Source organism: Nicotiana sylvestris, chromosome 9 (genome assembly GCF_000393655.2).
Source record: "Nicotiana sylvestris chromosome 9, ASM39365v2, whole genome shotgun sequence".
Lineage (NCBI taxonomy): Eukaryota > Viridiplantae > Streptophyta > Magnoliopsida > Solanales > Solanaceae > Nicotiana > Nicotiana sylvestris.
In genome coordinates, this window is record NC_091065.1 from 88,887,802 (window position 1) to 89,031,980 (window position 144,179).

At 39.7% G+C, this 144,179-nt stretch overlaps 1 protein-coding gene across 1 annotated transcript; it reads left to right on the top strand.

The window, feature by feature from the left end:
• The first annotated feature begins 38,954 nt into the window (after positions 1 to 38,954).
• On the top strand, positions 38,955 to 40,438 carry LOC104246395 (protein ELC-like). Its single transcript, XM_009802206.2, has one exon. The coding sequence runs from the start codon at positions 39,231 to 39,233 to the stop codon at positions 40,272 to 40,274; it is 1,044 nt and encodes a 347-aa protein (XP_009800508.1). The 5' UTR covers positions 38,955 to 39,230; the 3' UTR covers positions 40,275 to 40,438.
• The last annotated feature ends 103,741 nt before the right edge of the window (positions 40,439 to 144,179 follow it).

Below are 144,179 nucleotides of genomic sequence, written 5' to 3' on the forward strand. Positions count from 1 at the left end.
CCCTTATAGATGGAAAGAGAATGAATGCAGTTTTCCATGGCCAACTCTACCAGAACAGAATGTCCAGAGCCTTCAACAAGAGAGTCAAGCCAGGACAGTTCACACCGGGGCAGCGGTGTTAAAGAAAAAATTTTCGCATCAAGATGAAACCAAAGAGAAGTTCTCTCCTAACTGGCAAGGTCCATATATGGTTCACCGGGTTTTGACAGGGTGAGCCCTCATGCTTGCAGAAATGGATGGAGAAGTCTGGCCAAAGCCGATCAATTCAGATGCAGTCAAGCATTAGTATGTGTAATCTTTATGCTTTCCTTATATGATGTAAATTGAACTATTCCTGACCTGATTCCCGTTTAAGAGGGGATACGTAGGCAGCCCTATGGGTTCAGTCATAATTCAATAAAATTTCATTTCCGCCCGCAATTGGAAACTAGGGCAGAATTTTGAGGAGGACCCTCAAAATTCCGAAGTAATTTTAGCCGATCGCCACACGAGCAATAGTCAGAAATGTCAACCCATCAAATTGGGGTAGAATTTTGAGGAGGACCCTCAAAATTTTGTATCAAGAGAGGTTGCAATGTCCTGAACTACATCACAGTCATCGGTTCATCTAAAAGTTATTTTTAATTATACATTTATGTCATACTTTTACAAAATCATGCATGTTTATTATTGAAACTGCTTTGTTTAGCAACGCTACCCCAATAATAAAGACAGTATCACTAGATCAAAGCCGAACGAATCAAGCAAAAGCTAGCGGGGATATGTGCTAACCTTCCCTCTTACAAAACTCATGATTTTGCTTTGGATGCAGGCACCAGGATTAGACATACTGTACGCCCACGGGATAAACATTATCCAAAATATGATTTTCAGAATCGTTGCACTTTCCGACATTTGCTATCAGTACACACCAGTGATGTCCTGTATGTCACAATGCTCCCAGTAATCATAACGCTGCAATCTGCTGCCAGCTAAGAAAACTCTATTGTCAGTTGTTATCTTATTTCTTGCATAAGGCTACCATTCTGCCTTTCGAGGTTAAGCTCTACCTCTATCTGCATCTGCATTCTTGCATAAGGATACCATTCTACCTTCCAAGACTACACGATGTCTCCATCTGCATCCGCATTGCATAAGGCTACTATTTGTCCTTCCAATCTGCATAAGGCTACCATTCTGCCTTCCGAGACTAAACACTATCTTCATCTGCATCCGCATTGCATAAGGCTACTATTCTGCCTTCCAAATTTTGCATAAGGCTACCATACTGCCTTTCAAGGTTAAGCTCTACCTCAATCCGCATCTGCATTGCATAAGGTTACTATTCTATCTTACAATATGCATAAGACTACCATTCTGCCTTCCGAAACTAAACATTGTTTTCATCTGCATCCGCATTGCATAAGGCTACTATTCTGCCTTCCAACTTGCATAAGGCTACCATTCTGCCTTCCGAGATTAAACGTTGTCTCCATTTGCATCTGCATTTCATAAGACTACTATTCTGCCTTCCGAGGCTAAGCTTTGCCTCTAATTTTCTTTGAAACTAAGCGCTGTCCCAAATACTATTTATCTCGCTTTACTTACGGGCTAAGCTCTGCCTTTCAACTCGCAAGACAAAGCTTTGTCCTGCCCGCATCATACTACTGCATCCTTTATGGGCTTAAATATCGCCAACTCATCCAAATGCGTCATCGTTCGGAGGCACCATCTTCATAGCCCGAGAACACCATGTCATGGCCTAAGGATCTCTATCGATCTCTTGCATATCATTATTTAAAGGCGTCATGGTTCGGAGGCACCATCCTCATAGCCCGAGAACATCATTGCATGGCCTGTGAATCCTTCATCATACGCTTCATGTCCCAGGACATAATGGTCTAAGGACGTCAACCTCATCATCCGAAGACAACACTCATGGTCCAACGGGAATTTGCATCATGTTTAAATTTATGCACAGTATATGCTTGTATTGCTTCTCTTTGCAGGTAAGACGATAAGCACTAACTACCCCAGCAGGAGCGATCCCTCTCCATTTCCCTTAGCCATATCAAACCTAACCATTCCCGAAAACCGTCCACTCACCCAACCTCAGATGTTGCATCCGTTCTTGAAATCGCTTCATCGGTATACTCCGTCGGTGGATCCTGAACTACATACGGCCTAATTCCTGTAAAACCAGGGATATGCAGGCAACTCAGAAGCCAGGGTACGACCTAAACCTTTTCAAACCATTTCGCTCGGTCAAAATTGGCCATCATATCTTTACCCGACAACTCTTTCATCCTTCCCGAGTAAAGAGGGTCAGCTGTTGATACCCAATTTTTCCCTATATATTTTCAATACACAAAATACCTTCAAAATAGTATATATATGTATATATAAGCATGTCCAAGGTTTTTATTATTTTTTCCATAATTTTAAGTTTTTAAATTAATTTATTTTCTCTCCTTTTATCCATAAAATTCCCAATAATTATTTCCAAAATTATTATTTTTGATAATTCATCTATTGGATTTCTATATTTATGCCAAAATATGGCTAAGGTAATTTTTATATATTTTATAAATACATTTAGTGTTTTTAAAGCTAAATTGCACATAATTGCAATATTATATATTCTTAAATTGGTAATTATGTATTATAAATCATTTTACCATTTTTAAATTATTTTTTAAAAATTATCTACTATTTTTTATAAATTAATTACGAAAAATGGGCTATTTAAATTTTGGCCATATTGGCTTTCAAATCTAGCATAAATTCAACGGACCCCCAACCCAATTAAAAAACCCACCGGACCCAAGCCCAAACCCAAACCCAAACCAAACTCGGAACTCACCTACCTATTTAATCTCGACTAGTGATCTCCCAGATCAATGGTCCCCATTATTGCCTTCCATAATTAATCCCAAACGACCCCCCAAACCCTCTCATTTTCACCAAACAGCCGCCCTGAAATCCCTTTCCTCTCCAATTCTCTCTGAGACCTAAACCTAACCCTAGACTCCGCCACCTAAAACCAGCCCTAATCACTTCGATCCTCACTCGACCCATGGATTCCCATAGCTATTTGAGACGTATACTTGTCTCCTACGTCTCCTGGTTGCACGTTTTTGTGATTTCATGGAAGGATCTCGAAGAGATATAGACCAAATCTTGTTCAAAACTCTCTGAGAGCCTATCCATGGTCTTTCAAGCCATTTTCCGGCCATCCATGGCTGTTCGAGTAAGATCTATGACTTTTTCGGCTAAAACCGGTAACGTTCTAAGGTTTTCTCATCTTTTCTAGGTTCTCTAAAACACTAACTCTTGAGATTTTTCACTTTTCTTTAGATATGTCTTAGATCTAGGTATATCCATGAGTTTTTAACCAATTTTTCCTCATCTTTACTATCTTTCGAAACCTAGTTTATTACTGCTTGATTCTTCTCAGATCTTTATAGATCTGAGATGATTCAAGTATTATTAAGTATTTTCCTCTAAAAATCTCCTGTTTTAACTAACTATTTCGATTTTAGTCATTCTTTTCTAAAACTAGGGTTTCTCGGAGTTCTTTTACGCATGTTTTAACTGATTTCATTATGATTAAACCCTTTCCCTTGTTTGTTTTGACCGATTTTGTGCTCTTACTAATTTTAACTTGACTCTGTTAAAAGCCCTTTTTTAAGATTTTCTTTACTTTGCTTCTATAATTTTCCTTACTTTGCTTCTCTGACTGTTAGCTTGCTTTCTTTACTTCGTGTCTGTGTGTTAGCCTGCTTATGTGAGTCCTGTGATTAATCTACTTCGAATATGTTTTTCTAAATCCCTAGCCTACTTATGTCGGCTTTTGTATGGCTATGCTCACTTTGTTTGTTCATCTTTTGCTTCTTTTTGTGACTATGCTTCAAATATGTTTTTCTTGCTACATCTGTGGAGCTCCTCTATTTATTTGATGAAAGAATAGAGTCATGACTCCCTTTGATCAAGTTTTCTTTCAAAAACCCTAAAAGCTTTGCCTTGTCTGTTGGGCTGACTGATTTCCTTACCCTATTTTGCTATGATACTTATTTTTTCTACTAAGTTGTATCGTTAATCAGGGCTTCATGAATTTGGTCCTACTCTATGCTACTGAATCTCAACCCATACCTTTCCACTTAATTTGATTAGTGGTTTACCTTAATTAATTCTCCTTGCCTTGTCTACATTACTACTGATTATCTCCTTAGTTTGAAAACTTTCTGAACCTAGCCTTAATTACCTGTTCTATACTGGTACTATTTTTGAAATCTTTCCTTATTTGTTATCTCCAGCCGTGTATGATTTATTTCCTTATTTGTCACCTGTCCTTTACCATTCACACTGGCTCCCTTAATCAAAGAGAGATTTGAACCAATTTTCTATGTTGAGTTCTATAATTACTGAAGAATTGATTCTTGCATTATTTTAACCAGTTTTCAAACTACTATATAAATGACTCTCTTCTACAGTCTTTACACACGAACACAGTTCAGAACACACACACACACACACACACTCAAACTCTCTCTCCTTTCTCTACTACTTGTGCTACTGCTTATCTAGCTAGCTGAAAGCCAAGGCTAGACTGTGGAACTCTACTTGTTTTACTTTTTCTGCACTTTGCTTCCTTAACTGGTATGTTCCTAGTTCAATTCTGAAACTCAACTCTATGTGCTCCATTGTTTGTCAATCCCTATCTCTTTCTGCACTAACTTAATGGCTCATGTTGTTTAATTGCCCTTCTTGTTTACTGCTTTATTCAGCATGCTTAAGTTCTGCCATATCTTGTTCAAATGTAATCAGCATATCTACTTGAGTTCCTGTTTATGTCCCTCAACTAGTATGTCTCCTAATGTACTTGGTTAATACCAAGCCATGACTAATTATGTGTAATAGACCCATGCATGACTACTCCCATACCATGTCCCTATGTATTATTACTATTCTAATTTCAAGCATGATTCCCTCGTTAACTCTTTGAAGTAGTAGTTGCTACTTGTTCTTTGTGCTTGCTGGTCTATATGCTTCTCTTCTCATCCATGTTTATGTGTTTCTGATTTGGGCCCTCTATGTCCATAAACCCTTACTTCCCTGCTTGTGAATGTTGAAATGATACTACACTTTGAGTTTGTTATGTGTGTGCTGGCTTGTTCCAAGTTATTATTGCTTTTATTCCCTTTTTTTTTCAAAATTGTTCTGTTGTTTTTGCAAATTTATTTCAAACATGCTATTTCAAAACTGTTTTCCAATTCAACCCTTTTTGTTTTCTAACCATGAAAAGAACTCCCACATATACTAGTAGACCACTAGGTTCTGCCCCTTTTGTGTGAGCCTTGCCTTGGGACCCTTGAGCTTCCTCTGAACTTGGACACATAAAAGTTGGTCTTTTCCACACTGTACTTACTCTGCCTTGGCTATGAAATCTGGGTGTGAGCACTTCCCGGGATCCCTTAAGGTCCTTAGGGAACTCTGACACACCCAGATGTAGGAAAGACTATGGAACAATCTTGGCACCTGAGGTGGTTTATTACATAACTCAGGGAGGAAGTCCAAATCAGGTGTTGAAAAGTCTGGGCCTGTTACAGACTCTCTATAGTATAATTTTTACTTTTCTCATGTAATTCATTCACATGGTCTGTAATAATTTGTAAACGAACATTGGGGTTTGGATAGTGAAATGGGGGAAGGGGTAGTTATGCATGTTATAGATATCAAAAGGGATAAAAGCCATGCTTTAGGTCTGTATTTCCTGTATGTGTAGTAGAAACCATGCTCTTAGGTCTCATGTATACTATTTCAACATCTCATTTTTTACATTCTTATGACTCAGAAATCCTGCTTTAGGATAAAAGGTCCTTAAAACCTAGATTGCTACTCTTGCACACTTGAAAGCATGATCTATAATATCGTAACCTTTTTATGCATTTAGAAATCTTGCTTTAGGAAAATTCTGCAATTCTGCCGTGCATTTAGAAACCCTGCTTTAGGAATTCTGCATATAAACCATCATGAGCTTTATACATGCATCTTAGATACTATGTTTTAGGATCTCATTCGTACTTGTATTCACACTTAGTGTAAATTGCTGATTATAAAAGAGGTAAAAATAGCTTCACATTTGATTATCCTGTTTAAAATAGACTGGTAACAATCCCTGCATTTTATAACACCTAGAATAGCATGCTCTTTGGAAAAAATGACTTCTGAACTTCTAATGGTTCTGGTAAATGCTTAGGCAATCCTTAGGTATCCGATATCTTATAAAATTAGAAACTGCTCTTTGTGTGTACTACTTAATGATTAACATGCTTAAAATAAGTAGGCAAGCCTGATTCGGACTTCTTTTCTGAGTCATGTAATAGATCTGGTTATGCTATTATCATTTAGATACCATGCTTAAGATATGAATTAAGACCTTAATTGTGTACGAGTCATGATGTGTGTGTGCATTACTTGTGGAGGTGTATCTAAGCCTTCTATCTGTTTCTGTGTTTTTTCCCCTAAATGCAGTCTTATGTGTTCTTATTTGACGCCTAGTATTTTGCCTTTAAACGTAAGGGTCCACCTAGAACCTTCCCCTTTTTAGGATAGGAGTCCTAAATTCCTCCAGGACTGATAGGAAGGGACGAGTAGCAGCATGCAATAGGAGTCGAGACCAACCCTCGCTTTAATTACCTTCACGGGGCGGGAAAGGGTAGATATGGATATGATGACCGATGCGCTAATACCACGTATAGCCCCTCTTTGAAGAGTGTCATACTGGATATTGCATTGATGTGATCCATATTACAAACAAACCTAGGACACCCCCTTTACATTCATAAGCATGCTTAGATTGTAACTCTTTTCAAAATCTCATTTTTTCACTAGTTGTTTTTCAAACACTTGTGTATTTAAACTTAAATATCCTACTATTTGAGCCATACTTGTTTATTTTCTAATTGTACAATTCACAAAAATTGCCTGGCCGGGAACCACACTAGTGGATCCAGAGGGGTTCCTAACACCTTCCCCTTAGGATAATTTCAAGCCCTTATCCTGTCTCTGGTTACCAAACGTAGTTATGAATGAACCCTATAGGTATCCTAACGCACCTTAAATCATTAGGTGGCGATTCTTCAAAAATGCAACCCCCTTTCCCAAAAGGAAAGAGTTGTCCCAACCAAATGTCATGAACCCGATTCCCCGAAGGAAAAAGGGGCACGACAGAAGCGGAGGCCCAGTCCCAGTGGTTCGTCACGGAAGTAGAAGTTTGGTTGCTTCTGCGACGCTGCAAATGCGGTTAAGCTTCCAAAAAACTGAAAAGGCTGGACAGAAAATTTAAATTCAAGGGTTCGTGATTTTGCTTCATTTGAAACATTTCAAGCTCGGGATTGGGCGATTTGTGAGAGTATTTTTGAGGGTTTCCTTGAGGTAATTCACTTGTGCTCATTTTTTTATTCAATAATCTTGTTTTCCCATTGATTTACCCACCTAGATTGTGTGGTTTTGAGGTATAAATTGGAAGTTTGAGGCCAAGGATTTGGAGAGTTTGATTTGGGGATTTGGGTGGCGATTTGGTATCGGATTTTTGTAAATTCTGTATGGTTGGACTCGTAGTTTAATGGGCTTTCTGGTTTTGTAACCTTTATCGGGTTTCAAGGCGTGGGACCGGGGACCGGCTCTTGAGTCGAATTTTGGCTTTTGATTAATAACTTAGTATTTTCATATAGAATTGATTCCTTTAGCCCGTGTTGATTGTATCGAATCGTTTGTGGCCATATTCGAGGTATTTGGAGGCAGATTCACAAGGCAAAAGCGTGTTAAAGTAGGGATTTGCACGGTTTGAGGTAAGTGACAGTTTTAAATTTTGTTCTGAGGGTATGAAACCCCGTACTACGTGTCTTGTGATTGGTGTTGAGGTGACGCACATGCTAGGTGACGAGCGTGTGGGCGTGCACCGTAGAAATTGTGACTTGGTCCATTCCATGAAACTGTATACATGAATAATATGTTGTTACCCGTAAATTTTCCATGTGATATAGAATTTGAGTTGTAAATCCTATTAGAAATCTTGTTTAGGCCATGTATACGTATTGTAGGAACCCTCAAAGGTCGTGTACATGTTAAATTATCTTCTAAATTACTGTTTTGTATTCAGTCTCAGTTTTACTTGCATATCATATCTCAGTCTCTATTGTTCTTTGTTGCTACATTATATCATTTCTGCTTGGGCTGATTATCATGATTACTAAGAGCTCGAGAGACTGGAAAGGTTGATGATTGAGTGAGGCCGAGGGCCTGATTGTGAGGATATTTATGGACTCGGGTTGCACGCCGCAGAATATTTTATTGATTTATGCCATGATTGGCTTGTTATAGCGCTTGGGTTGAAGCATCCCCTCCAGAGTCTGTACACACCCCCAGTGAGCGCAGGTACCTACTAAGTGCGAGTGTCGAGCGACTGAGAGGAATGAGTGATTGTGAGGTTTGAGTGTATGGGAGGACTGAGTAGTTGTTGCTCTGAGATTATGCATTTGGTTCCATTACTGTTGTACTTCTGCTTGCATATATTACTGTCATAAAATTTCTGAAAGATATTATATTCTGTTTCAATTGAACTTGACATGAATTAATTGTTTTAGCCTTACTTGATGAACTTGAAAGCATGAGTATCTTTTTATTTTTAAATTTCTGTAATTGAACTACATCTGTGAAGCTTGTCACTACTTTTAGTCCATTATTTGGCCTTATTACTTACTGAGTTGGTTGTACTCACTCTACACCCTGCACTTCATGTACAGATCCAAGTGTTTCTAGATACGGTGGGTGTTAATTCTCTGCGCAACTTGATCATTTGGAGATTCCAAAGCAGCTGGCCGGCATTCGCAGACCTTGTCTCTCCGTTCCTATCTTCCAGGTTTATGTATTTAGTTTTAGTTTTTCATATACAGTAGTTCCAGACTTGTGTTGTATAGACGCTCAAGTACTCTGTGACACCCTAATTTTAGGAACTTCCGCGTGGACTTTTGGGGGTTTCTATCCTGTTTATGAGAAGTTTTATTATTTAAATTGCTTTAATAACTGATTTTCAATTAAAAGTGTTTGAAATATTTTGAAATGTTGGTTTGCCTAGTACCACGTTAGGCGCCATCACGGCAGGCTAGGGTTAGGCCGTGACAGGATTGATATTTGGTTATTGCCTTTCATCTTTGCTTATAATTTCCTTGAATGATTTCCTGATTTACTTGCATATCTTCTTTATATGTTGGATTGTTGACTGAGCAGAACACTTTAAATCCAAGAATTGTGAGCATCAAAATGGTTTTACCTGAGGAAATGTTCTATACTTGTTGGAATTTTTAACTGCACAAGTGTAAGTGAGTATCATATATAGTTCTTTATTCTTTTATCTCGACGAGGTTAGTTAGGATACTTATTGAGTATATAGGGTCGGCTGCACTCATACTACACTTCTGCACCTTGCGTGCAGATCCTTGTATTGAAGATGTAAACGGTGTTCCAGTTATGGCTATCACTTGTCCTTGGTAGCATTAGATTCGGATTATGTTCATTTACATTTCAAATAGATAATGTAATTATTTCAATTCAGTTTTGTAAAAATCTAAGTCTTAGTGGCTCATGACTTGTACTACCAGTAATTGGAAAATTTTTTGTACAAAAGTTCAGTTATATTATCATTATTTCTCTCAGTAAATCTCATTTGAATTGGATTATTATTAAATTCTATTACCTAGCGGGTTGGGTGAGGTGCCATCATGACTAGTTGGATTTTGGGTCATAACAAAATAGCACCCAGATGATTAATTTAATAAATAGCAGCCGAAGTATACAATTGTAGTATATTGTATAATACTATAGTATATTGTTATAGTATATTGTATATTGTTATAATATACCATTGCAGTATATTATATACTATTAATATATACTGTTGAAGTATAGTTTTTTTTTTGTAACTAAATATTTTATTTATTACCAAGAGCAGCTTTACAAAACAATAGCTAACTAACATAGTTAGCTAAAACTTCCTGATCATCCTCTATAGCTACTAGAGTCTAAACTTATGGACTATTTCTCTAGCTTTTGTTGTTGCTCTCATGCTACAAATACAAGCAATTTCTCTAGCTATTGATTCACTATTTCGGTACATTTTCTCAAATATTCTCATATTTCTCTCTATCCATATACTATGAACAAATTCTGTATGTATCATCTTAAATATATGTGCATTTTGATTCTTCTCTTTAGCTCTTTTAATAATCTCTTGTTGATGCTGATGCCAATCTCTTGCACACTTTAGTTAGACTTGTGCCCACTGATTCACTGTGTGCTATACCTCTTTAGCAAGGATGCATTCCCAAAATAGGTGCTCATGAGTTTCCTCTGCATTTCTGCACATGACACATTGTGTATCCATTGTCAGTCCCCATTTTACTAACCTATCATTGGTCAGTAGCCTGCCTTATAGTTGTAACCATAGTGTAAACTTTGCTTTTGGTCGAGCTGCATTGTTAAACATCATGCATTTCTAAGGTACTCTTGTATCCTCCCCTATCAGCTAGATATATATCTGTCTTTTAATGCTCTTTCCTTTCTTGAATCTCCATTGCAATCCTTCAAAAGTTGTTCTAGCTTCCATGATCTTTCTTGTCATCCAGCATGCTTGTTGTGGAATTATCATTGTTTCTATCGCTTGGCCTTTTATGTAGTAAGCATGGATCCATTCTATCCATAGCTTGTCTTGCTTCTAAGCAAAATCCCAAAAGCACTTTGATATAGCAGCTTTATTCCACTTTTTTAAGTTAGCCAAGCTCAAGCCTCCAACACTATTTAGAGCACATACTCTTTCCCATGATATTAAGGTCTTCTTACTGATGGTGTTGCTCCCAGACCATACATAGCTGTGACAGTAAGCATCAATAGTTTTCAGAACTTTAGCACGCAGTACAAAGAGCTGAGCCTAGTATGCTTGGACTCCAAATAAAACAGTTTGCACCAATTGTACTCTTCATCCATAAGATAGCTTATTTGCTGTCCATGTTGATATCCTTGCCACTATTTTTTCAATAAGTGATTTCCATTGCACCAGAGATAGCTTCTTAGTTAATAGTGGAACCCCTAAATATTTGAAAGGGAGTTCATCTTCAAGCAATCCCAGTTCCTGCACAATTTTATCTCTCTCTTCTCTGGTTACACCTCCAAAATAAATTGAACTTTTGCCCATGTTTGCTTTGAGGCCTGAAGTTGCTGAGAACTGATTGAAAACCTACTGTATAGTGACCATAGATGATAGGTTTCCTCTATCAAATAGTAGTAGATCATCAACAAAGCATAAATGAGTGATTGCTAGCTTTGAAGATCTGGGATGATAATGAAATTATGTCTTCTTTGATTCTTCCTTTAGACTCTTACTTAGGTACTTCATTGCTATAGAAAATAGAAATGGAGACATAGGATCTCCTTGTCTAAGACTTTTAGCAGCATTGAAAGGAACTGCAGGCTCCCCATTTATTAGAATAGTGTAACTAACTATTTTCATGCATTTTAGGATCCAATTGATGAACTGATTAGGGAATCCCAACTCCACCAAGACTTGTTCCAGATAGGCTTTTTGTAGGTCTATTTTGATCATGCATCTTGGTGATACATGTTTTCTTGTATAAGCTTTCATTAGTTCATGTGCTAGAATAATGTTGTCTCCAATCTTCCTCCCTGGAATGAATCCTGCTTGTGACTTACTAATTATATAGGCTATGACTTTTTGCATCCTTGTTTCTGTAAACTTTGAGATCAATTTATATATAACAGTGCAACAAGCTATTGGCCTATACTCTTTCACTGTTATGGGCTTATCATTTTTTGGGAGTAATGTGATAGCTGTACAATTGATGGCATTGTACATCTTTCCAGTGCTAAAAAACTCTTTTACTGCTTCTTACACCTCTTCTTTAATGGTACCCCATGCTTTCCTATAGAAAGTTGCATTATAACCATCTATACCAGGAGCTTTATCTTCACCTATGGACTCAAGGCCTTGTTGGATTTCCTCTTTAGTAACTGGAGCTATTAGGGCTAGCTTGCGCTGTTGAGTCAGTGTTGGTCCTCCCTTCATAGTCATCTTATTAATGGCTGGTAGTTCTTTTACATAGGATCCCATCAACTATTTATAGAACTTCACAATCTCCTCTTGGACTTCCTATGGGTCTGTAAGATTCCTTCCTTCTAGTGATGTGATCTCCTTAATGGTCTTTTCTGGCTTCTTTCTTTAACCACAGCTGAGAAATATTTTGTATTTGAATCCCCTAATTGGATCCATTTGGCTCTTGATTTCTGCTTCATGATGTTCTCCTCTATCATGGACCACTTTTCTAGGTTCTGCATTGTAGTCCTTTCCTGTTCTACTAGATCATCTGACCATACTGATATCAGTTGTTTCTAGATCATCACTAACTCATTTCTTGCTTTGTCTACTCTCTGTGTAATGTTTCTGAATTCTTCATTATTCAATTTCTTGAATAATGGTTTTAGTGCCTTCAATTTCATCCATACATTTTTCATCTTCCAGTTTGAGAGCTTTTTTTGCCATACTTGTTTCACTATATCCTGAAATTTCTCATGGTCTGCCCAAGTGTTGAAGAACCTTAATGGAACTTTGATGTCCCTCTGAGTTTCCTGAAGAGCCAGTACCATTGGATTATGATATGAGATTAGAGGCACATAGTATTCCATCACAATATGCCCTCATTCCATCATCCATTCATGATTACCAAATGCCCTATCCAGCCTGCTACAAATTCTCTCATTACTTTGTTGTTTATTAGTCCAGATGTAGTAATCCCCTATCCATCTTACTTCAATGAGCAGTAGATCATGAATACAGTTATTGAAATTCTTGATCTCCCCATATTGGACTGGATTCCCATATATTCTGTCTTGTGGATATAACATTGCACTAAAATCTCCAACTATTAACCATGGTATATTGATCCCTTGAGCCAGTGTTTTAAGTGCATCCCTCATACTTTTCCTTTCCTCACATGTGTCATATCCATAGATTACAGTTATAACACATGTCTTATTTGATTCTACTATATTAACTTGACAATGTAGCAATTAAGCTTCTTCTTTCAGCATATCTACTGTGTATAGTCTACTATCCCATAATAGCCAGATTCTTCCATTGATTGCACTCATATAGTTGTTCAGTATTCCCCAGTTAGGTGCCACATTAGCTGCCACAGTTGGTGCTTTGTGTTCTTTGACTTTGGTTTCTATTATTCCTGCCAAGGTAATATGTTTTGTCTTCATATATTTCCTCAATTCCTTCCGTTTATACTTCTTATTTGCACCCCTTACATTCCAAAAGATCCAATTCATATATTAATAACTAGTTCCACCTCCTTTGTCAGGAGGTGCTGACTTGGATCCCCCATGGCATCTACTTAACACTGCAAATACATTCTTTGTTGGCACTGAGCATAGTATTGGAAACTCTTGTAGATTGAGTTATGGTACCCTATCTATTGCTTTCCCCTTGTCAGGGGTGTTGGTATCATTTCCCTCTCTTTGTTGTTGATCTTGCACTATATCAGTTGTTTGCCTCTCAACAACTTGTATATGTTCACCATCTGCTTCTATGTTTCTAGTCTCTGTTCCTTTATCTTGACTTTCTCCTTTGTTGGTGCTGTCATGCTACTCTTTTGGTTGTTCTTTTGTCACCCATTTCTGTACTATTTTCTTGTGCCCTCCTTGTTTAGTTGGTCGTTCTTCATTCATTCTCTGAATCTTTGGGCATTCATGTCCTATAACCTGGGATTACTCACAAAACATTGGCTTCCAGTCGTATGAAACAACGTGCTGGAACACTCTACCACTAGGATCCTTCACTTCCACATGATCTGGTAATGGTTTGGTCACATGAACTTCCACTAGAATTCTAGCATATGACACACGCATTTGCTTGGCAGTGCATTCATCTGCATACATTTGTATTCCAATAGCACTTGCTATCCTGCTGAGTGAGTTAATTCCCCAACAGTTCATTGGTAATATTGGGAGTTTGATCCATATTGATATCTCAGTAGGGAACTCCTTATCAAAATCAAAGTCAGTTGTCCAGGGTTTCAAAATGATGGGTCGATTGTTAATAATATATGGTCCAGTGCATAGAATTTCCGGCATATCATCAATGGATTTGAATTTGATGATGAAATACCCTTCCTCATGTATAAACAGATCTGGATCTGCTATTTTTTTCCATTTGACATCTATATACCTACGTATTGCATTATATCCTGGGCAATCTCCAATTACATAAGCAATTAAGGCTCCTTTCCATTTTTCTGTTTCCCTATCCACATCCTCATTTTCTAGTTGAATAACAACATTGCCATGCACAAATTGAGGCACAATATAAGATAGGGTCATACCATTTTCTACTGATCTGTTCTACACAAATAGACTCGCCTATTTTTGTGTTGGCTGTTGTATTGTAGCTTGCATTACTGTTCCATTGGTTTCCTGAGGTTTCTCTTCTTCAACTGGCTTTGGATCAACTCAGACAGTTCCTTCCACTTCTTTCAGCTTCAATTGAGTTAGATCTGGGCTCAATTGAAGCGTCTTAGCAGCTGTTGTTCCTTTAGATGACGATCCTGGCTCCAGATATTTCTGATTCAGCTCACCCATTTGCACTGGTGTTACTTGACTTTGTTCACCCTCTGTAGCATCCGGTTGCATGCGTCCTCCAACTGAGCTTCCAAATGTGATTACTGGTAGTTTCCTAGGTATATCGCGTCCTCTTCCCCGGCCACGAACTCTCCCTCCTGCCATGGCTAGTCGCGCCGGCGTAGGTTTACTAACTTGCGCCGAGAGCACGAGAAGAGAGAGAAATTTATTTTTGAAGTATAGTTGTACACTCTTTAAGGATAGTCCAATCAAATTGTAGCCTCTTTGGCATTGGTCAAGCTTAGAATATTTAGAGAAATATATATTTTTAGCCGGTCCTAAAAATAATAGCCGATAAAATATAAATTTATATATATATATATATATATATATATATATATATATATATATATATATATATAAATATACATAGTTTATGTATATTTTGGCTAACGAATGCATTATTTCGATCGAACGACCAATTTACCTGAACGTTTACGCTTTTGTAATTGTAGCCCACAAAGAACGTTGTCACTTTCACGTGGATGTACATGCATTTTCTAAGGGGTATTTGCATCTATACCCACGTTTTGTGTCACGTTTTAACTTGTACCCACTTTGCAAAAAGAATTGCAAATGTACCCGCTTTTTCGCATAACTTCAGCATACGTGGCTGAAGTAACAAAGGCAATTACGCAAAACTTCAGCATTTTAGTAGCCGGGCCTGAAGTTCAGCTCTAGAGCTGAAGTTTTTGTTTGTAACTGGCAAACTTCAGCTCTAGAGCTGAAGTTTTTGTTTGTAAGCTTCAGCTCTCGAGCTGAAGTTCTTATTTTGTAATTGTCGAACTTCAGCTCTAGAGCTGAAGTTTTTGTTTGTAACTGGCGAACTTCATCTCTAGAGCTGAAGTTTTTTTTTGTAAGCTTCAGCTCTAGAGCTGAAATTTTTGTTTTGTAACTGTCGAACTTCAGTTCTAGAGATGAAGTTTTTGTTTGTAACTGGCGAACTTCAGCCTAGAGTTGAAGTTTTTGTTTGTAACTGGTGAACTTCAGCTCTATAGCTGAAGTTTTTAAAAACCTTGAGTATGTACTGCTGAAGTTTCTATTTTGGGGGGAGGAACTCATACCTTCTGCAGGGATATATACATGACCAATACTGCAGAAAAATCATTGATTAACTATCTTTCATCCACATGATCTTTCTGCATGCGAGAGTTTGAGATCGGATGACTTTAAATAGCATTAAGTAGTACTATTTTAGCTGTTGGGGATATTATAGCTCCATAAATGTCAAGAAGACTAGATTCTTTTGAGCTGCAACACTTTAAATTGGGATTCCGGTAACACAATTGACTCTTCTTTTGACAAACATTGAAGAAGCATATTGAAAATAAAGTTTTTAATTATGTATAGTAAGATGGCTTCTAAGGAATTGAGTGAAGCCACAGAAGGAGAGATATTGTTACATCAATGTTAAGTTCCGGAGAGATATGGAGATCACTGGGAGAAGGAGGAGGAGAAAGGGGGCTGAAACTTTTTAAAAAGTGGATACAAATTAAAAAAAATTTAAAAATGGGTATAGGTTAAATGGGGGCGACCAAATAGGACGCCCCGTGCAATTTTTAAGTTTTCTATCGGCATCTAAATGGGCCGTGTTTAAATGGAAAAGGCCCAAGACAAAGTCTATCCGTTTGAAATTGTAAGTGAATCAGCATAGATTAAGATAAAAGATAATATTACTGGATATTTGGGAGAGAATAACAGTTTAATTTAAGCTTCTAAAATGTAATTGATGAAAGTCACCTCTTGATTTTCTGGTGTGACCAATTAGAATTGAGAATACAGTTATATGAAATTTTTACCTTCTATAGCAAAGTTTTACACCTTATTTATTTAAATAAAAATTCTTTTAAAATATTATTTTCTATAACTACCTTTTAGTTTTTGCAGCAAAATATGTATTTATGCTCACTTCCTACCGTTAAGCCATTAAATATACTGTCTAATATTTTTTTCTCTCCTTCTTTCAGTTTATTATCTCCCAAAATCATCGCATAGTATCAAAGTTCTCTCGTGGTCTTCCCAATTAGAAAAGCAGCGTGAAATAGCCATCTGATGATTGATTGAAAACGCAAATCTTCACCGCTCGGGCATCAATTCCATTTCTGGAGAGGTTTCTCCGGAAGAAGATTGCTCTGACTTTCTCTCTCAGGTATTTTATTTCATTCCTCTTTATCTCTTTCTCTCTTTCGATTTGTAGCAGAATTTATTAAAATTTGCAGAATACCCACTAAATCACTCAATTTCGAAGGGGCATCTTTCGATTTTCAAATCATTCAAGAGGAATTTGTATTTGCAGGTTTATCAGTAACCATTGAAGCAGAAAGGAGAACAAAAATACGCATTGGCGCTAATTGTATATGTATTTATATGTATTCGAGTCCGCATACATTGATTTTTAGTTTCTACAGTGGTTATCTCTTCTTGTATTTAGATGTATTTATATGTATTCATAAGGCATACACTAATTTTTATTTTGTACAGTGGCTTTTGACTGTTGTATTTTGATGTATTTATTTGTATTTGAGTTCTTACAACAACATTTTTAAATATATTGTTAGTTCTATCATTTTAATGTTATTCATCCATTAGTTATGCATTCAATCTAACTCTATTCATCTGTATTTTCAATCTAGCTGTATCAAATATTGTGAATACAAAAATAAACTTGAATACATTGAACACAACTATTAGATATAATAGAATACAAGCACTAGGTTTATTATGAAATATGCATGCAGTAGGTTACTATTACAGGTTGTATCCAGCATAAATAAATGATGTATTCATATACAAAAAATCGAATTTCAAAATATTTGTGTAGATACTTGTATCAATTTCAAGCAGAACCTCGAACAATGTCAGAAAAAAATTCAAACTGTATCAGAAAAAAAAAGACTGAAACTCTAAAGAATGCTCTGTTTTTTGGTGTTTAGCGTCTGATAAATCTTCTCATTAATTGGATTGATAATGTGTTGTGTGTTAAAATTGATTTTGGTGAGTTATATTAGGAGTGTATCCCATTAAATTAGCAGCTTTCCGTTATTAAACAACTTGAGAGACCTATTATTACGTTGTATTCATGAATACATGGTATGAATACAACGGCTGACAGCTGAACTGCCCTATTTTTTAGCCGATTTTTGCTACTGTATTCATGAATAAAGTAGCTCGGATACATCGAATACATTACCATAACAACTGAAAGGTACCTAAGAAAAGTAATTATGTATATGATAGTTATATAAAGTTAATAGCCACTAAACAATAGGTTATTTCTGAAAATTCCTCTGTAGAATCATTGAAGTACCGAAGGTTTAGTCTAATTGAACCAAATCATTTCCAATACATAGCCGGCAGTTCTAATGTATTTGAAAAGTGGATCCTTAAAAAGGTTGATGTAATGGTGAGTAATATCAATTAATCATATGAAAATAAATTATTAACCTATATTTTTAGGTTTAGAAATGCTTCTAGAAGCACCAGCATCCTGCTCCATTTGATTTTCTTTTTGCACTATAAAAATCCATCTTTGTGCAAAATAATTAGAGAAACAAAAGATTACTCAGACAAAAAGAGCTGATTTAAATATGAAAAAAAATACCAGATGTAGAATGTCTACTCCCAGTTATACTCGTTTTCATAACTATTTAGATTATTAGCGTGTATAAGAACATATTGTACATATCACTGTAGAAACCAAAAGAGCCTAAGACGTGTGATATATTTTTGTTATCTCTTCAGGTATTAGCTTTTGCTTTTATACAATCAGAAAATATTCTACACGGAAGAACAAAAAAATAGTTCACCGCAATATCTTTTTTTGTCGTTTTTTTTCCCCGCTGATTTCTGAGAAATAACTTTTATTTATAATAAATATGTTTGTTTACCCTCAAATTAGATAACTATTGAATTTGTATGTGATTTTAAGGATTCGCGAATTAATTTGACACAAAGCAATAAATTGGATTAGATTAAACAAGTAAAGACGAAAATAAATTCAAATAACACGCATGGAATAGTTTCGGCCTCAGTGAAATATTTTTCCTCGATCCGGGCTTACGGTGACCAGCGCTGATGAACAAGATAAGAGCTAATGACAGAGAGAAATAATAAAATATTGCATTGGAATGCGTTACAGCGTGTGTTGTGAATTATCAGACTCCCTTTATATAATATGAGAGTCTCACCCTAGGTACAATTCTATAAAAGGTAAAAATCTTCTGATTAACTGATTGCCGGTTCTCCATCGATACGTGCCAAGATTATCCCCGCCGTGATATCCGGTCGGTCACGAATATCATGGCTTTATGTTGGCTGTGTTCGATTACTTGAAAATGTTCTTCGAAGTCATTCAAGGCCAGGACCGATCCCAACCATGACCCTGTTATTCTCGAGGGTGGGTGTCATGGTCCCGAACTCCGGATCGATGAGACCTTTACCTCGATTTCAGCCCCTTGTTATCATATCTCGTGCTTGGCTTATCACGTCGGAGAGGGGTATATCACGAGACCGGTTTTACCTGTATACAGATAGTCCCCTCATTCTCAAAGAGTAAACGATGAGAAACAACATGAGCTCCCGATTCCTACTTCGATACGTCGTGACGGAAACGACAAAATATCCGAAACTTCTCATCGGTCACGTCATAATGGCATTAAATGCATGTCAGTCGCCGGTCGGCTATCCCTGGATGTGAAGCATTGCCGATTTCTTTTAAATACCACCTCCTTTGTTCATTTTCACTTTACATCAAACCTTCTACCCTCGTATCCTTAGGATTTCAATACTCTTTATCACTTTTACCCCTGTTACACAAGGTCCTTTGCAAGAATTTCCACCCATCTTCTTCTCAAGCCGACAAGTCCAATCCTTCAACTTCTGTCCCTTCTTCATCTTTTCCAGATTTTACTCCATTTTTACTTTTTAAAGGAATGGCAATAGTTTCCAAAACCGTTCCTCAAAAAGAAGCTCCTTATACTTCGTGGCCGGCCACTGAGTTCGAGGAGACCGCTCAGGGTGTGGTTGTTAATGAACCAGTACCCGAACCCCGCTTGAAAATGTTCATCACCGGGGGATGCTCAGTCAATGATGATTTCAAGGTTGAAAATCCTTCCTCCATGAAGGGTCGGTGTGGGGAGGTCTCAAGGTACATCTGCTCGATTACAGAAGAGGTCCTCCCTACGGTCCAAAAGTACTGCATCTGGGCCGATAAAAACATAGTAGTTCCCGACCCCAAAAAGGCCATTACCACCCATGTCGAGTGATATCTGAGTGTTTATACTTATCCCTTTACATTATGACCAGTGGACCCGGTCATCATAGACTTCTGTAAGCGATACGAGGTATGCCTCGATCAGATTCATCCTTCAATGTGGAGGATTGTGATCTTTCTTCAATTTTTTGTGAGCAAAATTGACTCCTGTTGGTTCACTATGGATCACCTGCTTCATTTGTACAGTCTTTGAATATTCCGAGGAGGCTGATAAATCTCGTGCACCGGGCCAGTAAAGCCCTGTTCTCAAGTATCGATGAAGACCGTAATCGAGCCTGGCAAGGCCGTTTTGTCCGAGTGAGAACTTCAGACTTGATTCCGGCTGAATGCGGGCTATTCCCCGAGAAATGGAATACGTCACGTAATATTTTTCCTTCAAATGTTTAATTGTATGCTTACTTCTCTTTTCCTCACTGGTATTCGTGGTGGTACAACCATCACTCAGGTCCAAAATGTTGTCCCTCACCTCAAAGAGTGGGTCGAGGGTATCATTTCACAAATTCCCTATTCAGAGCGCTCGTGGCACAAACTCTCGAAGGGCCAGTAGGAGGCCCGTTCCCATGGTAAATTTCCTTCCCGAGTAGGTTGCGTTAGGTTTCTCCCTTGAGAATCAAATCCTTATTTCCTTTACTTCCTTTTGCAGGTTTGCTTAAGGATATCGAGCATAGGCCTCTAGTTGGTAGTGAGAACTTGCCTGTTGAGTCTCCTGCTCCGAGGCTAACCGGAGAGAAGAAAAGAAAGAGGACTCTGAGTTCCCCGATCTCGGAGAAAAAGAAAAAGTAAAGAAAGATGGTGTGTAAGCCAAAGGAGATCACCATCTCCCGAGTGCTTGACTAGGATTCACTCCTCCGGTACAAGGATGAGCCCGAGGAGGACGATCCCTTTCTGGTCCATGGACCGCCTATGCCCAAGGAATAGGTAATAACCGAGGGGTGAGGGGGGGGGGGACAAAGGAGGCCAATCCCCCTCAAGTTCATGAGGTCGATGCAGCAGTGAGGGTCGAGAACCCTCAAGATGCCAGTTTTGCCCCGCCCAATGTCATTGACATAACAGGATCGCCTTCGTTCCGGAATCTGTTATGCTCCGCAATATTACATCAATATTACGTCCCGCAGTATTATATTACGACGATGTTATGCTTTGCAGTAATATGATACAATGGTGTTACGTCTTGCAGTAAAATATTACGATGATGTTATGTCTTGCAGTATTTCATTATGGTGATGTCACGCTCTGTAGTATTAAGTTACGACAGTGTTATACCCTGTATTATTATATTACGCTGATGTTATGCTTTGCAGTAATAAGTTACGACGATGTTGGACCCTGCAATATTTTACATTGAATTTGTCGTAAGGTAATTGACATCAGTCCAAGGAAAAGATTATTTGGGGATTATAAGGATTATGCTATTTCACAAGTGATTAGTAATTTCAAGAAGGTGAAAGGGGGAGCAAGTCTAAGAAAATGAATTTTGTCAAAGTTTAGCATTTTGGGATAAAATACAACCCAAGCTAAAATACCCGGTATTTATGGACTAGTGCCATACAAGGTACTACATGGCCATGATAGTAAGGTGTACAAGGTATGTTAAAAGTGAGTAATATTTTATGTAAGTGGGAATAATTCTCAATTTTACGGGTAATTGATTAATTTCCGGGTAACGGGACATTACCTAATAAATTGGGGATATATTTGGATAAGATTAAATCACCCCCCCCCCCATAACATTGCAGCCACGCAAGGATTAATTAAGTGACTCATAATGTCACATTCCAAGGTGGCATACTATGAAGAAGCTTGAGGCTTAGTCATTAATTAAAGGTAGTAACATATCAATGTCATTCCATAAGCAATATGGATTGCATCAGAAAGTCAATCCAAGAATTTGAAGCATTGCTTCAACAAATTCATCAAATCTTGAATAGCAGTACGTGATTTCTTAGAGCAAAAATCTGTACGATACCATAAATGCTCAATTCATTCAAGATAAAACCACAAGATACATTCTGTCGTAGGACCAAAACATGAGGAAGCAGAAACAATTCAATTTTTGGGTCTAAGTTCAATCCACGAAGGTTTTCAACGGGATAAATATAGGAGTTGTTCCTACTCTAGGTATGTTAAGGCTATCCCTTCTTTCTTTTGGCATGATCCATACGATACGAATGAAACATGTAAATGCACAAATTTCATGAATGACTCTATTCATAGAAGTATTAGAGATATCTATGTTCTTGAATTTTAATGTGTCATAATATTTTATCATATGTTCATGAGTCTCATAAAAATACGAAAGTTGAAAAGAGTTTACTTTATGATATTACTCAAAGGCAAAATACTCTTATGAAGCTCCAAAAAATTTTATTAACGTACTTTTCATGCATTGCATTCATGTGCATTGACCCACGACCAGATGGCGTTATATACGCGTATATATGATTGTATATATATGTATATGGGATATGGGAAAAGGTTACGACATTATATACGCACCACCACCTTATCAGCTGATATATATTTATGATGTTGCCCACAGTGGCTGAAATATGATTCAAACGGCGTTATATACGCGTATATATGTATGTATATATATGTATATGGGATATGCGAAAGATTATGGTATTATATACGCACCACCACCTGATCAGTTGGTATACGATGATGATTTTGCCCACAGTGGCTGATATGATATGATTGGATGCCCTCAGAGGCTGACGATGTTATGAAAAATGTACCTATGCACAACATGATATTCATACGCATATGTATGACGCAAAAAGTAATTCATGATTTACAAAGTTATTCAGACTTACAGTTTGAGTCACATACTCTATATTTCTTCCATGTCTCTTATGTATTTATTATGTACCTTACATACTCGGTACATTTTTCGTACTGACGTCCCTTTTTGTCTGGGGACACTGCGTTTCATGCCCGGAAGCCCAGATAGATAGGTTGAGAGCCATCCAAGTAGGCTATCAGCTCAGCGGAAGATGTTGGTGCGCTCTATTTGCTTTGGAGTTACGTGTTTGGTTAGTATGATTTAGACGTGTATTGTTTGGTGCGGGGGACTCTGTCCCGGCCTTTATGACATTTATGTACTCTTAGAGGCTTGTAGATATATGTCGTGTACGTGAAAGATTGTACGGCCTTGTCGGCCTATGTTTTGAATTTATAAATGATCATGTTGGCCTATTAGGCCCGTATGTCACGTGTATATGATGATGTAATAAGAAAGATATATTACGTTGGTACTTGGTTGAGTAAGGTACCGGGTGCCCATCGCGGCCTATTGATTTGGATCGTGACAAAAGTGGTATCAGAGTAGTTCTGTCCTAGGGAGTCTACAAGCCGTGTCTAGTAGAGTCTTGTTTATGGGTGTGTCGTGCACCACACTTATAAGCAGGAGGCTACAGGGCATTTAAGACTATCACTCTTTCTTCTTACTCTAGCTCATGTGATAGAGCTCACTTATAAGAATTCAAGTCCCGAGCTTCTATTTTTATTCGTAATAAGACGATGCCTACGCTCAGAAAGATGATCGATAAGAGATATAGTTGTGGAAGTGCTGAATTAGAGGAACTCGACTTTGTATCGTGCTTATGATAAGTAAATATGAGGTTTTCAGCAGATCATGTGCGTACTGAAAAGTGTAAGCCTCTTGATAAGGAGCCTTAAGGCAAGAATGCTTATCCACCTTTATAGTGAAAGACAATGAGAGACTAAAAATATAAATACAAGTTTCAACAAGCAAAAGAAGAAAGATGAAAAAGGGTACGAGGCGCCCAGTTAATGAAGGTTAACAACGTTTATAATTGAGGCAGAGGAACATAAGATTTTTAAGTTATATTCAACAGCAAAAAGAGGTATATACAATTGGTCACACCCATTTCAGTTATACCCTGTGGGGGCTAACAGGTATAGTTAAGAGAAGGATGAGATATCAAGATCCGGCTGGGGTTAGAGTAACCCGAATTGGTAAATGGATTACTTTCATTTGTTGGCATTTCCAAAGGGTATTACAAATATGCCAATGATCTTCTTGTGAGACACCTAGATGGGGCACCCTAGAATATTACGATTAAATGTGAATACTAGCATTCAGAAGATAGGCAGTGAAAGCCTGGATGGGATAAATATTACCTTAAGTGTGGCTCTTATCCCTAGTAGAGCGAGGATGTTGAGCAACCCAAAGAGCCATTGGATGGAGCAAAGGGAAGATAAAAGTGAAAGAATGTCGTATTGAAGTTTTCACAAGAAAAGGGATATGCAGAAGTATTAGCAGAGTAATGAGAAGAGAGATAAGGAAGCATTATGAATAAGGTGTGATACATAGATGAAAACGGTAGAGTGTTACAGAACCTATAGTCAAATGAAGGAAGAGACGAAAGGTGATGGACATTAAGACAACGAAAGAATATAGCCCATAAGGTTATATCCTCATTTCGAGAAATAAGTTTGTAACTCCATTGCGACTACCAAAGGGGAGAGTTAATCCCAAAAGTAACAGAAATCAGTATGGACTGGTAAACAAGATAAACTAAATATGAATTAGGGACTGAATGATTGGAAAATACTCGGCATCATGGGAATTTCAGATTTCGTTCCGGCGGTAATAAAATGGACCACAAAAGAAGATTCATGATGAATTCAGAGAATAGTCATTCGGGGAGATGCTTCTAGTTAAAGGTACCAAATGAGTGTTACGGGGATAAAAGAAAGTGTCACTAGAAATGTAGTCAAAATATCAGTTTAGAAGCAACCATACAAGCACAAGGGCATGGAAGTAAGCAAATACAGATGATTATAGGCAAGTAAGGACATAAAAAAAAGGTCCGTAATAAGCTCACAGCTTTATGATAGTCAAGGGTTCTTCCTAAGTACTACAACGAAAGACTAGCTGAGGAGATAAGAAAGAAGGCTTCAACCTAAGCACAATGACCTAAAGAGGAAATGGTTGTGTAACAACAATCTCGCAACAACATTGTAAGCATTCCAAAGTAAAGTGGCACCTACCGTGGCTAATGAACGGGAAGTAAAAGTTAAAGGTAATATTCGAGATCATATGAGTTGTATAAAAACTCTGGCAAGTGTGGGCACTAAGATAAGTTAAGTATGGACGCAACGAGGAGGCAAAAAGACTAGGAAAAGTAATAGCTTACGTTGAAATAAAGCTAATATGGAACAAACGAATTATTTCATCAATGATCCAGAGTTAGTACGTTATGGATACACTCAAGATTTTGGAGCATTATCCAGGCAGCATATTTGTTGGCAATCATATAACTATAGAAGACTCTGGTATAAGTTAAAAGAAAGAACTAAGCCCAGTGTATAGACAAAGGATTGAATTGTTAGAAGATTGTATCATGGATATTCCATAACGCCCATAAAAGGCTAAGGTAATAACTGATACCATGAGCCACAGATCAGAAGATAGCTTAAGCCTACGTAAAGGCTGATTAGAAGGAAGAGAAAACTAAAGAATTACATCAGCTAAGTAAATCAGGAGTCTGATTATTGGACCTAGAAAAATTATATAAGTTATGCTAGAGAACATGACAGAATCACTCTTAATATCAGATGTTTAAGAGAAATAACACAACAACCATAATCTATAGTGGCTCTACAAGGAAGCCAGTCAGAAAAAGTACCATCCTCATAAGAAGTCAGTACGAAGCTCCCATCGAATTGTGTATGTAGCAGAGGTGCGAGTATTATAATAGAGCTTCAAGTTATGGACGTGAATCACACCTAGGTGGAAGGGAGGTCAGGAAAGAGATTGAAGATACGATGCAAAATTTTAAGGTAAGTAAGGTAAAGGTGAACAACGTACGAGATACTCAAAGGCAGAAGATCGTGATTAATCCATACTTCAAATAGAAGGCTATAAGCACGGGGATCCATTAACCAGGAGTGATATAGGTATCGTCGACGACATGTCTTCCAGCCTATGGTTTCTAAATACTAAGAGATCTAGTTAAGAAAGTAGAGAAAAGTTGGAGACGATGTATTGTCTTGCTTGATGTTCCAGAATAACATAAGGAAATCTATGGTGCAAGCAAGTTGAAGGAAAGTTTATATATGAATATGTATAGGTCGCAAGCTAAGGTGTGGTAGAGCGACAAAGTTTTAAGGAAACATGAGTAAGGATGAGGAAAGGCAAGTGAAAAGGTGACGAGAATGGATAAGTCCTCAAGATTAAGTCCATGAAAATAAGAGAGATAATGGTTTCTCTAAGTTATTGAAAGTTCAGTATGGCCTGAATGAACTCAAAGGAGTCTAAGACTAGTAGCATTTAGAAAAGATGGAATGCTGCCCTGATAGTACAATGATGGTGTAATTGTGATGGATAAAGGATGACATTTAGGCCTTCGAGTGAGTAATGATTTGAAGAGGATTTCATGGATTGTAAGAAATTAAGATACTCCCATAAGGTGAATCACACTATGAAATACAATTATGGGAATCACTCCGAATATTCCTTGAAGTAACGTAAGCTCTAGGGGCAAAGTATTACGTAAGAAATTTCAAGTTATTAGTAGTATATTGTAGATCAATATTGAGGTGAATCAACAATGGATGGACAAAAGTCACAAAGTATGAGATGAGATTAGGCCGTCATTCTAAAGATGAGCTGTAATGAGGAAGCATTAAAGGACTTAAATTTATACATATGGAATAAGCAACGAGAGTAAGCTGGGATTTGGTAGCAGACCTCAGCAACAATAATAAGAGTTATGGTAGTAAATTCATACGGATGGCTAAACGGACCTATGCTATGAGATATAGCAATATTCGTAAATTCAACAAAGTTCCGAGCAAAGAACTTCAGTATACTCATATATGCCGAAACAGACATCTGATCAAGCTCTACATATGAAACCTAGAGATTGGGCACACTTACAAGGTCAAAATCGTACAGGCTGCATGATGAAAGGTAGCAACAGTTACGAGATTGGAAGGATTCCGACTACAAGTTGTGGGGTGAGAAGGAGGCCTCATGGGGGAATGCCCTGGACTTTGGACTTATTCACAAAATAGTCGCCTAGATGGCAAGGGAAGTTCTAAAGTATTTGGAAGATATAAATTATGAAAATGATAAAAGCATTAGCACACATTCGAGGACGAATGTTCCAAAGGGGGGAATGATGTTACGCCCCGAAATATTACGTCAATATTACATCTCGCAGTATTATATTACGACGATGTTATGCTCTACAGTAATATGTTACGATGGTGTTACATCCTGCAGTGAAATATTACGATGATGTTATGCCTTGCAGTATTATATTACAGTGATGTCACACTCTGCAGTATTAAGTTACGACAATGTTGTATCCTGTAGTATTACATTACGGTGATGTTATGCTTTGCAGTAATAAGTTACAACAATGTTGCACCCTGCAGTATTTTACGTTGAATTTGTCGTAAGGTAATTGACATCAGTCCAAGGAAAAGATTATTTGGGGATTATAAGGATTATGCTATTTCACAAGTGATTAGTAAATTCATGAAGGTGAAAGAGGGAGCAGGTCTAAGAGAACGAATTTCGTCAAAGTTTGGCATTTTGGGATAAAATACGACCCGAGCTAAAATACCCAGTATTTATGGACTAGTGCCATACAAGGTACTACATGGCCATGATAGTAAGGTGTACAAGGTATGTTTAAAGTGAGTAATATTTTAAGTAAGTGGGAATAATTTTCAATTTAACGGGTAATTGATTAATTACCAGGTAACAAAACATTACCTAATTAATTGTGGATATATTTGGATAAGATTAAATCCCCCCCCCCATAACGTGGCAGCCACACAAGGATTAATTAAGTGACTCATAATGTCACATTCCAAGGTGGCATACTAAGAACAAGCTTGAGGCTTAGTCATTAGTTAAGGGTAGTAACATATCAATGTCATTCCATAAGCAATATGGATTGCATCAGAAAGTCAATCCAAGAATTTGAAGCATTGCTTCAACTAATTCATCAAATCTTGAATAGAAGTACATGATTTCTTAGAGAAAAAATCCATATAATACCATATACGCTCAATTCATTCAAGATAAAACCACAAGATACATTCTGTTGTAGGACCAAAACGTGAGGAAGCAGAAACAATTCAATTTTTGGGTCTAAGTTCAATCCACGAAGGTTTCCAATGTGATAAATATACGGAGTTGTTCCTACTCTAGTTATGTTAAGGCTATCCCTTCTTTCTTTTGGCGTGATCCATACAATACGAACGAAACATGCAAGTGCACAAATTCCATGAATGACTCTATTCATAGAAGTATTAGAGATATCTATGTTCTTGAATTTTCATGTGTCATAATATTTTATCATCTGTTCATGGGTCTCAGAAAAATATGAAAGTTAAAAAGAGTTTACTTTATGATATTACTCAAAGGCAAAATGGTCTTATGAAGCTCCGAAAGATTTTATTAATGTACTTTTCATACATTGCATTCATGTGCATTGACCCATGACCAGATAGAATTATATACACGTATACATGTATGTATATACATGTATATGGAATATGGGAAAAGGTTACGGCGTTATATACGCACCACCACCTGATCAGCTGGTATATGTTTATGATGTTGCCCACAGTGGCTGAAATATAATTCAAACGGTGTTATATATGTGTATATATGTATGTATATATATATGTATATAGGATATAGGAAAGATTATGGCGTTATATACGCACCACCACCTGATCAGCTGGTATACGATGATGATTTTGCCCACACTGGCCGATATGATATGATGGGATACCATCAGAGGCTGATGATATCATGAAACATGTACCTATGCACGACATGGTATTCATATGCATATGCATGACGCTAAAAGTAATTCATGATTTACAAAGTTATTCAGACTTACAAGTTGAGTTATGTACTCTGTATTTTTTTTATGTCTCTTATGTATTTATTATGCGCCTTACATACTCGGTACATTTTTCATACTGACATCCCTTTTGTCTGGTGATGCTATGTTTCATGCCCGCAGGTCTAGATAGACAGGTCGAGAGCCCTCCAAGTAGGCTATCAGCTCAGCGGAAGATGTTGGTGCGCTCCATTTGCTTCGAAGTTGCGTGTTTGCTTAGTATGATTTAGACGTATATTATTTGGTATGGCGGGACTGTCTCGACCTTTATGACATTTATGTACTCTTAGAGGCTTGTAGATATATATCGTGTATGTGAAAGATTGTACGGCCTTGTCGGCCTATGTTTTGAATTTATAAATGATCATGTTGGCCTATTAGGCTCGTATATGACGTATATATGATGATGTAATAAGAAAGATACATTACGTTGGTACTCAATTGAGTAAGGTACCGGGTGCCCATCGCGGCCCATCGGTTTGGGTCGTGACAGAATCGATGATTGGTGAGGCTCAAACGACGAAGGAGCGATCGAATGAGAGGGTCCATGGAGCGAATGATCCCTTCCAAAGCTTTTTTGATGGCATGGACTCCACTGCCACGGAGGACATCACCAGATTAGGTGACTTACAAGTACAGAGGAAACGTTCGTCCTTTAGGGCAGGTAGGTCTAATTTGAGCCCGAGACTGGTCAACCGATTCCCTGCCTCGAGTGTGGATCTTGGTCAGATGCGTTCAATTATCATCACCGTTCCGGAGGATGCCCAGGTTCTTTGCGTACCCATTAGGATAGCTAGTTACCTCTGGTGCCTGGTGCCTGGTGACTGAAGAAGACTAGGCAAATATGAATGAGGTGGATTCTCCGTGCCTGTTCAACAAAGCACAACAGGTGCTGAATTGGGTAAGGTGCTGCCAAACCTTTTCATTTTTGAGTTTTGGCTATTGGTAATCCTGATTTTTCTTCTCATATTTGCAGGCCTTGGTGCTTAACCACAAGACCTTCCTTCAGTACCGAGATGAGCTGAGCCAATTCGATGCTGAAGCCAAAGAGATCTCTGAGAAGAGAGACATGTACAAACTTCTCGGCAAGCAACGTGAAAAAGAGGCTAAGAGTCTTCAAAAGTTGGATGCGGCTCAAAAAGAACACACTGACCTGGTGGAACAGGTAAAAATATTTGAAGTTAGTGATGATGAGCTAGATATGGTGAGTAATAGTTAGAACCTGCAAGTCCAACAGAAGATTGATCGGATCGACCAGCTCCGGGCCGAGATTGACGTAATTAAGGTCAAGGCTGAAGAGTGGAAAGTTAAAATGGACTACTTGGCCTCGGAAAGGGAAACTGCATAAGCACAATTGGCCTCAGTGGAGGCTCAACTTCGAGTGATGAGGGAGAAGGCTGAGGCACGTTCCTAGAAAATCGAGGAGATCCAGTCTCAACTGAGCTTGGTTGTTGCCGATCGGGAGACCCTTGCCAGGGATCTTAAAACGGCCAAGACAGTGGCTAAAATAACCAAGGTTGATGCTGAAGAGATGGTGGACCAATATAGAGCCAATGCCGAGGCATTCCAGGACCGCTTGAACAATATTATTGAGTATGAGAAACAGCAATTTCGAGGGAGGCTCATGAGGAAGTTCATGCTTGGGGTTTTGATTTATCGGCCGAGATTGAAAGGGATAAGGGGTTCGAGGCCAAGAAGTTGGCATACACCAAGGACAAAGAAGACTCCGAGGGTTGAGGCAGATCCGGGGACGGAAAAGACCCCGATGGTCCCAATGATGAGGCGGGCTTCGGCGTGAACCAAGCTGCTAAATGCCTTTGGAGATGTTTTTGCTTTATATATTTTTTTGTCAAGGCCATTTGGCCTTTGTAAAAATCTTTGTCGAGGCTGTTTGGCCTTTTTAAAAATCTTTTAACATATATATATATATATATATATATATATATATATATATATTTTCCTTCAAAAATTTTCAAGCATTTTTGCTTTTTCTTTATGAATACAATGATATCAAATGCCTTAGTACGTAATAATTAGGCCTTGTTCGGAGGTTCGAACATGCCTCGTTCCTGATATTATTCTGCTCAAGACTAGTGGGGGGATCGGTATGACCGGGAACTTTCCCTAAAGTATTTAGAATATTTTAAATTATAATTTGTCGAGGGTAGCCTTCTGAATGTTTAGAAATTTTGAAGGCCTTAAGTTTTGGTTATGGATCTCGGACATCTCCGAGCCGTTCTAGAACGACCGTAGCCTTTTTAGTTCAGATGTTGACCAAAGGGCTTGTTATCCCGAGTCATCCGGGATTACCCAAGACAACTATTCCCGAATGGGGATGGTCGTAGCCTTTAAAGTTCGGGCACTGCCTAATAGGCTTTGTGCCCCCGGGCTTTGCTATACTGATCCGTCCGAATCTGCCTTGGACGATAGTCCCCAAGTAAGGTGGCTCTTGGGATCTATGTCTTTAGGGGACCAAATGGAAGAAAGAAAAATTTTTAATGGGCAAAATATTTATCCGCAAGGTAAAAAATTCCTTTCATTTCTGTGCGTAATATACAAGGTTACACATGTGTACAAGCTTTGTGTCATGGCTCTGGCGATCTATGTGGGCATGGTTCATTTGACTGTTTGGCCCTTACGGTAAATCCTATCGATCGATCCTAGGTTATTCAAGTACAAAGTTTTTTTCTTGCCAAAATCATTATCTGAGGGTGATGCACCCCAGTGTTCGAGGCTAATCATAGAGAAGCCTCAGATACTGTTAAATTCGAGGCTAATCTAAGTGAGCACAATCTACTGTTTCCTCGTTAAAACCTTGTCGAAAAATTCATTTGAGACAAAACCGGTTCAAGAAAAAAAGAGTGCAACGCATGATTTGAGGCGTAAAAGTTGCATCATTCCTTGAATTTCACCTGCAAATGTTAGTCCAATCATGTAAATAAAATAAAATTAACGGGGTCGTACCTTAGTAGTAGTATCGTTTCAAGATTCCAGTTGTTTGGTAGTCTCTCACCATTCATTATTCCAAGTTTGTATGATCCTTTTCCGGTAATCTCGATAATTTGATATGGACCTTCCTAGTTCGGCCCTAATTTCCCATCATTCGGGTTTCAGGTGCTTAGTGTGACATTCATTAGCACCAAATCCCCGAAATTGAAGTGTTGAAGGTTGTCTCCTCGATTGTAATACCTTTCTATCCGTTGTTTTTGGGCGGTCAACCGGACGAGGGCGGCCTCCTGCCTTTCGTCTAACAGTTACAGGCTCGTATTCTTGGCCTCGTCATTTGATTCTGTTGTTGCATATCAGAACTTGAGTCTTGGTTCACCTAATCATAGCCTCGGCGCCATAAACTAACGAGAATGGGGTTGCCCCGGTGCTCGACTTCGAGGTCGTCCGATATGCCCATAGCACTTCGGGCAAGATTTTATTCCATTTTCCTTGGCGTCGGTAAACCTCTTTTTGAGGTTTTGGAGTATGGTTTTGTTCGTGGACTCCGCTTGCCCGTTTCCACTAGGGTGGTAGGGTATTGACAGGATCCTTTTGATCTTATGGTATTCAAAAAACTTGCTTACTTTGTTGCCAATGAACTGCTTTCCATTGTCACACACGATCTTATCTGGCATTCCAACCGGCATATTATGTGGTCCCAAATGAAATCAATGACTTCCTTCTCCCTGACTTTCTCAAATGCCTGGGCTTTCAGCCATTTAGAAAAATAGTGAGTCATAAATAATATAAATTTAGCCTTACTAGGTGCCCATGGAAGGGGGCCGACGATGTCTATTCCCCATTTTATGAACGGCCAGGGTGACAAGATCGAATACAACAGCTCCTCGGGCTGGTGAATCATCGGAGCTAGCCTTTGACATCCGTTGCATTTTTGTATGAGTCCTTTTCCATGTCGATCTAGTAGTAGCTGACTCTGATTATTTTTTGAATTAATGATTTAGCGCCCGAATGATTTCCATAGGTGCCTTTGTGGACTTCCCTCAGAACATACTCAGTATCTCCTAGCCCTAGACATATTGCGAGTGGACCATCAAACATTCTCCAAAATAGGGTACTGTCTTTGGACAAGTTGAACTAGGCTGCCTTCGTACTTAGAGCCCTCGATTCCTTAGGATCTGAGGGCAGTTTCCGGTCTTCAGATACTCTATATACTTGTTTCTCCAGTCCCAAGTTAGGCTTGCTGAGTTTATCTCGGCATGACATTCTTCCACTACCGATCTCGTGAGCTATACTACCTCTCCTGAGTTAAACTCATCGTCGTCAACCGACGATCCCAAGTTAGCGAGAGCATCGACCTCGTTGTTTTGATCCTGAGGCACATGTTGTAGAATCCACTCCTTGAACCGATGTAACGTTAGCTGTAATTTATCCAGGTATCTCTGTATCCATTCCTTCTTGACGTTTAATGTCCCATTAACTTAGTTCACCACAAGGAGGGAGTCGCACTTAGCTTCGATCACCTCTGCCCCCAGGCTTTTGGCCAATTCGAGACCTGCAATCATGGCCTCATACCGCCCTTGTTGTTAGTCAATTTTACAGTACTAATAGATTGTCTAACTATATTACCTGATGGTGGCTTCAATACGATGCCAAGTCTAGATCCCTTTGCGTTCGAGGCACAGTTTGTAAAGAGGGTCTAGATTCCAGAGGAAGTTCCCAAGTTCAACAAAAATTCTCTTTCAACCTCGAGCAAAATTTGAGATTTGATGGCAATCCAGGGTCGATATTCAATATCATACCCACTGATTTCCACAGCCCATTTTGCTAGTCGTCCCGAGAGTTCAGGTTTATGCATTATGTTCCTCAATGGGTAAGTAGTTACAACACATATAGGGTGGCATTGAAAATATGGTTTTAGTTTCCTAGAGGCGCTTAACAAAGCAAGCACCAAATTTTCTAGGTGAGGATACCTAGTTTCGGCCTCACCTAGAGTCCAACTAACATAATAGATAGGAAATTATGTACATTATTCTTCCCGGACCAGGAATCCACTTACCGCTACCTCGGATACTGCCAAGTATAGGTACAACTGTTCATCTGCCTTCGGGGTGTGAAGCAAAGGTGGCCTCGGGAGGTACCATTTGAGTTCCTCCAAGGCCTTTTGGCATTCCAGAGTCCATGAGAAGTTATTCTTCTTCTTCAATAGTGAGAAGGACCGATGGCTCTTATCGGAGGATCTTGAGATGAATCGATCCAAGATGGTTATGTGACCGGTTAACCTTTGAACGGCTTTGACATTGTCCTCAACAATGATGTCTTCAATGGAATTGATCTTATCAGGGTTAATCTCGATCCCCTTGTTGGATACTATGAATCCAAGAAATTTCCCAGACCCTACTTCGAACGCGCATTTCTCCAGATTCAGCTTCATGTTGTACTTCTTCAATATGTTGAAGGTTTCCTGCTAATGTTTTAAATGGTCCTCTGCTCCCAGGAACTTAACTAACATGCATGTCATCAGTGTAAACCTCCATTGATTTTCCTATTTGGTCTTCGAACATCCAATTTACTAGGCCTTGGTAAGTGGCGCTGACATTTTGTAGTCTGAATGGCATTACATTATTGTAGTAGGTATCGAACTTAGTGATGAAGCACATTTTTTCCTGGTCGCCCAGGTCCTTCCGATTTTGGTTATACCCAGAATAGGAGTCGAGAAAACTGAGGATCTCGTGGCCGGCCGTCGCATCGATCTTGTGATCGATGTTAGGAAAAGGGAAAGAGTCTTTAGGACATGCCTTATTCAAATCTTTATAGTCTACACACATTCTTAATTTATTCCCTTTTTAGGGACAATCCGGGTATTTAACATCCCGAATCGATCCTATTTTAAGGAGTTTAGATACCTCATCTTTGATGAATGCATGTTTGATGAGGTCTCCTTTTCTGGTTGATTGGATGAAACTTCGAGTCCAGGAACATCTTGTGAGTAGTAATTTCCGGGGGGGGGGGGGTCATGTCAAGGTGGGACCAATTGAAACAATCTGCATTGGCTATAAGGAATTAAATGAATTTTTTCCTGAGCTCGAAACTTAACCCTGTGCCCAGGTGTACCTTACAATCGGGCAAATGCTTGATCAATACGACTTGATCCACTTCCTCGACTGTTGACTTCGTGGCATCAGAATCATTGGGAATTACGAAGGACCTGGGGAGCCTGTAGTCATCGTCCTCACATGTCCCTTGCTTCTCCGGTTCGTCGAGACCGGTGTTGCTGATTGATATTTGGTTCCTTCCTTGGCGACCGAGTTCGGATCTTTTGTCACTGTAAGTGTGAATATCGGAATCAACTCTTCAACCGCAAACATTTCCTTTGCGACTAGTTGTTCTCCGTAGATTGTTTTAATCCCTCCTGGCATTGGGAATTTTAACACTTGGTGCAGAGTCGAGGGTACTGCCCTCATGTTGTAGATTCATGGCCTCATGAACAGGATGTTGTACCTCATATCGCCTTCGATTACATAGAACTTGACTTCCTGGATGGTCCCGCTGGTGTTCACCGGTAATTTTATCACCCCTTTGTGGTTTCATATGCCATATTGAACCGTTATGAACTCGAACTGCAGGCACAATTTGATCTTGTAGACTGAGCTGTTCCACAACCCTCGATCTGATGATATTGGCCAAGATACCTGGATCAATTAACACACGCTTAACTCGAGATTTATTTATGTGTACGGATATTACCACTGCATCATTATGGGGCTGCACGTTCCCTTTTGCGTCTTCGTCATTGAAAGACAAGGTTCCTTCAGGCACATAATCCCGAGTCCATTTTCCCTTGTTTGGTGCGCTTTAACATCCGCCCCTAGGGAGTGTCGACCCCACCAATGATCATGTTAATGACATGCTGAGGTTCTTCCTACTCGACTTGTTTATTAGAATCTCTATTCCTTAAATGATTCATGGCTTGATCGCTCAGGAACACTCGGAGATGTCCATTATTGAATAACCGCGCTACTTCCTCTCTTAATTATCGGAAATCCTCTGTTCTGTGGCCAAGACATTTGCACATTAGATTAGGATCCCTTTGGGCTGGATCAAACTGTAGAGGTTAGGGCCATTTGGTATCTTTGATGCATCTGATGGCAGACACGATGGCAGCGGCATCGACGTTGAAGTTGTATTTCGATAATCTTGGCGCTTCCTTAGGCCCGATGGGCCTGTCAAAACTATTTTTACTCATGAGTCCCCCGCTTGTTTTAACCTCGATCACTCCTCCTCTCACTTCTCACAGGGTTTTTCCCAGACCCATTACATCTTCGGTCCCCGTTGTACGGTTGATAATGATCCCTATTTGATCTTGGTTCACGATCAATGTCGCTCTTGACCCTGTCGATGGAAACCGCATCAGGAAGGGGCCACCAGTTGATTATCTTCGACACTGATTTTCAATTGATACCGGTTTTGCACGTCGGCCCAAGTAACAGCCAGATACTTTGCTAGATTTTGTTCCAACTGTTGTGAGGCCAACGAGCTTCGGACATTAAGTCCGTGGGTGAAGGTCTGAACAACCCAATCATCCGCGACAGGAGGCAGGTCCATCCGTTCCATTTGAAACCGGGACACAAATTCTCTGAGCATCTCATTCTTCCTCTGTTTCACTTTGAAAAGGTCTGACTTTCTAGTCTCAATCTTGATAGCCCGGGCGTGTGTTTTTACGAAGGAATCTGCAAGCATAGCAAACGAGTTAATAGAATTAGGAGGTAGGTTGTGATACCATATCATAGCTACCATTTACAGAGTTTCCTCGATATTTTTCAGCAGAACAGACTCGATCTCGTCATCTTCCAAGTCATTCCCTTTGATGGTGCATGTGTAGGAGGTCACATGCTGATTTGGGTCGGTCGTTTCGTTGTACTTAGGAATCTCGGGCATGCGGAACTTCTTAGGGATAGGTTTCGGAGCTGTGCTCGAATGGAAAGGTTTTTGAACAAACTTCCTTGAATCCACACCTTTTAATATCGACGGTGCTCCTGGTATTTTGGTCGACCCTGGAATTATAGATTTTTACTTTTTTGTTATTGGCTTCGATTTTCTTCTCTCCTGATTCTACCCGTTTTGTTAGCTCCTCGAGCATTTTTATAATCTCGGGGTGGACCCCCGACTCATTTTCATTTTGCCTTTCCATGACCGGTTCATTTCTGCGGGTGACTTCCTGGGACAGCTCGGGCTCAATCCTGCTTGGAGTGCGGCTTTGGTTCTGGAGCTGGGCTAGCCTATTGGGCCTATAACATTTTAAAGATCGCCCTCAAGTTGATCCTATCATCTTCGCCGCCGTGCGTATTTGGTGCAACCGATCGGACTTCTCTGCGAATGATGTTCTCAGGATCGGTAGGCAAATTTGCATTGATGGCCACATGCGAGCTAACATCGATCGGGTCTGCAACTAGAACTCCGTTGAGGTCGACGAGGGGCAACTCGTTACCGGGTGCCACATTGTTATTCTCTCCATGGTGGCCGGATTCAGCATCCACGTTTAGAGGGGCATCCTGGGAGTTCTACATTTCAACCTTTAACTTGAAATCAAAGATACTCCAAAGAACAAGTGTAAAATAGGGTGTGTTATAGAAGTTTATATCAGATAACCACTATTATCCTTAGCCCCACGGTGGGCACCAAACTATTTACCCTCAAATCGGATAGCAATTGAATTTGTAAGTAGTTTTAAGGATACCCAGATAAATACACAAAGAAATAAATTGGATTAGATTAAACAAGTAAAGACGAAAAAATTCAAACCACACGCATGGGATAGTTTCGGCCTTAGTGAAAGCTTTCGCCTTGATCCGGGCTTATGGTGACCAGCACTGATGAACAAGATAAGAGCTAATGACATAGAGAAATAATAATAAATTGCATTGGAATGCGTTTTAGAACGTGTGTTGTGAATTATCAGACCTCCTTTATATAGTAGGAGAGTCCCACCCCAGGTACAATTCTATAAAAAGGTAAAAATCTTTTGATTAACTGATTGCCAGTTCCCATCGATACGTGTCGAGATCCCCATCGTGATATCCGGCCGGTCATGGATATTACGGCTTTCTGTCGGTTGTGCTCGATTACTTGAAAATGTTCTTCGAAGTCATTCAAGGCCAGGACCGATCTCGAACCATGACCCCAATATTCTCGAGAATGGGCGTCATGGTCCCGGACTCCGAATCGATGAGACCTTTATCTCGGTTTCGGCCCCTTATTATCATATTTCGAGCTTGGCTTATCATATCGGCGACTGGGGTATATCATGAGACCGATTTTACCCATATACAATGTTTTATTTATTAAATATTCTGATAATAGAGATAAAATATGGCACTTAGTTTTCATTCTCGTTTTACATGCATGTGTGCAAGCTAGTTCTCCACAAAAATGCCAACTGTGACCAAATCATTATACTAATATAAGTAGAAAAACAATCGTACAAGAAAAATGCAAGTGGGTTGTTGCTTCTGATTTTCTAACTTAGTTTAATTTTAGCCATAGATAAATTGTTATAATGGTAGTGTTCCAATTAACATGCGCGTAGCTCAATTATGTCGCCGAATATATGTGACTCGCTCTGTTTCAATTTATGTAATGTACTTTGCTTTTTAGTTTCTCCCAAAGAATAATATTTTTTTTATATTTAGGAACAATTTAAATTTAAATTTCTCATTTTACCTTAATGAGATAATTTATAACTAAATTTCAAAAGTTCTTCAAACTCCAAGTTCAGACAAATACATCATATAAAATGGGACAAAAAAAGTAATTATCACCGAGCACAAACGTGAGATAATAATACGTCCACCAAAACTTAATCGGATAGATAGAAAGAAATCAATTCATCATTTATCCAATTTTTTATGCCATAGATCTTTCTTTTATACAACCACTCTAACTTCTATTTTCTGTTTTCTGTTCTGATTTAGTCAAATAACTACTAGTAAATCATTGGTCCCCTCCATACACCTCCCTTTTTTCCATGCCAATTAACTCCCGATCCAGAGATGCAGAATAAAGAATGAGAAAGAGGGAGATCAACACTTGTGGATCAAGCTATTTGGTCAACAAGTTTGGTTTTATAAATGCTTGAGTTACAATCTTATCCAACTAATCTGCTTATTTATATAACATTTGCATTTATGTAAGATTTTGCAACTCGTTGACTCCACGAGTTGGGCAGAGTGGAAGCTAAACAACACCTTTACTCACATCCAAAGAAAAGTTCCAAGCAATTACATAACTCTAAAAAAACTTTAGAAACAATTGACTTCATTGACGCAAGAACATTTTATATACTGACTGATCACCATTCCCAAAACCAGCATCTTTCACCTCAGATGGATTACCTTAAATCACTGGTTGAAGTATTCTCCACAAATCTTGAAACACCTCCATCTTCAATCCAATTTATAGATGCAGCTCTTTCTTGTACAAGCCCACCCTTTGCACCACCTTACACAGATCCTAATCAAATATGCATAATTCGTAGGCACCTCATTTCTTTGCTTCAAAATTATCCTTCTTTAAGACCATCCATCGATACCTTTACACACGACGATGGCACGACCGCCAACTTACTTAATGCGAATGGAGAATTGCAAGTCTCTTCTTCAACCCCTGCAATTCCTCTTACCATTTGGTTACATGAAAGTTACCCTTTTATGGCCCCTATTGTCCTTGTGTCTTTAAATACTAGTTATCCAATTTATAACAACCATCCTTTTGTGGACTCTTCAGGTTCTATTTCTTCATTTTACCTAGTAAATTGGAAGTACCCTGGCTGCAACCTCTCAGACCTTGTCCACAACCTTATCAAGATCTTTTCACATAATCATCCCTTTTACTATTCAGCTCGTAGTGCTAATTCCTTTCACCCTTCTCTAGCTTCTAAAAGGGAGGCTGTGGACCGACTCTCGTGCACCCTTCATTATGACATGACGGAGTTGCTCTCTAAGACACATGAAGAAGTGGAGGAGCTTTCAACACTTAGAGAACAAATGGTTAGAAGGGCTATTATTGCAGAAATTTCAGTTGATGAGCATGAAACTGAAAGGTCAGAATTGAAGGAGAGGGTGAAAATTTTGACAGACGAAGCGGATAAAGTATCGGGTTGGTTAAGAGTTAATGGTCAAAGTTCATTTTCAGAACATCCAATTGAGGATGCATTTGAAGCCAGTGATGAGAATTCAAAGGCACTGCTTGAATGTATTGCAGCAGACAGGGCAACAGAGGACTTGATATACTCATTAGACAAAGTAGTTGAGCAAGGGATAGTGAATTTAGGTACATATCTAAAGCAAGTGAGACTTTTGGCCAGAGATCAATTCTTTGGTAGAGCTAAGCTTGTGAAAATGGGAATATCACTCCAGTGGCTTGACTGAACAGTTTATGATATTTTCACTCACTAGTGAAAGCCAGCAGGCCCATATATGTATAGAAAGCCCAAGTTGAATTCTATATGTTTACCTCAAACTTTTTGTTATTTTGATATCCAAGTTGATGTAATGCATTTTGTTACTCTAATGTCTACTGGTTCATTATCTTCTATCAAGTGTAGCTTGACTACATTATATCTTCAAATTTTCAATTCTTGAATATTCCGAAGGAGACAACCAAATTTGTTCAAAAGTTATACTGTGCAAATAGGGTAAAAACAATATTATTTGTGTCACGACCCAAAACCGACCCATTCGTAATGACGCTTATCGTTAAACTAGGCTAGCCAACACAACTCCTGAATCAACCATTTTCTAATAAAAGTTGTTTTTATACCATTTATAAATCAATAAGCGCATAATGATATTTAAAAAAAAGAAAAATGCGGAATAATTACACAAGCCCGACATCGGGGTGTTACTAGTCATGAGCATCTACCAAGGTCTGAATACAACAAGAGTCTAAATATGTACTAAATACGGTAATGAAAATGAAGGGAAGGAAAGCAATGTTGTGAACGTCGTGCAGCCACCTTCCTAACTCCGACGACTCCGCCTCTGAACAATCAACACCCGCTACCGGGTTCTAAAATACCTGAATCTGCACACGAGGTGCAGGGAGTAATGTGAGCACTCCAACCTAGTAAGTAATAAGAGTAAACAATGACTAAGCAGTAGGAAATGATGAATCCACATTTATGATAAACTCAATAAGCACAACAGGCTTTGAAATCAGAATACGAGTCAATCGTCTCATTTAAAATCCAGCTTTTGGTAAAAATCATTTGAAAATGCTTTCCAACATTTTCAGTAGGGGTTCAATAACATTTATAATAAAAGAGATGAAAACCATAATCGGCCCCTCGGGCAAAACATAATTCGTATACAGCCCCTCGGGCAAAACAGGAATCATAAACACCTCATAACATAAAAATCTCAGTGGAAATAACAAAGCCAAATCAGTGATCGAATTCCGAACAAGTCATAAAACTCCAGCTTAAATGAAAGTTATTTAAAAGCATTTGTTCAACATTTTCAACAGAGACTCAGTATAAAGAGGAGTAGAAATAGCAATTACATAAAAATAAGCCCCTCGGGCAAAGCATCACTCATATATGTATACAGCCCCTCGGGCAAGCCTCTCAGTTACTCGAGACTCAACTCTCATCAATCAATGCTCACACTCAGCACTCACACTAAATAAGTACTGTATAGTAACCGTTGCGGCGTACAACCCGATCCATATATCGCTGCGGCGTGCAACCCGATCCATATATCTTGTCGACGGCGCTCATTGGGGGTGTGCAGACTCCGGAGCGGCTCCTACAGTCCAAGTGCTATATCGCTGCAGCATGCAGCCCGATCCATATATATATATATATTGTTGCGGCTTGCAGCTCGATCCATAAATATATAATCCGCACAACCAGGCCCTCGGCCTCTCTCAGTCATCAACCTCACAGTCAGACCCTCGGTCTATCTTAGTCATCAACGTCACAATCGCTCGGGCCATCAGTAAATCAGGGAACTCAACCTAAACAGTTTTCACATTTTAAGAAGTAAAGTGACAAAACTAGACTTAAACGATAACAGGTAAAACATGACTGAGGATATACTTTCAAAACAAATAGAGTGAGGAAAAGTAGTGAAAATGCCCTTAAGGGTCTCAACAGGTCGGCACAAGTCCCCAAACATGGCATACAACCCAAAATTTAATATCAATCTCTAAATTATGGAATATCATAAGATTTCAAATCAAATACACGACTTGACAGTCGTACGGGACGGACCAAGTCACAATTTCCAACGATGCACGACTCCACGCTCGTCATCTAGCATGTGCGTCACTACAAAATAGCACAACTATGTGAAATTCGGGGTTTCAAACCCTCAGGACAACATTTACAATCATTACTTACCTTGATCCGGTCCAAACTCTAACACGCGATGCCTTTTCCCTCACGAATCGACCGCTGGATGCTCCAAATCTAGCCATAATCAGTACATAACCATTAAAATATGTTAAGGGAACAAAGCCCATTCGAAAATACTAATTTACATCAAAAATCCTGAAATTGCTCAAACCCGGCCCCCGGGACCACATCTCGGATTCCGATAAATTTACGTCAATAGGTTCCTTATCTTATCACGAGTGTATATATACCAAGAACCTCAAAATCGGACCTCAATTGCCCCTTCAAATCCCCAATTTACACTTTCCAAATTCAAGCTCTAATTCCTCAATTTTAGGCTTAATTTCAATGATTAATTAGGTAAAATTCGCACAAGAATCGAATATTGATTTCAAAAAATCTTACCTCCAGGTGTTATTTCTTGAATCCCTCTTCAAATACTCTAAAAAAGCTCTAAAAACGACCAAAAATGGTGGAAATAAAACCCAAAATCGGGGACAAGACAACTATTTAAACATTCTGCCCAGGCCTGAAATCCTCCTTCACGAACGCGGTCAAAGCCTCGCATTCGCGAAGCACAAAATAACTTTGACCAGAATTTCCTCTTCGCGATCGCGACCTGCCCATCGTGAACGCGATGCTTCCTCAGACTAAACCTTTCCGATCACGTTACACCACTCGCGAATGCGATGAATAAAAATGCCTCAAGTCCTACTGACCAAATAACTCCACGCGAACGCGGTCCACTCTACGCGAACGCGTTGACCAAACATCCAGCTCTTCGCGAACGTGAAGGCTTAAGTCCTAGCCTTCACCAACTAACCCTTCGCGAACGCGTGGGCCTACTCACGAACGCGAAGGCCATTTCTCTGCAACACTGATCAGCACATTTTCTCCAATTCCAAACAACATGCAATGGCCTGATTGACCACCCGAAACTCACCCGAGGCCCTTGAGACCTCAACCAAACATGCCAACATACCCCATAACCTCATTCAACCTTGTTCCAACTTTCGGAACACTCAAAGCAACATTAAAAGACAAAAATCACATTGGATTCAAGCCTAAGAATTCCAAATTACGCTTTTGATCAAAAACCCAACCAAACCACGTCCGAATGACCTGAAATTTTGCACACATATCACAAATGAAACAACGGAGCTACTGTAACTTTCCGAATTCCATTCCGACCCCTATATCAAAATTTCACCTATCAATCGGAAAATGCCAAAATCTCAATTTTGCCAATTCAAGCCTAAACCATCCACGAACTTCCAAAATGCATTCGGATCACGCTCCTAAGTCCTAAATCACCTAACGGAGCTGACCAAATCATAAAAATTCCAATTTGAGATCATATACCAACAAGTCAAATCTTGGTCAAACTTTTCAAATTTCAATCTTCAAACTGAGAACTGTTCTTCCAAATTCATTCTGATCACCCTGAAAACCAAAACCAACGATTTACATAAGTCATAATCCGTCACACGGGGCAATTCATGCCCGAGAACTGACGATCAAGGTGCAAAAGCTCAAAATGACTGGTCGGGTCGTTACATCCTTCCCCACTTAAACATACGTTCATTCTTGAACGTACCCAGAGTTGTTCCAAATGCCAACCAATCGCTGAATAACCTTGCCATGCATATAACCGGGGGTGATCCCATATCACCCTATCTCATATAGGTCTGATAAAAAATATAACTGAAATTTCACAATCCATCCTAGCACATAAACCTTAGAACCACATTTCCACCACCGAAATCATCCACAAGATTAAAATCTCACATTTATACTCTGAATAGGCCCGAACAAGCTGTAATAACCCATACCCGCAATCCTCGCTATCATTGCATGATATACCACATAACTCAAACGCTTGTAGCGATAACTTCTAATCATAGCAGCTGCACACAACAACCGAATATCGATAGGAAACCTCTTATCAACTAAAGTCTCATTCCAACAGTTTCATATACTGCCAATGATAAATGAAACACGCACAAGCCATAACTGTTTTCTCAGATCAACCATTCATAAAGCCACTTCTTCTTTGGGAAAGACCATAGCAAATTTCTGCGCCGAACCTCGATGTTATCCTTCCAACATGCTGAAATCAAATCCGTTTGCAGTCATTAAAGATCCCAACGATCTCATATAATCCAACACAACTACTCTAGTGACATTGACACATCAATACATACTAAAGCCACGACTTGTGCAATCCGTGCACCAATAAGCCACAATCCGAACTTACTCAAATCATGAAAATGACTCAAATAAAAGAGTTGTACCGCAAGTTCACTAGTACCACCACAACACAAGGCTGAGAACCCGCCACACATTATAGAGACAGAACACACAAATCTAACCAACAGGATCATACTTCCACATAGCTTCGCTTCAATGCGCGACCTCATCCAAACACTAGTCCACATGAGACACCTTAAGTTACTATGCTCAAAATCGACAATCGTGCGCAATATGATGTCTAAAACCAAAGCAATCATCATAACCACCGCGAGGTAATTACATAACACCACACAACTCGAAAGGACATAACCGATACGCCATCCACCGAGCAATACCCAGTGCTCTTCCCGCTCGAATTCCACTGAGAGGCCCTAATAACACCGCACCATATGTGCCTATAATCAACAAATCCTAACAGCTCATAACACGGAAAGGTAACTCATAGATTCCCCTGACTACTAATAGCTCAATAACAACCGAATCAACACATCCCTCACCCATGGAAACTCGAAGTCAACAAAGCCGTCTCGATTCAAAACACACATCCATATAGGTCTACCAATGAACCACACATCAACTCTAGTCACACAAAACAAATAAATAATCCTCTGAAGGTTCACAATGACTGAATCGTAGCACACACTATCATCTGACTAACTTACCCACATCTTTGCCGTCCACAACCATGAGCTAACATGTATATGAGAACTTCTAGTCTCCAAGTCCATAAAGTACACAAATTACCATATCTGATCCCAATTCCACCGCTCGCATATATAACATACCTCTAGTACTCAATCATCTCATGAGAGGTACACCTATATTTCTTCTGAGCCACCAAGCAAACTCGGTTATCATCCGTCGATCAGACAAAATAGTGCTGCAATACCAATAAAGCATCTGTAACTCAAACACATTGCCCTTTTTGAAATGTTACACCCTCATCAAGCCACACCATTCAGTGATCTTATTTATCTAGTCACCTGAAGTTGCCCATGATATCTAAGAATTTGCGACCTTCCTTTCAAATCTGAACTGCGTCCTTGCACATGCAAATCTCAATCCTACACAACATACCGCATATACCATACCATCCTAGGATAACCACGAGAACTTCATATCCCTTCCAGGCCACAAGAAGCTACGTACTCAATTAACCAAGAACTTTCCATTGATCCCATCTAGAAGAAAATCACTATACATCCCATGCTCCTCACGCCAATAGGAAAAATATACCCCTCTAACTGTGGTGGAAACCATCTAGAACTCTCTGAATTCCATTTGCACAACTCTAAATCGTTAGGACTAAGTCCTCCTAACTCAACCGAGCTACGCAGTTCACTAAAACCCAAAAGAATTACCGCAAAAACACTTGTAGAAACTCATTACCTCGTAAGCATCCAAGAACTAATCATATCCTTACTATACCGACTCGGCCTACTACCAAGCTATCCCATCTATCCGAGTTCCCTTCTGATTTACCTTCAACTTGATACTCCTTCTTGCTATAACATCACCATTCCTCAACCCAGACTTACCACACAAGACCCAAGAATAAAGCCACACCGTCCTATGGTCCATAAGCCGTTGAATACTCTCTAGATATTCCTAACAACACCACGTTCAAAATGCTTACCCTGAAAAGACTTTATACGAATCCAAAGCCATTACCTTCACCTTCCTAATATTGATTTATAGAATCCCATAATTAATATAGAAATATCACAAGTCTTGACATATTCCAATAAAAACTCAATTTCTAGCCACATATACAACTTGATAATACCCAATTGTTACATGTAAAATCTGGAACACATTAGAACCATTCTCGAGAGTCATTCACTCTATTCAAACTGTAATTAGCCTGATCAAATGAACAGAACCACCCATGCCTCAATAGCACTCTGACACCGTAGAGTGTAACCTTATCCTAGAACATCCAAGTAACTTCCCGCTCTATGCACCGAGCATCTATTACCAACAACAACTCAAGACCTTCCGTGATTCTCATACACCTATGAAGCATGATATAACCTTACCTTAGTCGAAAATTTTCCTTTACTCGAACCATCCTCGGTATCAATCTCCGCAAACCATAACTGATTCACTCGAACACCTCAAACTGGAACTAACAAAGCACATAACCGTGCAATTAGCTAATCAATAGCAGACTCCCCCACTTGGCTCGAAGCCATATATCTAAACACACTCAATAACCCATAACGCATATACTCTATTGTTGTCATAATACCATAGTGAGATTAAACTCGATCCTTTATAAGCCCGTGAAACATAGACCATCTGGTACTTTAACTCTTATGCAAATCTCGCATTCACTCTCGTAGTAGTTAAACCCACTCTCTTAAGCGACCCAAATTTAAATTGCAACATATATATTTCACTTATAAATGAGATTTTCTAACAGATAACATAAGGATCACACAATCTCAGAACACTCCGCATGAGATAACCCACCTGCTTTGCCTCGAACTGGCATTTCTGTATGCCTTCCACCATCACAAACGTTACGCAGTCACTTAATCTTCCTGGGTCTGAACTCATATCGCAACATGAAATTTACTTCATTCCCAACTAGGACACATGAAAAGATTCTTCACACACTAATAACTCAGAGCTATACATCCAATCACGGTGGAAATCAAACACCAATTAGTCTGTGATGCCCCAAAGCAGACCCTTCTCTCCTCATTCGGTTCATATGAACACATCTCGTAGTCATAACATACTCATCACGTAGCTATCCAATCATTACTCCTCTTAATAGGGACACAACATAACATGTAGATCTAGAAGCATGTGCTCACGCAATCATCAGCTCAGAACTCAAGCTATAGGCAAAAATCCAGCCTCGAGTCCTCCAGACTAGACTAACATCAATGCACAGAGATACCATCTCGCCTCTCGATCAGGGAATCACAAGCCATCGATGCATATTTGATATTGAGCGCTCATGTGCATATATGAACGCGTGGAAGGAATTCAAAGAGTTACTTTTCAAGCTGAATCAAGGACACATGATAAGAATTCAAGAATGTGAAGTTTTTCCTAAAGGTTCTGCAACCTCCCGAGGATAAGTACAGACGTCTCCGTACCGATCCGAAAGACTCTACTAAACCTGCTCATGACTCGTGAGACCTATGTAACATAGGCTCAGATACCAACTTGTCACGACCCAAAACTGACCCGATCGTAATGGCGCTTATCGTTAAACTAGGCTAGCCAACACAACTCCTGAATCAACCATTTTCTAATAAAAGTTGTTTTTATACCATTTATAAATCAATAAGCGCATAATGATATTAAAAAAAATAAAAATGCGGAATAATTACACAAGCCCGACAACGGGGTGTTACTAGTCATGAGCATCTACCAAGGTCTGAATACAACAAGAGTCTAAATATGTACTAAATACGGTAATGAAAATGAAGGGAAGGAAAGCAATGCTGCGAACGTCGTGCAGCTACCTTGCTAACTCCGACGACTCTGCCTCTGATAATCAACACCCGCTACCGGGTTCCGAAATACCTGAATCAGCACACGAGGTGCAAGGAGTAATGTGGGTACTCCAACCTAGTAAGTAATAAGAGTAAATAAAGACTGAGCAGTAGGAAATGATGAAACCACATTTATGATAAACTCAATAAGCACAACAGGCTTTCAAATCAGAATACGAGTCAATCGTCTCATTTAAAATTCAGGTTTTGGTAAAAATCATTTGAAAAGGCTTTCCAACCGTTTCAGTAGGGGTTCAATACCTTTTATAATAAAAAAGATGAAAACCATAATCGACCCCTCAGGCAAAACATAGTTCGTATACAACCCCTCAGGCAAAACAGGAATCATAAACACCTCATAACGTAAAAAGCTCAGTGGAAATAACAAAGCCAAATCAGTGATCGAATTCCGAACATCTCATAAAAACTCCAGCTTAAATGAAAGTTGTTTAAAAGCATTTGTTCAACATTTTCAACAGAGGCTCAGTATAAAGAGGAGTGGAAACAACAATTACACAAAAACATGCCGCTCGGGCAAAGCGTCACTCATATATGTATACAGCCCCTCGGGCAAGCCTCTCGGTCACTCAAGACTCAACTCTCATCAATCAGCGCTCACACTCAGCACTCACACTCAATAAGTAGCATATATTAACCGTTGCGGCGTGCATCCCGATCCATATATCGCTGCGACGTGCAGCCCAATCCATATATCTAGTCGACGACACTCACTGGGGGTGTGCAGACTCTGGAGGGGCTCCTACAGCCCAAGCGCTATATCGCTGCGGCGTGCAGCCCGATCCATATACATATATATATATATACATATATATATATATATATATATACATTCACACACACACACACACACACATATATATATATATATGTATATATATATATATATATATATATATATATATATATATATATATATTGCTGCGGCTTGCAGCCCGATCCATAAATATATAATCCTCACAACCAGGCCCTCAGCCTCTCTTAGTCATTAACCTCACAATCAGACCTCGGTATATCTCAGTCATCAACCTCACAGTCAGACCCTCAGTCTATCTCAGTCATCAACCTCACAATCGCTCGAGCCATCAGTAAATCAGGGAACTCAAACCAAATAGTTTTCACATTTTAAGAAGTAAAGTGACAAAACTAGATTTAAATGATAACATGTAAAACATGACTGAGGATATACTTTCAAAACAAATAGAGTGAGGAAAAGTAGTGAAAATGCCCCTAAGGGTCTCAACAGGTCGGCACAAGGCCCCAAACATGGCATACAACCCAAAATATAATATCAATCTCTAAAATATGGAATATCATAAGATTTCAAATCAAATACGCGACTTGACAGTCGTATGGGATGGACCAAGTCACAATCCCCAACGATGCACGACTCCACGCTCGTCATCTAGCGTGTACATCACCCCAAAATAGCACAGCGATGTAAAATTCGGGGTTTCAAACCCTCAGGACAGCATTTACAATCATTACTTACCTCAATTCGGTCCAAACTCTAGCCCGCGATGCCTTTGCCCTCATGAATCGACCTCCGGATGCTCCACATCTAGCCATAATCAGTACATAACCATTAAAATATGCTAAGGGAACAAAGCCCATTCGAAAATATCCAATTTACATAAAAAATCCCGAAATTGCTCAAACCCCACCCCGAGCCCACGTCTCGGATTCCGATAAATTTTATATCAATAGGTTCCTTCTCCTCTCACGACTCTATACATACCAAGAACCTCAAAATCGGACCTCAATTGCCCCTTCAAAACCCCAATTTACACTTTCCAAGTTCAAGCCCTAATTCCTCAATTTTAGACTTAATTTCCATGATTAATTAGGTAGAATTCACACAAGAATAGAGTATTGAGTTCAAATATCTTACCTCTAGCTGTTATCTCTTGAATCCCTCTTCAAATCCTCTCAAAAATCTCCAAAAATGACAAAAAGTGGTGGAAATAAACCCCTAAATAGCGGACAAGATGACTATTTCAACATTCTGCCCAGGCCTGAAATCCTCCTTCGCGAACGCGGTCAAAGCCTCACATTCGCGAAGCACAAAATAACTTTTACCAGAATTTCCTCTTCGCGATTACGGCCTGCCCATCGTGAATGCGATGCTTCCTCAGACTAAACCTTTATGATCACGTTACACCACTCGCGAATGCGATGAATAAAAATGCCTCAAGTCCTGCTGACCAAATTACTCTACGCGAACGCAGTCCACTCTACGCGAACGCGATGACAAAACATCCAGCCCTTCGCAAACACGTAGGCTTCCTCGCGAACATGAAGGCTTAACTCCCAGCCTTCACCAACTAACCCTTTGCGAATGCGAGGGCCTACTCGTGAATGCGAAGGCCATTTCTCTACAACAGTGATCAACAAGTTTTCTGCAATTCCAAACAACATACAATGGTCCCACTGACCATCCGAAACTCACCCGAGGCCCTCGAGACATCAACCAAACATGCCAACATATCCCATAACCTCATTCAAACTTGTTCCAACCTTCGAAACGCTCAAAGCAACATCAAAACACCAAAATCACATCGGATTCAAGCCTAAGAATTCCAAGAGCTTCCAAATTACGCTTTTGATAAAAAAACCAACCAAACCATGTCCGAATGACCTGAAATTTTGCACAAACATCACAAATGACACAACAGAGCTACTAAAACTTCCGGAATTCCATTCCGACCCCTCTATCAAATTCTCACCTATCAACCAAAAAATGCCAAAATCTCAATTTCGCCAATTCAAGCCTAAACCTTCCACGGACTTCCAAAATGCATTCCGATCACGCTCCTAAGTCCCAAATCACCTAATAGAGCTAACCAAATCATAAAAATTCTGATCCGAGATCATATACCAACAAGTCAAATCATGGTCAAACTTTTCAAATTTCAAGCTTCAAATTGAGAACTGTTCTTCCAAATTTATTCTGATTACCTTGAAAATCAAAACCAACGATTTACATAAGTTATAATCCATCACACGGGGCAAGTCATGCCCGAGAACTGACGAGCAAGGTGTAAAAGCTCAAAATGTTCGGTCGTGTCGTTACAATTTGTTTGTACATATACATAAATCGTTGAATCTCCTTGACCTAAGGAAAGCTTTTAGTATAGTTGCAAAGGTAGAACAAAATTCTTTATGTAGCAAGTTTGGATAGAATCCTCGGCTCCGCCGCAGGAAACTAGGCACTCTTAGCTACACATGCCTACATAAAAGTTTCTCTATTATCCACAAATAAAGAAATGCAACAATAACAACAACAAGGAAATGCCAGGGTTGGGAATTAGAATCTTGGTTCTGTATCTATAATGCAAGGGCCTTATAATGGGAGAGTCTAGAGAGCATTTTTTGATTGACCTCCAAGGAAAAGTTCCAAGCTACTACAAAACACTTAAAAACTTTAGAAAATAATTGACTTCATTGCTTCAAGTATCTTTAATCTTCTGAAAAACCACCTTTGTCATTGGCGTCAAATATATAATAACTGATAAAATCACCATCTTTGACCTCAAATGGATTACCTCAAATCATTGCCTGACTTTTTACTCCACAAATATAGAAATACAAATGTATACGGTCAAAATCGGGCTTGCTCTTTTTGTGCGACTAATCGGGGCTGGCGCATGATTAGTCGAGGATCGGCTTCAATTAATATCAAACTATGGTGCAGAGTTAGGTTTTCAAGCTCGAGACCCTAAGACCGATCAAAATCGAGACCGACCAAAACTGAGACCAACCAATATTGAGATCGACCAAGATCGAGACAGAATAAGATGGATATCGAGGGAAGCTTACTGGGTCGAGTAATGGAAAGATAAAATATCCGCAATCGGGCGAGGATCACATTGCAAATCTCGGCACGTATCAAGAACAAGATGATTAATTAGCCAATCATGGGGTTTTTTACTGTATTTAGAATTGTACCAGGAGTAGAACTCCCCTACTATATAAAGGGGGCTGATCATTTGTAAAGGATCATCATATTCACGTTATATAATGCAATATATTATTTTTCTCTTAAGCTTTTAGCATTATTGTCAAACCTCCTTTTTACCTGCGCCCCCAGAGGCGTAAAGGGAGTTTTTCCAATTAAAGAACAATCGAAACGGGATTTATTATTAAGAATCAGAGTCGCTACTTGGGAGATTTATGGTGTCCCAAGTCACCGGTTTAATCCCGAATCGAGGAAAAGAATAACTCTATTTAACAGTCTGCGCACCAGAAATCCGAGTAAGGAATTCTGTTAACCCGGGAGAAGGTGTTAGGCATTCCCGAGTTCCGTAGTTCTAGCACGGTCGCTCAACTGTTATATTCGGCTTAAATTATCTGATTTTAACAATTATGAACCTATGTGCAAATTTTAACTTTTTATCGCTTTTATTATTATTATTTTAAAAGAGAATTGCAACGTCATTAAAACACGTCTTGAACCACGTCACATAATGCACCCGTGATTTTTGACATATTTTAACATCGTTGAGATTTGGATTTGGATCACATAAATGCGCACCCGAGTTTAGGGAGGTAATGTTATTAAAATACGCACCTAAAATAGACTAACGCGTTATTATTTTAGGAAAGGCCGGGAAATTTACTAAACGGCCCGTCCCAAAATCTAAGTATTTTATATACATTTAACGAGGGCCCCGCAATCTAGGTACTTTATTTGGCGAGGCTCATCTCGTTCATTATTTAAGAGGCAAACCTAAGAGCAACTATGATTCTCTACTTTATTTGTCTCTAAAAATAAAAGAAAGAGTCCTAGTTAATTATGTATTGAATTATAATACGTTGAACTATGAATTGAATTCTTCCAGCCAAGTCCAAATAATGAATTTGCTTGTGCACGATTGCAGCAACCCGGCATTTCAGCCACCAGCGTTTGGGCTCAAAGTCGTGGATCAGTTCTAGAGCCCAACGTTCTTTTAATCTCCCCTAGGAGACCCTTCTGTGGGTTAGAAATCTTTGGGCTTGTTTGCCACGCATTCAAGCCCAATCTCCATGGTCCAAAAGTTTCAGACTTTATCCAAACGAACTTACACTAATGGCTCAATCCTTTCCTTCAATATGCAATTAGTAGGCAAATCATAATAACTCAATATCGAAGCTAGAATAGATGCAACTTCTGAACTATGACTACATGATATCCAGGCTAGGGTTATTGACACTAAACAATGAAGTATAAACCATTTCTACCATCTATTATACATGGAATTACTTGTACGAACATAGACATTCTTCCTAACCTTTTAGGCTCCATCATATTCCAGTTTTAAATACTTTATAGAACAGGGTGCCATACTTGGACTATACTAAAATTGAACCATACTAAGTCGATTATATTGAAGAGAATAGGCATAGGTTAATAGTCCATATACACAGTATCTCAAGTATTCAATTAACTTTACATACCACAAATATTCAAATAAGAAAGAAAGAGCAACATGATTCCCAGAATACACTACTTGTACTAGGATGAACTAAACTAACTACTTTCACATTATGCTACTAGATTCCAAACAAGTTGTTATTGAAGACTGAAGGCCAAAGATCATTCAGTCATCAAGCTTCACGTAATTACAACTTTACATATTTTTGTATCTCATCTTCTATGGATTCAAGGGATACCTGGAAATGGCAATACAATGAGAAGAGAAGGAGGTCAGCAAACAGGCTAGTAGCAGGCAATACAACAGCAATACACCAGCAGCAGCGACTCAATCAATACTCCAGAAAAACCCAAAAAGGTTGTAAACCAATAGCAACAACAAATACCAAGACAAACAGACTTAACCAAGCTTGTATTAAACCCAAAAATGAACCAGTAGACCACTGAACCACTTAAGCAATCAAAAGGAATGAGAATCACTATCCAGAATTCGAATTAGACCTACGGATGCAATGAAACAATATCTTTCTTTTGGTTTTCTATTCTTAAACTCTACAGCACTCTCTAAAAGAAACTGATTATTTAAAACTCTCAAAAACTGTCCTCAACTCTCCTCAAAGATTTTTTAAAATTTAACCTCTAAAAACTGATCCTAAAAGCCCTCAAATAAAACTGATCTTTTGGATCCTCAAAACTGCTCTCTAAGACTGATTAGAGAGGAACCAAAGTAGAACCTCTCTAAAACTCCTAAGGTCTCGAAATTCAGAACCTTTTGAACTCTCTAAAAAAACTAATCAAAGACTGATCTCCCTTCTCTCAAAAAAATTCCGCCCCCAACTCTGTCTCTCTTTTTAGCCCTCTTAAGGTCTGAACCCCTATTCTAAGGTCTGCCCTATATTTTATACCCTAAGACAGACCCCTTTTCCAGCCTGTTTTAACACTTAGATTATTAAGAAATGTATTTCTTCTATCATATTCCCTGACAGCCACTACTAAGTGTCTAATTTCATTCTTTAATTCAAAGGTGTATGGGCAGCCTGAATTTAAAACTCAGGTTTGCCCTGACAACCAGAATGGGCTTCCACTTGATTTTAACACTTTCACTTCAGTGATTTACCCTTAACTTCATTAACTAATGATTCCTAAACCGACTAACAATCAGGATACAGATTCAAACAACAGCTAAAACAAACAGATTCACAAAACTCAACTGATTAACCAATTCAGTGTTTTATTCCAACAGCAAAAGAAACAAGACAACACTGAATTGCCCATAAGATTGTTTAACAATACGCACGAGCATGGGATGAACAAGTTCTATTAAGTTGAAATGAACCAATTTGACTGACTAAATTATTAAACAAGGCAGGGTTTCACACAACTGACTATACAGACTTGTGATACCAAGAATAGATTCCCCAAATAATATGACAAACAAAACAGCGAATTGGCAATAGAATAAACAAAATGCCAAACGTTTGTTCTTGATAAACAAAATGGTCGAATAAACAAAATGCCAAAACAGAGGACTGGTCTAGTTTCAATTCGAAAATGACCAGAGAAAAGAAAAAGAGACGGGGAAAGATTGATAACAGAATAAACAAAACTAGGAAATAAACTCACCGGCCAGGCTCGAACTGGGAAATGACATGCTGAGTCAACACAACATAATGCCAAACGTTTGTTTTTGCTGGAGAACAAACGGGCGTCATTATTTTATGCTGAAATAGACTTGAATAAACCAAGAAATCCAAACAAACGACCCCCTTGTGCACTGGTCACAATTTAGGGTTCTAAGGCTTGAACTTAGATTTGATATTCAACGAACTTTGGTCTGATTCGAAAGGAATCCATGATGAATTCGTTATGAATGAGTCACAGGGGGTATGTGGCGTTGATTTGGGGTCGATTTAGATGAACTAGGGTTTGGGTCGATTTATTTGATCTAAGATCTGAGGGGCTCGGGGGTGATTCGAAGAAAAACGAGCGTGGATTCGGAGAGGGGATGGTTTGGTGGTTCAGGGGTGTGATTTTGGGGTTGTTTGGCCACCATCTGCCGCCGTGGGCGATTTCCGGCGGGCGGAAGGCGGTGGTATGTGGTGGTGTGTGTTTTGGTCTCTGAAGAGACGAGTGGGGGGGGGGGTGTTTGGTATATCAAAATTAGTTGATTAATCTGGGCCGTTGGATGATGGGAACCAACGGTCCAGATTAAGTCACTTAAGCCAAACGGGATCGTTTAGGCTTAGCTGGGGCGGGTATGGTTCGGGGTAAGCGGGTCGGGATAAAGACGGGTTATGGGAGGGGGATCTTGGACCGTTGGATTGGGTGATTGAATGGTTGAGATTGATTGGCGATGAAACGGTGTCGTTTGGTATGGTCTCTTGGACCGGCCGGTTGGGCCTGGATATGGGGTGTGACATTAGGCCTGAACTTTTCTTTTAAAACTGGCCCAGTCCGATTTTTAACTCTTCTTCTCTTGTTTCTTCTTTTTCTTTTATTTTCTTTTTAATTCCTAATTACCAAAAATTCTAAAATAAATTGTAAAGCCAAAATTAACTTAGAAAATACTAATTAACCCTTAATAATAATTATCACACAAAATTAAATACAAAGATAATCACACAATTTTGACATTAGACACTAAAAATGCGAAGTACGTTATTTTTTCGATTTTTCATTTTCGTAAAACAAATTACTGTTTATTAATCCTAAATTGCAAAATTAAATCGTAAATGCAAATGAAACACATATATTTTTTGTATTTTTCATTAATTAAAATAGAATAAACATTCACAGACAAAATACAAATAATTATCAAAAAAAAATATGCCATGTGAATTCTCAAAATTGCACACAAATTAAACCTTAAAAGGGGAAATTGAAAGGCGTTTCTCTCTAGGAAGAGAAGGAATAGTAATTTCGTCATCATTTTCCGGTCATAACTCCGGCATCCGATGGTGGAACTAACCAAACTTGGTGTCAAAAGATACATAATTTCCTTACGAATAATACCCAATTGGTTTCAACTTCAGATCTACAGTCAATTTTAGTAGATCTTAATTTCATTTTCATGAGTTACTGTAGCAGACAGTGTTCTTCATTCAATTTCAGCGATTCAACTAATTTCAGCACTACCTTTCAGCACAACAACTTGTTTTGATAATGTGAAAGTGCTTCTCTTCTAAGATTGGTTTGAATTCTAAGCTTCATTTTAAATCGAAATTACTGTTTTTACAGTTTGGACTATGAAATTGGATTCACAGCCATAAGCAGTAAGTAACGTGAAGCTAATTCGAATTACAGTAGCATCGTTTTCTTGCAAAGCTACTGCACCTTTGTCATGTAATTAATGTGCTAAAGAATTACAACTGTAATGGACACACAGGCAGGTGGCCAGCCACCTTTGGTGGTTGCACTGCCTACACAACCTCCTCCAAACATTGTACAAACATCAGGGAACACAAATAATAACAAACAGCCGATGGATTACTCCAAAATTCTGAAACCTTGCACTTTAAATGCTGCAATGCCAGAGCAACAGGAAGTTGAGCCAATTCTCATTCGTCCACCTACAATATTGAATGTAGAGCATGTTATTCAGTTCACAAAAGCAGAAGTAGAAAGGATGGATATCATCGAAGGATTACAATATGCAATAATTGGTAAATGTTCTTATGGCAGCCCAAAAATTCAACAACTGCGTAAGTTAATACCAATTCATACGGAATTAAAGGTGAGTGTAACAATGGATTTCTAGGGGATAGACATATTTTGATTAGAATGACGTTAAGGCAGGACTATCTTCATTTCTCATCAAAAACTCATTACATAAAGGACAGGGATGGCTATCAATATCAGCTTAGGCCATTGATTTATGACTCAAAGTTTAGAGCAGATGAAGAAACACCCAAGGCAATGGCTTGGATTTAATTCCCAGGTCTATTGCCAACCTTTTTTGTGAAGGAATGTCTATTTTCTCTAGCTACAACAGTAGGTAAACCTATGCATCTAGACATGGAAAAAATTAATAAAACTAGACCTAGTTGTGCTAGGGTGAAGGTACTAGACGATTTTGACCCTTCTGCTTGAGAATTTGGAGTTTTATTAAGTTCCTTGTTCACTAATGTATATTGTGATGGGATTTCCTGGCATGATGTATTGATCTTCACTATTCCATCTCCTGTTCTATCCTTGAAACTTCTTTCTACCCATTGTGCAGTATCTTTTTTTGCTTTTGATGCCTCCTTTCCATTGACTAGACCAACTAGTTTAAAGAAAGAGAATACGATTCAGAGGAAACGAAGTACTACTAGGAGCACAAGCTAATGAGGAACCAAATGAGAAGGACAAAGAAGAAGATGAGCAAAGTGTAAATAGAGATTCCCATGCCAATGACAACAATACAACTGGTAATTTTTTAATAAAGGGAGGATCAGAAAATATTGAGCACAACAATAATTATCAGATACCAGAAGTCACAGAAATTAGAAACTATGAAGGAAGAGGCCCAGAGGTAAATGATCCTGGAGGAACAGAAGATGATAAACTTCAGAAATCAAAAGAAGACCCACAAGGACACAACACAACAGAGAAGGAGAAACATCCAAAACAAAAAACAAAAATAGTAAATGTTACTGTTACATTGGAGAAAAACCAGTTGCAGCTGTTAAAAAAAGGAGAAGAGAAGACCTTGGTCCCTAAAAAGAATGCATTTGGAGCTACATCAGGAGGTAAGGAAGACAATGAAGAATGAGAAGAACCTGGTAGATCAGGATACGACATGGATCAAGAATCAACTACCCAACACCTTATGAATGCTGCAAGGCAAGGTGACTTATCACCTACGCAAGTGGAAAAGGCAAAATCAGCAGCAAAAGGTAAGAAGAAGCAACAAAAAGATAATTTTGCAGCCCCAAAAGCTGGGGTGCACACAAGGAGAACGCTAACTAAATCCAACAATCAGTGATGAATGCTCTCATTTGGAATATAAGGTCAGTCAACACACAACAGGCCTTAGAAAGGTTGACAAAAATGCACAGGCAAAATCACTATGAATTTGTAGGATTAATGGAGCCAAAGCAACAAGCAAAAAAACTGGAAAGGTACAAAAACAAGATAGGACTTGCACAGGAAATTTCAAATGTTTCCAACAAGATCTGGGCTTTCATAGATGAGGTATTTGAGGTGACTGTTATGTACAATATGGTGCAACAATTAACACTAAGATTGTTTCATAATGAATTACATGTGGAGTTTGTCCTAACATTGATATACGCTAAATGTGATACAATTGAGAGGATAGAATTATGGGATTCATTATATGCAATGGCAAGGGAAATGGATGCACCATGGCTTGTAGGAGGTGATTTCAATGTAATATGGGACGAAGAAGAGAAGTTTGGTGGGTTACCTGTGTCATTGAATGAAATTAATGATTTTCGACACTACATCAACACTTGCAATCTCTTCGACCTTGGATTTAAAGGCAGCATATTTACATGGTGGAATGGGAGAGCAGAGGAAGACTGTATATTCAAAAGGTTAGACAGATGCTTGGCCAATGTTGAGTTCCAACAAACATTTCCAGGAATAGAGGTGCAACATTTGTCAAAGACTGGTTCTGATCATAGTCCAATGTATTTGAAGTGTGATATTGAGACTCCACCAATAAAAAAGCCTTTTAAGTTCTTGAATTTTTGGGTGGAACATGCGACTTTTAAAGATGTGGTGAAAGAGAATTGGACAGTTGATTTTAGTGCAAATCCTTTTATTCTTTTTACTCACAAGTTAAAAAAATTAAAGAAGGCCCTTTCATTGTGGAGTAAGGCTACATTTGGAGATATTTTCCAAAAGATAGCAAGCATGGAGGAGGTAGTGATGGTTCAGGAAGCAGAATTTGAAGCAAACCCTACAGGGATGAACAGGGAAAGGCTACAAAAGGTTCAGGCATAATTGATCAAATGTCTTGAACTAGAGGAGAAATATTGGCAACAAAAGGCAGACATGACTTGGTTCAAGGAAGGGGATATGAACACTAAGTTTTTTCACGCACAAGTGAGAGGTAGGAGGAAGAGACTTCAGCTTAACAGAATTCAAAATAGTGGAGGAACATGGATTAAAGAAGAATAAGAAATTGCAGAAGAGGCTATCAAATTCTTCGAGGAACAGTTCATAGAAGCAGCTACTCCTTCATCATTTGATATCGTAGAGCATGTTCCTAATCTGATTAACACTGAGCAGAATGCATAATTGATTAAGTAGCCAACAAAAGAGGAGGTTAAAGTGGCAGTACTCGGACTTAATGGTGATAGTGCTGAGGGGCCAGATGGTATGACAGGCAAATTCTATCATTCTTGTTGGGACATAATAGGGGATGACCTGTAGGACATGGTGAGGGATTTTTTCAATGGTCATGAGCTACCCAAGTGTGTAACATACACCAACCTAGTTCTGCTACCAAAGAAAAAAGAAGTTACCACTTTTTCTGATTTAAGACCAATAAGCCTCAGTAACTTTTCAAATAAGGTTATATCGAGGGTGATACATGAAAGGCTAGTGAAATTTCTCCCGAGTTTGATATCGGAGGAACAATCAGGTTTTGTTAAGGGCAGGAATATAGTAGAAAACATCCTTCTAACTCAGGAGATAGTGATTGACATTAGACTTAGAACTAAGGTTGGACCTAATGTCATCCTGAAGCTAGATATGATCAAAGCTTATGATAGATTATCTTGGCTATTCCTAACCAAGGTACTGAGAAAGATGGGATTCACAGAAAGGTTTATAGGGATTGTCTTTGGATTAGTTTCAAACAATTGGTATTCTATTCTAATCAATGGTCAAGCTCTTGGGTTCTTTAAGTCCTCAAGGGGAGTAAAACAAGATGATCCTGTATCTCCAACTTTGTTTATCGTGGCAGCAGAAGCATTATCTAGGGGTCTCAATGCACTACATACTAACCTGTATTTTTGTGGATTTGGGATGCCAAAGTGGAGTCCAAAGATCAATCATTTGGCGTATGCAGATGACATGATTATTTTCTCATCCTCAGATGAAACATCTCTGATGCTAATTATGCAAGTGCTGAATGCATATGAAGTTGCATCTGGGCAGCTTGTTAACAAGACCAAATCAGCAGTGTACCTGCATCATTTAACAGACATAGAAGTGGTCAACAAGGTGGAAAGGATCACAGGCATTCATAGGAATGATTTTCCTATCATATATCTAGGTTGTCCTATATTTTATGCAAGGAGAAAGCTGGAATACTATCAGCCCCTAATTACTAAGGTAATGGACAAACTGCAATCATGGCAGGGTAAGTTATTATCAGTAGGGGGCAGGACAGTTCTCATATCCCATGTACTGCAAAGCATGCCTATGCATCTATTATCAGCTGTAAACCCTCCAAATTATGTGATAAATAGGTTGCACAAATTGTTTGCTCAGTTTTTCTGGAGCAGCTCTGTAGGAGGAACTAGTAGGCATTGGGCTTCATGGAATACCTTATGCATGCCAGTTGAGGAAGGAGGAATAGGTTTCAGGTCACTGCATGATGTAGCAAAGGCATTATTCAGCAAGTTGTGGTGGAATTTCAGAACAAAACCAAGCCTATGGAGCTCTTTCGTATGTCAGAAATACTGTAAAAAATTGAATTCTGTAATTGTTACATGGAAAAAGGGATCTCACATTTGGAGAAAAATGTTGGAATGCAGAGATCTGATTGAACATCAAATCTTTTGGCAAACAAAAAGGGGATCCTCACTATTTTTGTTTCAAAACTGGACAGGTCTTGGGGCACTATATTTTTTAGTTCCTCAGGACTTTGGCATTGATGAAACTGTACATAATGTACATGATGTTACCTTAGATGGTGAGTGGGATGTGGACAGACTATTTGAAATGCTTCCTGAAGACTTAGCAGTACACATTCTGGAGAAAATAAAATCACCTTCACCTCAGCAGGTTCTTGACAAGCCTTGTTGGATGCTGGAAACAGGAGGATATTTCAGTGTTAAGTCAGCATGGGATTATACGAGAAGAAGAGACGAACCAAGAATAGCTTATAGGATGATTTAGGTAAAGGGACTGCCTTTTAAAATAGCATTTTTCATGTGGAAAGTGAGGAAAGCAAAGCTACCTTTAGATGATTTCTTAAAAAGGGTAGGCTACTGCATGCCATCAAAATGTTGGTGTTGTGTACATCCTGACGAGGAATCTCTTCAACACTTGTTTTTTAGATCAGAAACTGCAAGGACAACTTGGAAGTATTTTCTATCGAGGGCAGGAATAGCTATGGAGGGATTAACATTGCACCAAGCAATCACAAAATGTTGGACTGCAAATGTGTGCTTAAGGCTCAAACCAGTAATGCAAGCACTCCCCTCATGTGTAGTCTGGGAACTCTGGAAAAGAAGAAATAGAATGAAGTATGGTGATGTTGTGACAACTAGCAGGGTGATTTATCAAGTTTCATCAAATCTCCAGGCATTGGTGAAAGTGAGAAAGCATGGGATAGACATGGTACCTCACAAATGGAAAGATCTATTATCTATGATGGAAAATTTCACTCCTAAACTTAAGGTTACCAAAGTCATGTAGGAATTTCCAAGTGCAGGATGGCTAAAAGTTAATACGGATGGTGCATCGAGGGGAAATCCAGGCAGGAGCTCAATAAGTTTTTGTATAAGAAATGAAAATGGTGACATAGTCAAGTCAGTAGGGAAGGAGATTGAGGAGACAACAAACACAGTAGCTGAAGCGAAGGCCATGGTAGAAGCACTAAGGTTCTGCAGATTTCAACAATACTCTCATGTATGGCTTCAAACTAACTCAATGTTATTAAAAAAGATAATGGATGGGATCTGGAAACCACCATGGATCATATTTGAGCAGGTAGAGGAAATGATGCAACTAATGAATGGGGGCAATTACACAGTTACTCATATTCATAAGGAGGGCAAAAAGCTGGCAGATCACTTGGCTAATTATGCTTTATATCATGGAGAAATAGAATGCCAACAATTCTGGCATCTAGATGCACAGGGAAGGAGGTTAGTTAATGAAGATAAGCTGCAATGTCCAAGTCTAAGGGTGAAGGTGGACATGAGATAAGAAGCAAAGAGAAAAGGAAGAGCAGGAGCCATGTCAACTTAATCGACCGATATATTCAAATCCTAAATGGAGGAGGATATAATGGTTGGTATTTATATCTATCTTTTCTCTCGTGTAGTTGCCACTACGAGTATATTATCCTATGCTTTCATAAAGCCAAGAATTAAAATGCATATATTGGCCATGACTTTGGAATGTCTTGTTTTCCATCAAGACAAAAGGAACGACAAAGGCAGGAACGCCTGGAGTTTTAATTTAATACAAATGCATGGGATCGAGGAGTCATCGTTAGAAGCAAAATTCGAGCTTTTTTGTAAGCACGCGTCCAGCAGTTTGAGAGAATATGAAGGCATGTGCATTGGGATAACAAAACTGGATGTAATCAGAGACATGGAATACACGCATGCTTCTAGCATTACTATATGAATGCATGCTTCAAGATGTTTGGGTCCTGGTGATTACTCGGTCAACGAGCTACAACAGTTGGGAGGACAGTTTAAATTCCAATAGGGATGCACGCCTATTTTCAAAAGGAATTGCACACTGGCATACACATGGGAAAAAAGGCATGCACATGGGGATTCGACAACAAAAAAATAGGACATGCAATTGCTCGCTGGCAGTGTAACGCAAGCTGGACAATGAATTGGAATATGGTCAAGCATGATTTCTCACGCTTCCGGAGGGGCACGCATGGCATACGCATGGATGCAGAAAGCCGTGTGCTAGTACATTGGGATGGCAACGCTGTCGAGAAAGCGAGGACAACAACTGGAGTAAGAATCGAAAGGAGCAATTTACGATGGATATTCATTCACGCTACCTACAAGCACTAAGATATGGGGACAGAGGAATCGCGGCATGCCTGGTAAACAAAGGCTTGGCAATGTAACGCTTAACAATAATAGTGCTTAAAAGAGTCATCGATGCAAACGAAAAGCTTAGAAGCGTGGCTGCAATTTACAAGAACAAAGCAGGAAAGTGTAGGCATGCCCGCATGGATTACTAACTTTGGGTGTTGTGCGAGCACACCTAATTCGAGCTGCTGGCAGTGTGTAAAAATGTTTATGCACAACACTTTTCTCCAGGATACAACGCACGCCTGTAGTTTATTACAATGCACGATGCATCATGGGTAAATTCAGTTTGTATTTTTAATACATTGCACGCAGCATCGTGGGCTTCACAACTTTATTTTCTTTATTCCAAGCGTGTCACTTGGAACCATATGCACGCATGATGCATAGTACTACAGACATCCTCAAATTAACGAGAGATCCGGAGAGTACTCGGTCAAGGAGCTACAAGAGAGGGGACATACAAAAAGCAGGTGCAAAAGGATGTCTGGATAGTGTTTGCACCAGCATTCTTTTGGAAATGCAATGGAAAAGTTTGCAGCACATGGAAAAGACATCAAGACATTAGCATGATGCTGGTTATTTTTTGGAAATACAAACTCATGTATCAAAAGGAGCAAAAGCATGTGAAGCATGGGTTCAAATACCAAACAATGAAGTTGATAATGTAGACAAGCACATTGTAGGCATGTGCATTACTTTGGGTGCAAATGCCAAGGACCTTGGCCCCCTCAATAGTGTGGGAATCTCAAGGGGACATCACATGATCAGGTGCTACAGTACCGTCTGGCTACAGTAACCTTATGCTACAGTAACCGTATGCTACAGTGACGTCTGCTACAGTGCTGTATGCTACATTGCCGTATGCTACAGTGCCGAGCTACCAAATTGGTGGAGTCGACGTGACGTTGCTGAAAAGGGTCTATACACGCAAATCAATTTTAACTCTAGAACTGGGACGCTTTGGACTAGAGATACAACGTCGGCATGGACTCACATGGGCTGTTTTGACAACTACAAAGTTTTAGTAGGCATAATGTGATATCAATTTGAGTATTATGCTCATATTTGATACTACGTACATTAGAGTGCAAAGTCTATTTCCTTTCATTGAAGGTAGACAATGACAATTTCCTAATTATTGTATTTTCTTTTCTATTTTTAATAAAAAACTAGCCCTAGGCGCTTGCCTAGCGGATTGAAAAAAAAATTGCACACAAAGGAAAATTATTTTATTTTGAATTTTTGGAAGTAGTTCTCATAGGGCAAAAATCACGTGCTCACAATTATGTTGTTTTGTTCTTGTATCAACTGAATCTTTACTTGGTTCAAGGGTGATCAAATTCGAGGGTCAAGACTACTTGTTTCATTTGGTTATCTTTAATTCCTATTTACTGTCAATTTCAATATCAATCTACATTTATGCTTAGTTTGTGCCAAGTAAAATTACGTATCCTTAAAACCACAATATAAATTCAATTGTTATCCATTTTTAAGGTAAATAGTTTGGCGCCCACTGTGGGGCTAAGGATAATAGTGATTTCTTGGTACAATTTTTTGTACCACACACTATTTTATGCTTGTTCTTTGATGTGTCTTTGATTACAAAATTAAAAAATGTCAAACTCTCAGTCAACATCTCAACACATTGACAATGATCTCAGCCACCACGACGAGAATGAGAACATTGCACCAGGAAACATTGTACCCAATACTGGCCTCGATGGAGTTCCGACTGTTGATCCAATTGACGTCAGTTCGCATGTAGCCATAACGGAAATTTGGCCGTCGATCGAAAGCAACATTCGTGGGGGTACGCGATCAACCACTAAGAATGCACATGGCGGTGAATATGGCGGGATCAGCCTATGGGCAATCTTCAAAATATTGCAAGCCCAATAGGCAGCAATAGCTCAGCTTCAAAATCAGAACAATACTCCAAGTAGGGTCGAACTCGAGCCATCCCAAGAAGTTGTACACGGGGTCGAATCTGCTTTGAGAAAATCGAATAAGAAGGAATCGGAGATCAATACTAATTTTTTAAAGATGCTCGAGGAACTGACAAAGCGAATCAAGAAAGGGGAAAAGAAGATCGAGGAAAATGATAATAAGGTGGAAACGTATAACTCCAGGGTCGACCAAATCCCAGGGCACCACAGATATTGAAAGGACTAGATTCTAAAAAGTTTGTACAAAAACCTTTTCCCCTAGTGCGGCTTCGAAGACAATCCCCAAGAAGTTTCGTATGCCCGAGATTCCTAAGTATAATGGGAGGACTAATCAAAATGAACACGTCACCTCACACACATGCGCCATAAAAGGAAATGACTTGGAAGATGACGACATTTAATCCGTATTGCTGAAGAAATTCGGGGAGACTGTATCGAAGGGTGCTATGATATGGTATCATAATTTACCGCCTAATTCTATTGATTCGTTTGCTATGCTTGCAGATTCTTTTGTAAAGGCACACGGTGGAGCCATTAAGGTTGCAACAAGAAAGTCGAACCTTTTCAAGGTAAGGAAGAAGGACAACGAGGTGCTCAGAGAATTCATATCTCGATTTCAAATGGAAGGAATGGATTTGCCAATGGTCGCTGACGATTGGGCTGTCCAAGCTTTCACTCAAGGTCTCAACGTTCGGAGTTCCATAGGTTCACAACAGATGAAGCAGAATTTGATCGAATATCCAGTTGTCACTTGGGCTGATGTACATAATCGATATCAGTCAAAGATCAGGGTCGAGGATGATCAACTGGGGCTCCTTTTGGGTCCATTTATCCTAACAAGCCTGTGGATAGTATCAAAAGAGAAATAGATTGAGAACCAAGATCGAATAGAGATAGATATCAACGGTATAATGGAGACCGTGAAGGTAGTACATCTTAGCGAAACTCTGCACAGAATGAGAGGAGGAATGATCGAGGTCAAAATTTACGGGGACTCATGAGCAAGAGTGGGTTTGGCAGGGATACCGGGCCCAAAGAAGCACCGTGATTGTCGGAATATAACTTCAACATAGATGAATCCACCATCGTATCAGCTATCGGACGTATCAAGGATACTAGATGGCTTAGACCTCTACAGACTGATCCGGCTCAGAGAAATCCCAACCAAATGTGCAAGTATTATGGCACTCATGTCCATAAAATAGAAGATTGCAGACAACTAAGGGAGGAAGCAACCTGATTGTTCAACGAGGGGAACCTTCGGGAATTCTTAAGCAATCGGGCCAAGAATCACTTTGAAATATATATTTAAATTGATAGAACAAGCAAGAGGTTCCACAACACATGATTTACATGATCGTTGGAGGGGTCGATATTACTCAACAGTGTTTAAATGCACCAAGGTGTCGATCACAGGGGAGAAACGAACTCGGTATTACATACTAGAAGGAACATTGTCTTTCAATGATGAGGGAACAGAAGAGATCGTACAACCCCTAGAACAACACACTCATTATATCTGCACTTATGAATAAAATTCAGGTTAAACGTATTTTAATTAATCCAGGTAGCTCAGCCAACATTATTCGATTGAGGGTTATGGAATAGCTCGGCCTATAGGATCAGGTTGTGCCCACGGCCCGAGTACTAAATGTATTCAATATGGCATGTGAAACCACCGAAGGCGATATACCTTTGCCAATAAACGTGGCTGGGACCATCCACGAACCGAAGTTCCATGTGATCGAGGGCCATATAAGGTATAATGCCCTATTCGGAAGACCGTGGATCCATAACATGAGGTCAATGCCCTTGACCCTTCACCAGGTTCTAAAGTTCCCAACGCTAGAGGGAGTCAAAACAGTCTACGGGGAGCAACCCGCCACCAAGGAAAAGTTTGTTGTCGATGAAGTAATACCGATATCAGCGCTCTTATCAACAAAAAGGTCAAGTTTGAAGAAAAAATAGGAGGTCAAATAGCAACCACAGACATCAACCATGGCCCAGTCGGGGATGCAAGGGACTGGCGAGGATGATGACTATGGGGTTCCTCGATCCTTCATAGTCCCCGGTGATTTCGACGCCACCAAATCAACGGTCGAAGAGCTGGAAATAATCATACCGATCGAGCATCATCCCGAGTGAAAGGTATACTTGGGCACGGGGCTAGCCCCTAAGCTCAGGAGAAAACTTATTTAATTCCTTAAAACTAACATGGATTGCATTTCTTGGTCCCATCTCGATATGACTGGGATCCCACCAAAAATTACCACCCATAAACTGAGCTTGGACCCGAAATTCCATCCAATGAAGCAAAAAAGAAGGCCCTAGTCCGAGGTCAAATATGCTTTCATCAACGAGGAGGTAACCAAACTTCTCAAAATAGGGTCCATCCGGGAAGTAAAATATCCTGAATGGTTAGCGAATGTAGTAGTAGTCCCTAAGAAGGGAAACAAACTTAGAATATGTGTAGATTATAAAGACCTAAATAAAGCATATCCCAAGGATTCTTTTCCTTTGCCTAATATCGATTGCATGATCGATGCCACGACCTGCCATGAGATCCTAAATTTTTTCGACGGCTATTCCGGGTACAACCAAATATAGATGAACCTGGAAGACCAGGAAAAGACCTCATTCATCACTAAATATAGTATCTACTGCTATGATGTAATGCCATTCAGATTAAAAAATACTGGTGCAACATATCAACGCCTAGTAAACCGAATGTTTGAAGAACAAATAGGGAAATCTATGGAAGTTTATATTGATGACATGCTAGTTAAGTCCCTGTGAGTAGAAAAACGTGCGTTCAGGGTCAGCTGTGGCAAATTTCTCGGCTTCATGGTATCCGATCGAGGAATCGAGATCAACCCCGACAAAATCAAAGCTATCGAGGACATCACAGTAGTAGATAACGTAAAGGTCATGCAGAGGTTAACAAGGCGCATAGCAGCCCTGGGGCGATTCATCTCGAGGTCTTCCGATAAGAGCCATAGATTCTTTTCATTGCCGAAGAAGAAGAATAACTTCATATGGACTCTAGAATGCCAACAAGCCTTGGAGAAGCTTAAATGGTACTTGTTGAGTCTGCTACTACTTCACACACCGAAGGCAGACGAACAACTTTACTTATATCTGGCAGTATCAGAGATAGTGGTAAGTGGAGCCCTAGTCCGAGAAGAACAAGGTACACAATTCCCTATCTATTATGTTAGTCGGACCCTAGGTGAAGCCGAAACTAGGTATCCTTATCTAGAAAAGTTAGCACTCGCGTTGATAAGCACCTCTAGGAAACTAAAACCATACTTTCAATGTCATCCCATATGTGTTGTAACAACTTATCCTCTTCAAAATATTTTGCAAAAACTCAAGCTTTCGGGATGATTAGCCAAATGGGTCGTAGAAATCAGCGGTATGATATTGAGTATCGACCCCGAACAACCATTAAGTCTCAAATCTTGGCAGAATTCGTGGCTGACTTCAGGTCGGCCCTAATACCCGAGGTTGAAAGAGAATTATTAGTCAACTCGGGTACATCTTCAGGGATCTGGAACCTCTTTACGGACGGTGCTTCAAACGTAAAGGGGTCCGGATTCGGCACCGTGCTAAAACCACCAACAGGTAACGTGATTAGATAATCTATTAGAACTGTAAAATTGACTAACAACGAGGCCGAATATGAGGCCATGATTGCAAGTCTCGAACTAGCCAAATGCGACTCCCTCCTTATTGTGAATCAGGTTAACTAAACCTTTGAAGTTCGAGAAGAACAAATGCAAAGATACTTGGATAAGCTACAAGTAACTCTACACCAAATCAAGGAATGGACTTTGCAACATGTGCCTCGAGATAAAAATAACAAAGCTGATGCCCTCGCAAACCTGGGCTCATAGGTCGAAGACAACAAACTCAATTTAGGGGCTGTCGTGCAACTCATGAGGTCAGTTGTCGAGGAAGGCCATGCCAAGATAATGTCACGCCCCAAACCTGGGGAGGCATGGCTAGAACCCGGTGTTGTGCTGGCCCGAGCGAACCATTGTATAACTTACTTGTTTTTCTTCTGTAACTATCATGGGCGAACATGGCCACAACTTATAATGTATAACTATAAGTAGGCAACACTGTATCACTAAACCGTATTTCTTAAAACATTAATACATATGGACCGTTAAGACCTCTGACATACTGTACATAATAAACATGTGTCTACAAAGCCTCTAAGATTATTTGACATAGAATGTGACAGGGTACCGGCCTACCCATATGTCTGTAGTAAAACTCTGACACGATAACTTATAGACTCGGTTGCACCCCGAATGAGGTGGAGTCTTACTGATCCTTCGCTGAATGCCAATCTCGTCTACTATAAGGGCTCTTCAAACTGATTATCTATACCTTGAGACATGAATATAGTGTTCCCAACAAAAGGACGTCAGTACGAATAATGTACTGAGTATGTAAGGCAGGTAAATCAGTATATAAATGACATGGAAGAAAACATGAAGGAAAGGACTCAACCTGTAAGTTTGAATAACTCTGTGAATCATTTAATACTTATAACATCATGCATATGCATATGAATGTCATATCGTGCATAGGTACATATGTTCATAACATCATCAAGCCTCTAAGGGCATCCCATCATATCATTTTGGCCACTGTGGGCAAATCATCAACATATACCAGCTGATCAGGTGGTGGTACGTATATAACATCGTAACCTTTTGCCATATTCCATATACATATATATACATATATACGCATATATAACGCCGTCTGAGGCCATATTTCAACCACTGTGGGCAACATCATCATCGTATACCAGCTGATCAGGTGGTGGTGTGTATATAACGTCGTAACCTTTTCCCATATCCCATATACATACATATATATATATATATGCATATATAACGCCGTCTAAGTCATATTTCAGCCACTGTGGGCAACATCATCATCGTCTACCAGCTGATCAGGTGGTAGTGCGTATATAACGCCGTACCTTTTTCCATATCTCATATACATATATATACATATATACGCATATATAATGCCATCTGAGTCATGGGTGAATGCACATGTAAATAAATGCAATGCATGAGAAGTACGTTAATAAAATCTTTCGGAATATCATAAGACCATTATACTAGTGCCGGCTCAACCTCCAGGCCACAAAAGATACATAATAACACCAAAACACTCGCTATATTCTTGTCACTAAAATTCAGATTATAAACTGGAGTAATAAATAATTGGGGCTTCTCATAAAGAACAGAAGAGATTCAAAGAGTATAAGAGTGATCAAACAGGACTTAAAGATCATGGAGAATTTTCTAGCTGAGATTTTTTTTATTGAGATTGAAGATGTTATATATGTTTCAAGCCTAGTTTCCGATTTTATTTTCACATTTTGAAACCAACAAATAGTACTTTGTATCCTGTTGACATGCAGATATTCAATCTCTAGACAAATGATGGATGCTTGCTATGGAGAGTCGGTATCATATTAGTCTAAAAAGGACATATTCAAGTTGTTTAGCATTATCCAGCATAAGACTAGATTCAACTACACAAAAAATAACATTCAAAATAAAATACTTTTGACAGCTTCTATATGGCAGGCATGTGGACAAGATAACAGTTCAGTAGGACAAGATCCTGATGCAAAAAGCATAATTGGCATCCTTGATATATATGGCTTTGAGAGATTCAAAATCAACACGTTTGGATAACTGTTTTTGCCAATTTTGAGTATATAAAATCTTTACCTCAAAATTAATAGCTCATTACATACTTTACCTCAGCTTTGAGCAATTTTGCATCAACCTAACAAATGAGAATTTTATTAAGTAAGTATAAGGCCTCATGGCCATTTGTTATATTGAGCCGCCTCTGTATTATACCTCTGATTAATATCACGAATTTTTTTTTATCAACTTCGTATTTTCTAAGACCCATGAATAGACGATATAATAATAATCCACATAGGGAATCAAGAATATAAACACCCCTAGTATTTCTCACAAGTGAGATCTAAAACAGATTAATATCTGAAATAGGTGTTAAGCTCAGTTAATAATATAATTTCCATCATCGTTCATGTTTTGTAAAAATCATCCTTTGTATTTGATTTATTTACAGATATTCTTTTGACGTAAGAAAATGGCCCTCCAAGTTATCAGTTGAAGGAGATGAGGAAAAATTAATATACTAACCATAATTGTAAAGACAGTTCTCCTAGATTGGAATTGAATCGTATTAAAATCAACAAGTAAGACTGTACCTGCTGCAGTTTGGAACTCACTTCCTTTTCTCATGCAGAATATAGATTTAAAATCCTATATATTGATTTTCCATAAATTTTCTCTTCTTTTTTTTAACACAATTTTAGAATTATGCAGACATTTTAAAAAGTTGGATTCAAAAGAGGGTACTGTAATATAACTTCGCATAAACATATTCATTATCTCATGCATCTCTCATATGGAGCCTAATAAAATTCATTTCATAGTATAGTGTATATTTGGACTACAGAAAGCTTTGAATAAAAGAAAAAAAAGAGTTGATATATATGAACACTAGAGCAAGGTAAAGTTTACCTCAAGAACATTAGTGTCTTAAAAATAACCTTCCTCATCAGAATTAGATTAATCAGCTAATTTGTTATTCCTCTTCTCCTCTTTGACTAAACCTCCATTAATAGATTTTCTGAAAGTAGCTTATAAGAGAGAATTTAACCAAAGATACCACGTAAGTCTGCATTTAAGAAACTAAACCTCCATTTTCTATGCTTTTGCTGCTGTTTTGCTTGGAAACGCACCCATGTAGATTAGTCCTAGATATAGATAGAAACAGACACAACAATACATATATATACACATACTCATATATATGCAAGAAGGGCCGTTGATTAGATCAACAAGAAATCACTAGCGTGTGGAAGATGGAATCAGGAATTAGTACAACTTCATGAGTCATGACTAATATTTTTAATAAGGTGACACCTTAATGGGCTGCCACGTGGGGGTGGGTGGAGATTTTAAATCTTTATCCATTATTAGGTAATTAGGTAATGATCCATTACCCGGTAATTAACTAATTACCTGCATAATTAAGAATTGTTTCAAATTACTTAAAACTCTACTTATTTTTAATACACTTTATATATCATACTATAATATGCTTTACTATCATGGTCATGTGGTACCATATAAAATAAATACATACACTATTAGTTAAAACATCCATGTAAAATACATATATTTTCTCAACTTCTAATTTTTCTAATCTCATATAAAGAGTAAAAAATTTCATACGCTTAATTCTTGAAATAGTAAAAACATAACCTTCTTTTGTAGTGAGAAAATAATTTCTATATTTGCAATAAAGAAAATCTCATAAACTTTTCTGATATTATGTGTATAATTTAAAACATATTCGAAAGTAGTAATATTAATAATTATATAAAATCATATTTTTTTTCAAACCATTTTTTTCTTTACAAAAAAAGTTTCACTCAAAATAATATATATATATAACGGTATCAAGGTTGTTAAACTTACGGGGTGCAACAATTATAATCATTGATATTCGTTTAATATGCTCATAAACTTTACCAGATTCAAATGGTTACTATCTTAGAAATACCATAACTTCTCCAAATTATATATAATCTAGGGCCAAGCAGTAGAAGCCTAGTAGAGTCCAAATAAGAATATGGTTCATTCATCAGAAAAAGAAATATGAAACTATCAGCAGACTAAGCCCGAAAAAGCAAGGTCAAAGTTTCTTAATAACTCACGGGATGTAACATTCTCCCCCCTTTAGAACATTCTTCCTCGAATGTTAACTCTTTGAGATTTTCAAAATTTTTACTAAGGTCTCCTCTATAACTAAACTAAAACACAATCTCTATCTGAACTCTCGATATTCACAACCTTTTCTATTTGAGTATCTCGTATCTCTTTCCCCTTTACCTTACTTACTTTTCAATATCGCGTCGTATCTTCTATTTCTTTCATAACCTCCCTTCCACATTACGCCTTAAAGCTCTCTTCTGTTTCTTTCATAACCCACCTTCTACATTATGCCTTAAAGTTCTACTGTGATACCTGCATCTCTGGTGCATACAAAATCTCGCAACAACTTCATACTGACTTCTTACTACTCAGCTCTATGGCACGATCTGGAAACAAAAGAAGGGTAACATTTCCTAAATGCCCTATAGCCTCTCAATTATAACTATGGCGCGCAATACACCCATAAGTGAGACACTACTAGGCACGGCTTTGTAGACTCCCTAGGACACGACCCACTCTGATACCACTCTGTCACGCCCCAAACTTAGGGAGGTGTGGCTGGCATCCGGTGCCGTGCTGGCTCGAGCGAACCATTATGTAACTTACTTGTTTTTCTTCTGTAACTATCATGGGCCAATATGGCCACAACTCATAATGTATAACTATAAGTGGGCAACACTGTATCACTGAACCATGTTTCTTAAAACATTAACACATATGAATCGTTAAGACCTCTGACATACTGTACATAATAAACATGTGTCTACAAAGACTCTAAGATTATTTGACATAGAATGGGACAGGGTACCGGCCTACCCATATGTCTGTAGTAAAACTCTTACACGATGACTTACAGACTTAGTTTCACCCCGAATAAGGTGGAGTCTTATCGATCCTTCGCTGAATGCCAATATCGTCTACTATAAGGGCTCATCAAACTGATTATCTATACCTGCAGGCATGAATGCAACGTCTCCAACAAAAGGACGTCAGTACGAATAATGTACTGAGTATGTAAGGCATGTAAATCAGTATATAAAGGACATGGAAGAAAACATGGAGAAAAGGACTCAACCTGTAAGTTTGAATAACTCTATGAATCATTTAATACTTATAATGTCATGCATATGCATATTACTGTTATATCTGCATAGGTACATATGTTCATAATATCATCAAGCCTCTGAGGGCATCCCATTATATCATTTCGGCCACTATGGGAAAATCATCAACATATACCAGTTGATCAGGTGGTGGTGCGTGTATAATGCCATAACCTTTTGCCATATCTCATATACATATATATACATATATACACGTATATAATGTTGTCTGAGTCATATTTCAGCCACTGTGGGTAACATCATCATTGTGTACCAGCTGATCAGGTGGTGGCGCGTATATAACTCCATAACCTTTTTCCATATCCCATATACATAGATATACATATATACGCATATATAACGACGTTTGAGTCATATTTCAGCCATTGTGGGCAACATCATCATCGTATACCAGCTAATCAGGTGGTGGTGCATATATAACGTCATAACCTTTTTCCATATCCCATATACATATATATATATATATATATATATATATATATATATATATATATATATATATATATATACGCATATATAACGCCATCTGAGTCATGGGTGAATGCACATGTAAATGAATGCAATGCATGAGAAGTACGTTAATAAAATCTTTCGGAATGTCATAAGACCATTATACTAGTGCCGGCTCAACCCCCATGCCACAAAAGATACATAATAACACCAAAATACTCGCTAAATTCTTGTCACTATAATTCTGATTATAAACTGGAGTAATAAATAACTGGGGCTTCTCATAAAGAACAGAAAAGATTCAAAGAGTAGAAGAGTGATCAAACAGGACTTAAAGATCATGGGGAATTTTCTAGCTGAGATTTTTTATATTGAGATTGAAGATGTTATATATGTTTCAAGCCTGGTTTCCGATTTGTCACGACCACGGTTCGCCCTCCATGAACCATCGTGATGTCACCTAGTCCTTTACGACTAGGTAAGCCTAAATTGCGGAAGATAACCAAAGTGCGGAATAAAAACAAATTAAAACATCATGAAGAGTGATAAAACAATATTTAAAAGTGCCGCTCGGCATACACAATATTAACTCTTAAAACCAATACATTTTCCCAAAACCCAGAAACCCATGAATCATAAGCTAAGAGATATATAAGAAGCTCTAACTCCAGAAATGTGTAACCAAAAGTGGAATACTAAAGGGCTATACTATTATAGAAAGATAAAAAGGGACTCTTCGATCTGTAGACGCAGCAGATATACCTCGAAGTCTCTACAGAAGCACCTCGCCTCAAGGATGATAAGACAAAGTTAAAGTACATGGATCTGTACATGATAAACATGCGCAGAAAGGGCATGAGTACACCACAGTGGTACTCAGTAAGTGCAAAGTCTAACCTCGGTCGGGTAGTGACGAGGAAGGTCAGGGCCCTACTGAGGTTAAATAAAATACAAAGTATAACAGTATAGAACAAGACACTATAATTAAGTGCAACAGTAAGAAATAACATAGAATATAAAGAGCAACAACAACTAGAACAGAGGCAAAATAATCATGGAAAGGAAATACAACTCAACACAGAGATAACAACCGGGGTACCTTCCAGGATGCCATCCTGTAGTCCCAATTACATCTATCCAGTGGATCTCCCGGGATACCATCCCGTAGTCCATCATATATATCCAAAGGATCTCCCGGGATCCCGTCATGTAGTCGAACTATCAGTGCGCGGGGATCTACCGAAATCCTAATCCGTAGTCTCAAATATAAATACCCAGTACTGAGGGAATCTACCGGGTGCAGTCCTATAGTTCCATATAACTGTGCAGGGGGATCTACCGGAATCCCACATCCGTAGTCCCAAATAAACAGACAAGGGAGATCTACCAAAATCTCACATCTGTAGTGTCAATGTAAATACACATCAGCAACAGGAAAATATTCAGAAATGGCAAATTTCATATTAAGGCAACAAGTAATTCTAGCCTAGCATGTTGCACAGAATTTAGGTAAGGCAGTCTGAGCAAATAAAGCAATTGAATCACTTAGACATGCTTTCCTAAGCTAACAACAGGCTTAATAGTGCGAGTAATAAAAACAGGAAAGGTAACATACTAGTAATTACTTAATGAAAATCGGATTTCAAATAATTAGCACAAGTACGAACTCGTCACTTCACGTACAAGGCATTTCAATTATCAAATATACCAAATCCTAAGGGGAAAGGTCCCTCACACAAGGTTAGGCAAGTCACTTACCTCGAACCGGCTCAAAATCAACCCGAAACCACGCTCTTTCCACGAGTACTTGACTCCAAGTGTCCCAAATCTATTCTATTCAATTGCATAATGTAAATAACACTTCAAGTACTGATTCTACAAAGAAATTCTAAGCTAATACACGAAATTAGGTAAAATGAACAAAACGCCCCTCAGGCCCACATCTCAGAATCGGGTAAAATTTATATTTTCAAAATCCTCACACTCTCACGAGTTCACGCATACCAAAATTATACAAATCTAAGGTCAAATTCCCAAACAAAAGTCAAATTATATGTCTAAGAACTTTCTTCCAACGTTTCCCCAATTTTCATCTCCAATCCGAAATTAAATGATGAATTCATATTTCGATTAATGGGTTACAAGCAAAAAGGAGATAAGAATCGTTACCCAATCGATATCTCTGAAAATTCCTCAAAACCTCGCTCAAATCCGAGCTCCCAAGCTTTGGTTTTCACAAAAATGGTTAACCCTCGACTTTGAAAATTTATATTCTGCCCAGACGCGTTTTTCTTCGCGAACACTAGACTATTATCGCGAACGCGAAGCATAAAGAAATCTACTGGCCAACTTCCTCTTTCGTGAATGCGAGGTCCACTCGCGAACGCATAGCTTACACTGGTAGACCCTACGCGAACGCGAGGAGCATGTCGCGAACGCGAAGACCAACGGGTCCATACCTTCGTGAATGCGGGACCTCATCGCGAATGTGAAGCATGATTCAGCTGCTTCACCCAGATGCTCTACGCAAATGTGAGACCTGATCACTGCCAACTCAACGCTACACTAAGGTAGGAAGAGCGGGTCGCAATAGCTTTTACCCCATATGAAGGTCGAGATCGATTTCCTCAGGGAGCTAGTAGTGGAGTTGGATTTTCTATCTAGCCTAGAGATGTTTTTGTACTCCTAATGTCACTTCAAACATTTTTGGGTTTTCGAATTATAACTATTTTTATAAAACTATTGATTAAGACTAAGTTATGCTACGAGAATATTGCTAAGTTGTATCTAATGGGAAGAAGGGCACTAGGGTCGTGACACTACCTAGGTGGCTAATTGACGTGTAGATGTTAGTAAGGTTCGATTGACATAATTGGGGCGTATGCTATAACCATTGCACAATTTTACCCACTCTCATACCTCTCGGTAGAGAAAGTGACTTTGCCCAATTGACTCTCTCGAGACCAAATGGGTAGACAAATTAGACCAAGCAACTAGGGTTCAAGTAGGGTAATTACTCTCTCGAGGTTTAACCCGTTAATTGGGACTATCATTTCTCATGAGTCCATCCCAATTCCTTGTTGGGTCAATTTTGGGGTCATAGACTCTCTTTCTTAAGAAGCGTTAAACCCACAAAGCTTGAATCAGTGTTTGCAACCACCAATTCTAGATTAAAACATAAAATCAACCCAAATAGCAAACAGTCATAGTCAATCTAACATTAGATGGCAACACCCATTAATTACCCACACTAGGGTTGAGCCACAACCCTAGCTAATGAGTTTAGCTACTCATGCTTGAAGAATAAAATACAGAAATAGATGAAGAACTAAGCATATTAAATAATTGCTAAAATTAAAATACAAGAATCTATTGTAAATATAAAGCAAAAGTGCCAAAAAATGGATACAAAATTCGTTCTCATGAGCACAGCTTTTGTCTGATCTCTCTCCCCCCTAAAAAATGGTAAAATGTTCTATTTATACTAGGCTGAAAAAACTAGACAAAAATACCCATGCGGGGTTAGTGCGGGCCGCACTACATGGACCGCGGCCGCACTGGGCTCTTTGACTTTGACTTGTATTTCTCTGAACATGGACTCCGCCGACCGCGTAGAATGGACCGCGGCCGCAGAGGGAGCTGGCGTGGTCTGCGCAATCATGACTGCGGACCGCATCGCACTGACTTTGCAAACTTTCATCTCTCTGAATCCCATTACCACGGACCGCACAAAAGAGTAGTGCGACCGCGGAGCCTTCACCACGGACTGCGAGATGTGTACCGCGGTCGCGCTTCTTCTAGCCTGATTCACCAACTCTCTGAACCACATAGTGCGGTCGCATTCCACTTTGCGCGGTCCGCACTAGGCCTTCTTTTCTTAAATTTCTTGGTCCTTGATACTTGAGCAGGTTTCACTCCTTTTTGAGCCGATCTTTGACATTTCGTCACTTTGTCAATCAAACCTGCAATCAAGCACAACTTGTGAGCCTTTTAAGACTATTTTGTAACAATATATGATCAAAGCATAGGCAGGTAGGGGCATAAAACATGTTAAAATCCTAACTTATCAACTCCCCCAAACTTAAACATTTGCTTATCCTCAAGCAAACAAAATAAAACCCACTCCTTAAAGGAAAATCCAAGTAATTCCAGCTGTCCTAAAGTAACCTCAACAAGCATCAATTGGGACTAACAATTGCCCTCAATACGAATGGATCATTAACAAAATTTAAACTTTGAAAAACTATGGATCAAGTGTGACACAAGAGCATCGAGAATTGACTCATTACATCAAAGAACTCTCTCAATTTCTTTGGTCGCTGTGGAACTCAATCTCACACATCCTCAACTCTCCCTAAGCAAACCTCACCTTTTAGAGTAGAAGCACACAAACCAAGGTTAATGGGGATTCACTCGTCTATATCAAGGAAAGGTCACAAGTCCGGCTTTAAGTACCATATGCTTGACCCTCATGTAAGTATCTACTAATGCGAGTGTCATCCAACTCAAGATCATATAGGGATTTCGTGGAGTCAAATAAGCATAAAAGTTTTATCCGGATGATTGTATATATTAGTTGACTTAGTTTATGTTTCTGTTGATTTTTTTTTATTTGGTCTGTATATAACTTTACATTTAGTTACTTTTATCAAACTTTTTATCTTCTCTTTGGTATGTATATAAAGTTACATTTTTGTATATATATTCATCCCCCGTTGTATATTCTTATCCCCTATTGTAAATATTCATTCTATTTTCTATTTTCGTACAAAGTTTTCATTTTTAGCTTAGTAGATAGGCTCGCAGCCTTTTTGTTTAGTTTTTTGTGCTTTCAATAAGCTTTTGGTTTTCTTAATGCCACGGTTCTTTTCAAGGGTGGAGTATTGTGCGAACCGGGTGGCTCTTCCCGATGATGGATGGCGTGACAACCTTCTTAAGGGTTTGAGTCCATTTTTTATTTTTCTTTTGTTTTTAGTAGTTTATAGTTAAAGGTACCTCAAGCAAAGCTTCACTTGGGCCTAACACATTTGCCTTTGATCCCATGGTCAAAGACAAGTGGTTGTGTTTAGGATGGTGAAAGTAGTGACCTTGAGACTCTTAGTTTGACCAAACAAACATCATGTGGTTTTTCGGGACTATTGTGTGCTCAATTGTATCTAAGGTTGTTATGGGCCCCCGACTCTATGTCTTAAGCAATCCTTGAGTGTGTGTGGTGAGAAATTGAATTGTGAATCCAAGTCCCGAGCCAATGATCTAGAACTTGCCCTGAATGTTTGTTGAGGCAAAATTTTGAGTGAAATTCGACTTGAGAAGTGATTTTAGGCTCTCCTTGATCCAAACAATAGTCGAACAATTCCATAGCCTACCAATGATATAATCCCTAGCTAACCCTTTTGAGCCTTAAACCTTTTTCTTTTAAGAACCAATGCTACAAGCCTATGCCCGTTCTAAATTATACCCTCTCTTGGCACCCAAATCGTCCCTTAGGTAATGGCAAAAGTCTAAGTTTGGGGGGAGATACAAGAAAGGAAACAAAGTAATAAAAGGTACAAAAGCAAAAGGAAAGGAAGGCGATGAAAAAGAAAGAAAAGGAAATGACAAAAAAAAGCCCAATGTGCAAAGAATAAAACGGGATTCAAGAAAAACATAAATGAAAAAGGCATGGAAAAAGTAGAAAAAGAAGAAATGCTTTGAATTGCATAAGAAAGAGCGACAATGTGTCTCTCTAACCCCTTGAAAAGAAGTGAAATACTCAAATAGTCAAAGAGAATTGTGCCAGAATGAATCAAAAGAAGTGCTTAAGGGAAGATGGAACCCATATAGACTAAAAACTTTTCCTACTCTGAGCCAAAAGCCTTCACATTGACTCCACGAAAGCCCGATATGATCTTGAGTTGGATGACACTCGCATTAGTGAATACTTACATGAGGGTCAGACATATGGTACGTAGAGCAGGACTTGTGACCTTTCCTTGAGAGAGACGAGTGAATCCCCATTAACCTTTGTTTGCGTGCTTCTACTCTAAAAGGTGAGGTTTGATTAGGGAGAGTTGAGGATGTGTGAATTTGAGTTCCACAGCAACCAAAGTAATTGAAAGAGTTCTTTGATGTAATGAGTCAATTCTTGATGCTCTTGTGTCACACTTGATCCATAGTTTTTCAAAGTTTAAATTTTGTTAATGATCCATTCGTATTGAGGGAAATTGTTAGTCCCAATTGATGCTTGTTGAGGTTACTTTAGGACAGCTGGAATTACTTGGATTTTCCTTTAAGGGGTGGGTCTTATTTTGTTTGCTTGAGGACAAGCAAAGGTTTTAGTTTGGGGTAGTTGATAAGTTAGGATTTTAACATGTTTTATGCACCTACGTGCCTATGCTTTGATCATATATTGTTACAAAATAGTCCTAAAAGGCTCACAAGTTGTGCTTGATTGCAGGTTTGATCGACAAAGTGACGAAATGTCAAAGATCAGATCAAAAAAAAGTGAAACCTGATCAAGTATCAAAGACAAAGAAATTTAAGAAAAGAAGGCCTAGTGTGGACCGCGCAAAGTGGAATGCAGCTGCACTAGGTTGTTTAGAGAGTTAGTGAATCAGGCTAGAAGAAGCGCGGCCGCGGTACACATCTCACGGTCCGTGGTAAAGGCTCTGCAGCCGCACTACTCTTTTGTGCAGTCCACGGTCATGGGATTCAGAGAGATGAAAGTTTGCAAAGTCAGTGCCATGCGGTCCGCGGTCATGATTGCACGGACCGCGCCAGCTCCCTCCGCGGCCGCGGTCCATTCTACATGGTCCGTGGAGTCCAAGTTCATAGAAGCACAAGTCAATGTCAAAGATCCCAGTGCGGCCGCGGTCCATTTAGTGCGGCCCACACTGATCTTGGAGTTCTTGGTTGCCCATTCTTTTTGGACCTGATGTATAAGCAGGTCTGAATCTCCGATCACTAGCAATTCCTAAATGTTCATGTCAATGGCCATCTTGAGCCCTAAGATGCAGGCTTCGTACTCGGCCATATTGTTGGGTGCACGGGAACCTGAGCTTGGCAGACACCGGATAATGCCGGCCGGTTTCTGATACTAGGACCACTCCTATGCCAATTCCTTTGAAGTTTGCTGCTCCGTCGAAAAACATTCTCCAACCATCATAGGGTTCTGAAATATCTTCCCCTATGAAGGATACCTCTTCATCGGGAAAATATGTCTTTAGAGGCTCGTATTCTCCATCCACAGGATTTTCAGCAAGATGATCTGCCAGTGCTTGTCCTTTGATTTCCTTCTGAGTCACGTAAACAATGTCGAATTCACTTAGCAGGATTTGCCACTTGGCTAGCTTGCCAGTTGGCATGGGCTTCTGAAAGATGTACTTCAAAGGATCCATTCTTGATATGAGATAAGTAGTATAGGCACAGAAATAGTGCCTCAACTTCTAAGCTACCCAAGTTAGGGCACAACAGGTGCGTTCCAATAGAGAATACCGGGCCTCATACGGGGTGAACTTCTTGCTGAGATAATAGATGGCCTGCTCCTTTCTTCCCGTTTTATCATGCTGCACAAGAACACAACCGAAAGCTCCATCCAATACTATGAGGTAGAGTAATAGGGGTCTACCTGGCTCGGGCGGAACCAAAACTGGCGGCGTTGACAGGTATTCCTTGATTATGTTGAAGGCTTTCTGACAATCATCAGTCCATTTGGTAGCGGCGTCCTTCTTCAACATCTTAAAGATTGGCTCACAAATGACAGTGGATTGAGCTATGAACCGGCTGATGTAGTTAAGTCTTCCCAAGAAACTCATAACCTCTTTCTTGTTCTTCGGTGGTAGAAATTCTTGGATGGCTTTGACCTTTGATGGATCTAGTTCTATTCCTCGATGACTCACAATGAACCCATGTAGTTTTCCAGCAGGAACCCCGAATGCACATTTGGCGGGATTCAGCTTCAAGTTGTACCTTCTCAGTCTGTTGAAGAACATCCTCAGATCTTCCATCTGGTCATTGGCTCTTTTGAATTTGATGATGACGTCATCTACATATACCTCGATCTCTTTCTGTATCATGTCATGGAAAATAGTAGTCATGGCTCTCATGTAGGTGGCCCCAGCATTCTTTAACCCGAACGACATCATCTCGTAACAATACATCCCACATGGAGTAATGAAAGTTGTTTTCTCCGTGTCTTCCTCATCCATCCATATCTGATGATACCTAACAAAACAATCAACGAACGACTACAGTTCATGCTTGGTGCAGTTGTCAATTAGAATGTGTATGTTCGGCAAGATTAAGTCGTCTTTCAGACTGGACCGGTTGAGATCTCGGTAGTCGACACAGACTCTAACCTTCCCGTCCTTCTTTGGCACTGGCATAATATTGGCTAACCATGTTGGATACTCTACTACCCTGAGAACCTTGGCTTTGACTTGCTTGGTGACTTCTTTCTTGATTTTCAAACTCATGTCAGGTTTGAACTTCCTGAGCTTCTGTTTTACTGGTGGAGATGTCGGATCGGTTGGTAGTTTGTGAGCTACAATAGATGTACTGAGACCAGTCATGTAATCATAAGACCAGGCAAATATGTCTTCATATTCCCTTAGAAATTCCGTGTACTCTTTCTTTTCTGATGGTGACAGATGAACGCTGATTCGTGTTTCTTTGACATTTTCTGCATCTTCCAGGTTGACAATCTTAGTTTCGTCCAGGTTAGACTTAGGTCTGTTCTCAAAATCCTCAACCTCTTTAACAACCTCTTCTGGTATATCATCTTCTTCTGAGTCTATATCCGTTTGTTGCATTGTCTCATTGCATGTCACAATAGTCGATTCATCAAGATAGGTAATAGTAATGTTGTGTGAATAAAGTAAACGATAAAAAGTAATAAGAGCAAGACTTATAAGAAATTGAAATGCTTTGATAAATTTTTATAATTGTTTTGAACATTGGAGCCCTTATTTCAATATTAAAAATGCGAAAAGAAAGTCAATTAGCGAAAAAATAAAGATAATGCATGGTGATTTGTTCAGCCTTGCTAGCCCGAAGCTTTCCGGGCCCTAGTGGTTCTGATGGACCAATTGTTGAGGCATGTTCCTCGGCTTACAGCTTGTATAGAAGGTCTTTCCTCCCCCTCGTCCTCGAAAATGACACAAGAGTCCATATTATCATCTTCCAAAAACAAACTCCTCATCGCCGCTAGTGCTTCCTCTTTTCCCGACCCATATATAACATTGGCGAGCTAGAAAGTCTGTTCTAAGTGAGGTATTGGATGCTCCAGTAGGTAGTAGGGACTGCGCCATGGTGACAACCAGTGGTTGAATTCCTCCCAAGTGTATTCATATCCCAAAACAAAAGTGGTACTGTGTTTCTTCAACTTGATAGGCTTAGCGATTCCTTGGAGATTCTTGCCAAGTCCCTTGTCAGTTTCTTATCCACACCAATTCAGTATACTTTTAATTTTGCTATCCCACCATTTGTCCTTGTCCACGGAATTGACTCGCTCAATGTGATGGTAGGTTTCTCCTCTTATCTTCCTTCTTCCTCCGATTGCTGGGATGGTCTGGCGACTGTATATGGTATTGCTACCATCGACGTGAATAATTACCTCTTGGTGATTCCACTCAAATTTCATTGCTTGATGTAGGGTTGATGCCACAGCCCCAGCGGCATGGATCTAGGGTCGTCCCAATAGCAAGTTGTAAAATGCTGGGACGTCTATTACTTGAAAATCAACGTCAAACCAAGTCAGTCCCATTTGCAGACACAAACTGATTTCCCCAATAGTGGACCTTTGGGATCCATCGAAAGCTTTGACATTGATGGCTCCATCGTTGTTCTCATGCAGGCTCTTTCCCAATGTTCTAAGAGTCACTAATGGACAAATATTGAGGCTGGACCCTCCGTCAATCAGGACTCTGGTGAAGAAATGATCTTCGCACTGCACAGTGATGCGCAAGGCCTTGTTGTGGCTTAGCCCTTCAGGTGGCAGCTCATCTTTGTGGAAAGTGATTTTGTGACTCTCAAATACTTGCCCCACCATGTTTTCCATTTCTCCTCCAGTTATGTTGCTGGGTACATATGCCTCGCTCAGCACCTTCAATAAGGCATTCTTATGTGCGTTAGAGCTTTGTAGCAGAGCCAAGATAGAGATCTGGGCTGGCGTTTTGTTCAACTGACAATGACTGAATACTCTTTGGCTTGTATCTTCCTCCAGAGATCATCAGGCCCAGTCCTATCAGTCCCGGAGGCATTTGGGACTACTAGTCCTAAAGGGAAGGGAAATTTGGCTTTTCAGAGTTTTAAAAGGATAAAATTCTAGGGCGACAATCAAAACATATAAGGTAGGTATGGGGAGAACACATAATAGTTTAAAGGACTCAAACAAGCCTCCTCATTTAAAGAGACAAATTCGCTAGCATGACTTACAAGTACTGGTTATGGTCTGAAATCAAATTAAAGCGTAGGATAGGCTAATTCATCACATATTTCTCAGACAAGGAGTCTGAATTAACCTTCCCTGGTTGTATTTTATCAAAGACTGATGTAGTTAATCAATTATCTACTGGCTTGCCTAGGTGAAACTTATAGGCATGATATCTAACAGTGCTTACTCCGATTTTAAAGAAGGCTTATTGATTGTGGAAAACACATAAGTTCTGCAGATATTAGACAACATTACTACTGATTTTAGACTTGTAGATGAAATAAATGAATCAGATTCAACTGGTTACTCCTATAGGCATGATTTCTAGGCGTTGTTGATTTTAAGACGATTATGAAAGTGTAGGGAGTCCTATAGACATGGTATCTAGAAGGTAGTTGATTATTGTTTTAACCTATAACCATTTGCCTAATGATAGATAAAAAATGCAGAAGTGCAGAAACTATAGGAAGGATTTATATATGCCGTGCGTGGATGCAGAAAACTATAGGCAGGATTTCTATATGACGTGCATGAATGCAAAAAACTTACAAGTAGGGTTTCTGATGTAGAAATGCAGAAACTATAGGTAGGATTTCTAATGAAATGCGGAAGTGCAGAAGTTGTAAATGGTAACACCTATGAGCATGATGTCTACCCTTTGCATACATAAGTGAACCTCCCCTTTTCACTAGAACTCCATAAGTTATTACAACATATTACAGAGCAGAATGAATTAAGAAAAGTAAAATTACATCAGAAATTAAGCTACAACCAAGGAGCCTAATTCAGACTGAAGGTCCAACAATATGAGGTGAACCAACTTCCAGGATCAGGTTTCCAAAGCCTTCTCTTATTTGGGATGTGTCGAAGTTCCTCAAGAGCCTCAAATGGACTCCGGGAAATGCTTGCACCCCAAGAAGATTGCAGAATTAAGAGCATAGTGCAATGTGGAAATGCCAGCCCTCAGATGTCCAAGTTCAGAGGGAACTCAAGGTCCCAAAGCAAGGCTCATAAGAGGGGGCAGATCTTAGAATCTAAGAGTAAATGTAAGTGCACAAGGGTGAATTGGGGAGAGCCATGGCAGGCTGGTGGTCATGCGCAGCAATCAGGAGTGCTGGCACACCCCTGACTAGCCTATTAGCCAAATTTCTAGAGTTGGGATCCATTGAGGATCAGGTTCAAACCTAAGCAACAATTTGGATGATGTCAAGTCATGAACCTTAACTCAAACAAATAGAAGGGAGTGGGGGTATAGGGAATTCATAACAAACAGCAGATGCAAAGAGAGAGTAGCATACTCAATACATAACATGAATAGCAAAGCAGACATGAGTGTAGCAACTGTAAAATAAACACATAGGGATGGTGCTGAAATCGAAATTAAGGCATACCAGTTTCAGGGAAACAAATAAGTGAAAGCTGAAGTCTTGTAAACAAAATTGCAACCAAACAGTACAAAATATCTCAGAAGAGAGTAGAGTATTGAAAGAGTGTCGTAATTTGTCGACACTCAGAAGAGAGTAGAGTATTGAAAGAGTGTCGTAAGAGAGTAGCATGCAATAAGTAACGACACAATTCTGCGCTTTACTACCTTAACAGGGTAGGAAGGGTAGATATGGATATGATGACCGGTGCGCTAATACCACGTGCAACCCCTCTTCTGAGGAGCGATTGTCGAGTATTGCATTGATGTGATCCATATTGTTTATAAACCTAGGACCCCCTTTCTTTTAACTAGTTTTATTGTCCGAACTATTTTTGCTTTCCTTATTCTCTCCAAACTTTCAATTTGCTTGCAATAATATGTAAAAATCCCCTTCTATTTGAGGCCCTTAATTGCTTACTTGATTATGTGAAGTCACAATTGTAACATGGCCGGGAACCACACTAGTGGATCTTGAGGGGTGCCTAACACCTTTCCCTCAAGATAATTTCTAGCCCTTACCCAAACTCTGATTCTTCAAACCCAAACCCTTCTTAGTGTCCTAATGCACTTAATCATTAGGTGGCGACTCTTCAAGTTCCAAAACCCAATTCCCAAAAGGGAACGAGTTGTCCTCCCAAATGTTACAAGCCCGATTTCGCGAGAAAAAGGGGGCACGACAGCGTGGCGACTCTGCTTGGGACATTTCTTTAAGGCTTTTACCATTTCATGTTATTTGTGACTTTACTGCTTCTTTATTGCCTTTATTTAATGTCTTTATTTCCCTTTTATTACGAAACTGACTTGGCTCCTTGTTTCTTTTCTTTAAGGCTTTCCTTTACTGCTTTCCTTTAATACTGTTGTAATTATGAGCAATTATTGTAATCATTACTTTATGAACGTGCAAATACATGATAGCTTGTTTTATTCTTGTAATTGCATATGCAACATCATATTCCACTTGTGCCAAACAAAATACCATAACAACGCTTATAATGAGTGGTTTCGCCCTTCCGATATCATTACCCCCTAAATTTGGCAAAGGCATATTTGCGGTAAAACCAGTCGATCAACGGTGTAGTTGACAGTTCTGTGCCTTTCCCTCTTGAGTTGTCCGCTCAAGGGTACCAATATAATACCTTATAGAAACCCTACTCTGTTCAATTGTGCATGCATCACATTCAAAACTTAGCCGAGTCAGTTATGTTGTCCACATAATGACTCTTTAAGATAGCCTTGTCCAAAGTCCACTGGGTTTCCTGGGAACCCAAATGGACGTTACCATATTCTATGCATTTATTTGGAGAACTAAATGTTGCTTATGCTAATTATTAGTTTAAATAGCCGAGTCCGGCGGGGTAAGGGTATAACACTTTGTTTTGCAGAAATGAGGCACGAAGTCCCTAGATTCGGCATGGTCACGAACATCCACCCAAGGTTGCTAAGCTGGTGGGAGGATCTTCACTCCAGTGATCAGGCTCTTGTCCGGAAATACCTAGGAAATTTGCCTTCTCTCCTAGAGGTCCAACCCGATAACAAAATAATAGAAGCTGCTACTCTGTTCTGGGACTGTGATAGGTCTGTGTTTCGTTTCGGGGAGATTGAGATGACACCTCTGCTCGAGGAAATAGGAGGATTAGCTGGTATTCCATGGTAGACTCCGAGTTTGCTTATGCCGGAAAATCGCAAGGGTATGGGTTTTCTCAAAATGATGGGACTAAAGAAAAACACAAAATTGACCTGTTTGAAGGATTCCTACATTCCTTTCGACTATTTGTACGAGAGGTACGGCCATAGTAAGTCGTACCGCACTTACCTAGATGAATTTTCCCTCACCTCATTGAGGCATACCCATAGAAGGGTCTTTGTCTTTATATTTTGCTTCTTGGGGATGATAGTGTTTCCTATGAAGAAAGCAAGGATTCACACCAGGCTAACTATGGTCACTAAAACTTCAATGGAGGGAATAGGTGGGCAACTCTTTAGCATAGTGCCCATGATCGTTGCAGAAATGTACCGAGCCTTGGAAAAGTGTCAGCAAGGATCCCCACACTTCAAAGGCTGCAACTTGCTACTCCAACTCTGGCTCATGGAGCATCTCCAGAGGGGTGAATATCGGCAAGAGATTCAGCGGAGAGACTGGGATGATCATATAGCCTTCCATCAACCAAGGCGAATGAAATACATGCCCGATAGGTTTGCTCAGCCAGAAGATGCCAAAGGATGGGTGAAGCTGTTTGAAAATCAGACTAAGGATCAAATACAATGGATGTTCGAATGGTTCCCTACTGACGAGTTCATCGCCCGATCCAGGGACGCACCGTTTCTGATACTGATCGGTTTAATAGGAACTTACCCTTATGCCCCCTTCCGGATCATGAGACAGACTGATAGGAAGCAGGTTATACCAAGGGTCGATAAGATGAGTCACTTCCGGGCTGATTTCCAAGCTGATAACAGTCCTTATAAGTGTCAAGCTCAGCATATGTGGCATTGCAAGATCATCATGGGAAGAGATACTATCGAGCCAGATAGATACCATGCTGACTGCACCCCATACTATTTAGGATGACTAGAGGATAATCACAATGGTCTGGGCCAACCTGGGTTTGTTCGAGGTCACAGGATCATCGATGAAAAGGCCAAAGCACAGGTCAAGTACAACCAATAGCGCAAGAGGATTCGGGAATGCGAGAGTGAAAACCGGAAGATTCAAGAAGCCCATCAAAAGTTGATTGAAGAATGGAAAAATATGGCTGTCAGCGCCAACAAGCGACTAGGGTATTTGGAGCGTGGTCTAGTGGAATTGGAAAGAAAGTTCATCCAGAGGATTTAAAACTGCCAGAACGCTGAGGGAAACGAAGGAGGACACTTAGCTAGAGCCTATTTGTTGTTGGGACTGTGCGAGCTGGTGAAGTTGTTCGATGGAGCTAAAGATGCTGAGTCTGGGGAAGGTCCTTCTGGGACCAAGTAGTTAGGAGTATTTTCTTTTGCTTTAAAAATATAATAAGGCCAACAGCCATTAGTGACATTTTTTTTATTTTAGTGTCGTTTTGGGATTCGTCTTATTTTTATCAATAAAGTGAGGCATTTAGCATTATAAGTTCTCCAAATCAACTTGTCGCTAGGCCTACCTTGGGCACAACGAGGCTCCCAAATTAGGACACAATTTATATTCTTACACTATTTGTTTTAATATTGCAACGTTTTCTTCTCATAATCCGCACTAACTTGCTACCTTTTTTGTTTTTACCTTTTGTTTATTCCCCTCCCCAAAGGTTAGTTCGTGAACTCTGGCATCGTCATCATACTCCACAAGATCTAAGAGCCCTCCACCTCCTCCTCCTTCGAGTCTTATCAGAAACAAGAACAAGGGAAAGATGGAAGATTTGAGCAACATCAGAAAGGAGAACTCAGTTGAAAGGGTAGAGGTTCCTCAAGGTATTCAGGTTTCCAAGGAAAGTGCCTCCCAGCCCGAACAGAAGTTATTGAAGTTTCAGGAAGAACTGGACCAAGTTCGGAACTTGGCGAATTTGTCATTTTCCCTCACTACCCCAAATGTCAACTTTGCCAACACTCAAAACCCCACACCTCCACAAAGCATCCCGAAACCACAAAACCAACCCGCTCCTCATCACCACTGCAACACATGCCACACTTCAGAAAACGCCCCACTACTCATTCATGAACCACTAAACTCCATAAACGATCAACCCCACAACACCCGCATCTACGTGGAAACCACACAACACTATACTCAACCTATTTCAATCACACCTGAGTCTGATAACAAAGACTCTCTTATCAGGAATCTGGCCGCGGAACTCAAGAAGCTGACTAGCCGAGTTTAAGGTGTCGAAGGAAGCAAGGGGATTGAGGGACTGAATTATGAGGACCTTTGCATTCAGCCAGATGTCGAACTGCTCGAAGTGTACAAACCTCCTAAGTTCGAAATGTTTGACGGTACTGGGGATCCGAGAGTTCATTTGAGGACATACTATGACAAGTCGGTCGGAGTAGGGAGGGACGAAAAGATTCACATGAAACTCTTTATGAGAAGTCTGAAAGGAGATGCTTTGTCTTGGTACATCAACCAAGACCCTAAGAAGTGGTCAAATTGGGTAAGTATGGCGTCCGATTTCATGGACAGATTTAGGGTCAACGCAGAAAATGCACCAGACGTGTTCTACATCCAGAACTTAAAGAAGAAACCCTCGGAGACATTCCGTGAGTATGCTACTCGTTGGAGATTAGAAGCTGCTAAGTTCAAACCGGCTTTAGAAGAAGAACAAATGAACAGGTTTTTCGTCCGAGCTCAAGACCCACAGTACTATGAAAGGTTAATGTTGATTGAAAGCCAGAAATTTTCTAACATCATCAAGCTAGGGGAAAGGATCGAGGAAGGTATCAAAAGTGGTATGGTCACTAACTTTAAAGCTTTGCAGGCCACCAACAAGGCTCTACAGTCTAGTGGCACGTCCAAGAAAAGGGACATGAGCGCCGTGATGGTTGCACAAAGAACAAAATCCCCAATTGAATACCAAACCTACCTAGTACCTCTACTCACATATCAACCTACCTCAAATTACCAAGCACCCTCGCCCTCTTACCAAACTCCACCACCTACTTACCAATCACCTCCATCTCCCACATATCAGCCTACTTCGCCCAAATATTCCCAACCCGCACATGTCTATCAAGCCTACAATACTCAACCATCTCACTATCAACCACCTCCCACTCACCAAAACTTTCCTAGTCCCCGACCAAACTTCGACCGCAGACCCCCCAAACAGTATACCGTCATTGCCGAACCTATCGACCAACTGTATGAAAGGCTCAAAGCTGCTGGTTACAACACCCCCATCCCTACCGTAAACCCCGAAAACCCCTCCCAATGGGTCAACCCAAACAAAACTTGTGCATACCATTCCGGCATGAAGGGGCATACCATTGATGAGTGCCGCTCTCTAAAGGATAAGATCCAAGCTTTGATGGACAACAAGATCATCATAGCAAAGGAGCCAGCTCTGAATGGCCGCAACAACCCTCTGCCTGACCACAAGGGTGGGGGAGTTCACATGATTGAGATAGAGGACGATTGGGACCCCAAAGGGTCGATCGGATTGATCACTGAAGGTGACGAGCCAAAGGAACCAACGGTCACACTTAATCTGATTGTGGTCCAGATCCAGCCTTCTAAAAACGCTGAAGTAGACATGTCCATACCACTTGAGTTCAAAGCACCTTCTTCTGCAAAGACGCCAGGACCTATTGAGATCGAGTTTGGGTCTCCAAAGACACTTGTACCATTCGAAGTGGTTGTGTTACCATCCAAGGAAAAGGTACCCATCCCGGTGGCCATGACAGTCGTAACACCGTTCCACCCAAAGGCCATACCATGGGATTACACTGCCGAGGCGAGAAAGAAAGGGAAAACCAAATCTGGAGAAGCAATTGTAGCACAGGATATGACAAGAACCGGTAGGGTTTATACCCCAGAACACCTAGCCGAGTCCAGTAAGCAGGCCTCTGGACGATCAATCGTCACTGAGTGTAAAGTATTAAATTCGAAGTGTTGAACTGAAGGTTCAAGGTCTCTAAGTGCAGAAGGGTTGTGTCCCTTTTATAGTGCAGAAAACAAGTAATAAGGGAATAGTTTGCAATCAATCACACAAAATCTCCCTTCAGTTAAGGGATTCTAATTTCAAACAGGTAGAAGACAATTAAGGAAAGAATTGGATTAAAATCTTTTCCAAAGTAGTACAAGAAGGGCAAATACATAGAAACTATTTAAGGAAAGAGTTTGATAGCAACACGGTTTGTGCAAATAAGGAAAGTCAATCAATCATCAGCCAGTAAAAATCAAAAATTGAGTTTTGGTGTGAATGAATCCAACTAGAAAAGGTGAAGAAAGGTTTAATTAAAGAAAATCAGTAACAATCAATCAAACCCTAATAAAAGGAATCCAGAATCAATCGATAGTTGGAAAAACCTCTTTTGAAGGAAGAATTCCTCATATATAAAGCATACACACATGTCAAACAAGAAAGAACTGTCATACTAATTAGAAAGAATCTAGCATAGGAAAGTTCAGAGTCACAAACAAAGAGGCTCAAATTCAGTACATAGACTCAGACTTAGTTTGAGAAAATCCAGGGTTCCATAATAGAACCCTAGTCCAAACATAAGATCAAGCTCACAAAAAACCCCAAATCCTAGGGTTTTCAACTCTAATCAGATGCAGAGATAAGACGAGAAATAACTGAAACAGGCTCAGAGGTCTTTTTTAGAGGCTCATGAGAAAACAAACAGGTAAAATAGCAGGTTTGAAACAAACATAGTGAAAAAGCTGATTTGAAGCGTAAAGAACATGTTTTAAGAAAAACTTGGAACTTAACAAGTTCAAAAGACAAAGAGGTAGCATAAACTTAAGGAAACAGTAGATGAAACATGTTTAGAAAGAACTCAAACAAAGTCCATAAGAAGGCAAATAAGAACTAGGAGCTTAGTAGAAATTACAGTCAAGGAACATAGGGTTAAACGAACACATAAGATAAACGTGTGAAAGCATGATATAGAAACCAGTAGAAGAAAGAACGGAGCACAGTAGAAGAATATGCATAATAAGGCGAACCTAAGAACACAGGAGAAGGACATGCGAGGTAGAAAAGAGAACATAAAAACATAGCATAGACAGATTCACACAAAGAAAAGGAGAATAGGAGTCAGAAAACATTTTAAAACTTTTTCAGAAACCCTAAATCAAAGAGAAACAAATTTTGAAAAAGAAGATTGGGGAAAACATTTTAAAATTGCAGTAGAAAACAGATATAGAATAGATCTAAGAAAACAACCAGAGAGAACCTTGAATAGCTTAGGGTTTCATAGAAACCCTAGAAATGAGAAAGGCTTGGAAGAAAATCCGATCCTGAGTCGAAAAGACTCGTATTGCTTGAACACACCGGAATAATGGCCGGAGGAGCCATAGATCTACAGATCTGAGAAGGATCTGAAGAGAGACATCGGAGTCGGGCCTCGAAGCTTTGAACAACCATGGTTTGATGGCGGAGAGGGGTGAGTACCAACCATTCATGGCCTGAGAAGCCACAGATTCCGGTGGAAACATGGTAGAATAAGGTAGGAGATGGCTAGGGTTTCAGAGAGTTAAGAGTGTTTTGAGAGATGAAGTGTTTCAAGGCGGCGGGTCAGGTGAGAATGAGGGAGATTAGGGTAGTCATTTAGGAGTTAAAAAGGAAAGGGCTAGTTTTGGCCGTTGATCTTGAGTGATCAACGGTCCAGATTTAAGTGGTAGGTGGGGAATGGGTTGGGTCGTTTGTAATTGGGTCGTGGGCTGGATCCAAATTGAAACTGGGTTGGGTTTAATTTGGGCGGAATTAGGGTCAAATTGGGGTTAAAATTGAAAGGAAATGAGGCTGTAATTGAAATAGAAATAGGCTAAATGTTAAATAGCCAGTTTTTCTTTTTTTATTTATAAAAATAGTAATGATGATATTAAAAGTAAATTAAAAGAATAGAGCCAACAAATAATATATAAATATCAATTTAAAAATACTGAAACAAAATTTACAATTATAAAATGCTATTATTCTTAAAATAGGCTATAATTGCAATTGTATGCAATTTAGTTTTTTAAATACCAAATAAATTTGTAAAAAAATATAAAAAAATTATCTTAACTATATTTTGGTATAAATATGCGAATAAAATAAATTATTCATCAAAATTGATGATTTTGGGAATAATTATGGATTTTGTACTGCTAAAATGGGTAGTAAATTGATTTTAAAAACTCTTCAAAAGATTGGAAAAATATTGAAACACTTGGGTATGCTTATGTATGCATGTATATGCTATTTTGAAAGTATTTTGTATATAAAAATACATAGGAAACAATTGGGTATCAACAGTTGTTTGAGGTTATTTGAGGGCTCGTCTAAGTTCGTATGATATTCTGGGACTTTTTGGTATGTTGGTTGAGGTCTTGGGGGCCTCGGGTTGATTTCGGATGGTTAACAGATCAAAAGTTGAATTTGATAAGTTGCTGAAGTTGGGGTCTACTGGTGTAATCACACCTGCGGAGCTTTGATTGCAGATGCGAGCTCGCAGGTGTGTGGTGAGATCCGCAGTTGCGAAGTTTGGAGGGGGTGAGCAGGTAGTCGCAAGTGCGAAGGATTTTCTGCACATGTGTGGCCGAGATGCGGTGAAGGGAGCGCATGAGCGGAATAGAGGCTTAGATCTAGGTCCGCAGAAGCGGTGTTAAGGCTCGCAGAAGCGAGTCCGCAGGAGCGGAAGATTGGGTCGCACGTGCGGAGGAAACCACATAAGCAATTGTCCACAAAAGCTGAAGGACTAGGCAGAACATATAAATACAAGGGGTCGCAATTTTTCTTCATTTTGGATATTTTAAGCTCGGTCTAAGGCGATTTTTGAGAGAGTTTTGAGGTGATTCTTGAGGTAAGTTCCTTGTGCTCATTTTTTTTTTTATCAATAATCTTGTTTCCCCATTGATTTCCCACCTAGATTGAGTGGTTTTGAGGTACAATTTTGGGGTTTGAGACTAGGGATTTGGAGAGTTTGATTTAGGGTTTTGGGTGACTATTTGTTGTCAAATTTTCGTAAATTTAGTATGGTTGGACTCGTGGTTTAATGAGCTTTCGGGTTTTGTGACTTTTGGTGGACTTCGAGATGTGGGACAAGGGACGATTTTGAGTCGATTTTTGACTTTTGATTTATAACTTCATATTTTCTTGTGGAATTAATTCCTTTAGCCTGTGTTGATTGTATTGTACTGTTTGTGACTAGATTCGGGATATTTGGAGGCCGATTTGCGAGGCCAAGTTGTGTTGGAGAAGAGATTTGCTCGAATTGAGGTTGTAACAGTTCTAAATCTGGTTCTGAGGGTATGAAGCCCCGTATTATGTACTTTGTGATTGGTTTAGAGGTGACGCACATGCTAAGTGATGGGCGTGCACCGTCGGAATTGTGACTTAGTCCATTCCATGGAACGATGAAGTAGAATAACCTGTTGTTAGTTGTATGCTCTCCTTTTGTTATAGAAATTTGACTACAAATCATGTTAAAAATCATGTTTAGGCTATGTGTTGGTACTGTAGGGACCCACAAAGGCCGTGTTACCTGTTGAATTCTCTGCTAATTGCTACTTGAACTCAGTCACAGTTGTATTTGCATACCATATCTCAGTCTCTATTGTTTCTTGTTGATATATTATATCATATCTATTTTGGGCTAATTTTCATGATTACTGAGAGCCCGAGAGACTGGTGAAGTTGATGACTGAGTAAGGGTGAGGGCCTGATTGTGAGGATATTGATACTATAGCACGTGAGTTATCCGTATAACACATGAGTTATCCATGAGGATTCATATATTGATACTATAGCACGTGAGTTGTCTATGCAGATTATAGTGCTTGGGCTGAAAGAGCCCCTCCAGAGTTTGTACATACCCCCCCCCCCAGTGAGTGCAGTTACCTACTGAGTGCAAGTGTAGAGTGCCTAGTGCTGAGCTATTGAGAAAGACTGAGTGACTGTTGCTCCGAGAGGATGCTTTTGATTTTATTATTGTTGCACTTAGCTGCTATATATCAGTGTCTTGAAGTTTCTGAAAGATATTATATTTTGTTATACTTGAACTTGACATGAGGTAACTGATTTGACCTAAAGTTGTCGAAATTGAAAGCATACCTACTTTCCTATGTTGAATTACTAAATTGAACTATAATTGTAGAGCTCGTCACTACTTTTAGTTCTTTATATAATCTTGTTACTTACTGAGTTGGTTGTACTCACGCTACACCCTGCACTTCGTGTGCAGATCCAGGTGTTTCCGGACACGGTGAGTGTTGATTTCATCGCACAGCTGATCTTGTGGGAGATTCCAGGGTAGTTGCCCGGCACTTTGCAGACCTTGTTTCTCCTTCCTTATCCTTCCACATATTGTATTTAGTTTCAGATTTTGATAGACAATATTTTCCAAGACTTTTGGTATTTAGATGCTCATGTACTCAGTGACATCCCGATGTTGGGAGTTTCCACATTGTATTTTGGATTTTCTATCCTGTTCATGAGAAGTTTTACTATTTAAACTGCTTTACATCCATTTTATGTTAAAAGTGTTGGTGTTAATTCGTAAATATTGGCTTGCCTAGTACCACGTTTGGCACCATCACGACAGGTTTGGATTTTGGTCGTGACAAGTTGGTATCAGAGCCTAGGTTACATAGGCCTCACGAGTCATGAGTAGGTTTAGTAGAGTTTTGCGGATCGGTATGGAGACGTCTATACTTATCTTCGAGATGGTGCCAAACCCTTAGGAAAACTTCACATTCTTGTATTCTTGTCGTACAAATCTGTTGATTTCGTTAACTAAACTTCTGTTATTCTATTCTCTCACAGATGGTGAGGACATGTGCTATCGGGTTAAATGGACAGCCGCCGGTACCACTAGTTAAGGCCGCGAGAGACCGAGGTCGCTGTAGGAGTCGTGGTAGGGGCAGAGGTGCAGCTCATACAACAGCTAGAGTAGGACCTGCAGACCCACAAGTCGCTCCAGCTCAGGAGCAGGTAACAGATACAGTTGAGCTAGTGGGGCCAGCTCAGGCACCCGATGTGCCCATTGTGATTCCAGGCCTTCAGGAGGCTTTGGCTCAGATTTTGACTGTGTGCAGCAGCCTTGCTCAGACGGTCTCAGTTTCGTCCACATCAACTACTTCTCAGGTCGGGGGAGGTGCTCAAACTCCCTCTGCCCATACACTAAAGCAGGTGATGCAGGGGCTTCAGATAATGAGGGCACTACCAGCCTAGCCGGTTGCAGCTGCTCAGGCCTACGTGGTTCCTATTATGACTGATGATGAGCAGAGGAAACTAGAGAGGATTTGGAGGCTCCAACCTCCATCTTTCAGTGGGGTAGAGTCGGAAGATGCCTAGGGTTTCTTGGACAAGTGTCTGCTGGTTCTTCGTACAGCAGGTATTCTTGATCCCAGAGTGGGCTTGTTCACTACTTTTTAGTTTTTTGGGGCAGCCTTCAGATGGTAGGAGGCTTTCTAGAGGTGTAAGCCGATCGGTGAAATGCCACTTACATGGCAAGAGTTCTCTGTTCTCTTCTTGGTGAAGTTCGTGCCACAGCCATACAGGGAAGAGCTACGCAGATAGTTCAAGCAGCTTCCTCAGGATGACATGTTGTGACCCAGTACGAGATGAGGTTTTCTGAGTTGGCTTGTCACGCAGTTTTGTTGGTTCCCACTGATAGGGAGAGGATTAGGAGGTTTATCGATGGCCTCACATACCAGCTACGGTTGCTTATGACTAGGTAGAGGGTATTTGGTGCTACTTTTGACGAGGTGGTCGATATTGCTCGGCAGATAGAGATGTTCTGCGGCCAGGAGCGGGGTGAGAGGGAGGCCAAGAGGCCTCGAGGTTCAGGTATTTTCGGTGGTGTACCTTCTGGGGCCAGTCCTACCATAGTAGGGGTCATCCTTATAGGCCCGCTTAGACGGCTTGTCCAGCTCATCATGGTGTATCAGCTAGCCATAGTTCTTACAATGCCCGCTCAGTCCAGTCTTCATTCAGTGCACTACTAGTGCAGAGTTCTCACCATGCCTCGTCCGCTCAAGTTTCTACAGGTAGTTCCTTGGGTTATCAGGAGAAGCAGTTCCGTTAGAGGAGGTTGTTTCGAGTGCGGAGACTTTGGTCATATCAAGAGAGATTGCCCTAGGTTGTTGAGTGGGGCTCCACAACAGAGTTCTCGGCCGATGGCACTAGCACCAACAGTTACACTACCCACTTAGCCAGCTCGGGGTGGGGCCCAGGCGCTAGAGGTCGCCCTAGAGGGGGAGGCCGATCAGGTGGTGGATAGGCCCAATTCTATGTTATTTCTTCTAGGTCAGACGCCATTGATTTAAATGTAGTTATCACATGTATTGTCTCAGTATGCCACAGGTATGCCTCTATATTATTTGACCTTGGTTCCACTTATTCGTATGTATCATCATATTTTGCTCATTATCTGGATATGCCCTATGAGTCAGTACTTTTTTTTATCTGTTCATGTATCTACGCCACTAGGCGATACTATTATTGTGGACCATGTATATCGATCATGTGTAGTGACTATTGGGGGATTGGATACTAAACTTGATATTTTCTTGCTTAGTATGGTTGATTTCGACGTGACCTTGGGTATGGATTAGCTGTCTCCATGTCATGATATTCTGGATTGTCACACTAAGAACGTGACGTTGGAGATACCGGGGTTGCCAAAGATCGAGTAGAGAGGTTCTCTAGACTATATTCCCAGTAGAGTGTTTTCATACTTGAAGGCCCAACGGATGATTAGGAAGGGATGTTTGTCTTATTTGGCCTTTGTGGATGTTGGTGTTGATACCCTTTCTATTGATTCTGTTTCGGTGGTGCGAGATTTCTCGAATGTGTTTCCTGTAGACATACTGGGCATGACTCCCGACAGGGATACAGATTTCGATATTGACTTGGTGTAGGGCACTCAGTCCATTTTTATTCCTCCATACCGTATGCCACCAGTTGAGTTGAAGGAATTGAAGGATGAGCCTTAGGAACTCCTTGATAAAGGGTTTATTAGGCCTAGTGTGTCACCTTGGGGTGCACCGGTTTTGTTTGTGAAGAAGAAGGATGGTACTATGAGAATGTGCATTGATTATAGGCAGTTAAACAAAGTCACAATTAAGAACAAGTATCATTTGTCGCGTATTAATGATCTGTTTGGACAGCTTCAGGGATCGAGGGTATTCTTTAAGATTGATTTGACGTCTGGGTATCACCAGTTGAAGATTTGGGACTCAGATATTCTAAAGACAACACTCAGGACCCACGGTCATTATGAGTTCCTTGTGATGTCCTTTGGGCTGCCAGCAGCGTTCATGCATCTGATGAACAATGTATTTTAGCCTTATCTCGACTCATTTGTCATAGTGTTCACTGATGATATCCTGGTGTACTCTCGTAGCTAGGAGGAGCATGCCCAACATTTGAGGATTGTGTTGCAGTAGTTGAGAGAGGAGAAGCTTTATGCCAAGTCCTCCAAGTGTGAGTTCTGGCTTAGTTTGGTCGCGTTCTTGGGGCATGTGGTGTCCATTGAAGGGATTTAGGGGGATCCGAAAAAGATAGAGGCAGTTCAAAGTTGGCCCAGACGGTTATCAGCTATGGAGATTCGGAGCTTTCTTGGCTTGGCTGGTTATTATCGTCGCTTCATGGAGGGCTTCTCGTCTATTGCATCGCCTTTGACCAAATTGACCCAAATGGGTACTCCTTTCAGGTGGTCGGATGAGTGTGAGGAGAGCTTTCAGAAGCTCAAGACTACCTTAACCACAGCTCCAGTCCTAGTTTTGCCTTCGGATTCAGGCTCTTACACAATATATCATGATGTTTCTCGGATCGGTATTAGGTGTGTCTTGATGCATGAGGGTAGAGTGATTTCATATACTTCACGTCAGTTGAAACCCCATGAGAAGAACTACCTTGTCCATGATTTGGAGTTAGCTGCCATCATTCATGCATTGATGATTTGGAGGCATTATCTCTACAGTGTGTCTTGTGAGGTGTTTACGGATCTTTGGAGACTCCAACACTTGTTCAACAGAAGGATCTGAATTTGAGGTAGCAGGGATGGCTGGAGTTGCTGAAGGACTATGATATCACTATTCTGTATCACCCCGATAAGGTCAACGTAGTGGCTGCTGCATTGATTAAGAAGGCGGTGAGTATGGGTAGCGTTGTATTCATTCATGTTGGTGATAGACCTCTTGCAGTTGATGTTCAGGCCTTGGCCAACTAGTTCGTGATATTAGATGTTTCGGAGCCCATTCAGGTTCTAGCTTGTGTGGGTTCTCGGTCTTCCTTATTTGATCGCATCAGAGAGCGCTACTATGATGATCCTCATTTACTTATCCTCAAGGACAACGTTTAGCACGCTGATGCAAGAGATGTTACTATTGGGGATGATGGGTGATGTCGCCCAAATTCACACCATTAATTGGGATTGTGAGGCGGTAAATGCAATTACAAATACCCAACGCAAGTCGAGGTCGATTCCACAGAGAGCTTTATGTGGGATTAGGTATATACTTAGTCTAGTGTATGATGTGCCCAAGATAGCACTTCCACATGTTCAGTTGTTTCTTTTTACTTCTAGTTTGTATGCTAATGCTTGAAATTGAAAAACTAAGAGACAATGTTTTTGGTATTGTTGTTTTCAGGTTATAAAAAATCTAGGGTTGTAACTTCCGCCTAGATGGTTACCTAACGGATTGAGAGCTTCGGGGCATGTTTGGTTGATCGAGATATAATATAGTAATCACACACGATTACTCACTGTCGTGCCCCCTTTTTCTCGCAAAATCGGGTTTATGATATTTGGGAGGGCAACTCATTCCCTTTTGGGAATTTGGGTTTGCATTTGAAGAGTCGCCACCTAATGATTAAGGTGCATTAGGACACCAAGAAGGTTTGATTTGAGTAACCAGAGATTGGGTAAGGGCTTGAAATTATTCCAAGGGGAAGGTATTAGGCACCCCACAGAATCCACTAGTGTGGTTCCCGACCAGACAATTGTTGTGAATTTAGGTGCAAATTACATGTAGGCAAATAAAACTTCAAATAAGCGGGGATTTTCACATAATGGTTACAAACAAAATTGGAAAGAATTAAAGGAAGCTGATTTTCTTAAAAGAAATAGTTTGAAATCTTTAGAAGAAACGAAGAAACAAAAGGGAAAAAGGGGGGTCCTAGGTTTATTAATAATATGGATCACCCCACACAACATCCGGTAATCACTCCTCAATGAGGGGCTACACGAGACGTTATCGCGTGGTCATCATATCATATCTACCCTTTACCCACCCCGTTGAGGTATTAAAGCGCGGAATGGTCTCGTTTACTCATTGCATGCTATTACCCGTCCCAATCCTATCAGTCCAGAGGCATTTAGGCTTATTTGTAGGCTAAGAGGGGGGGATATTAGGCTTATTTGTAGTTTCAAAGGAAAAATTCTAAAGCGACATACAAAAGAATGTATAGCAAGTTGGGGAAAGCACATAACAAGTAAAAGGCTCAAATATACCTCCTTGAACAAAGAAAGCACGTAATTAGCATGACTTTCACACACTTTTTAGGGTCTGATTAAATACTGAATGTGAAAGAACTTAGAGGTTGAGGAAGACTGATTTATTACATATTTCAGATAAGAAGCCCGAATCAGGCCTGCCTGCTGGTTGTAGCTAATAACACAGATTCAATTTATAACTTTTATCTTAAGGCTTGCCTAAGTGTCGGACAAGGATCCTACAGGTATGGTATCTATTGAATTCAGGAAAGCCACGAAATAATAAGGTCTCAAAAAAATAAACTGAGTACATGCTGGTAAAAAAGGGGAAGTCAAATTATGAAAAGAAAGCCCAATTTAACAAAAGTTATAGGCTCTGAAACTGATGATACTCGTTATTACTGATTTTATATCTGACATTAAGTGAGGCGAATCAGATTCAATTAGAAATTCTTATAGGCATGCTTTCTAGGCGTTACTGATTTAAAACCTTGAAGACGTAGTATAAAAATGCAGAAGACTCGTTTTAAACCTATGAACATGATATCTAGATGCTGAATTTTGTTTAAGACATGATGCCCAAGTGCAATTGAATGTTTAAGTCCTATGAGCACGGTATCTAGGTGCAAAAATTTGTTTAAGACCTATGAACATGATTTCTATATGAGAAAATGGATATACAGGATTCAGAAAGACCTATAGGCATATTTTCTATATACATATGCAGAATTTAGATTGACTTATAGGCATGATTTCTAGACGAGAGTAGCAGACCTATGATCATGATTTCTATATGAAAAAATGGACATTCAGAATTCCCTATAGACATGCTTTCTATATGCATTTGAATGTGCAAAATTCGAAAACCAATAGACGTGGTATCTATGCAGAATTTAGAATTCTTATAGACGTGGTATCTATGTGAGAGTGCAGAATTCAGAAATACTTATAGGCATGGCATCTATGTGAGAATACAGAATTCAAAAAGACCTATAGGCATGGCATCTATGTGAGAGTGTAGAATTCAGAAATACCTATAGGCATGGCATCTACCCTTTGCATACATAGTTACCCGCCCTTTCCTAACCAGCCCCAAATGTTTATTACAAAATTATTACAGCCCAAAATAAAGTAAAATACATCAGAAAAATATAAAAGCACAACCAAAGGAGAGCCTGATTCAGAATTCATATCTGAAATATGAGGTAAACCAACTCCATAAGATCAAGATCCAAAGCCTTTCTCCCATTCGAGTGTGTCAAAGTTCCTTAAGAGCCTCAAAAGGACTCTAGGCAATACTCACACCCAAATGTATTATCAGATTAGGACAAGTGTAGTGTGGAAGGGCCAGCCCTCAAGTGTCCAAGTTCAGAGGGAACTCAAGGTCCCAAGGTAAGGCTTACAAGAGGAGGGCAGAACTTAAACACTAAGAGGGAGTGCAAGTGCTGAAAAGAATTCTGACAGAGGGAAAGGGGAAGGGAAACAACTACAAATAAGTACACATATGGGTACAGGGGAACGAGGAGGTTGTAAAGAGCCAAGGGTAGGTTGTGGGCATACCCAACGATGGTGAATGCTAACACACCAATAAGCTTGTTAGAACACACTATTAGAGGCTAGGATCCCAAAGGATCAAGCTTAATTCATGGACAATAATTTGCATATTGCCATGTATTAAGCCATAGCTCAAAGACATAGGGGGCAGGGGTTTGGGATTCATAATAGAAACAGGCAGAAAGAAATCAACATGCTAGTTTAAGAGTTGAACTGTACAGAAACAGTAAGTAGGCATGGATACAAAAGCAGTAAATAAACACATTGTCGTGGTGCTAAAGCTTAAATCAGGACATACCAATTTCAAAGAGACAAATAGAGAAAAGCAGTAGGTCTTGTAAACAGGCCACGATGCAAGCAAATAAGAGAGAATACTATTGTGTGTGAGTGTAGTTTCAGAAGGAAACTATGAGTGAGTCATTGATTTTTTGTTCTAATGAAAGAGTAATGTATTTATAGTGTGAAAAATAGGTAGAAAAAAGGTAAGAAAACAATTAAGGTACTAGGGTATCAATTAAAAATCAATCAATACAAGATTTCCCTTAATTAAGGAACTTAGATTCAAACGGGAAAACTATTTAAGGGAAGAAATCAAATAAACATCTTGTGCAAAGCAAGCAATTAGGGGTAAATACATAAGAAGTTACTTAAGGGCAGAATTCTGAAATACGCGGTTACATTAATAAGGTAAGAAAAATCAATTAGTATCCAGTAAATCAAGGATCAGAGATTTTATAATCACTGGTTCATGAATGAACCAAGTTAGAAAAGCTAAGAAAAGTTTTAACTTAAGTCGAGTCACAGGGAAATCAGCCAACAAGGAAAGAAATCAATCAAGCCTATACAGAAGGAAGTCTAAACTAATCACAAATTTTGAAAGCCATTTTAGAGGGAGGTTCAGCACATATAAAGAGCATACAAACATGCTAAGCTGAAAGAAAATGACATGTCATTGCAAAATCAATAGATAATAGACTATAGGAGCATGGTAGTCACATAGGTTAGCGATGTAGAAGAGAAGTAGCATCAAATAGCATACAAAAGGTCCAGTGTAAAAGACCTTAGAAGAGTTCAGTGGAAAATCAGAATTGCTTAAAGAGATAGATGTTGAAACAAAAATTTCGAGACTCAGTTGAGAAACAAATTCAGAAACTCGAAATAGTTAGGGTTTCTGAAATCAGACGGTTTTAAAGATAAAGAACAAACATATCACATAGCCAATGTTCTCAAACTCTGATGAACCCCAAATTCTAGGGTTTACCATCAATCGAGTGCCGAGATGAGAGGACAAGTAATCAAGAAGAAGATACTAGTCAAAAACAAGTTCAAAGATCTCAGAAGGGAACTGGGGCCTTCGACATATTTTTTAGGTAACGGAAACTTATGAGAAACATAGTAAAAGAGTAACACGTGAATTACAGTAGAAGAGCTCAAAGAAACATAGTAGAAGAAGCTAATAAGAAACATAGTAGAAGAAGACTAATCAGAACACAGTAGGAGAAACATATAAAGAAACATGGTAGAAGAAACTAATTAAGAACATAGTGGAAAAAACTTAATAAGAAACTCACAGAGAACACAGTAGAAGAAACGTAATAAAAAGAACAAACAAAAGAAAAAGAAAATCAGAGAAGCCTCGAAATAACTCAGAAACCTTAGGTCGGAAAAAAAATAAAGGGTTTTGAAAACATAGCTTTGAAAGAAATATCAAGAAATCATTTAAAACCTTAGGTAAAACACGGATCTGGAAGATATCTAAAGAGATCAAAAAAACCTCAAAAGCTAGGGTTTCAGAGGAACCCAAACGGTGAGAAAGGCCTGGATCAAAGAAGGAAGAATCGAAGCCAGGCTCGAAACAGACATAGCTTGCCGGAGCAAGGCCGGAGATGGCCATAAAACTTGAATCAACGAGGCCTGGACGAAGATTCTTCGTGATTAGGCCATGAAACCGCAACAAACGAGCGTGTATGCACCATGGAAGGTTGGTAGGTGGTGAGACCACCATAGATTCAGGCTAGGAGATGGCCGGAGAAGATGGATGGGACTCATCGGAGAGGAGGGGGAAGGGGAAGGTTCTAGAGAGAACCAGAGATAGAGAGATAGAGAGAGAGTCGGTTGAGTGAGGGAAATGAGAGGGGTTTGGGGGGGGGTCGTTTGGTTTAATTTAGAAAGGGTGAATGGTGGCCGTTGATCATTTTGATCAACGGCCTGGATTAAATAGGGATCCGGGCAGGTTATTCAAACGGGTTGTGGGTTGGGTAGATTTAGTATTTGGGCTGGGTAATTTGGTTTGAGATTGGGTTTAATTAGGGGTTCAAATCTGGCCAAAATTGAAAAACAAATGGGCTATCATTTAAATAACCATTATTCCCTTATTTATTTTATAAAAAATAGTAAAATGATTTTCAGAAATAAATTAAAAGCACTAAAATGATTAATAATACATAATTATCCAAATAAAAATACTGAAGTTAATTTTATAAATATAAACACCATTAAATCTTAAAAAGGCTTATATGTTGCAATTACGTGCAATTTAGATTTAAAAATATTAAATAAATCTATAAAAAATATGCAAAACTTTTGTTAGCTATATTTAATGCAAATATGAGAATTCAATAGATTAATCACCAAAATGATAATTTGGGAGCATTTATTAGGTTTTTCTTGCTAAAATAAGGTAATAAATTGATTTAAAAATCCTTAAAATTAAGTGAAAAAATATTAAAACCTTGGGACATACTTATATATGCATATTCATGCTATTTTGAAAGTATTTTGCATGTTAAAAATATACAGGGAAAAATTGGGTATCAACACTCACTCTATACCTCTCGGTAGTTTGAGTGATTTTCCCCAATTTGGCTTTCTCAAGTCCATATGGGTATTTCACGAAACAAGTGATATTTGCTCAAGTCGGGTCTTACTATCTCTAGATTCAACCCTTTAATTGGGGCTATCAATTTCTTGAGTTTACCTCAATTTCTTGTTAGCCAAGTTTTCGTAGACTTAGTCTCTCTTTCTCAAGTAGAGACTAAGTCGATTAGGCATGAATCAATGTTTGCAACCATCAATGCTCAAATTCAAGCAAGAACTAGGCTGAATATCATATACCAAATCATAAAAAGCCCTAAATCAATCACCCATTAAGTACCCATACTAGGGTTTGGTCACAACCCTAACTATATGTTTAGCTAGTCATGGAAAATGTAGAAATTAAAGAAGAAACTAAGATAAAATCCATAATAGATGATTAAGGGAAGAAAATATAATGTTAAAATGTTAAACTATTACAATGTTACCTAATACAGTAAAGAAAAATGGCTATCTATTCTCAGGTGCACCAAAGTTAGCCTAAAACTGAAAAAAATATCTATTTATACCCAGCTAAAATTATCGGACTAAATAGCCCCTACGGGGGTTGTGTGGCCACACTTCTTCAACTTCTGCGGACCGCACATTTCTTGAGTGTGGCCACACTCTTGATTCTGTGGCCGCACAATAATGGTGCGGTCCACACTTCTTGACCATTGGCCTTGGCATGGGGGACTTTTGTGGACCGCACATTTCTGAGTGTGGTCGCGGTCTTTAATTCTGTGGCCGCACAATAATGGTGAGTTCCGCACTTCTTCATGGTCTAAAACTCTATCTCTCTAAACTTCAACTTCTATGGCCACACTATAACTGTGCGGTCAATTTGTAAAGAAAAACTGATAGAGGTTGCCTTATGTTCTGTGGCCGCACTCAATATTGTGCGGTACGCATTTTGCCCTTTTTGCCTTGTTTTGGTCCTTGTCCAAAATTACTCCTTATTTAGTTGATTTTCATCTCTTTAGCTCATATTTCAACACTCTTGCAAGAAAGCATGTTTCATTAGTTTTCGGGAATACTTTTAAGCAATTTTGAGCTTAAACGAAAGTAAAAAAGTGCAAATAAGTAGTCAAAATACCTACTTATCAACTCCCCCAAACTTAAGTTTTTGTTTGTCCTCAAGAAAATAAGGTAATTCCCACCTCCACAAGAAATGAACTATTTTATCTAGCCTAAGGAGAATCAATCACTCATCAATTGGGACCAACAATTACCCACAACACGTATGAATTATCAACAATGCATTGATTTGACTTTTTGAGTACAATAGTTCTAATGTGACACTAGAGCATCAAGAGTTGACTTTATTCATCAAGGAAGCTCGCTCTTTTATGTAGGTCATTATAGATCCCAAACTCCTCCTCCTCTACTCTCCACTAGCGTATCTCACTTTAGAATATAGCACTCAATTCAAGAATTGTGCAAAGTTCGCTCATCTCTCTCAAAAGAATGTCACAAGTACAGCTCTAAATACCATATGCTTTCCCCTCATGTAAATCACCACTAATATAAGCTCACTCAACTTGAAATCATGTAGGCATTTTTGGTATGTAATGAAGGCTTTCGGAATAAGATATGATTTATTGGAATAGAATGGATTCGGCTTTCCTTAAGCACTCCATTTTCTCTTTTTGGCTCATACTTTGTTGACTCTTTGAGTCATTTTCTTTTTCCTCAGGGGAACTAGTGAGATATAACGTCGCTCTTTCTTGGTCATGATATTCATTTTCTCCTTTTTTGTTTCCTCCATGCCTTTCATATTTGTTTTTGGTTGAATCCTTCAACATTTTACTTTATTCACTTTCTTTTTAGCATTTTTATTTTTGGTCTTTCTTTCTTTTCTTTGTAGTCCATTTTTTTATTTCTTTCCTTTTCTTTGTACCTTTATATCTCTTTCAAACTCCTCGTGTGTTCCTCAAACTTATGTTTTAGCCAATTGTTTCTCAAGAATGCTAAGGAAAGATCGGGTGCCAAGAGAGGGTAATAAACAAAATGGATAAAGGCTTGTAACATGGTTATTGAATGAAAAGGGGCATAGGCTCAAATGGGTTGACTAGTTATATCACGTTGATAGGCTATGGAAGATTTCAAAGTGGATCAAGGAGAGCCAACATTTCTCAAGCTAAGCTACACTTAGAATTTCGCCTAGAAAAATACTCGGGGCAAGTTCTAGACTATTAGCGTAGGTACTTGGACTTGCAACTAAATATCTCACATCTCATGCTGCTGGATTACTAAAGAGAGTAGAGTCAGGGCCTCACAACAAACCTAGTTAAGATCGAGAATTACAAATGGCTCGACCGAACCACTCGATGGCTGCTTAAGTCAACACAAGAGTCAAAAGGTCACAACTAGAGCTATTTTCTGCCAACAACTTGTTTTTAACCATAAGGTCGTAGGTAATGTGTTGGTACCAAGTAAAGCATGCTTGAGACCCTTTTATTCATTACTACTGTTTTTACCTAAACATAATAGAAAAATGGACTCAATCCCTTAATAAGGTTGTCACGCCATCCATCGTTGGGAAGAGCCACCCAGTTCACACAAAACCCACCTTTGGAAAGAACCGTAGCATTAAGAAATCCAATGGCTTATTGCTCACTTAAACATAAAAAGAATCTAACAAATCAAAAAGAAGCTACTAAAGTGAATAAGAAGTTATACTACTTAAGAAAAACGAATTAAAGAAGAAGAAGCTATAAAGTAAACTACAGAAAGTAAGACAAATGAATATACAAACCGAAGGGAAATGAATATATATATCAGGTGAAAGGGAGGAATATATACATAGCCAAAGAGAAAATCAAGATAAAATAAAAGGAGTATTAGAGTTATTACAGACCAAATGTCAATGCAATAATGAATAATCCAAAATAGATCACCTACCTGAATAAAATTAAGCATTATCCTTAATGCTTAGCAAAAATAAGAACAAGGAAGGGGAGATAGTCAAGAGAACTCCCTATGTGATCTCAGTGTGCATGGCATCCTCAGAACCCTCGATCTCCTCCAACTGTATCTCATCATCACCTGGCTGAGGGACAATAGAGTTGCTGAGCATCTGGAGAATCTCCTCAGTGGTGTGGGCAGTAAGGTTAGGCTCTTCAGATTGGCTAGTTGCTTCCTGTGATGCCTTAGGTGCTGATGGTACTGCTGGTGCTGCGGGTGCCACTGGTGCTATCTCCATCAGAAGGTCAAGTGGAATATCACCTACAAGTGCTATCTTGACAACTTCTTTTCTTAATCTATCCACTGACTTCTTTGAAGCCTGAGATTGCCGCTTCTTCTTCACTTGCTTCCCCTACTCCTCAATAACTTCCCCATGTGCCACCAAAGTCTCCATAATGGTCTTTTGATTTTCCAGGATCTTTCACAATGTTTCCTCCACTAACGGAGGTACTTGTGGTGCTGCTGGGGTAGAAGACTGTGCTGCAACAGCACTGGATATGTCAGACAACTTTGAAGTAGCTGTCTGCATCCAGTTATTGAGACAATGTCTGGGAGACTCGCAGCGCAGTCTATGGATAAGTGGATGAGGATGGAACTGACAATGAAGCTAATGGTCTAGAAGAAGAAGGTGGTGGCATGTCAGCTGTCCGGTGGAAGGCTCGGCTGCTGTGGAAGGCTTAGCAGCTAAATATGAAACCACTATTGTTGGCTCCTCAGACTGGCTAGCGGAGGTAGTTGCCTTGCCCTTAAGCTTTGGGTTGTCAGCACCCTGCAGGTGGTACCATGAGAAAGGCTTCTTGGCCTTTACGTTTATATCAAATGTCCTCGGCTCCACCTTTGCATCGTTGAAATACTCTGTGAGGGTGTTTGGGTAAGGGTAGGATCTTTCATCTTTTTGGACAGCTAATGTGATGTTGGTTGACATTATTGCACCCACATTGATTGGGTACTGCTGATGGTACTGCTGGTGCTGCGGGTGCCACTAGTGCTATCTCCATCAGAAGGTCAAGTGGAATATCACCTACAAGTGCTATCTTGACAACTTCTTTTCTTAATCTATCCACTGACTTCTTTGAAGCCTGAGATTTCCGCATCTTCTTCACTTGCTTCCCCTACTCCTCAATGACTTCCCCATGTGCCACCAAAGTCTCCATAATGGTCTTTTGATTTTCCAGTATCTTTCACAATGTTTCCTCCACTAACGGAGGTACCTGTGGTGCTGCTGGGGCAGAAGACTGTGCTGCAACAGCACTGGATATGTCAGACAACTTTGAAGTAGCTGTCTGCATCCAGTTGTTGAGACAATGTCTGGGAGACTCGCAGCGCAGTCTATGGATAAGTGGATGAGGATGGAACTGACAATGAAGCTGATGGTCTAGAAGAAGAAGGTGGTGGCATGTCAGCTGTCCGGTGGAAGGCTCGGCTGTTGTGGAAGGCTTAGCAGCTAAATCTGAAACCATTATTGTTGGCTCCTCAGACTGGCTAGCGGAGGTAGTTTCCTTACCCTTAAGCTTTGGGTTGTCAGCACCCTGCAGGTGGTACCATGAGAAAGGCTTCTTGGCCTTTACGTTTATATCAAATGTCCTCGGCTCCACCTTTGCATCGTTGAAATACTCTGTGAGGGTGTTTGGGTAAGGGTAAGATCTTTCATCTTTTTGGACAGCTAATGTGATGTTGGTTGACATTATTGCACCCACATTGATTGGGTACCGAGCCATAATAGAAGCTATTAGAACTGCTCGAGGAAGTAGGAGATTGTTCTCGTTCAAATATGGATCAATACGGCTGCACATGAAGGTCTGCCACCCTTTAGCTTCAAAATTTAGGGTGTCCCGGAGGATAGGAACCCCTGTTGTGATCCACGGGGGTGGTGGTCCTTGAGCAGCCAAAATCTCAGCTAGCCACGGGCGAGCTGCATCACCCATAGCAAGTGTTTCAAAATACTGGACTACCTCTACTTCTTCAAAGCCCATATAAGTCTTCAAGGAGTAGGAGTCGAATTTGACTTTTAGAGTTCTCACCTTTGTTATCTTGGTACCCTTCTTTATGTGAACCACATTGGCATAAAATTCTTTAACCAAGTGCTCATTTGCATCGATGACACTTTGGTGAACCACTTCCACCCCTTTCGCTCTCGGAACTGTCTAAGTACATTTCGATTGTGAATGTCCAAATCCTTAATTAAGAACTATCACTCAAGTGTGAGTGATCTCTGGGGCCACCATTCTCTAAATCTCGTGAAGGTAGTCAAACTCATAAAACGATCCTGCCATATTTCCTTCTTCTTCGACCTCTCAAGGCCGCCCACTCGAGTGTCACCTCCTCTACCATCATCTAGGACATCATCATCATTATCTAAATCAATTGGTGCAGGAGGAGTGTGTGTAGAGGAGGTTCTAAACCCTGGTTCCCAGCATCTGAACCCTCAGAAGAACTTGCTGAGGTGGAGGACTCGTCGTGGAGTTGGTATCTCTCTTGAACTTGGTGTGATTGAGCTTCCGGTTGTACTTGCATAGAGTTGCCCTGTGAAGCTTCCCTAGACGGGGCATATTCACTGGTGTTTGTAGATTCTGGGACTCTATTGGCAGTAGCCTTCTTGTTTATTTCTCTCTGTATGGCGAGTGGTAGGTTACTCTTGCCTTGGCCTCGGCCTCAGAAGGGTTCACCTCTCCCTTTAGATGTGTCGCCTCTACCTCTTGAACGAACCATTGTCTGCAATACAAGGCATAAAAGTTATTTAGATTTGAAGATCACAATGCATGTAGATGTATGAATGACAGTTGCATGGAAACAGACTCAGAAGCGGCAGTGCGAACCACACATCCAAAAGTGCAAACTGCATAATTTCGAGGGTGGTCGCACAACCCCAGGTTCAAACTACTGGGCCTCTGAACTTCCAATAATGCGGTCGCACCCATTTTTCTGCTGACCACACACTTTTTTGCTGACCGCAAAATTTTGAGTGTGATCCGCATTTCTCATGCACACTCTTGCCCTAAGCTTTAATATCTGTGGACCGCAAAAAAGTGTGTCTGGCCGCATAATTTGGAATTACGCACCAATATCTCTATGTTTTGCAATTTTTATACAATTGAGGCATGGTATTTGTAATTAAATGTGATAAACGATCTACCCAGGCCCTCAATGATCATATAGGATAATACCCAACTGATTCTAAGCACACATGACTAATCAATTGACATTTTAAGCCTAAAAATAACCCTAACACAAAAGAACAAAACTAAGAAAATTGAAAAATCTAAAGATGTAATGAGCATACCAGTGATGAAGCAATGCAGGTAAGAATCTACATAGATGAAATGCGTGAGGATTGTGAACTAATTAAATTTGCACTGTGCTTGCTTAGGGTTCAAGGACTCCGAGTGTGTAAAGTTATGAATAGTGCATTGAGGTCCTATTTATAGGTTGACCAAGTCGTTCAAGATTTAAGTTGAGTGCGGCTGCACAATTTTGAGTGTTGTCCGCACTCTTTACCTAGACCTTTGAAGAAGCTCTGCGGTCCGGACAAAAAATGGGTGTGGCCCCAGAATTTATGTTGGCCGCATATAGCGGCCGCTGAATTTGTGCGGATCGCATAATTTTGTGTGCGGCCGCAAATTGGCTATGAAATTCAACAGGCGAATGTTCAGAGAGCTTGAACTTTTGGTCTTCCATTTGTGCGACCGCACACAGAATTGTGCGGCCGTAGAGTAATTATGTGCTCCGCATAATTAATGTACGGTCTACACTTTTGCAATACTTAGCCAAATTTTTCATGCACAGTCCTTGCTATGCACACCCATTCCTGTATATACTTCAAAACTAGTTAGCACAAAACAAAGCCTATCTAATGAAAAAGAAAAAGACACATGGGTTGCCTCCCAAGAAGCACCTGATTTAATGTCGCGACACGACACAGATTACCAATCATTTGAAATGAAGAACCGCCACGATGTGGCCATCATCAACCTTGCTAAGATAGTGTTTTACCTGATGCCCATTGACTCTAAAAACCTCATCATTTTTATTTTTCAAGTCCAACACACCGAATGTTGTCACACTAACTACTTCAAACATGCCACTCCATTTTGACTTCAACGTGCCTGAAAACATCTGTAATCGGGAATTGAACAATAGCAAGAGATCACCTTCTTTAAACTTCTTGTTATGGATGAACTTGTCATGGAGGTACTTCATATTCTCTTTGTATAGGAATGAGGTTGCGTAGGCATGGTACCGGAATTCATCTAGCTCATTCAATTGTGCCACCCTTAAGTTTGCGGTGACATCCCATTCAATGTTCAACTTCTTCAAAGCTCACATGGCCTTATGCTCAAGTTCCACCAGAAGATGACATGCCTTCCCAAACACCAATCGATATGAAGACATCCCAATCGGTGGTTTGTAGGCCGTTCAATAATCCCAAAGAGCATCATCAAGTTTTCTTGACCATTCCGTTCGGTTGGCGTTCATAGTCTTTGATAAAATACTCTTGATCTCCCAGTTGGAGACTTCAACTTGTCTGCTTGCTTGAGGATGATAGAGGGTCGATACTTTGTGAGTGACACCATACTTTTTGAGTAAGGTATCAAAAGCCTTGTTGCAAAAATGCGAACCCCCATCAATTATTATGGCCCTTGGAGTACCAAATTTTGTAAAGATGTTCATCTTCAAGAATGCCACCACACTCTTCGCTTCATTGTTGGGAAAAACAACTGCCTCAACCCACCTAGACACATAATCAACCAAGACTAGAATGTAGGTGTTTCCATAAAAGCTAACAAACGGACCCATTAAATCAATACCCCACACATCGAAAATGTCTATCTCCAAAATGGTGGTGAAAGGCATTTTGTTCTTCTTTGAGATTCCATCGGCCCTTTGGCATTCATCATAACGCTTGAAAAGCTCACTAGTATCCTTGTAGAGAGTTGGCCAATAGAATCTACAACTCAAAACTTTTGCTGCCGTTCTTGCTCCACCATGCTGACCACCATACGGTGAAGAATGTAAAGCCTCAAGAACTCGCACTTGTTCCTCCTCCAGCACACATCGTCGAATCACACCATCAGTACAAATCCAAAAAAGGCACAGCTCATCCCAATAATAGTCAAGGCAATCTCGTTTGAGCTTCTTCCTTTGGTTTAAAGAGAACTCATTCGGTACAATGCCACTCACAAGATAGTTTGCTAAGTCGGCGAACCATGGCATCCCAGTTATTGAAATGGCTAGGAGTTGCTCGTTGAGAAATGAATCATTGATCTCAAGGCCATCATGTGGCCTCCCCTCCTCCTCCAATCGAGACAAGTGGTTCACTTGATTTTTACTACCCTTGCGATCTTGGATCTCTAGATCGAACTCTTGCAATAGAAGCACCCACCATATTAAAATTTCCTTAGATTATTTCTTGCTCATCAAGTACTGAACTGCCGCATGGTCAGTGTGAACAATCACCTTTGTACCCATCAAATACGTGTAGAACTTCTCCATTGCAAAGACAATAACAAGTAGCTCTTTTTTGGTCACTGTGTAATTAGCTCGGGCATCATTCATGGTCTTACTAGCATAGTAGACCGGATGGAAGATTTTGTTGATTCGCTACCCCAAAACTGCTCCAACCGCCACATCACAAGCATCACACATGAGCTCAAAATGTAAACTCCAATTTGGTGCGGTGATAATAGGAGTAGTAGTCAACTTGAACTTGAGCAATTTGAATGCCTTCATAAAATTTTTGTTGAAATGGAACTTGGCATCCTTCTCCAAAAGTTTACACAAAGGGTTTACCACCTTGGAAAAATCCTTGATGAATCGGCGATAGAACCCCGCATGACCCAAGAAGCTCCTCACTCCTTTCAAAGATGTAGGGGAGGGAGTTTAGAGATCACCTCAATTTTGGCTTTGAAGATCTCAATACCATACTTTGAAATTTTGTGGTCGAGGACTATGCCTCCCTTGACCATGAAGTGACATTTCTCCCAATTCAACACCAAATTTGTCGCCACACATCTAGCCAAGACCTTATCCAAATTGTTTAAGAAATCATCAAAAGAATTCCCAACCATGGAAAAATCATCCATGAGACCTCAAGAATATCATCCACCATGTCGGTAAAAATAGCTATCATACACCGTTGAAAAGTCGTCGGTGCATTACACAAACCAAATGGCATCTGCGAGAATGCAAAAGTACCATAGGAACAAGTGAAAGTATATTTTCTTGATCCTCTGGAGCGATGAGAATTTGATTGTAGCCGGAATCCCATTGAGGAAACAACAGAAAGCACGTGCGGCCAACCTATCAAGCATTTGATCAAGGAAGGGAAGTGGAAAATGATCTTTTCTTGTAATTTTGTTGATGTTGCAATAATCCATACACACCCTCCGGTCGGTCACCGTCTTGTAGGAATCAACTCGTTCTTGTCATTGGTAACCACAGTCATGCCCCATTTCATTGGGACACATTACACCGGAAAAGTCCATGAACTATCGGAAATAGAGTAAACAACCCCGGCATCCAACCACTTTATGATCTCCTTCTTTAACACCTCTTGCATTATTTCATTTAGCCTCCTTTGATGTTCAACGGATGGTTTGAAACCCTCCTTAAAAATAATCCTATGAATGAAAAAGGAGGGGTTTATGCCTTGGATATCCGCCAATGTCCATTTGATTGCTCTCATCCTCCTTTGTATCACATCCAACGTGGACTCTACCTGCACATTAGTCAAACAAGAGGAAAGAATAACCGGGAAAGTAGAAGAAAGGCCAAGGAATTCATAATTGATATGTGGAGGCAATGGCTTTAACTCCAAAGTGGGAGGCTCCTCGATTGAGGGCTTTGTTGGAGGAGTCTTCCGATTTTCAAGATCCAAAGATAGCTTGCGGGGCTCATAAGTGTACGACCCCATTCCTTGCAATGCATTCACACACTTCACATAGCCTTCTTTCTCCTCATCATCATCAAGGTTGAGCAAAATGGCTTCCAAATTATCCTCAACATTCATTGTGGCACTAGCATCATCAATAATCACATCGGTCACCAAATCCAAAAACGAACAAACTTCATTGCTATTCGGTTGCCTCATAGATTTGCACACATGGAAGACCACCTCTTTATCACCCACCCGAAAAGTGAGCTTGGAGGCTTCCACATCAACAAGAGCCTTCCTCGTAGCAAGGAAATGTCTACCCAAAATAATAAGCACCTCATAGTCCAGTTCACAATCAAGAATCACAAAGTCCGCCGAGAGGATAAACTTGATGACACAAACCAACACATCATCAATAATACCCAAAGGCCTCTTCATTGTACAATCTGCCATTTGCAACCTCCTGGATGTGGGTCTTTGTTGTCCAATCCCCAAAGTTTTGAACACCGAGTGGGGCATCAAGTTGATTCTCGCCCAAGATCACATAAAGCTTTAGCAACGTCGGCACTTCCAATTGTGCTTGGGATTGTGAAAGCGCCTGAATCTTCCAATTTCGGAGCCATTGAGTGCACAATAGCACTCACTTGATGTGTCATCTTGATAGTCTCACAATTCATTGATCTTTTCTTTGTCACTAAATCCTTCATGAACTTTGCATAACCCGACACTTGCTCCAAAGCCTCAACCAATGGTACATTGATAGAAAAGCTCTTCATCAAGTCAATAAACTTTTTGAATTGGTTATCGCTATTTTGCTTGGCAAGGCTTTGATGGTATGGAGGAGGAGACCTTGGCGTAGTTGCCTTAGCCTTTGGCACTATTAGTTCTGGTATGTCAAGTACGTGTTCCCTAGGCGGGTTCACTTCATCTTGCATATCCTCCACATTTTTATCAATATCAATTCTCACTTCTTCATTAGCTTGAATCATATTTCTTGGAATTTCATCTTCTTGACCACTACATCATCATCTACAATTCTTCTTTGATTTGAGTTAGTTGCATCTCCACCTTTTCCACTTCTTGTTGTCATGGCCATAGCATGTCCCATATTATTTCCACCATTTGGGTTCACCACCGTATCACTTGGTAGTGTCCCCCTAGGATGAGTTTTCAATGCTTGTGAGATTTAGCCTGAATGAACTTTCAAATTGCGAATTGAAGTGCTGTGAGATGCTATTGAGCATCGGAGTCGGCATTCTTCTCCATCATTTGTTTAATCATGTTCTCAATTCTACCCATCTTATTGTTGGAAGAGCTCGGACCTGGAGAAGGATAAGGAGGCGGGTTGCTTAGTTGTTGAAATATCGGGGGCCTTTGCAAACCCGAACCCTGGTTGTTGTTGTTGTTCCACCCTCCTTGGTTGTTACTTCCCCAATAGCCTTGATTATTGCCACTCCAATTGCCTTGGTTATTTTGACCATTCCAATTTCCTTGATTAACTTTATTGTTCCAATTCCCTTGGTTGTTTTTATTATTCCAACCACCTCAATTATTTCAATGCCAATTTCCTTGATTTCCTTATGGTCGCCATTGTTGTTAACTTGATCCTTGATTGTCGTTTCTTTGTCCTTGGAAGTTTTTCACATATTATACTTCCTTCTCTTGCTTATTATATTGTCCATATTGATCAAATCCACTATCATCTTGCTCATAAATTTCAACCCCGTTTTGTACTTGAGGAACCCTTTGCCTCCTCTTGTTCACAATAAAATTAACTCCCTCCATTGCATTTACTTGCTTCAGACGTTACACTTGTTGTAGTTGATATTTGGCCAATTGATTCATGGTGGTGGTCAACTTGGCAAATACTTGCCCATGATCATGTAACTCTTTGTAGAGGTGAATCACATTTGGATCACCTTAAGGCACATTAGCTCTACTTTGCCATGCCAATGAAGTGTCTGCCATTTTGTCTAAGATATTACAAGCTTCCGCATTTGGCGTTGACATGAAATTTCCATTGGGAAGTTGGTTGACCACGCATTGATTTGTAGTGTTGATCCCCCTATAGAAAGTTTGTCGAATCATAGCCTCAGTCATGTCATTGTTGGGGAACTCTTTCACCATTGTTCGGTACCGTTCCCATATCTCGTGTAAAGGCTCGTTAGTTTATTGTTTGAAAGCTAGAATCTCATCCCTCAGAGTTTTCATATGCCTAGGAAAAAGAACTTGGCAATAAACTTCTTGGCCAATTCATCCCATATATGGAAAGAATGATTTGGCAACCTCTCCAACCAATCCAAGTCCTTCCCTCGAAGAGAGAAAGGGAATAGCCTCAATCGCAAAGCATCCTCAGAGATGTTGGTTTGTTTTCTCCCCCAGCAAGTGTCAACAAACCCTTTCAAGTGCATGTATGCATTTTGATTCGAAGCCTCGGTGAAGAATCCTCGTTGTTCCAACAGTAAAAGCATGACATTTGTGATTTGAAAGTTGCCCGCCCTAATCCATGGCGGGACTATGGCACTTGCATAACCTTCATCGGCAACACCCGGTGTGCCACCACTCTTGGAGAAGGTAGGGGTGGAACGGGAACATTATCTTAAGGTGGGGGGCCTTATCTATTTTCTTGAGGTTCAAGAGGAACCTCATAAACTTGGTCATCATCCACGTCCTCCACCAATGGCACATTTCCAAGAGGATCATTGTTGTTGAGAGCCATTATATCACCTAAAATTGTTTCACAAAGATATTAGTAACCAGAAGGAAAAGAAGACAATTCACACACAAAACCAAATATATAACTAAATCTGTTTTAATCTCCCTAGCAACGACGCCAAAAATTGATGTCGCCCAAACTCACACCACTAATTGGGATTGTAAGGAGGTCGATACAATTATAAATACCCAATGCAAGTCGGGGTCGATTCCACAGAGAGCTTTATGTGGGATTGTATGTATATATATATACTTAGTCTAGTATATGATGTGCCCAAGATTGCACTTCCACATATTCAGTTGTTTCTTTTCTACTTCTAGTTTGTATGCTAATGCTTGTAATTGAAAAGCTAAGAGACAATGTTTTTGGTATTGTTGTTTTCAGGTTATAAAAAATCTAGGGTTGTAACTTCCGCCTAGATGGTTACCTAATGGATTGAGAGCTTCGGGGCATGTTTGGTTGATCGAGATATAATATAGTAATCACACACGATTACTCACTCTATACCTCTCGGTAGTTTAAGTGATTTTGCCTAATTTGTCTTTCTCAAGTCCAAATGGGTATTTCACGAAACAAGTGACATTTGCTCAAGTTTGGTCTTACTATCTCTAGATTCAACCCTTTAATTGGTGCTATCAATGTCTTGAGTTCACCCCAATTTCTTGTTTCTCAAGTAGAGACTAAGTCAATTAGGCATGAATCAATATTTGCAACCATCAATTCTCAAACCAAGCAAGAACTAGGTTAAATATCATATACCCAATCATAAATAAGCCCTAAATCAATCATCCATTAAGTACCCATACTAGGGTTGGGTTACAACCCTAGGTATGGGTTTAGTTACTCATGGAAAATGTAGAAACTAAAGAAGAAACTAAGATAAAATCCATAATAGATGATTAAGGGAAAAATCTAATGTTAAAATATTAAACTATTACAATGTTACCCAATACAGTAAAGAAAAATAGCTATCTATTCTCAAGTGCACCAAACTTAACCTAAAAATGACAAAAAGATCTATTTATACCTAGCTAAAATTATCGGATAAAATTTCCCCTGCGAAGGTTGTGCGGCCACACAATTCTGTGTGCAGTCCACACTTTGAAACTTGGCTTGGCAGGTTGGTGGCCACACAATTCTGGGTTGTGGCCACACTTCTTCAACTTCTGTAGACCGTACATTTCTGAGTGCGATCGCACTCTTGATTCTGTTGTCGCACAATAATGGTGCGGTCCGCACTTCTTGACCCTTGGCTTTGGCATGGGGGACTTCTGCGGACCGCATATTTCTGAGTGTGGCCGCCTTCTTGAATTTTGCAGCCGCACAATAATGGTGCGGTCCGCACTTTTTTATAGTCCAAAAGTTGATCTCTCTAAACTTCATCTTCTGCGGCCGCACTATAATTGTGCGGTCCGTACTTTGTAAAGGAAAACTAACAAAGGTTGCCTCATGTCCAAGAACTCCTTCTTGAGTTGGTTTTCATCTCTTTAGCTCATATTTCAACACTCTTATAAGAAAGCACATTTCATTAGTTTTCGGGAATACCTTAAAGCAATTTTGAGCTAAAACAAAAGTAAAATAGTGCAAATAAGTAGTCAAAATTCCTACTTATTAGTGTTGAGGATGCATGGCCGGATATGTGTGCCCAATGTGGATGGGTTATGTGAGTTGATTCTTGAGAAGACTCACAGTTTGCGGTATTCCATTCATCCGGGTGTCGTGAAGATGTACCAGGACTTGAGGCAACAGTATTGGTAGAGGAGGATGAAGAAATATAAAGTGGGGTTTGTAGCTTGGTGCCTTAACTGTCAGCAGGTGAAGTATGAGCATTAGAGACCAGATGGATTTCTTTAGAGGCTAAAGATTCCGGAGTGGAAGTGGGAGCGGATCACCATGGATTTTGTAATTAGGCTCTCACGGACTTCAAAGAAGTTTGATGCTATTTGGGTGATTATGGATCGACTGACCAAGTCCGCGCACTTCATTCCAGTTGGGACTACTTATTCATCGAAGTGGTTGACTAAGATTTACATCCGAGAGATTGTTCGCCTCCATGGTCTGCCAGTGTCCATCATTTTAGATCGGGGCACGCAATTTGCATCACAGTTCTAGAGATAGTACAACGAGAGTTGGGAACCCAGGTTGAGTTGAGTACCATATTTCACCCTCAGACAGACGGACAGGCTGAGCGCACTATTCAGATACTGGAGGACTTGCTACGCGCTTGTGTCATTAATTTCGGGGTTCTTGGGATTAGTTTCTGCTACTCGCGGAGTTTGCCTACCACAACAGCTATCAGTTGGGCATTCAGATGGCTTTGTATGAGTCTATGTTTGGGAGATGGTGTAGATCTCCAGTGGGTTGGTTTGAGCCGGGTGAGGCTAGGCTATTGGGTACTGATTTGGTTCAGGATGCTTTGGACAAGGATAAATTGATTTAGTATCGGCTTTACACGGCGCAGTCTAGACAGAAGAGCTATGCCGACAGGAAGGTCCGTGATGTTGCTTACATGGTTGGGAGAAGGTTTTGCTGAAGGTTTCACCCATGAAGGGGGTTATGAGGTTCGGAAGGAAAGGGCAAGTTGAGCCCTCGGTTTATTGTGCCATTTGAGGTACTTCAGAGGATTGGAGAGATGGCTTACAAGCTTGCCTTGCCACCTAGCTTGTCGGGTCTGCATCCAGTATTTCATGTTTCTATGCTCCGGAAGTATGTCGGTGATCCGTCTCATGTTTTCGATTTTAGCACGGTTCAGTTGGACGGTGATTTAACTTATGATGTGGAGTCGGTGGCCATTCAGGGTCGGCAGATTAGAAAGTTGAGGTCAAAGGATATAGCTTCAGTAAAGGTGTAGTGGAGAGGTCACCCAGTTGAGGAGGCTACTTAGGAGACCGAGTGGGAGATGCGGAGCATATATGTACACCTATTTGAAGCTCCAACTACGTTTCTAGACCCGTTTGAGGACAAACATTTGTTTAAGAGGGGGAGTCTGTAACGATCCAGCCGGTCCTTTTGAGATTTGTAGCCCTATTCCCCCATCTACTGCTCATTATGTGCTTTATAGTTGTTATGTGACTTGCTGGGTTAGTCGGTTCGGGTTCAGAGGGATTTCGAAATAAATTGAGACACTTAGTCTCAAGATTGGAGGCTTAAGTTGAAAAGATTGACTGGATATTTACTTATGTATAAACGACCCTAGAATGGAGTTTTGATAGTTCTGTTAGCTCCGTTGGGTTATTTTGGAATAAATAGCGTGTACGGATTGTGATTTGGAGGTCCGTAGTTGAATTAGGATTGAAAAGTTGGAAATTTGGAAAGTTTGACCGGGAGTGGCCTTTTTTATATCAGGGTCGGATTGGGATTTTAGGAGTTGAAATAGGTCTGTGGTATCATTTGTGACTTGTGTGCAAAATTTGAGGTCAATCGGGCATGATTTGATAGGTTTCGGCATCGTTTGTATAAATCGGAAGTTCAATGTTCATTAGGTTGGAATCTATGTGTGATTCGTATTTTTGATGTTGTTTGAGGTGATTTGAGGGCTCAGCTAAGTTCGTATGATGTTTTGGGATTTGTTGGTATGTTTGGTTGAGGTCCCGGGGGCCTCAGGTTGATTACGGATGGTTAACGAATCAAAAGTTGATGTTGAGAAATTGCTGAAGTTGGGTCTGCTGGTGTAATCGCACTTGCAGAGCTTTGATCGCAGGTACGAGCGTGCAGGTGCAAGGTGAGGTCCGCAGATGCAAATTTTGGAGAGGGTGAGCAGGTGGTCGCACGTTCGAAGGATTTTCCGCACCTGCATTGCCACAGATTCGGTGAAGGGAGTGCAGCAGCGGAAATGAGGCTGAGAGCTGGGTTCGTAGAAACAGCGCGAAGGTTCGCAGATGCGAGTCCGCATGAGCAAAATATTGGGCCGCAGGTGCGGGGGAAACCGCAAAAGAAAGTGATGAGTCGCTCCTACGAAGCCGTAGAAGTGGGTAATTGTCCGTAGAAGCGGAAGTTGTAGGCAGAACATATAAATACAAGGGTTTGCGATTTTTCTTCATTTTGGACATTTCAAGATAGGTCTTAGGCGATTTTTGAGAGGTTTTTTGAGGAGATTCTTAAGGTACGTTCCTTGTGCTCGTTTTTTATCAATAATCTTGTTTTCTCCATTGATTTTCCCACCTAGATTGTATGGTTTTGAGGTGAAATTTGGGGGTTTGAGGCTAGGGATTTGAAGAGTTTGATTTGGGGTTTTGGGTGAAGATTTGGTGTTGGATTTTGGTAAATTTAGTATGGTTGCACTCATGGTTGAATGGACTTTCAGGTTTTGTGACTTTTGTCGGATTTCGAAACATGGGCCTGGGGGGCGCCTTTGAGTTGATTTTTGACTTTTGATTTATAACTTCGTATTTTCTTGTGGAATTGATTCCTTTAGCCCGTGTTGATTGTATCGTACTGTTTGTTGCTAGATTCGGGACATTTGGAGGCCGATTTGCAAGGCAAAGGTGTGTCAGAGTAGAGATTTGCTCGGATTGAGATAAGTAATAGTTCTAAATCTGGTTCTGAGGGTATGGAACCCCGTATTATGTGTCTTGTGATTGGTTTGGAGGTGACGCACATGCTAGGTGACGGGCGTGTAGGCGTGCACCGTAGGAATTCAGACTATAGCACGTGAGTTGTCCGTGCAACACGTGAGTTGTCCGTGCAGATCCAGATATTGATACTATAGCACGTGAGTTATCCGTACATAACGTGAGTTGTCCATGTGGATTATAGCGCTTGGGCTGAAGGAGCCCCTCCGGAGTCTGTACACACCCACAGTGAGTGCAGTTACCTATTGAGTGCGAGTGCTGAGCTATTGAGTAAGACTGGGCGACTGTTGCTCCGAGATGATGCTTTTGATTTCATTATTGTTGCACTTAGATGCTAAATATCATTGTCTTGAAGTTTCTGAAAGATATTATATTCTGTTTTACTTGAACTTGACATGGGATAATTGATTTGACCTAAAGTTGTCGAACTTGAAAACATGTATACTTTCCTATGTTGAAATTACTGAAATTGAACTCTCGACTTTGAGCTCGTCACTACTTTCAGTTCTTTATTTAATCTTGTTACTTACTGAGATGGTTGTATTCACGCTACACCTTGCACTTCGTATGCAGATCTAGGTATTTTCGGACACAGTAGGTGTTGATTTCATCGCACAGTTGATCTTCTGGGAGATTCCAAGGTAGCTGCCCGGCACTTCACAGTTCTTGTTTCTCCTTCCTTATCCTTCCACATATTGTATTTAGTTTTGGATTTTGATAGACAGTATTTTCCTAGATTTGTGGTATTTAGATGCTCATGTACTCAGTGACACCCCGATGTTGGGAGTTTCCGCGTTGTGTTTTGGATTTTAAATCCTGTTCGTGAGAAGTTTTACTATTTAAACTGCTTTAAATTTATTTTCTGTTAAAAGTGTTGGTGTTAATTCGTAAATATCGGCTTGCCTAGTACCACGTAAGGCGCCATCACAACATGTTAGGATATGGGTTGTGGCACCTTCATTACCCACTCTTACTACATAAATACTGGAATTTATTCAACACCAGCTTGCACAATCGCATAAACTTTTTGTAAATACTAATGTTGTGGTAAGTAGTTCTTTCATATTTGCAATCACCGAAAGCGCCGTCTCTCTACCTTTTCAAGATAAAGTATGTCCATGCGTAGAGTAGGTGTAACATACGGCGACATCTAATTTCAAAACAGAGCATTTTTAGCATGTTTGTCAAACGGATCAAGTGCTGTAACGGTCTTCTAGAAATGTTGAAAAGCTGGCTGAGGACGAAAAGTGGATAAAATGAATTACAAGGTATGCAAAGTACAAATAAATTAAAGGATAGGGATATGGACATTTTTCTCAAACTTGAGCTAAGAATTTGTAAGGCTATTCGATGTTCACTAAAGACATACATATAGCTGTTCCAACTGTCAAGGTTTGAATTAAGAGGCATAATACAAGACCTTTTAGCAAATTATTGTCCAGTTTGTCATTAGCAAGTGTAACTAAAGATATACTCCCCGGGTTCATAGTAAGTAACTTTTAGCCCTTTTATTTTGCTTCAAAACAAGTAACTTTTTATATAATTAAGAAGGAATTAATTTTATTTTTTAAAATGTACCATTATTTACATATTCCTAAGAAGTCATTTAAATTACTCCAATTTTCTATGATAACTTTAAATAGTTTCGGCATTTGATATGCACTAAGACCTGGGAATAAGTTTCTCACGTTTTTATCACATTGTCAGGCTTACTGCCATGGATATAATGAGACTTATGAGGCTCACTAGTACTTATCGTTTCTTCGAGGCATTTGAAATTTATTCAAGGCATATGACAATCAAGAGTCGTATAAATTCCATTTTTTATGCTTTGCACTTCATGTAATTTGGTGATTTTCTATTGTTGCCATATTTATCAACAATGGAGAAATCAAACTTACTTTTATTTTAAGAAGGGAAGTTTAAATGTTTACTACCTCCTTGTCATAATTCGGAATCCCAATGTGATGGCGTCTAACATCTATTTGCTAGGCAAGCCGATGTGAGATAATTAAATAGCCAATTTTAAACAGTTAAAAACATAATGATGACATACAACGAGAAATTGAAACCTAATATAACACAATACTAATATAAGTCATGTAATAATATCTGCTCCAAAAGATCCGGAATCATGAGTACACGAGCAACTATAAGTCTACAAACAGAGTCTGAAATAAATACAACTGTTTTGAAGGAAATGAACAGTAAAAGTGGGAAAAGGAAGGGGACTTCAAGGTCTGCACACGCACCTCACGCACCGCTAGGACCTGCACAAAAAGTATAAAAGTATAGTATGATTACAACCGATCCAATGTACTCCGTAAGTGTCGAGCCTAACCTCAACGAGGTAGTGACAAGGCTATAACAGGACACCTATATAAATAAACTTGTACAAGTATATATAAAGAAACAATAATAACAGAGAATGATAACGTACAAACAGAGAGGGGGCATGCAAAAAGGGACAAATATAACAGTCGCAACAAGTATGAAATCACGAAATAACGAAGTAAATCATCAACCGATGAAAATAGATAAACCAATGATATGAAAATGGTTCGGCATCACCCTTCGTACTTTTCCTCTCATCCTTACCATGTAATAAAAAATGAGATGAATGGCACGACATCAGCCTTCGTGCTTTTACTCTCTTCCTCACCATGTAATAATTAATAAATGAATTAATTGGCACGGCATCACACTTCATGCTTTTACTCTCTTGCTCACCATGTGAAGATGAATAAATAAAATAAATGGCACGGTATCACCCTTCGTGCTTTTACTCTCGTTCTCACCATGTAATAATGAATAAATGAATTCAAGAACTAAACAATGCGGAGGATATATTTAACGTCAAATATGGTGCCGAGATACGGATCTTCAACTTCCAAAAATATCCAACAATTATGAGATAAGCAATAATTTTGAAACGAATAATAAAAGAAGTAATAACCTAAGCTAAGCAAGGATATCATAATTAGCAATGCAATAAAATATAAAGAAACAAGTTCAACCTGCATGCTTTAACCCAATTACAACATATAAGTACTCGGCACCTCACATATACGCTATTCACACACACAAAACACGTAGCAAATAGAATAACAAGTCATAATTCCTCAAGTCAAGGTTAATCACGACACTTACCTCGCTCTGCAATCACATCAATGCTCAACCGAGCTTTCCTCTAAAATTTTACTCCAAACCGATCGAATCTAACCAAATATAGTTCAAACAATTCAAAATAAGCTTTAGAAACTACCCGTGGGTGAAAAAGATTCAATTTTTAATGATTTTGAAAAAAGTAAACAAAAGTCAATTTCGACCCGCTTGATCAAAATCTGAGATTCGGATAAAAACCCAAGTACCCATTCACCTCAAGCCTGATTATGTGATTAGTTTCGAAATCCGACCTCAATTTGAGGTCTAAATCTCAATTTCTCAAAATTCCCAATTTTTACCTAAATCCCTAATTTGTACCATGAACACGCATAGATTAAAGATTAAAAATCAATGGATGTTGATGGAAATGGAAGAAAACAAGTTAAAATCTACTAACTTATGAAGCATGGATGAAGTTCCTATTCAAAATAGCCTCTAGGCCGATCTCAAATGTGGAGATGGTGAAAAATGAAGAAAATCTCGACTTTGGGATATTTAATTGATTGGGCATCAGGCTTTCTTCGCGATCGGGAAGGGCCTGATGCGATCGCGAAGTGCAGCAGCCAAAGTGGCGTTCGCATTTGCGAGGGACCTCACGCGTTCGCGATGGTCTGTCCCCCCCCCCCCCACACACACACACACAAACACACATACCACCGCGTTCGTGAGCCTGGGCTCGCGTTCGCATAGAACAAGTCCCAGCCTTTCCCTAGAAATCCCTTACTCATTGCTTTCATGAGTGAAGAGCTGCATTAGCGAAGGGTGATACCCCCAACGCTCCGCTTTCGATTGCTCTTCTCCGCATTTGTGAAGAAGAAAACGTCCCCAGTCCCTAGTTATCCTAAGCGATCATGAAGCAAAAATTGTCAGGCACCAGATATCAACAAAACCAGAAGTTGCCTAAGTCCAAATATTGCTCTGTAGCCTACTCGAAACTCACCTGAACCCCTCGGGCTCCGAACTAAACATGCACACAAGTGTAATAACATCATACGAACACACTCGCACGATTAAAACATCGAAATAACACATAGAACCACGAATCAGATACCAAAATATATGAAATTTTTAATGAAACTTAAGAACTTTCAAATTTACAACCGGACGTCCGAATCAAGTCAAATCAAATCCGTTGTGCAAAACATTTTGCACACAAGTTATAAATAGTGAAATGAACTTATATCAAGTTCCGAAACCAAAATCCAAACTCGGTAGCAACAAAGTCAACCTACGGTCAAACTTAGAAATTCTTTAAATCTTCAAATTATTAGTTTTCAACAAATCACGCTAAATCAAGTTAGGGACTCCCGAACTCAATTCCGGGCATACGCCCAAGTCCTAAAATCATAATACAGACCCATCGGGACCGTCAAAACACTAATATGGGGTCTATTTACCTAAAATATTGATCGTAGTCAACTCAAATTATTTTTAAGGTTAAAATTCATATTTTCTTAATTTTTTCACATAATAATTTCCCGAAAAAAGACATGGACTATGTACGTAAATCGAGGAATACCACATAGAGCTATTTGAGGTCTCAGAACACATAAATGAAGGTTAAAACTCAAATTGACCTATCAGATTATCACATTCTCCACCTCTAAAATAAACATTCATCCTCTAATGGACATAGAAATGTAACTGGACCGGTGAAAAGGTGTGGATATCTACTCCGCATGTCGATCCTAAATTATTTTGACCTTTTCCAAGGCATCCCGAACCAAATTGGTACCCAACAACCGAGCCTTTCTCAGCTCAAACCAATCAACTGGAAAACGACACCGCTCATGTATAATGCCTCATAGGGAGCCCTAAATACTCGATTCGTAGCTGTTGTTGTAGGCAAACTCCACAAGTGGCAAGAACTAATCCCATGAACCCCCAAAATACTTAACACAAGCGCGAAGCATACCGTCCAATTATCTGAATGGTGCGCTTAGACTGACCATCCGTCTAGGGGTAAAATGTTGTACTCAAATCAATCTGTGTGCCTAACTCACGCTGTACGACCCTACAGAAGTGCGATGTGAACTGTATACCCCGATCAAAAATAATAGACACCAGCACACCATGCAGACGAACGATTTCGCAGATATAAATCTCAACCAACCGCTCTGAAGAATAGGTCACTGCTAATAGAATGAAATGTGCCGACTTGGTCAACCTGTCCACAATGACCCATACTACGTTGAATTTCTTCGAAATCCATGGGAGCCCAACAACAAAATCCATGGTATTATGCTCCCACTTCCACTCGGGAATCTCAAGCTTCTGAAGCAAACTGCCAAGCCTCTGATGCTCGTACTTTACTTGTTGACAATTCAAACACCGAGCCATATATGCAACTATATCCTTCTTTTTTCATCTCCACAAATAATGTTGTCGTAAATCTTGATATATCTTGGCGGTACCCTGATGAATGGAATACCGCAAACGGTGGGCTTCCTCAAGAATCAACTCACGAAGCCCATCCTCATTGGGCACACAAATCTGACCCTACATCCGCAACACTCCATCATCTCGATACAAACCTACTTGGCACCACCGTGCCGCACCATGTCCCTAAGGACAAGAAAATAGGGGACGTCATACTAACACTCTCTGATGCGCTCATACAAGGAAGACCGAGAAACCGTGCAAGCAAGAACATGACTGGGCTCCGAAATATCTAACCTCACGAACTAATTGACCAAGGCCTGAACATCTTATGCGAGCGGTCTCTAACCAACCGGAATATACACAAGGCTACCCATACTCACAGCCTTTCTACTCAAGGCATCGGCCACTACATTTGCCTTCTCAGGATGATACAAAATGGTGATATCATAGCCTTTTAACAACTCCAACCATCTCCTTTGCCTCAAGTTGAGATCCTTCTGCTTGAACAAATATTATAGACTTTGATTATCCGTGAGCACCTCACACGAGACGACGTAGAGGTAATTCTTCCAAATGTTCAGCACATGAACAATGGCTGCCAACTCTAGGTCATAACAAGGTAATTCTTCTCATGAACCTTCAAATTCCATAAGGCATATGCAATCACCCTGCCATTCTGCATCAACGCTTCACCGAGCTCAATACTCGATGCATCATAATACACCGTGTATGATCCTGAACCAATGGGCAATAACAATACTGGCACCGTAGTCAAAGCAGTCTTGAGCTTCTAAAAGCTCAACTCACACTCATCGGACCACCTGAATGGAGCACCCTTATGGGTTAATCCAGTCAATGGGGCTACTATGGATTAAAACCCCTCCATGAATCGGTGATAATAAGCCGCCAAACCTAGAAAACTCTAAATTTTTGTACCTGAAGTAGATCTAGGCTAGTTCTGAACTGCCTCAATCTTCTTAGGATCCGTTTTAATGCCCTCGACCGATACAACATGCCCCAAAAAGGCATTCGTGTCAAACCAAAACTCACACTTTGAAAACTTGGCATATAACTGACTATCTCTTAGAATTTGAAGTACAATCTGAAGATGCTGCTCATGCTCTTCCCGATTGCGGGAGTATATCAATATATTATCAACGAATACGATCAAAAAAATAATCTAAATAGGGCTTAACTACCCGGTTCATCAAATCCATACATGCTCTTGGGGCATTCGTCAACCCAAATGACATCACTAGGAATTCATAATGCCCATACCAAGTCCGAAAATCTGTCTTAGGGACATCAGATGCCCTAATCTTCAAATGATGGTAGCCAAACCTCAAATCGATCTTCGAAAATAATTTGGCATCTTGAAGCTGATTAAATAAGTCATCAATCCTTGGCAACTGTTACTTGTTCTTGTTAATGACTTTGTTCAACTGCCGATAATCTATACACATCCTCATTGAACAATCCTTCTTCTTCACGAACAGCACAGGCACACCCCAAGGTGAGGTACTAGGTCTAATGAATCCCTTATCAAGCAAATCTTGCAACTGCTCTTTCAATTACATCATCTCCGACGGGTCCATATGGTATGGTGGAATAGAAATAGGTTGAGTGCCCGGAGCCAAGTTAATACTAAAGTCGATATCCCTGTCAGGTGGCATCCCTGACAGGTCTACAGGAACACCTCTGAAAACTCACGCACAACTGGTATTAAATCCATGGAAGGAACATCCGCACTAGAATCGCGAATATAGGCTAAATAGTCTAAACGTTCCTTCTCGACCATGCGCCGAGCCTTCACATACGAAATAACCCTCCTGGTTAAATGACCATGAGTCCCTCTCCACTCTATTCAAGGAAACCCCGGCATGGCTAAGGTCATTGTCTTACCGTGACAGTCCAATATAGAATGATATGGTGACATCCAATCCATGCCCAAAATAACATCAAAGTCCACCATATCATGAAATAAGAGATCTACCGTAGTCTCAAGACTCTCAATAGTAATCACACACAAGCGATAGACACGATCTACCACAATAGAATCTCCCATAGGCGTGAACACATACGCAGGAATACTCAAAAAATCACGAGGCGCAACCAGATATGAAGCAAAATAGGATGACACGTAGGAATAAGTAGAGCTCGGATCAAATAGAACTGAAGCATCTCTATGCAAACTGGAACAATACATATGATAACGATTTCAGATGACTCAACCTTAGGTCTAGCCGGGAATGCATAAAAATGAGGTTGGGCCCTACCACTCTGACTGTCGCCCCTAGGATGGCCCCTAGCAAGCTAGCCTCAACCTCTAACGGCCTGATCTCCACCTCTAATGGCCTGACCTCCACCTCTAGCAGCCTGATCCCTGCATCTAGTTGGCTGAGCGAGCGGTGGAGAAACTAGTACCGGAATCATGGCACAAGAACCCTGTTGGTGCATGTCGCCTTGTGATTTAGGGTAAAATCTAGAAAGGTGCCTCAGATCTACACAAGTATAACAAGCCCTAAGCTGTTGTGACTACTAACCCTGGAACTGGCCCTATCGACCTGGATAATCACTATGATAACTCTAGATCGGAGGTGCACTAATAGGAGCTGATGGTGCACTATAGGCTAGCTGCCTAGGATAAGACACATAAGGAATAGAACTACCCGAAGCACCGTGTGATGCCTGAAGCACTGATTGAAACAGTTTGGGAGGATGGACTCTACCAAAAGTACCCCTGCTTCTCGATGACGCACCACTAAACCCACCGAAATGATGAGGCCTCTTATCAGATACCGACCCCTATCCTGACAACGAAGCATCTCAATCCGTCTACCAATCTATACAGTCCTCTGAAAAGAAATATCATCTCGGATCTCTTTGGCTATCTATAGCCTGATAGTGAAAGTGAGCCCATTAATGAATCTTCTCACCCTCTCCCTCTCAGTAGGGAGTAAGATAATGGCGTGGCGAGCTAGGTCTACGAATCAAGTATCATACTGGGTGACTGTTATTCTACCCTATTAAATATGCTCAAACTGCTAGTGGTAATCCTATGTTAGAATGAAAGGAATGAACTTCTATAGAAATAGTTGTGAAAATCGATCCAGGTAAGTGGAAGTGAGCCAGCTGGTCTAGTCAACACATAATCTCTCCACTATCTCTTAGCAGAACCGGTCATCTAGAACACTATACAATCGACCCATTGGTCTTAATAATACCCATATTGCGCAACACCTCGTGGCAATGATCCAAATAATCATGTGGGTCCTCAAAAGGTACACCAATGGAATGAACAAGAAAGAGCTTGGTAAACTTATCCAGCCTCAACAAGGCCTCAAAAGACATAGCGGGCCTATCCCGGCCTGTGCCGCAACAACTGACTGAACTACCCTAACTGGCTGGGCTACTGGAGTCTGATATAAGGGATCTACCTACTCCGGGGTGTGAGAGTAACGGGAGTCTATGCTCCTCCCCCAGCCCAAGAGATGGCTGGTGCCACCAAAAATGCACCGGTCTAGGCCACACTCTTCATAAGGTCTATCAAGTGGACTAGAGCATCCTGAAGCACTAAAGTGGCTATGAACCCTCCTGGACCTGAGCTGGTCCGACGGGTACGGTCAAAGCTACGATCTCCTTCTCAAAATCAATCTAAGGCTTCATTGTAGGTGCTGCTGCCTGAGCTCTAGGCTGAGCACTACCTCTGCCTCGGCCTTGACCTCTACCCCTGGTAGTAGTTGCCATAGGGGGCTTCGAATCCTGTACGACTATAGATTCTATGCGTGTTCTCGCCATTTGCAAGAGAACAAGAATAGAATGGTTCAATCATCAATGATGGAATAAAATCACACGATAGAGAATGAAAGAAGTAAAATTTTTCCTAAAACTCTATAGCCTCTGGAAGATAAGTATAGACGCCTGCGTACCGATCCTCAAGACTTTACTAAGCTTGTTAATGACTCGTCATACCTAGACAACCTAGTTCTCTGATACCAAATTATCATGATCCAGAATCCCAACCTTGGTGCTGTGGTGGCTCCTAACATCCACTTGCTAGGTAAGCCGATGTGAGCTAATTAAATAGCTAATTTTAAACAGTTAAAAACACATTGATGACATACAACGAGAAATTGAAACCTAATATAAGTTATGTAATAATATCTACTCCCAAATATCCAAAATCAGGAGTACACTCGAAGGAAATGAACAGTAAAAATGGTATAAGGAATGGGACTTCAAGGTCTGTGGACACCAGCAAAGCCATCTCAAGTATCCGTATGCAATGATCCGAGCTGACGAACCTCATGCATCGTTGGGACCAATATTAGTATCGGCACAAGAAGTGCAGAAGTGTAGTATGAGTACAACCGACCCAATATACTCCGTAAGTGTCGAGCCTAACCTCGGCGAGGTAGTGACGAGGATATGATAGGGCACCTACGTAAATAAACTTGTACAAGTATATATAAAGCAACAATAATAACAGAGAATGATAACGTACAAACTGGGAAGGGGCATGCAAAAAGGGGTAAATATAACAGTTGCGACAGATATGAAATCACGAAATAGCCAAGTAAATCATCAACCAATAAAAACAAGTAAATCAATCATATGAAAAATGGTACAGTGTCACCCTTCGTACTTTTACTCTCATCCGTACCATGTAATAATAAATAAATGAGATGAATGGCGTGGCATCAACTTTCGTTCTTTTACTCTCTTCCTTACTATGTAATAATGAATAAATGAATTAATTAGAACGGTATCACCCTTCGTGCCTTTACTCTTTTCCTCACCATATGATAATGAATAAATGGCACGATCCCTTCATGATTTTACTCTCGTCATCACCATATAATAATAAATAAATGAATTCAAGAATTAAATAATGCGAAGGATATATTTAACGTCAAATATGGTGCTGAGATACCGAACTTGAACTTCCAAAAATATCCAACAACGATGAGATAAGAAATAATTATGAAACGAATAAACAAAGAAGTAATAACCAAACCAAAGTATGAATATCATAATAAAAAATGAAATAAAACACAAAAAAATAAATTTCACTTGCATGCTTTAACCCAATTACAATGTAAGTACTTGTCACCTCATATGTACGTTGCTCCCACACACAAACACGTAGCAAATAGACTAACAAGTCCTAATCCCTCAAATCAAAATTAACCACGACACTTACCTCGGTCGACAATAAAATCAAAGCTCAACCGGGGCCTTTCCTCTAAAAGTTGCCTCCAAACCAATCAAATCTAACCAAATATAGTTCAAACAATTCAAAATAAGCTTTAGAAATTACCCATGAGGGAAAAAGATTCAAGAAATAATTTCGAAAAAAGTTAACAAAAGTCAATCCCGGGCTCGTTTGGTCAAAACTTGAAATTCAGACCAAAACACAATTGCCCATTCACCCCGAGCCTTATTATGCGATTAGTTTCGAAATCCAACCTCAATTTGAGGTCTAAATCTCAATTAATCATATTCCCAATTTATACCTAAATTCCTAATTTGTACCATGAACAAGCATAGATTAAAGGCTAGAAATCAATTGATGTTTATGGAATTGGAAGAAAACGAGTTAAAATCTACTAACCTATGAAGTGGGGATAAAATTCCTATTCAAAATCACTTCTAGGCCGAGCTCAAATATGGAGATGGTGAAAAATGAAGAAAATCGCAACTTTGGAATATTTAATTGACTGGGTGTCAGGCCTTCTTCGCGTTCGCGAAGGGCCTGACGCGATCGTGATGTGCAGCGACGAAAATGGATTTTGGGTTCGCGAGGGACCTCACGCATTCGCGATGGTCTGTCCCCCCATACCACTGCGTTTGCGAGTCAGGTCTCGCGTTTGCATAGAACAAGTCCCAGCCTTCCTCCAGAATCCCTTACTCATCGTGTTCGCGGGTGAAGATCCACGTTCGTAAAGGGTGATCCCCCCAATGCTACGCGTTCGTGAAGAAGAAAACCTCCACAGTCCCCAATTACCCTTTGTGATCGTGAGAGAACATTCACGATCGCGAAGCACAAAATGTCCGGCACCATATATCAACAAAACCAGCAGATGCCTAAGTCCATAAATCGCTCCATAGCCTATCCGAAACTCACCTCGGCCCTCGGGCTCCAAACCAAACATGCACACAAGTATAGTAATATCATACAAACTCGATCGCAGTCAAAACACCGAAATAACACCTAGAACCATGAATCAGACACCAAAATGTATGAAATTTTTAATGAAATTTAAGAACTTTCAAATTTATAACCAGGCGTCCGAATCACGTCAAATCAACTCCGTAATGCATCAAATTTTGCAGATAAGTCATAAATAGTGAAATAAACCTATATCATATTCTGGAACCGAAATACGAACCTGATAGCAATAAAGTCAACTTACAGTCAAACTTAGGAATTCTTTAAACCTTCAAGTTCCTAGTTTTCAACAAATCACGTTAAATCATGTTAAGGACTTATGAATTCAATTCCGGGCATACGCCCAAGTTTCAAATCATGATACAGACCAATCGGGACCATCAAAATACTAATTCGGGTCCTTTTACACAAAATATTGACCGTAGCCAGCTCAAATAAGTTTTTAGGTTAAAATTCATATTTTCTTTAATTTTTCACATAAATTTTTTCGGAAAACGATACAAACTACGCATATATGAAGACTAAAACTCAAAATGACCAATCAGGCCACCCCACTCCTATTATTAACGTGTTGCTTCGATAAGTGCTGCTATAAGTTAGAGCTCTATTAACTAGTCCTTCGTTAAGTTAAAGAAGAAATAGTATAAGTACTCTTTTACTCATTGCAATATGTAATCATACTGATGCAAATTTTGATGTTAAGTGGCTTCCTTAATTTAGTGTTACATGATCAGATTCTAATGTGTCAAGTTAATAGTATGTGAATTTTAATTAAGTATAATTTAGTTAAAATATATGTTTTTTAGGAGTTAGCATTTTGTAAGGGGTGTGCTAAAGGCCAAAAGGTTAGTCCCTCCATTCCACTTTAATCATTTTTTGGTATTTTTTGTGGGCCATAATATTTCATTTTTTCGGATATCAAGAAGGAATTAATTTTTTTCAAAGATCCCTTTGGAGTAAAGAACCTAAGAGTATTTGTTGTGTTTCCAATGATAAACTAAGGTTAATATGATCAATTTTATTGTTAATTAATGCTGAAAGATAAATTCTTTAATATGTGTGAAAATAACCAAAAACTTAATTAAAGTGAACTAGGGAGGAGGAGGGGGGGTTACTGTTTATTGGTAATTAATTTTTTTTTATTTTACCAAGTAAATATTTACAAGCAGATAAAAGAAAATACAAATTAGGTTTGGACAGACGACCCCAAATCTGCATCTCCATATCTTCCTACTAACCCTATCCCTATTGTTGTGCTATTCTACTTAAAAACTTCTGGGTAAAAATTCAACTCATTCATCTTTCTTTGTAGCCTAACACATGAGGCACCTCTGCAATACACCTCCTGGATAATGTGCATCACTATAGTCGCCATTGTTCTGTTTTTTTTTTTGAAACATTCTCAAATTCCTGTCTATCCATATATCATACATACTTGCTGCCAGCGCCATTCTATAAATATCAGCTTCAACAGTTCTTCCTTTTCCTTGTTTTATAGCCCATTCCTTCTTAGCTTGCCATGCCATAGGTTTCCTAGTCAATCCTTGCCATTGCAGAATCTTCCTCCATACGGTAGTTGAAACTGGACATTCGAAAAATAGATGTTCAATAGTCTCCGGTGCTGCTTGACATAGCACACAATTCAGATCCCCAATCTGCTTCCACTGTGCCAACCTCTCTCGCGTGAGTAATTTATTATTTAAGGCTAGATACAAGATGAAAAGCTATCTAGGTGATCCTTGATTGTTACATATAAGTCTTCTCCGTTCAACCTTATGAAATGCCCATATGAATTTGTTGTAAATCTCCTTCTTGGAGAACTGTTGCATACAGTGTATGTCATCTTCCATGTAACCTGCTTCTGTATATGTTTCCTTAGCCTTCAATATTTTTCTTACCACCCATGAAGAATGTTCCTCTTATGCATTCCAAGTAACTCCCTCTTTTATATAGTAGCTATGGATCCATTGGACCCATAATTTGTCTTTCTTTTAGCAAATGTTCCACATGATTTTACAAATAGAAGCCTTTTTTCAAGCACACACATCCAAGAAATTTAGGCCTCATGTTGTCTTGGCAAAATATATTTTATCCCAGATAGCTTTTATCTATGTTTGCCTCTACACTAGAGGCTTGGAGAAACAGTTGAAAACACTCAAACACCATTACAGATAATATATCCCCTATGCTGAATAGCAACAAGTCATCTGCAAAACTCAATTGTACAATGTTCATTCTTGCACATTTAGGGTGATAGTTGAAATCAGGTTGCCTCTTTTGTGTCTTCAAGATCCTAGTAAGGTACTCCGTGGTTAATACAAACAGTAAGGAAAACATAGGGTCACCTTGTCTCAATCCTTTCTTTGCAGGGAAAGGGGCAGTAGGGTACTAAGATGACATAATATGATACTAAGCTTATACATGCCATTACCCATTGCAAAAATTTAGTAGGAAAGTGAAGATAAGTAAGGATTTGTTCTATAAAACACCACTCAACTGAGTCGTAGGTCATCCTCATATCTATCTTTAACATGCACCTAGGTGACACCCCTTTTCTTCCATATCCCTTTACTAGTTCATGATTCATTATAATATTGTCTGTGATCACTCTCCTAGGACAAAAGCTGATTGGCTTGGATCAACAAAATTATTCATTACAACTTGCATTCTATGTGTCAGTATTTTAGAAATAAGTGTGTATAGTCAACAAAAAATAGGCCTAAACTCAAAAATTCTAACTGGATTTGGTACCTTTGGGATCAATATATGGTAGTGCAGCTGATAGGTTGACATATGACCCCTGTAGAAAAGAGTTCCAACACTGAATTAGTAATCTCATCCCTTATCACATGCCAGGCTTTTTTTAAAGAAATATGCATTAAAAGCATCACACCTTTTGTGCTTTAAGATCTTCAATATCTTTGAGTGTTTGAACCACTTCATCTGTAGTTACAGGTGCATTGAGGGCTAGCTGATGTTCTCTACTCAGTATTTAATTTCTTGCATAAATGGAATTTACTTCTGGTAGTTGGGTAGCAGCAAATCCCAAGAGCTTCCCAAAGAACCCCAATACTTCATTTTTTATGCCTTCTAGATCCTGTACCATATTCCCCTTAGTATTGGTTAAGCTCTTGATCTTGATTTTAGTGCTCTTTCCTGATCAAACAATGTATGCCCATGTCCCTTCATTTGAGTTTATGGGTTGGCTAATTGCTGTCTCAAGCGACTCACTTTCTTGCTTACCCCATTAAATTCTGCTCTATTCAATTTCTTCATCTCCTCCTTGACTACATTCAACTTTTGCCATACTTTACTCATACCACACCCATTAATTCTTTGATCCCAAGTTGTTGTCACTGTCTTTAAGAAGCTCTCATGTTTAGCAAAATAGTTTAGGAATCGAAAAGGCCTAGGTCCCCCATGCAACTCTTTTTCTAGATTGACATATAACAGATACAGATTTGATAAATTGGATCCATAATATCGACTCCAAGTGGTGGTATTTTATAAGGAATTATAAATTGACCAGTGCTCTGTCAATTTTGCTACAGATGTAAGTATTTGTCCAAGTATATTCTCTCCCCATTGATCGCATTTCAGTCATTCCTGTATCAAAGAGATAGTCACTATAGTCTTTAGTTTCTGTCCCAGTGACATGATTTCCATACTTTCTATCTTCAACATGTAATATTGCATTGTAATGACACATGGCAAATCAAGGGCCCTGCTGAGAGCTCTGGATATTTGTTAAATCTTCCCACAACCCTCTCCTGTCTTCTAGTATGTTCAAACCTTAAATAACTGTAAAATGAAATTCAATGCCCAAGCTACACATCGTAACTCTCCCATGAATAAATTGCGTTGCCATTTGCTCAACATAAAAATTTATAGTATTTTGGTCCTAGAGTACCTAGATTCTGCCTCTACTATTGTAATTATAGTTGTGACACTAGCTCCACCCCTTTACTATCTTCCTTAGAATTATTATAGCATTGCTTTCTTTGACTCTATGTTCTATTATTTCTATCATTGCTATACTATTATTCTTCATAAACATCTTTAAGTTTTTTTGCTTGTCGGTCTTATTAATACTTCTCACATTTCTTGTAGCTAACTTCATGTAGGAATAAACAACTGCATATCACTATCAAACTCACTATCTTCCTCCAATCACCTTTGTGGTATCTATCATCCCATATCCTTCTGTTTGTAATATATTAGGTCTGCTTAGAGGATCAAATTCATATACCACTGCAACAGACCTTTCTTTCCTATCTAGTATAGTTGTAGGAGTTTTTCCTGCACCACAGTTATTGTTCTTCCCGATATTATAACTTCACTTTGTAGCTGACTTGCTTCGAACTATTTGCCATATTCCTCCATGTAGTTGATCAACATCTGCATTGGAGTCTTTTCTTGTTCCTTCTATCTCATTTTTCTTTCCTTCAATCTATTTTCCTTTTGCCTTTATTTTTGGAATACACTGCCCCTAATTCTCTTGATTATTTCTTGGACGTCTCACCCATTCTTGATTTGGTTTGGTAGATCCACCTCTTTATTGCCCTATAAGTGGTTGCTTATTCTGAATCGGATTGCATGAATGTGCAGCTTGTAAGAAAGTATGACAATATTCCGGTACCCAATCATAAATTATCTCTTGGTCATAAACATCACCAGTTGGGTCCTTGACCTTGATAGTCTTTAGTAAAGGTTTAGTAACATCTATTTTCACTAGTAGTCGAGCATATGAAATCCTTTCCACTTTAGTGGTGCATTCATCAGCATAAACATGAACTCCCAGTCCACTTTCAATTCTGCTTAAGGTCTCTATTTCCCAACAACTCAGAGGTAAGTTTGACAATTTCACCATTGAGGGCTTGTTTACAAAACTTCATTATAAAAATTAAACGTAGGCGCCCCAGTTTTTAACGATAATTGGCTTGCTATTTATCGTATATGGCCCAAAAAATAAAACAACATCTTTGTCTTCCATACTGTTGGAGCGAACTACAAAATATTCATCATTATGGTAAAATAACTTTGGTTTTTAGGAAAAGTTTCATGTAGCAGCAATAAACCTTTCTAGGGCTCCAATAGTCGGATCCTCTCCCACAACATATATGATTAGGGCTTGCCTCCATTTTATATTTTCTTTCTCAATTTCCTCTTTATTAAGCTCAACAACTTTCTCTCCATCTCGTATGGATGGAGCAATATATGTAAGATTTATCCCCTCAATGCCATTTTGTTCCTAAGATTTATCCCCCGTGATGCCATTTTATTCCTATTAAACAGTGTTGCCCAGTCCCTCTTTTCTCTTGGCTACGCAAGAGGGAGCCTGTTCTAAGCTTTATTCACATCAATTTTCAACCCCTCGGGATTGATAGACGGGCCAGTTTCTCCTCCTCCGGTTGGTAGACTCCTCTTACTCGAACCTTCACTCTGGTATAGCAATTAGGGTTGTCCCTTCTTTAGATCCAATCATAAGCTGATTGCGTAGGATTATTCCTTGGCTTAACACTCCTTCATCTGCAAGTGGTGTGTGTAGTAGCATATCCTTTGTTGTTCATGCACCGGCTCTGCAATTGATATTCCACCAATTGGTGAACCATAAAGTGTTTTCAGTCCAATGTTATTCTTCTCCAATTTCTCCGTGCTACGAACTCCCAAAGCTTCCTTGATTACCTCAACTACATGTCTAGCAGCTAACTGTTTGGTAGCTTTCGGACACCCTCTAGGCATCTTCGGTCACTGCGCACGTTAGCTTACCTAACCGTACGCCGAGAGAGAATTTCTAGAGAGAGAATTTCAACCGATAGTATTAGTTACGATGAGTTGCATGATGTTGGCAGAAAAAAAAAAGAAAAAAAGGGAGATAGAGAATAGACATTACCGATTTCTTATAAATCTCTCTTGATTTTTGGATTTTTACATGGAACAAATTTCTTGAATTTTATGTCATAGCACATATGTACTACAAAGTAGATCCATAAACCTCCGGCTGTTATGAAATATTATAGTATGTAGTGGATGTTTGTAACTCCGAAGAAAGTTATTCTCACCACTTTTCTCCATAATGTAGTTAACCTCCCACTACTTCTTGATAAGGATAAGGATAAGCAGGGCTAAGATTCTCATTTGAATTGAAATTATTATATATCTCCTAAACCTTTCTTCCTCATCTACAAAACTTCTAGTACTAGTGTACTTTTTCAGATATAAATGTATCTATTTACATGACTGAATAATACAAGTTGGAAGACCAAATACTCACTGTTTTATGATATCAGAAGTCGTAAGCTCATACGAGCAATTCCAAAAGTCTACAACCTTTTATTTCCCTCATCCGGTTAAAGCATAATGGGAGAAAACTCAAGAACCACCACCTCACCAACCATTTTCAGCCATGGACATATGATCCAACCAACACAAATGATTTCCTTCAACCCAGCGTCACAGCTCTCGATCAAGATGGGAAGCTCAAACTATTCGACTTGGTAAGCCCAAGTAACCACCTTACTATTTGGATATGATCTCCTATCCAACATCGATGGCACATCTGTTATTCCTCCAGTGTATATTACATATGACAAAGTCAATCAACTTCCTAATCCAAACTACAAGTTGTGGCTAAGGCAAGGCAACCTTGTTCGCAGTGCAATCATGCCTCTGTCGATCCATCCATTGCGCTGCTGATTGCTCAAGCAGCTACTGCAAAAAATACATGGGACAGTTTGCAAACGACCTATGCGAACAAATCTCAAGCAAGAATATTTGGTCTTCGTGAGTTACTCTCAAACATCAGGCGAGACTCCAAGTACGTCAGCGACTACATGAAAGAAATTAAATCCATTGCGGATGATTTGGCTGCCTCTGGCTCACCTCTAACAAAGGAGGAACTAGTCATCAAAGTTTTAAGCGAACTTGGAGTAGAATACAAAGAGATCTCCGCGGCTATACGCGCTCGTGATAATCCCATATCTATCGAAGAGCTATTTGACAAACTTCTTGCTCAGGAAGTTTTCATCCAGCACTCAGAATCAAAGAATGAGCAGCCTATTATCACTACACAATTTAGCCAACAGCGCACCTCGTTCAACCAATCTAAATGAAGAAACCACACTCGTTCTCAGCGAAGGGGAGGGCATTCCAATTTCATACCTAACAACCGTAATTTTTCTGGACAAATGACCAACTCAAAGGCGTTCAATAATAGGTCTAATCAACAAAGAGTACAGTGCCAACTTTGCGACAAGTTTCGTCATATAGCTAAGGTGTGCCACTCTAAATCTCATGATGCACTTGAGGCTCAGGCAAATTTTACTAATCATGCAAACTACGCTGCTAATCACTCAAGTTCATGGATTATTGACTCAAGGGCTTCTCACCACATCACAGATAATCCAAACTCCCTTCAGTCTGCTACTCACTTTTCAGGCAATGATGAAATCATCATCGGCGATGGTAAAGGAATACCAATTACTTATATTGGTCAAACTATATTTTCTTATGATAACACTAAGCCTTTTCATTTGCATAATGTTCTTTGTTCTCCAAGAACCAAAAAAAAATTAATTTCAGTTGCTGAATTTTGTCTCCACAATCAAACATCTATGGAATTCTTTCCCTATTCTTTTTGTGTGAAGGATTTGAATACGGGGCCATGCCTCTTGCAAGGACGGAGCAAAGAGGACCTCTATGAATAGCCAGCTGACAAGTCACAACATCGTCCATCTTCTCCTCTTGCTCACTTCACAACTACATCCACGCCAATATTGCACCTATGGCATGCCAGACTTGGTCACCCTCAACCTAGAATAACAAAATCATTTGTTTCTTCCTTTAAGCTTCACATTGCTAGTAGTAGAGAAGATTCCTTTACATTCTGTCATTCATGCATATGCAATAAAAGTCATCGCCTTCCTTTTGGTGACAATTCCATTAGTAGTTTTAGACCTTTTGAATTTTTATACTCTGATGCTTGGGGTCCTTCTCCTATACACTCATTTGATAATTTTCGATTTTATGTGATTTTTGTGGATCACTATACAAAGTACACTTGATTATTCCCATTAAAGAATAAATCAGATGTTCAAGGAGTATTTGTGAACTTTCTTAGATGGTGAAAAACCAATTTCACCTTACTATTGGCACACTCTATTCAGATGGGGGTGGAGAATACATAAGCTTGAAATCTATCTTTACGCATCATGGCATTCAACATCTCACTAGTCCTCCCTACACTCCTCAAATTGTTGGAACAGTTGAACGCAAGCATCGACATATCATAGATACTGCTCTAACTTTAATGCACCATGCATTTGTACCTTCATGTTTTTGGTCATTGGCTTGTCAAACAGATGTCTACCTTATCAATAGGATGCCTACTCCATTGCTCAAACTTCGTTCTCCTTTTCAATGCCTCTTTCACACATCCCCTAACCCTTTGAAATTAAGAATTTTTGGTTGTTTATGTTACCTCTAGTTAAAACCATAACAACAACAAACTTGCTCCCAAATCAAGATCTTGTGTTTTCATGGGATACTCACCTTCTACAAATAGTTATGCATATCTTGATCTTTCAACCTCCAAAATATTCATCTCAAGACATGTCCTCTGTGTGGAACACATATTTCCATTCAAAGATAATTAGCTAGGTCTTCCCAAAATAGAACCATCACTCTTGCACCAGTGGATCCACTCCAAAGAACCAACCAATGTTTCTCCAGTACAAAACCAATCAGATATTGCCTTTGAACCTATCTCATTGCCTCCCTCAAGCAATTCTCCTTGTCAGGAGCCACCCATGGAAGGTTCACTAAGCTTGTTATTGCAGGATGATGCTTCACCTTCACTCGAGGTACGATCTTCTCTACCTTGTTCTTCTTCCACTACTACGCCTCTTCACTCTTCTTCTACCACACAAGTGGTACCTCTTCCTCCCTCAAGAATGGTGACGAGATCTCAAAATAATGTCTTCAAGCCCAAACAAATTTTTGACTACCTTGCTGTCTCACCCAATAAAACACTGCCACTAGCACCTCATACATTTAAGCAAGCAAACAAATATATTGAATGGCATGAGGCAATGCAGGCTGAATACTCAGCCCTTTTGAATAATGCTACTTGGTCTCTAGTTCCTCCAACTTCATCACAAAATGTGATAGGCTGCAAGTGGGTGTTTCGTGTGAAACACAATGCAGATGGATCAATCGAACGCTATAAACATACCACCATTCGTGG

Excerpts from the sequence above, each read along its gene's own strand:
- LOC104246395 (XM_009802206.2), top strand. The coding sequence starts at position 39,231 with ATGGATTACCTTAAATCACTGGTTGAAGTATTCTCCACAAATCTTGAA.